The following is a 137,867-nucleotide window of genomic DNA, read 5'->3' on the forward strand; positions in this document are numbered from 1 at the left end:
ATGACATGGCTTTGCACCTGTTTACATCCTCTGCTACTTCCTTCCTTACTGTTTTGTAGTTCTCCCTGTAGAGGTCTTTCATCTCCTTACATATATTCCTAGATATTTTCTTTGTTGCTGTTGTGAAAGGTAGTGAGTGTTTGATTTGGTTCTCAGTTTGTTGTTGATATATATGAATGCTACTGATTTGTGCCCATTGATTCTGTAACCTAAGACTTTGCTGAATTTGTTTATCAATTCCAGAAGTCTCATGGAAAAATCTTTGATGTTTTCTAGATATAAAGTCCTATCGTCAGCAAAGAGCAATAGATTAATCTCTTTTACCCCCATTTAGATACCCTTGATTTTCCTCTCTTGTTTGATTTCTCTGGCTAGGACTTCCAGAACTATGTTGAATAGAAGTGGTGATAGTAGGCAACCCTTTCTGCTTCCAGTTTTAAGTGGCAATACTTTCAATTTTTCCTCATTCAGTATTATGTTGGCTATCGGTTTATTGTACATGGCTTTTATCATTTTGAGGTACGTCCAGTCTATATCTATTTTGTTAAACGTTCTTATCATAAAAGGGTGCTGATTTTGTTGAATATTCTTTCTGTATCTATTGAGAGGATGATATGGTGTTTGTTTTTACTTTTATTTATGTGGTGATTTATTTTTATAGATTTGCATATGTTTAACCATCTCTGCATCTCTTCATGGAGCCGACTTGGTTGTTTTTGTGATGAGTACCTAAATTCAGTTTGCTTGGATTTCATTGAGTATTTTTGCATCTATATTTATAAGGGATATTGATCTGTGGGGTTTGTTGTTGTCGTTGTTGAGTCCTTTCCTGGCTTTGGTACCAAAGTGATATTGGCTTCATAAAACATGTTGGGGAGGATTCCTTCCTTCTTAATGTTATGGAATAATTTCTGCAGTATAGGTATCAGTTCTTCTTTGTAGGTCTGGCAAATTTTGGATGTGAAGCCATTTGATCCAGGACTTTTGTTGTTGTTGTTTGAAGATTTTTTTATTGCTGCTTCAATATTTTTACTAGATATTGATCTTTTCAGGAATTCTATTTCTTCCTGATTGAATGTAGGAAGGTTGTATGTTTCTAAGAATTTGGCCACTTCCTCTACACTTTAAACTTTATGTGCATATAGATTTTTATATTATTCAGAGATGATATTTTGAATTTCTATGGTATCCATTGTAATTTCTTTTTTTTCATTCCTGATTGAATACATTAGAGTCCTTTCTTTTCTGCTTCTGGTTAATATAGTGAGAGGCCTATCTATTGTGTTTATCTTTTCAAAGAACCAACTTTCTGTTTCATTAATTTCTGTATAGTTATTTTGTTATTGCTTTCATTTAGTTCTCTCTGATCATGGTTATTTCTTTTCTTTTACTGGGATTAGAATTGGTTTGCTTATCCTTTCCAGTTCATTGAGACAATTCATTAGATTATTGATTTGTGATCTTTCTACCTTTGGATGTAGGCATTTATGGCTATGAATTTTCCTCTTAGGACTGCTTTAGCTGTGTACCACAGATTTTTGATAACTTGTGTACCCTTTATCATTTATTTCAAAGAATCATTTGATTTTTGTCTGAACTTCCTTCTTGACCCAACTATAATTCAGCAGCAGGTTGTTTAGTCTCCATGGCTTTGTGTAGAGATGAGTGTTTCTGTTGGGAGATGATTTCTACATTTTTTCCACTGTGGTCTGAGAAGATGTATGGTATAATTTCTATTTTCTTTAATTTGTTCAGAAATGTTCTGTGGCCAATTATGATGTCACTATTTATCATTTTGTTTAGATCAAGTACAATTTGCTTTATGAATCTAGGTGCACCTGGGTTAGGTATATAAATATTTAGAATTGTTAAATCTTCTTATTGAATTGTTCCTTTTGCCATTACATAATGACCATACTTTTCTCTTTTGTTAATTTGAAATCTATGTCATCTGATATGAGAACTCTTATACCAGCTTTCTTTTGGTTTTCATTTTCATGGAATATTGTTTTCCATCTCTTCATCTTGAGTCTTGAGTTACCTACCAAGGTAAAATCATCCAAAAGCTAAGGGTCACCCAGATACCACAATGGCTCAAGAGGTAAAACAAAGCAGCAAATTTCTATTCAACAGGAAGAACAGAAATCCTCCCCACCTATCAATACTTTCAGTAAATGTGAATGGCTTGAACTGCCCACTGAGGAGACATAGGCTGGCTGAATGGATAAAAAAATATAAACCAAGTATCTACTGTCTCCAGGAAACATATCTAACCTACAAGGACTTATTCAGACTTAGGGTGAAGGGATGGAAAACAATATTCCATGCAAGTGGAAACAAAAAGAAAGGTGGTACAACAGCTATTCATTTTGTGTGTGTGTCAAATTTGGAGAGATAGTGATTATGAAGGGAATGACAGAGAGAAGATGGAAAGGAAAGCAGTAACATAATATGCCCTTATAACCATCAGGAGTTCGGATTATATACTGAAAGCAAAGGAGGAACAATTGAAAAGTATAGGCGGTGAATGACTTGATCATATTTGGATGAAAACAATGAATTTGGTTGCAATGTAAAGCGTGAATCAGAATGGATTAAAAATGGAAGAGTTGCTAAGTCCCAAATTATGTAGACTGTTCCTGTCATATTTTACAAACCATGTACTTTTGCAGGCTTGTTCTTGTGAATAACTGGTTCCCACATGGACTTTGAATGATTAATTCAACTAGTAGTTATTTCCACTGAAGTATCATAAACTGATTGAAACATCTCACTGCCTTCTTATTGGTAGTAGTGGTATCACAGAGAAGTCCCCACACTGGTGGCAAAACTATTGCTCTTATTTTTACTTTCATTTCCATAGAGCAATAATGGAAGAACAATAATCCATTATATATTTACTGTAAGTTAGATATACAGATAAGAGATGTTCATGCATGGTCTCACATGAATGCTACAGCTACCAGTTAAACTGGTATTATATTCATTTTTCATATGAAGAAACTGCCTGAGGAGCTATATACAATGGATTCTCCATGTCTGCAGCTCTATATCTTCCTGTTTCACATCCAGGAATGCAACTATTCAGACATTGAAAATATTTCAGAAAAAAAGCAATGAAAAATAACAAAGCAGTAACAACAAAAAGTACAAGAAAAAAATATAGTATAATAGCTATTTGCATAGCATTTATGTTGTGTTAGGTATTATAAGTAATCTAGAGATGCTTTAAATTATATGGGAGGACATGTGTATGTTATATGCAAATACCATGCCATTTTATATTAGGGAATTGAACATCCATGGATTCTGCTATCTGCAGGGGTCCTGGAACCAATCTCCCCCGTGGATATGGAGGGACAACTGTAATTTATCAAGGTCATAATTGATAAGTTATAGAATCCATGCTTTAGGTATATGGCTTAGAAACTGGTTTGTAAAAGAATACTAGGTCAGTTAGGGTCATAATTTAGCTCAAATTTCATTTGTGAGTTTATCACACACAGTTTATCAATAAAAAATCTTGCTTTTCATTGCTTTCTAGATTTCTGTATAATTTAGCTTTCTTTATAGAAAGTTAGCTGAAACTAAGCAAATAGGGCAGAATCTTATAATCACAAAGGCATTTCATCTTTGCACAGGCATTTTTAAAATATATCCTATATTTTACACTATGCTAGTCTCTAAGGATACATAAATGAACTAGACATAGTCCCTGCCTGTTAGAAAATGTGGAATAAAATGATTTTGACTTTTGATCTTTTGGGTAGATGCCCAGTAGTGGAATTGCTGGATCAAATGGTAGATCTACTTGTATCGCTTTGAGGTATCTCCATATTGCTTTCCACAGAGGTTGAACTAGTTTGCAGTCCCACCAGCAGTGTAGGAGTGTTCCTCTCTCTCCGCATCCATGCCAGCATTTGTTGTTTGGGGACTTTTTGATAAAGGCCATTCTCACTGGAGTTAAGTGATATCTCATTGTGGTTTTGATTTGCATTTCCCTGATGATTAGAGATGTTGAGCATTTTTTCATGTTTGTTGGCCATTATTCTGTCTTCTTTAGAAAAGTTTCTGTTCATGTCCTTTGCCCATTTTTTGATAGGGTTGTTTGATTTTTTTCTTCCTGATTTTCCTGAGTTCTAAATAGATTCCAGTTATCAGCCCTTTATCAGATGTGTATCTTGCAAAAATTTTCTCCCATTCTGTGGATTGTCTGTTTGCTCTCTTGACAGTTTCTTTGGCTGTGCAAATGCTTTTTAATTTGATCAGGTCTCATTTATTTATTTTTGTTGATGCTCTGATTGCCTTTGGGGTGTTCTTGATAAATTATTTGCCTAGGCCAATGTCTAGAGGAGTATTTCCAACATTTTCCTCTAGAATTCTAATAGTTTCACACCTAAGGTTCAAGTCTGTTACCCAGTGTGAGTTGATTTTTGTGAGAGGTGAAAGGTGTAGGTCTTGTTTCAGTCTTTGACATGTGGCTATCCAGTTTTCCCAGCACCATTTATTGAATAAGGATTCTTTTCCCCAGTGTATGTTTTTGTCTGCATTGTTGAAGATTAGTTGGCAATATGAGGATGGTTTTATATCTGTGTTCTCTGTTCTGTTCCACTGGTCAATGTCCCTGTTCTTGTGCCAGTCCCAAGCTGTTTTAATGACTATAGCCTTGTAGTCTAGTTTGAAGTCTGGTAAATTGATACCTCCTATTTTGTTTTTATTGTCTAGGATTGATTTTGCTATATGGGGTCTTCTCTGTTTCTATATGAAGCGTAAAATTATTTTTTCTATATCTGTGAAAAATGATGATGGTATTTTGATAGGGATTGTGTTGACTCTGTAGGTCACTTTGGGTAGTATAGACATTTTAACAAAGTTGATTCTGCTGACCCATGAGCATGGTATATTCTTCCATCTGTTTACGTGCCCTCTGCTATTTCCTTCTTCAGTGTTTCATAGTTCTCCCTGTAGAGGTCTTTTACCTCTTTAGTTAAATATATTCCAAGGTACTTTATTTTGTTTGTTGCTATTTTGAAGGGAATTGAGTCTTTGATTTGGTTCTCACTTGTACCCTTTTTGGCGTATATGAATGCCTCTGATTTCTGTGTATTGATTTTGCACTCAAACGTGTATAGCAGCAAAATTCACAATTGCAAAGCTGTGGAAATAACCCAAGTGCCCATCAATTCATGAGTGGATTAATAAAATGTGGTATATGTATACCATGGAATACTATTCAGCTTTAAGAAACAATGGTGATATAGCACCTCTTGTATATTCCTGGATACAGCTGGAACCTATTCTACTAAGTGAAGTATCTCAAGAATGGAAAAACCAGCACTGCATGTACTCACCAGCACATTGGTATTAACGGATCAACACCCAAGTAGACATATAGGAGTAACATTTATTGGGTGTCAGGAGGATGGGAGAGGGGAGGAGGGGATGGGTATATACAACCACAACGAGTAAGATGTGCAACGTTTGGGGGATGGACACTCTTAAAGCTCTTACTCGAGGGGGAGGGGGGCATGGGCAATATATGTAACCTTAACACTTGTACCCCCATAATATGCTAAAAATAAATAAATAAATAAATAAAAATACAATTTTAAAAAGTGGGAAAAAAGTTATAAAACAATTTTTGGATAATTTTATTGCTATTAGGGAATTATTGTTAATTTTCTTGGGCATAACTGAATCCAGGTTTTCTAGCACAATATTTTTAAATATTTTGTTCTGATTGAGTTTTGGGAATATTGATCTTTTAGCTATTTTAACTTAAGTGGCAATTCACTGTAGAAGCAGTATAATGCAAATTGAGACTTTGGTCTGTGTTCAAATTCTGAATCCCCTATCTTCTTTGGGTCAAGTTCCTCAACCTTTCTGTGACTCAGTTTCTATATCTGTAAAATGGGTATAGAAATAATACCTACCTGAGAGGAAGGTTGATAGAATTCACTAAAATGAAATGTGTAAGTAAAGTGTTTAGAACAGCCTCTGGGATATAGCATATGCTAAATAAATGTTATTTGTTATTATTTTAAAAAATAAATAAATAAAATGATTGTAAGGCAAAAAGCACTATTAGGACTAAATAAAATGATAATTCACTGAAAAGAGATTTATTTCTGAATGAAATATACTAGTATGCACCTAATAAATAACACAGCCTCAAAATACAAACAATAAAATTTTATTCAATTATATAAAAATGTAGCTTTATGGTACACACAATAAAATTCTATTGAATTATAACAACAAAGCCTGAGGATATATACAATAAAATGTTATAGAATTATCTAAAGAACATTAACATATATAAAATAAAATTTTATATAATTATAAGAACAAATGGAAAAATGCTTCAATAAAGTAGAAAAAATACAAAGAAAATGTAACAAAGAGGATGCATTGTAAATTGTTATTTCATCCTTTTTGGGAATCATCAGTACAGTGTAGCTGCTTCTAGAAAAATTTTAACTATTTTGCTTTTGAAACTCAGTAATTTATATGAGCTTGTAAAATTAGCTATGATTTTACCTGAGATAAAAGCAGAATTTTAAATCCAATAAAGGGTAAAATGAAGAATACTATTTTTTTTACAGATACATTTATTTAGTATACTGTAATTTAAAACATGAACATTGAGAATTAAAGTGTAAAATATATTTTGTCAGTGTTTCTCATGTTTTAAATTACAGAGTACAAAATAAACATTAGTCTTAGTATTTTTTAAATGTCTCTTTATATTTGTAACTGAATTCTGTAAGAGAATCTCGAATGTGTTGACAAAAATTTTTGGAGTCATGGACCAATTATAATTTTGCTCATTGATCATTAAAATCATTTTGCACGGTTTCAATTAGCATACTCATTATTATGACCCATGCATTCAAAGCAAAGACTGTATATATAGAAGATGTTTTATGTCTGGTCATAGGAGAGGAGTTCGCTGATAGTTATTGTACTCTATGTTCAAAATATAACCATCAACTCATATCCAAATATCTATTTAATTTAGAAACATAATCTTCCAAATGCTGGTATTATACCAGTATGTATTATATGACTCTATGATAGTTTGCATCTTTGCTATGAACAGAAATTATGAATGCAAATTGATAACATTTTTGATAGACCAAAAAATAAGCAGCAACTGTATATAACAAATCACAATGCATCCTCATGGACCATACTTTATAGGGCTTCTCATTTGGCATCCATAGACATAACTGTTTGGCTTGCTACAAATCCACTTCCTATCTGTGTAGTTCCTGGCACTACTGATTCCATTGTCATTCAGATAGGCACATTCTCCAACTCCTCTGATGGCAAACCTAAAACCAAATGTAAAAATATTAAATATTGCTAGATTGGACAACTATATTTGTTCCTCCCCTATTGTCTCCAGCAACCCCACTCCATATATGTTTAATGTTAATAAAAGACTAGCAAAAGTTTGCCATTAATATTGCTTCTCAGTAATAAACACCATTTATGTATTTAGTTCCCTTTATGTTATCAGGGTCCTTGCTTGAAAATCCCAAGTTTATCATTTGTCCATACCAAACCCAGTTACGTTCTTGATTATGTATTTAACTGGTGCTGCTGTGGTACCCAAATGATCTGCTGCCGTCAGCAGCCTTCAGTGAAGACTATTTTCAGACTTCTCTGGAACTGTTTCATAAATATGTGAAACCAAATATAACATAAAGGAAATTCCTAAAAGGGCTTATTAGCTTTGGGAAATGATTGGGTCCCTACATTTTATCTGCTCCAGTGTAATGGTTATAATCAAAATACTCCATTGAAATGTTCACAGTCCACTAGGTTCCCTCTGGTGATAAAACTTTGGGAGAGACGCCTATAGGTTCCCTGGAGACTTTCCTTTTATTAAAATGAATGGATGCAGCTGCTGCAAGAGTGGACTTAAGAGCCTTGTGGATATCAGTTCCTCAGTGGCTTCCCAGGATGGTAGAACCCTTGCTGTAAATCAGCTGTTCTGTCTACATTCTAAATAGGCTTTTCAGCAAAGAAAGCTTTAAATCAGTGGATGAAAGTGCAAGAACTCTGTCAAATGTCACCATCATGTTAAAGATTTCAACTGAAATCATAATAAGTAAAGCTTCCCAAGGGTACAGCTAATAAATGAAAGCACAAAGAAGATTTACATTTGTTGCCTCATAAGCTTTCCATGTTACATTTCTCATCTCATAAACTCAACTCACACACATAACCACACACAAACACGGTAGAAGGAAAAGAAGTTTCAAAACATACGAGGTGTTGTATTCAGTGTTGTCTGTCCATTTCCAACTTTGACGTGCTGATTTTCTGTAAAGTCCAATCCAATGGTCAGAAGGGCCTTTGTATCTTTTCAGGAAATCCTGTTATAAAACACAGAAAATATCAACAGAGATTTCTTTCATATGACACTTGAGTTTCTTTTTCCCTATAGCCTTCTCTTTTTGGAAGGCGACATAGTATTAATCGAAAAGCATACACTTTGGAGTTAGACTACTCCCAATTCTCAAAGTTACATGTCTCTGATCCTAAATTACTTTATTTAAAATGACAATAGATCCCTGTATGACCGGGAAACTCCCAGTTTATGTCTGTCATTCCATCATAATTAACACCTGCTTTTAATACCCAAAATGTCCCAATTTGGATGACAAATTATATGAATACCATATTTCTTAATAGAATGAGAACAATGCATCTAATTTTGCAGGTTAACTATGAGGATTACATGATAAAATATATCTAAAATGTCTCACAGAATTCTAGGAAGAGACTATACCATCAGCAAATGTTAGACACTCTCATGCCCCAAATTCTGCCTGAAATGAGATCCTTCCTCATATTTCAGCTTTAGCCCTATGTAGCTGACCCACCTCGAGACCAAGTATGCAACAGAAAGCATGACTCAAAAACATTTCTTACCAGTTCTTCCGGAGTTTGAAACTGAGCAAGGTGGGCTTCTAACGAGGTACAGAAAGTTTGACTGAATGTCCAATTTCTCGTGTCTTCAGAAAAGTAAAAACATTTACTTCCAAATCCAATCCAGCTTTCCGGGCAGGCAGCATACACAGAGTGCTCTAACGGCACCTTTTCCTCTCTCACTAAAAGTTAGATAATCACAGTGAAGTATAATAAATAAATTTTCTCTTCTATCTCTTTTTTCATTTACCATCCTGAGGTCAGTTTTGAAGCGTGTATGTTGGATCGTTCGTGTCCTAACTCATCACTCAGAGTCTCATCCTGAGCACAACACAGTCATCAGTGCAGTGGTCTGTGGCTGGTACCTGTCCCCCTGACTTTCTGAGGTGTACACTGATATTAACAGGTCCAAGGAAATCAATTTCTATAGCAACAACTATACTACTCTCTCCTAAGATCATATAGATTCTCTTTTCACATCTTCCCCTTCATATTAGCCCTTCCTCCTCTTTACAATGGAAAGGCAAAGTCCTTACCTGTCTTGGATTTTACTATGGGTATATTTCTTGGGGGATATAAAACCTACCAGTGAACATAACATGATTCAAAATATTGTTTTTGGTATCAAAGTACAAGCTATGGCTTCTTGTAGCTTTCTATTTTATATATACATATATATATATATATATATATATATACATACACATGTACATACACATATAATGCACATATATAGGTATAGATATATTTCTGTTAAATACATATTTAAGGAATATGTAGTAATTCCAATTATGGAACTATTTCCTGACATGTTCCCACCAGAACTGTCATTTTATTAAAGAAGAAAGTGAGAACTCTACTTGAAATGTTTTCAGGAATATCGCTTGGTCTTAAGAATTTGTACCTTCTACTTAAGCAAAGGGAATAGGGGCAACAGGTCCTCAGCACTGCTTGGCACATTTTAATACTGCCCAGGGAGACATGACCTAACGTTAGTAAATCACTATGATGTGCACTCCCAAGAAGGCTTACCTTGGCCACCCTACTGTAACCTGTTCTACCTCTGCCCTCATTTATTATTACCTGTGTCACTCCTGCTAGGAATGTTTTTGTGTGTTTTGTCCACTGATGTACCTCAAGCATTTCACACAGTGCCTGGCACATAATGGAGCTCCATAAATATTTACTGACAACATAAATATGTGGAGAATATCATACAGGTTGGAGAAAAAGTAACTTACCTGACAAAACAACAGAAAGTGCAACCACACTTATAGTTAGGACTGCAATGATGAAATAGCAACAATAAAGCTTGATGTCAGTTATAGGAGATATAATTCGTAGACATTTTCTTTGGAGACCTTTACCTATAAAATACAAGTATCAGAATCTCAATCTCATGCAGATCTTAGGGAGAGAAAATTAAATTTATCATAGAATCAACTCTAAGCTCAGCTGTACCTCAACATTGCTACTGCCAACCTCTGTCACAAAAGGTCCTGGTCCATAAATGACAGCCATAGCCCCAAGAGGACGAGAGAGTCTTCCAGTTATGGGATAGTGAAAGACAAAAAGAGTAGAAGTGAGGATGGAAAAGAAACTTGATTTTGTAACTTCGGAAGTAACAAGAATAAAGGCAGTGTGGTATTGACAGAAGTGTCGACACATAAATCAATGGAGCAGAAGGGAGATTTCAGAAAAAAATTTAAACACCTATGTGTTACCAGGGAGGCTCAAAAAAAGCAGTTTTTTTGTATGTTTACACAAAAACCTATACATGAGTATTTACAGCAGCTTTATTCATTATCACCAACTGGAAACAGTTTAAATATGCTTAAACTGGTGAAGGGATAAGGAACTCTTCAGCACTAAAAAAAAAAAAAAAAAAAAAAAAAAAAATCCTTGACCATATATCCTATTATTCATTTCTTAGCCTGCTTTGGCGGGCCAAATGTTTGTCAGTCTTCTTTCCTCCCCACAAGTCTTTAAACTCTGGCTTGCACACAAGTTTCACCAAGCTCTAAAGCACTAATATGCAAAAACAGCCTACCCTAATGCTTTATATTAAGATCTGCAAAGAGAAACATTTCCTGTTGAAACACCTGCTGCCACCAGCTGTCTTCCACATGAATGCCCTCTTACATACCAGTTGTTTACTAGCCCACCCTAACTTCTTTCTAAAATAAAAGCCTTTTTCTGTTTGATTTTGAAACGTTCGTGTATTTTTGAAGTCAGAGTGTTGTTCCTACTGTAACAGTCCTTCTGAATAAAGTCTCCCCTATCTAAGTCCAGACTTGCCCTTATTTGACAAACTGTGGGTACATGACTACATTGTGGAGGACTCTCAGGCATCATTACTAAGTGCATGAAGTCAGACTCTGCAGTTCATGCAGGATCCCATTTACATGGCATTCTGGAACAGCAAAAGTGGAAGAGCAGAAAACAGACCAGTGGTTGCCAAGGGCAGAGGAAAGAATGACTACAAAGGGGCATGAGGGAATTTGATATGGTTCTATATCTTGATTTTGATGGTGGCTACATAATTATATGTGTTTGTCAAAACCCATAGAAATGTACACCAAGGAGTGAATTTTAATGAATGTAAATTATACTTTAAAAAAATATTCCTGCTCATTTTCTTTCAGCCACTACATTTCACTCACTTAACATACATCCCCAAGAACAATAGGGAGCCCCAGCTTAAATTTACACTGGGGAAAAGATATTAATATATTGCATTGGATGGTTTTAGGCAGTATATGATAACATTTTGGATTTTGGTTCCATATAAAAATCTTAACCTTCTTTCTTCCTGGTTCAACTTTAAAGCAAAAATGTCTTAAAAACTCAGTATATTATGATTTCTATAATGTTTTCATTGTTATACAGTAATATGTAAATGTCCACTTAAATCTCCCCCCCAAATCTCCCATTTGCCTCTTACAAATCTTCAAAAAGACCCTGTTTTCTCTTGATTTTTCCCTGTCTCTACTTCCTCCTACTAATATCATTGTTCCATTTCTCTCTTGCTTATTTCTCTTCTGCCTTTCTTAACTGCCTTCCCTATTCTTGTCTCCCTCTAAATTCACATGCCTCATAGTATACACTGAACACAATGCTCTTCAAATTTCTAGTTGGAAAAACATTATTACAAATTATCCTTCACAAGAACAAAGGTATAAACCATGTTACTGGTGAAATTTTAACTTACTAACAGTTTCAAGATGCAAGACTTACTTAATCTACAAAAGCAGGATGCATTCTTAAAAGAATAAGTTTCACAACTTCATTGTGTAACATTCTGACTGGTTACATATTGCTCTCAGTTTTGTAAGAACTGGGCTTAACTGAGAAACATTAACATTCTTTATATCCTTTCTTTTTTTGTTCAATATGAGCCTAGTTTTCAGGAAATCTAATGCCCTGCCCTCCCAAACAAAAATAAATAAATAAAATTGAAGTGAAGGGTGAAGGAACAAAAAAGAAAAAGAATAAAATAAGTGTTTTTCAAAAAGCAGAACAAAGAGGTTCAGCAAAGGGGATCTTTCTGCTTGACTCCTTACTGTGTCCCTTTCTTACAGAATTTGCCACAAACTGAAATGCTAAAGGATTTGCTGGTGGGTAGCTTCAGCCTCTCTCCCTCACCCTCAAGTCCCCATATCTCTTTTTAATTACAAACGATCTATAAAACCAAAAGTCTCAGTTTTGGAGGGCAACTTCTCTTAGTATATATATTTTTCAAGGTTGTTGCAAGATGGTCATCACTCTGGCATACAAAGGACATGCTATCCAGAGTCCAGAGTCCAAGTTGCCAGAAACCTGGGAAAATAGAGGACTAAACAGAAACACAAAGAACATTTTCCTTCCTCATCCTTTTTGATCTGTTCTGTTAATTTCTTCCTGCCCCAGAAATATTTAAGTAACAGACACAGGAATACAATAACCAATTAACAATTCTACATCAATTCCAAGCCACCTTTCTTCCCTGCTAAACAAATCCCTTCTGTGGAGACTGACTGTGACTTCCCAATGTGCGCCTGAATCCAGCTGCCTGCCGGCTTCAGTGGAAGAAAAGTTCCTGCCTTTTTGATATTTCACATTTCATCAGTTACATTACCAGATTCTCCTCCTTCTTCCATGCCATCTCTGAGGGTAAGGTCTGTCTTTAACATTCCCTCTGCAACCTCTACAGCTGCCATCTTCTTGCGGAGAGGAACAGTCTGCAACACACCAGAGTGAGGAAGCTGTGAAACCGAAATATCTGGTGACGGTTGAAAAAGTTTTTTTGCCTGAGGTCCCCAACCCCCCAAGGCAAACTATGCTTAAGCACAGCCAGAAGTCTGCGCCAAGTCCTCCCCACCACCTCCCCCTCACCCACTACACCCCAAACCCACTCCCAATCTGCGGGAAAACTGTCTTTCAAGAAGCTGGTGCCCAGTGCCAAAAAGGTTGTGAACCCCCTTCTGACTCACAGCATGTGGGACAAGGAAAAATCTCATTAAACAATCTCTACAATGGCTAAAATGAAAAAGACACATATATAGTTTTTCAGGGGTAATATGGTACCACTGAAACTCCTACGCACTGCTGGTAGGAAAATAAATAGTTCTTACAATGTAATAACACACTTTGGCATAACTATTAAAGTTGAGCATAACCAAATCATGATCTGGTAATTCTACTCATATTTCCCCTGCCCCCTACAAAATAGATGCATAGAAAAGGACATGTAGACAATGGCCATAACAGCATTATTTATAGTGTCCAATATGAAAACTGCCCATTAATGGTAGAATGGAAACATATTATGGTGTATTAATAAAGTAAAATACAATAAAGCAATGATTGTGAATAAATTTGTATTGTGGGCAACAATATGGATAAATCTCAAAAAAGATAATTTTCAGTACAAGAAGTCAGACACTACAGAATACATCTTGAACTGTTTCATTTACATAAAGTTCAAAAACAGACAAAAGTAACCTGTGAAGTCAAGAAATAGGATTCATTTGTGAAGCAAGAAGGGAAACATGATTGTCAGGGGTCCAAGAGGGATTCAGCACTGCTGTAAGGTCCTATTTTATGATTAGGGTGGTGGTTGTAAGAAGGGTGCTAACTTTGTGATAATTAAGTATAAACTTGTGATACATAGTTGTTCACCATGCTAAATAAAAATATTTACTAAATATATTTGTACAAAAAATAAAACCTGTATTAAATATAAAACAGTGTACATTAAGTACCTTAGAATGGGCGCCTATGGGGGGATATGGGAATGGGACTATAAAGAGAATAAGTGGGAGAGGCTTTAGAAGGGTCAATGATAGTATGGTGTCAACTTCACCTATAATGAACTTACCAACTGTACTACTTGTGGCCCAAGTCTCAGGCAGGGAGTGTTTTTCTTTGGGAAAAGACTTCATTGGAGGAGAGAAGGGTGTATGACACTTTTACTGAACCTTAAAGGGCAGGCAGGATTTCAACAGATGAAGGTGAAACTAAGTTATTCCAGCTACACATAGAGTGAGGAAGAACAAAGATTCTCTGCCTTGCCTTCAGATCGGAATCACCAGGGGACTTTTACAAAACAATTCTAATGTTCAACAGAATAATTAAGTCAGGATCTCTAGGGGTGGAATGTGAACATCCAGATGTTCTAAGAGGTCCTTCCCCCTTAAAGGAGGCCTGTGCTGAGAATCACTGGTGTAGAGTGTATGGAGAAGGGAAATTTAAAACTTGGTAACAAGATGTAATAAAGGTAGATTAGAGACAGTAAATGGCCATGAGATAGGCACTGGGGACCCATGAAAGGTGGATGTGCAACGGGGCTGTACATAATCAGAACTGTACTTTTAGGAGATTTAGTGTGGCCGTGGTTGTAGGATGGAATAGAGGTGGAAGAAGCTAGATATAAATTATGAAAGCCTACTTCATTTGTAAAAATTTCTCCTATGACCTTTCCTTTTTCTATATTGTAAGTTTTAAACCTCTAAAGTCCATTTTTGGTGCCTATACTTCAAATGCTGGTGCTTTCATCACTAACTGCTAACAGAAAATGTCTCAGAAAGATGAAATAAAAATTTTCTCCTTTTCCCTAAAAGCTGAAAAGAAACTTCACTATTTTGAGTCCTAAAATCTAGTTCTAATAAAACAGTAAATTGATAACATTCACAAAAATATCATTATTAGTCTCTTAAGTGCAGATACATTTTTGAAAATGTAGGCCAGATGTAGTAGCTCACGCCTGTAACCCTAGCATTCTGGGAAGCCAAGGCAGGAGGATTGCTGGAGCTCAGGAGTTCCAGACCAGCCTGAGCAAGAGTGAGACCCCATGTCTACTATAAATAGAAAGAAATTAGCCAAACAATTAAAAATAAAAAAAAAAATTAGCTGGGCATGGTGGCGCATGCCTGTAGTCCCAGCTACTTGGGAGGCTGAGGAAGGAGGATCGCTTGAGCCCAGGAGTTTGAGGTTGCTGTGACCTAGGCTGATGCCACAATACTCTAGCCTGGGCAACAGAGTGAGACTCTGTCTCAAAAAAAAAAAAAAAGGTAATGCCCTGTTTTTGTCTGTTATATAATGTCCCAGTAATGTTATTTACAGAAAAGGGGTCTTCTAAGACACCTAGACATTAGAAGTTGTAGCTTTGTCCTGGAAAAGTCTGCAATATAATCATTTGTTTTAACTTGATAATTGTCAGACTTGTAAATTGATAATTTTGTCATCTGACCTACAATTACATTTTTCCCTGTAAGTTGGAAAAGAGGAGGAGAGACTCTTTTCATTTCAAAGAGCTCCTGTACCTCTCCAAACCTCCATATTTATTGCAGGGAAATACATGCAAGGTCAAAGCAAAGAACATACTGATAGAATGTCTGGACAGAACGTACAAATAAAATCTCTGGTGCCAGCAAGCACATTATGTTAGAGGCAAGGACCCTCAAAGACCCTCAACTCTCCTATGACTCGTCCTACGCACGGACTGCGCCCTGGAAAATTCCAGCTATAGCTCTGAGAAGAATGCAGTCCGTGACGTGCTGACCACAGAATGCTCCAGGGTGTGCTGACTGCAATTGTTCCCGACCACCTGCCAGGTTGGAGTTGAGTAACCAGTCAAAAACAGGATACTGATAAGACGCTGATAGGGGCTGATTAACCCAGACCCAAGCCTCATAGTCAACACTCTATTTTTTTGTTTCTACTCCCTTGTTTCTGTATGCTTATAAAATCTACTAAGAATCTAAGTAAAGCAGACCTTGACAATGATTCGCTTGGTCTCGTTTCTTTCTCTCGCTCATCTCTTTCAGGCACGGTCCCCCTCGCCCCCGCGAGTAACAGAAGGTCCCGCGCGTCGGGACAACATTATTTTAAAGAAATCTAGTTACTGACATGCAATAAATCCATATTTATCTTGGTATTTCCTTATGACTCATTCAAGATATAAAGAAATGCCAAGGACATCAGTCATGCTCCCAGGCATCTCAAAGCCTACTGTTTGCAGCTGGCTGACAAGCATTCATATCCCAAGCCCTGTTTGCAGGGCTGCCAGTGTCTGCCTTTCTCATGGTCCCTTTACCCAGGACTTTATGCCTTTTCTAACATCCTCTACAGTTCCTTAAAGAAAATTAAAATGGAAAACAGGCCTGAAGAACCCTAACCAGCAAAACCAGTTAGGTTTCAGGATTGCTTGCTTGATGTGGAAACAAAACTGAAACTTAAGCTATTTCTTGTAACAGCGTATATTAAAAGAAAACAGAACTTAAATTCAACCAATCAGAAGTAGCCAACACACTTAGGGACTTTCCAATGGAACAGAATAAGACAGCAATCAAATAATTTCTTTCTTTTGCTTCCACATTTACGCCATAAATACTTGCTCCTGTAGATTGGAACATTAAACCCCTTTCAGTTTGGTGTTTCCCAATTCATGAACTGCTTCTTACTCAAATAAACTTTATAAAATTTTATTGTGCCTCAGATTTTTCTTTAACAAGGTACATAATAAACCTATGTACTATACCAATTATATTCTGATTCATCAAACAAAAACATTTGAGTCCAAATAGGAGATAAACTTAGTGTTTATTTTTAAATCAAATATTGTATTTTGATATAATTGTAAATCCACATGCAATTTTAAGAAAAATACCTGGGAAATCAGCAGGAGCGGTCTGGACAGATTTTCTAGAATTACACCGCCAAGGTGGAGAGATGGGCATTTGTTTACTTATTGTATTTATTTTTTTACTTCAAAATATTAGTGGGGTACAGATGTTACATGGATACAGTGTGTAATGCTGAAGGCAGAGGCTTTCAATGTGAGGGATGGGCAAATTTTAAATAGATCATGATTATACAGCACCATGAATACTAAGCTAAGAGCAGTATCTTATGAAAACAGTGGCACACCTAGTTTAAAGACAAGTCTCCTCAAGAAAGTCGGGGTATTTGTGTTTCACAAAAATAAGGGGACTCAGGCCGGTTTCAAACGGATCCCTATCTCCCAATTGAAGCACCAAGGTTTCTGGAGGTCACAGCTGTCACAAGTTTCCAGCCTGGGCCGGGCAGATGAGCTGGTGCAGAGTGGGGTGGGGGACAGCGGGTGAGTCGCTCTGCACCAGGACAGGGGGACCAGGACCCGGGGAAAGCCACTTTCCTTCTCTAGGCTTTTCCCAAAGCCCTTGAGCCACAGACCAAAAGTTCTGTCCCCAGGAATCTCCCACTCGCTGGCCCCAAAGTTCCGCGCACTCTGAGGGAGCGGGCAGGTCAGACGCCCGTGACATCTGGGGAGGGCAGATTTTTCTTCCTAATGTCCCGGTGTGGACAGACACTCACCTGCTGGGAAGGCCTTGGTGTGGTCGCACGGCAGGTGGCTCGCGGAGAAGCCGCTTCCTCTTTGGGGTTTCTGGGATCCGTGGTGACAGCGGCTCCTTCTCCCAACCCGAGAGCGCCAGGGATGGCGAGCGCGGCCGCGCGTCCCGGAGCTGCTGCGCCCTCGGCTGCTTCTCGGCCGCGGCTCCGCGCAGCGCCCCGGCCCCGCCCCGCCCCGCGGCCGCACCGCGCGGAGCAGCCTGGGAACCGGCGGCCGCCCGCAGGAGGCGGGTCCCCGCCCGCAGGGCTCACCCTCCGCCCGCCGCCCGCCGCCCGCTGGGCTTCTTTGTTTCCCTTCCAGGGGATTTTGGGGAGCCGTGAGCGCCAAGAACAGTAAAGGCGGGAAGGGATTCCCTGGCCTCTTCCCACGTCTGGCAGGGAGGCACACCCTACCCCCCCATCCTGGGGTACGTGGTATCCCTCGCCCTGCCCGGGGACCCAGGGGGCGCCGCATTGCGGTCCCGTTCTGGGGCAGAGCCGGCACCGGGGGCCGGGTGGGGCCGAGACCCGCCAGGCTCCCGCGCGGCGGGCGGGGCGCGGGGACCTTCGGGCGGTGAAGCCGCTCTGCGTTGACACGTCCAGGTGGATGCCCGCGCCTCCGCGTTCGCCAAACTGTCCCCGAAAACTCGGCCACTTGTCCATGAAGCCCAAGCAGAAGAACCAGGACAAGCGGTTTGGGGAGAAATAAAAGAGACGTTTTTATTCCTTTGCCAGCAAAAGGAGGAAAAATGGAGACTATGGTCTCACAATCCAAATTTTTCCTCAACACAGGCAGAAATACACAGCTTTTAAAGGAAGGGTTCTCACCTCAGGCAGTCACTGTGGTTGACTATTCTAATCATCCCATGTCGCCCAACACAAAGCCTGTGAACTCTGCCAGCCGCCCTAGGGCGCGGCGCCACCTGGGAGTTTCAACAAGACTTAACCTGAATGCAGTTCCCAGAAAGAGTAGGGGAACAATAAATGCTGGCGTGGTTGCAGAGAGAGAGGAACACTCCTACACTGCTGGTGGGACTGCAAACTAGTTCAACCTCTGTGGAAAGCAATTTGGAGATACCTTAAAGCGATAGAAGTGAATCTACCATTTGATCCAGCAATCCCATTGCTGGGCATCTACCCAAATGATCCAATGACACTCTACAAAAGACACCTGCACTCGAATGTTTATAGCAGCACAATTCACAATTGCAAGACTGTGGAAACAGCCCAAGTGCCCATCAATCCAAGAATGGATTAATAAAATGTGGTATATGTATACCATGGAGTACTATTCAGCTCTAAGAAACAACGGTGATATAGCACATCTTATATTTTCCTGGTTAGAGCTGGAACCCATACTACTAAGTGAAGTATCCCAAGAATGGAAAAACAAGCACCAGATAAATTCTCCAGCAAACTGGTATTAACTGAGCAGCACCTAAGTGGACACATAGGTACTACAGTAATAGGGTATTGGGCAGGTGGGAGGGTGGAGGGGGGTGGGCATATACATACATAATGAGTGAGATGTGCACCATCTGGGAGATGGTCATGCTGGAGACTCAGACTTGTGGGGGGAGGGGGGGAAATGGGCATTTATTGAAACCTTAAAATCTGTACCCCCATAATATGCCGAAATAAAAATTGACTATGAATTCCATCTCAATTTCTTTACTTTCTGTAACAGTTATCTGTACTTTTAACTGCACAAACTGTTACTACTGTCTAATGTACCTTTAGTGGCACAAAGTGAACAAGAATTCTGTAACTGTTATGAATCTCACAAAAGTTTGTGTCAAATCTATTCATTGCATAAATGAGAAAACAGAGAAAAAACATTTATCATTTTAAGAGATAGTGATGTTCTATGGAAAGAAGCCCAGACCAGCTGAGGGGAATCGGATTCTAACCCTGTTGAACATATGTCTCGCCTCATCTCCAAAAAAGTTGTAGTAACTGGTTTCTAAAGTACTGTGTGTCTAACATAGTGTATGATTTTTTTTATACCGCCACACCACTGCGTTGCAGCAGAACATTGATTAAAGTCCATTCTCTCAACTCTGACACCAGAGAGCCATAACTAAAGGAGTTTGGGAAGGGACCTTAATGCTTCCCATCATTCCACAGTGCTTCCCATTTTAATTTTCTCATTTTCTTTTTTTCTTCCAAATCTCCTTTTTTTATGGCTCACACACAAGCTGTAGAGAATATGTAATTAAATTTTTCATTATTCTAAGGGAAAATAAGTGGTATATTTTTAACTGAAGCTGGGGAAACTAAAGTAAAAACAAAAAAGCAGGAGTGTTTGTTCTGGTAGATTTCTTGAGTGTCCACTTTTCTTAAAAACATGCCAAATTTTCCATAGAAATCAAATTAATTGTAATATTGAATTTACCTTATAAGGAAACTTATAATAAAATTTCGGTAAAGTAGATGTGTACTTACCCAGATAATTCAATGCCAAATTGAATTATATAAATTCATGTACATACTCTAATGACCAAACTAACATCTCAATTCCTGCCTGTGCATGAAGATCTATAATACTTGTTAATGACACATTTTGATATATCAAAACTCAACGTATAATTCATTTTGTACCAATAACTTAGGAAAGAGAGTACTTAGAAAAATATTTTAGATAAATGCATCATTACAAATTAATATATAATAAAAGTGAAATTTTGAAGCATCTGACACTTTGAGGGGAAGCCATGTCATGACACTAGCAGAAGAGAAATCTGAAGAAAATATCCCCATGACGGACAATGTACACCTCTTTGGAATAATACTCATAGCAACCTGCTAAGGTGATTCAGGATAAGGCTAAGTCCAACGAGTTAGTCCAGACATGGACATTTTCCTCCTTCTATACTTGTTAGATCTGAAATCAAGCAGCCTTAAAGCACATAATCTGTAAGAAAGTTTTACAATGAAACTAACCCTGAGAAGTTAGGTTATATGTCACTGTCATTTGCTGTTGCAATATTAGACAATTAAATAAAATTTCTACATATTGGATATGATACTACTGAGAACATCCCTGAAACTCAAACTATGAAGGTGTGATTTCACAAGCGAGGCATGTATAACCATGTTCTAGGCAGCTTAAAAAATATTGGTTCTAAGGGGAAATTTTTGGTTACAGTCATAAACTGACCATAAATCTAAGTCATGGCAAAAAAATGATACTTAGTAAAGCATTCAAGATCTGCCATCTACTTATTATTAAAAAGACAAGAGATAACATGAGCCTGCAAGAGTATGGAGAAAATGAAAATCTTATTCACTATTGGTGAGGATGAAAACTGGTACAGCCATTATGGAAAATAGTATGGAGCTTCCTCAAAAAACTAAAAATAAAACTATCATACAAAACATCATCCAATTTTTGCATATATAATATAGCCAAAGGAAATGAAATCAGCACTTCATAGAGATATCTGCACCCCATGTTTATTGCAACATTATTTATAGTAGCCAACATGTGGAATCAACCTGTGTCCATCAGCAGATGAATAAACACAAAACATATATATTATATAATGAAATATTATTCAGCCATAGAAAAGAAGGAAATTCTGCCATTTGTGACACATGGATGAACTAGAGGGTGTTAGGGTAAGTAAAACAAGCCAGACACAGAAAGACAAAACCATATGATTTCACCTATATGTGGAATCTAAAAAAGACAAACGCATACAGGCAGAGAGTAGAATGGTGGTTGCCAGGTGTTGGGAGGGACGAGGGGAGATATTAGTCAAAGAGAACTAACTTGCAGTCATAATATGAATAAATATGGGGATCTAATGCACAGCATGGCAACTGTAGTTAATAATACTGTACTGTTTACTTGAAATGTGATAAGAGAACAGATTTTATGTGCCCTATAGACACACGTACACACACACAAACACACACACATGCACATACAAATGATATGGATGGTGATGGATGTGTTAATTAATTTGATTGTGCTAATCATTACACAATGCATGCATATATCAAATCATCACATTGTATACCTTGAATATATGCAATTTTTTCAATTAAATATTTTGAAATTCAAAAGAAAAATGATCTGCCACCTCTTTCTGATGTTTCATCCACTATGTGCCTCTGTGTAGCCCATGCTTCATGCACACTGACTGCTTACCATTGTCCAAAAAAAACTGGACTCCTTCCTTTGCCTAGAAAAATCCTAGTAAGAATAGAAGTTCTTCATTAAATGTTAATTCCTTTATGAATTTTCCCCCAATCCTCTCTGCTCTTCATATTTGCAATCTACTCCCTCCCATTTTTCTGAAATATGATTTCATTCTTTGCTATATTATAGTGTTAGGGACCGGCTTCCTGCACCCCGCCAGGCAGATGAACAAAGACACCAAGGATGCAATCACTCAAGAGGAGCTTTATTTTCTAGCTAGCCAGGGTCCAGGCCCTAGAGTGCCAGCGCAGTGGTCGCTCTTACAGGCAAGGACCCTGACCAAAGCTGGGGCTGCCCTTTTATCCCCCCTCCCTCTTGAACACCCGCGCTGCACAAGCTGATTGCACATGTTAGTCTTTAAAATGATTGGTGGACTGGTTGCCCGCCGGCGGCAAGGGGCCTTTCTCCCTTTATCTGGCACCGTACTATGCGTCTAGCTGCAAGCAAGCGATTCTCAGAAGCAGAAATATGCGTTTAGCCGATAGCTCTACCTTTGGGCCCCAAGCTAGCAGTTTCCAAAAGCCGATTACTCCTCCCCTGGGCCAATTTTCTGTTATCCGGGCTCGCACAAGTGAGCCAGAAGCTTTGGGCTGCAACCAGGCCCTTACAATAGTAGCTGTTTTTGTTTGTGAAGTTTGTTCTTGACTGAAGTTGGACAAGTACCAAGACAGAAAAATTAAAGGAAGAAAAGAGACAGTCCCTGACTTCATTTTAGCATCTCAAGTTAAGAAGTTACTCTTGGCAGAGTAATGATCTATTTATATGGTAGTAAAAGGATCTTGAGGTTAGGCCAGTGTGAATCCCTCTCTTTATTTTGTATACTACATGCTTGGGTTTGAAGTCATTTATCTCTGCTTTACCTCCCTGCCTCACCCATTCACAGAGTTCTTCAATATACATGGTATAGGTTAAAAAGTAGGTATAGTAGAAACACATTTAAGGTGTGAAAATTAAACATTTAAATATTCTGAATGCGTTAGCTTTGGTTTTTGTTTGTTTGTATGACCAGTCTTTCCAATCCAGTCATGTTTTGGTAGCCACCAATCAATTCTTCTCTTCATAATTCAGGTAAATGAGTTTAACTTTTGCCTTTTATACCAAGCAGCTTGGGATAGGGAAAACCTAAGACGTATAAGTAAAAATATAATTCTAAAAAGTAATTTTGGGTTTTAAACATGTATGAAAGCAACTAACTTATGCTGCTCTGGTGGGATAGACTAACCTACACCTTGGAAGCAATTCCAGTTTACTTCTGCAACTGTTTGCAATGAACTCCATTGTGCTGCCTTATGGACATTATTTTTGCCTTTATTTTTGTTTTCCTTTTGTGGATGCTTTTGCTTCCTTCCAACTGAGCAAAACAGAACAAAGGAACAAAAACAGTTCTGTGTCAATGAGAACAAGTTTTTCTGTCCCGACCCGCGGGACCTTTTGTTACTCGCAGGGGGCGAGGGGGACTGTGCCTGAAAGAGATGGGCGAGAGAAAGGAATGAGACCAAGCAAATGGTTGTCAAGGTCTACTTTACTTGGATTTTTAGTAGGTTTTATATACAGAAACAAGGAAGTAGAAACAGAAAAATAGAGTGGGGGGATGATGAGGCTTGGGTGTGGGCTAATCAGCCCCAATCAGCATCCCAATGGCACCGGAAGCTGTTTGTGATGGATCACTTAACCCCAACCTGGCAGGGGGTCGGGAACAATTGCAGGTAGCATGCCCTGGAGCAAGCACGTCATGGAATGCATTCTTCTCGGAACTATAGCTGGAGGGCTGGGTGCTATTTTCGTCTTAGGCTATTTTCTGTGCGTAGGACAAGTCAGGACAAGTCGTTGGAATGTGGAGGGTCTTAGTCTCCAACATCTCCCCCTATCTTTATTAATATGAGGGAGATTTATACAGGTTGGTGGAGAGCCTGTCTTAGGCTACGCGATGGGCTTCCGCGACCAGCACCCCAAAAATAAGATTGGGCGATCGAAATGACGGTGAGGCCTCTGTCTTAGGCTATGTAGGTGTCATCCAGCTCCGGCACTTCTGATTATGAAGTGTGCCCCCGGTCATGGACCTACAATATTCCCGTCATGGAGTTACCTCACTGCTGGCAGGGTGTGCACCTGGTACACGGCATCGCGATAATCCCGTCATGGGCGTCTCCACAGCCTTTGGAACCAACTGCGTTCCATGTCTGCGGCAAGGTCTGAGAAATTTAGACCTTCAGTGGGTGTGTTGGGAGACTCTTCATGGAGGTCTTCTCTGGAGCCTCTTAGTTCTAGCCGTTGGTAAAACACAGAGACCGATTTTTGTGTGGCTCCGTCTACCTGCGACTTGACAAAGTTGGTTAGTTTTTTGAATGCCCAAGGCCCAAAAGTGAGAAGCAACAAGAAACCTACAAACGGCCCCAAGACACTGGGAAGCAATGTGGATGTGGAAAACCAATTTTGATACCATGCCTCACTTTGTTCCCTCTGTTTCTTTCTATTTTCAAGGCTTTGTCTAACTCTCTCAATGCTATCTTCTACCAGGCCTGTTTTGTCTGCGTAAAAGCAACATTCTTCTTTGAGTGTTGCGCACAAACCTCCCTCTTGGAGGAACACTAAGTCTAGGCCTCTTCTATTTTGCAACACTATCTCAGAAAGTGAAGCAAGGGATTCTTTGAGATATTTTAGGCCCTGCTGTAGTTCTCAGAGATTTTTATTGATGGCAGCAGAGAGCTGCAGGTACTGCTGGTTGGAGGTGACTAGAGAGGCTATGCCTGTTCCAGCCCCTGTGGCACCAAGGCCTAGAACAACTGCGAGTGTTATGGCTGTGATGGGCTCTCTCTTTTCTCGGGGCATTGTGGTGCCACGCTCCCAAAATTTAAGCAATTCGTCAGCAGGATGTACAGTGAGTCTGGGGGAAAGCATGACTAACACACAATATTCTCTATGCTCAAGAAACGTTGCAGTGACTACATACGGGGTAAGGCCAGAAGAACAAGCAAAATAGGAGGTGTTAGATGCCTGAATATACTGAAAAGTGGAGTTGACAGTAATTGACTGATTGCATATTTTCTCTAAGGGTGTGGGAGGGAGCATTCTTGGGCTAAGAAGGCAAAGACCTAGGCCTGTGACTTGGCTGAGCGTCAGGCCATCATGGGTCTCTAGACCCCATCTGAGTCTGCTGGTGTCATTAGTAAATAATGGCTCACCAAAAGTAGCGACGCCTTCATAGAAGGGAGGCCGGGGGGAGTAGCATACCCAACACTCCTGATATTCTGAATTATTGGCCTCTTGGATGGTCCTGATAGAGGCGTTGACTAAGGAGAGAATTAGTTCTGCCGAGGAAGGGGGCCCCTCGGGTAGGGTAGGTTGGTATAGGGAGGTGCTGAGCAGAGGAGGGGACACAGTTGGGGAGGAGGGTAGGCCCCTGGAGGGACCGCGAGGCTGTGGTGGGTGTAGGTTGTTATTAGGGCCTAATGCAACCGTAGGACCTCTGGGGAGGCTTTTAATTAACTTGATTTTAAATGTGAGACCAATATCTCTCCCAGATATGTAAAGTCTGAGCCCCCATTCAAATCCTCTGGACTGGTCCCAAGAAGCCTTTTTTCCAGCTTCGGTGAATGAAATTAACAGGGGGTTGCACCATTGGTTGCTACACTCTTTCTCAAAGGGGACCGGACTGCTGTTGAGGTGGTATGGGGAAGGGGATTTTCTTTTGACTGTTATATAGTCCCAGGAGGAGGAGGGGCTCCAGTAGGTATCGCCCGTAGTCTCACAGCCCCAGGAGGCACAAAAGAAGTCAGGGGCATAGCCACATGCTTCAGCAAGGGAGCGGTCTCAATGAGCCCCAGGGCAAACATATATAGGGGGCATGGTTAGATAAGTTCTTCAAACCCCAGAGCTACAGCCTGGCCGAGAACTGGTGTCTCGTTCTCCTGTGTTAATGGGTTTTACCTGTGGTGCAAAATGTGAGGGCGTGCCCCAATAGTCATGGACTCCAAGGGCCAACACGCATAGGTCGACTTCTAGTGGATCCCATGGTGTAGTGGCAGAGAGGTGTGAGGAGGAATTGACAACGTCCCCTGCCTCATTAATTATTTGCCATGTATAGTTGTAGACCTGGTGGATGTTGGCTGTGGCGGTGTTCTTGACCGTGGCCAGAACTAGGCACAGGAGGGTCAGCGTCTTTTCTCGGGGAGTCATTGTATTTCTGGAAGAGAAAAGAATTAAGATTCTTCTCAGGGGGTTCCCTGGGTGGGTTATATAACTTAATCACTCTCTCTGGTAGCCATCTGGCATTTCCTGCCTGGGTATCGTAGATGCAGGCATGTCTTTTTCCCCATATGAGGACGGGGTCAGGCCCCAGCCATTTGACTGTAAGCGGCTCCTTCCATAAGGCCTGTGCATAAGTATGGTGGTGGATGGGTGCCAAAGGCGGTCGGTGGCCGTTTTGCCGGCAGTGTCAAAGGTGAGAAGGTTTAAAATGAACAGAGCATGATTAAGCAGGGTTTTGGAATTACCTGTCAAAGGGTACAAAATTCCTCCTCCCGATTGTAGTTTGGAGAGCATATTTTTTAACATCTGATGAGCTCTCTCTACAATACCTTGGCCCTGAGGGTTGTAAGGAATGCCTGTAACATGCTTAATGCCTAACTGAGCACAAAAACTTTTGAAATTGGAGCTGACATATCCCGGGCCATTGTCAGTCTTAATAACTTTAGGCTGAGGGAGGGAGGTGAGACAGGCTATAACATGGCTGATAACGTGGCGGGTGGCTTCGCCTGTTTGTAGGGAAGCAAAGATAAATCCACTGCAAGTATCTATAGAGACATGTACATATTTAAGCTTTCCGAAAGGGGGGTAATGAGTGACATCCATCTGCCAGAGCTCCCCAGGGATCAGGCCGCGAGGGTTGACTCCTAGGTGTGGCTCAGGGAGAAGGGTAAAACAAGCCCTGCATTGGCGGACGATTTCTCTGGCCTGTTCTCTAGTAATAGAGAATTTAAGTCTGAGGGTATGGGCGTTGAGATGGTGTAAATCATGAGCTTGGCGTGCAGCGCAAACAGGATCAACAGTGATAGTGTGGACTGCGCCTGCAATGCAGGTTGCCTGATCAACAAGATTATTTCCAGCTACTAGAGGCCCAGGAAGGCCAGTGTGGGCGCGAATATGGCCTATGAAAAAGGGCGCGGAACGGGAGTGAATGAGTCTTTGTAGTTGCTGAAACATTTGAGTGGTATTGTTGGAGGGCCGAATATGAGGCACAGTTTCCAAAGTGGCGACAGCATGAGTAACATAAGAACTATCAGTATACAAGTTAAATGGTGACTGATCTACGTGTTTGAAGACTGCAACTAAGGCTGCTAACTCAACGAGTTGAGCAGAGGAGAATCTGGTGGGAAAACTGCAGACCTGGCCATTAATGCTATAGGCCGCGGTGCCTGAGGAGGATCCGTCGGTAAAGACTAAGACGGCTCCTGGAATGGGGGAGACTCTTGTTTTTTTTTGGGAAATATTACAGATGTCCGATAGAGGAACTGAATTAGTTTATCAGGGGGGTAATGATTATCTAGTTTGCTCTGGAAAGACGTACAGTTAACCGCCCAGTCATCATCATTTTGTATTAGCCACCGAATTTGGGAAGCATTGTAAGGGAGTATTATGATATCTGGATCCTTTCCAAAGAGCTTAAGGGAGTTTTCTCGCCCCAAGCGAATAATCTTAGCTACTAAGTAAGGGTAGGTGGGAAGAACTTTAGGGGAGGAAGCCGATAGGTGAACCCAAAAAAGAGGCTTGCCCTGCCAAAAGAGTCCTGTGGGCGAAAAGGGGGTGGGGAGGACAAGTCTTTGGAAAGCTGGGCAAACTCTTTTTGAAGTTGTAAGACATCCTTTAATTGTGTAACCCTTTGACTTAAGTCTTCTTTGGCACGCAAAAGCAAGGGCATTGTAAGGGGAGGCATTAACGAAGGTGCGCAAATCTGGGGCGCGTAAGGAGGCGGCCATTCGGGATTGTAATATTGGGCCGCTTCCTCTCCGAGGGTTGCCTCTTCTGCGGGGTCGAGGGACTCTCGGAGGGGTTGTTTTTTGAACATCGGGTAATTAAATGCATGAGGGGCTGTACCCTCGGGTAAGGGAGGATAGAGGGTCTTGGTGTCTGGCCTACTAATCGGGGGCTCCTCCCTAGATGTCTGGAGCTCAGCCAATGGGTCCTGAGGGGGCGTATTAATATAAACCGAGGGGCAAGGGGAAGGACATGTTGGTCTCTTGAAATTATTAGAAGCTGCCCTTCGGCCATCTTTAAAGACGTTCTCGAAGCGGACCGTGACATGGGTCGGAGGCAGAATTCTGCTACTGAGAGCAGCTGCTTTTAATTGGGGTCTGAATCTGCCCCTTCAACAATATCTCTGATTAGTCCCCAGTACAAAAAAACAGATACAGGGACAGCATCTGGGCCCTGATTCAGAAGTAAATCGTTTAAATCTCTACCTACTTTTTGCCATTTGTGTGGGTGAATCTCAGGTCCACCAATAATAAACCAAGGACAAGCACGATCAATGAACACAAAAAACTTTACTAAGTCTTTTTTTTTTAACTCCAATTTCTCTCTCTCTGAGTGAGGCCTTAAGATTCTTGATAAAAACGGCCTCTTTAGACAATGAATGGCCCATCTCGATGGGGTGACAATGTAAAAATTTACTCACCAGACCGTCGACTCTGTGAGCGGCAGAACGAGGGTCTCTGTAGGGTTTCCTTCAGCCGAAGAGCACTCCGCGGCGTCACCCAACAAAGGTCCGTACCTCGGGCCCCACGTTGGGCGCCACTTGTCCTGACCCGCGGGACCTTTTGTTACTCGCAGGGGGCGAGGGGGACCGTGCCTGAAAGAGATGGGCGAGAGAAAGGAACGAGATCAAGCAAATGGTTGTCAAGATCTACTTTACTTGGATTTTTAGTAGGTTTTATATACAGAAACAAGGAAGTAGAAACAGAAAAATAGAATGGGGGATGATGAGGCTTGGGTGTGGGCTAATCAGCCCCAATCAGCATCCCAATGGCACCGGAAGCTGTTTGTGATGGATCACTCAACCCCAACCTGGAGGGGGTTGGGAACAATTGCAGGTAGCATGCCCTGGAGCAAGCACGTCATGGAATGCATTCTTCTCGGAACTATAGCTGGAGGGCTGGGTGCTATTTTCGTCTTAGGCTATTTTCCGTGCGTAGGACAAGTCAGGACAAGTCGTTGGAATGTGGAGGGTCTTAGTCTCCAACATTTTTCCATTTTGTCCCTTTGCAACACTTTCTTTCATAATAAATGAAATTGGATAATATATTTATTTATATGCTTATTATTAATATTTTGTTATTGTTGCTGCTACTACTACTGTTATTATTAGGTCCCCTCTATGGGACTATGAGCTCCAGGAGAGCAAGGACCTTCTTAGTATCATTAACAAACAAATGATTCTGGCACATAGCAGATGCTCAGTAAATATTTATTACAGATAAATAAATTATTACATAATCAATTTTGTTTATCAGCTAGGCTCAGTGGGTGGTTCTTGCTCAAGGTCTCTAATGTAGTTAGACTGAGGTGGTGATTGGGGCTGGTATTATCTCAAAGCTTTCCCCACTCACACATGTGGCTGTGGGTTATGGCATTGCCTGAATCTCAGCAGGTTGGCAAGAGTGGTTTTTCCAAAAGGCTTATTTTTCAAATGATAAAGTAGGAACACTACATGACTGGCAACATTTAGGAGGCATCGGACTAATAAAGCCAGAACCCAAGCCTGATCTCCAAGGCTTATGAACCCATTGAACTCTTTATCTCAACACAATCAGGGCCATTCAAAATAAACATTTGGGGCTCTGTAAAATCAGAGTGCACTTTAGATTTGTTTTTTGCACTTCACAGAAAATTTTCAGTATTCTCCTTTGGGAATTGGGTAACTGATACATAGTTACCCAATTTCCAGGCAAAGACATTCAGATAAGCATAAATGTAATTTCAATTTGGACTAACATTGCTCCCAGATAGCTTGTTTGGTTCATAAATTTATGTTCAAATATTTTTATTCATCAGCAGTGATTTTTAGGCTTGAAACACAAAAAGCAAAACTTAATTATTACTACTTCATTTCAATCTGTTGTTTAGTTCTAAATGAAGTGAAGACTATCAGATGATTGAAATTGATCATTACTTTATAGGTTAAGTGATTTTGCCCAAATGGCAATGTGGGGGTGGATTTAAATATAGAATGAAAGCACTGTGATAACAATTATCTTTGCCTGTTTTTTCACTGATGTGTCCCAAGAACCTAGAAAAATGCCTAGATGTGGTAGGCACTTAGTGAATATTAAATGGATAATGATCACAAAAGAAGAATAAATCTTCCGTGTCAGAGTTTAAACTCTGTAGGGAAATGGTATGTAGTTAATACAACCAGTTTCAGTAGATGATTTTGTTCATTTTTTTTTCTGATGTAATGCCCTCATTTTATTCTTTGCCTGTTGAAAGCTACAAATATGTTTTAAAAAACTCAAATTGTCTATCTTCTATGGAAATGACTGTGATTGTTTTAGATTTCAGTAAATGCTATTTACTGTGAAATTTCATTGCATTCTCAATCTTAGTCATACATTTTATATTAAATGTATTTTCAATTTTCTATCTTAATTTTGTTATTATGCTAAGACAAATGTGTTACTGAAATCTCAGCCACTTGTCCATGGAGCTGAATCAGAAAAAGGACAAGCAGTTTGAGAAGGAAGGAAAAAGACATTTACTTCTACAACAAAGGAGGAAATATGGTAAGCCTTCTTGTCTCAAAATCCCAAATTTTCCAAACATAGGCAGAAATACAGAGCTTTTAAAGGGAGGATACTCAGCTTCAGGAAATTACTGTAGTTAACTGTTCTAATAGTTCCATCTCTGCCAAAGACAAAGCCTGTGAACTCTGCCAGCCTCCCACCTAGGGGGTGTTGACCCCACTTGGGAGTTTTAACAAAAAACTTAACTTGCCTCAGGGATGTAGGCCAGAAGGCAGTTCCCCAAAAGAGTGGGGGAAGTTTTAAGGAGACAGAAAATATCTTTGCCATTTTTTTTCAGGCCATTCCCTCTGTTACATATTATCCACTCTAAATATTTCTCTTCCGTATCTATGGGAGGAGGGGTGATGTAGTCATTGAGATACTTCGTGCTGATATCGGGGTGACATTTTAGATGGAAGTTTTATACTTATGTATGTCATTGCAAAGCTTTGGCAATATATTTATAACAGAAGAAAAAGAAATAACTATAACAGGATTGGCAAGACGAAATGGACCGACACCTTGTACACAATGTCCAATAAAGGGCTGGGCAGAAAAGCACCCTGCAGGCAATCAAGAGACCAGCTTCTGCAAATTCAGAAATCATATACAGATGACAGGAATAACATCACCTCCAAGAGGGTGCCAATCTGTTCTTATGAACAGAAAATGTCTTATCCTTTTTCTGTATAAACATGATTTTACACACAGTATATAAACAGCTATGCATCTAAGTGGTATCAAATTTTTTTGGTAATTACAACAAAATGTCTAAAAAAGCTCTCTAGAGAATAATATTGAGAAAAGGTTGACAAATGTTGCTTAAATATTTCAGAGGGTAGGTTTTCTTTTAGAGGCCATGATACTTAAATTATCTTCATATTATTTATTTCAACCTTCACTCTTATAAAAATTGGGCCTTAACCCTAGTCAACCAGACACTTCTATTGAAGTCATTATGTCCTTATCTGCTATATCCAGCCCATTAGAAGTGAGTACTAATTTCAAGACTATCATTGCTTTAGTAGTCTGCCTTCTATTTTTTCAGAAACACTCCAGCCTAGTTTGCAGGAATTATCTGACACTACTCAGAAAATCTGACTACCTGAGTTACTATAGAAGTGAGGGGAAAGTTGCCCCTTCCCCCAAAAGTTTGCTGAAAGATCAGCTCACAATTAAGGTAGATTAATAAGAGAAAGTTTATTTACCAGGCACATGGGGAGAATCACAGAGTGATTACTCAATATCCCAATGAAATGAAAATATTTTTATACCTGGTTTTTTGGAGGGGAGGAGATGAGAAGATTAGGTAATCCTGTTTAGGGGCAATAAATGGTTGCTTGGAAGGATAAATGGATGGGGGAAACAGATTGATTTATAAATGATTCTCTTTGTAAATTAAATTAACCTGAGAGACAGTTATTATATTTAAATTATTTGGGCCAGGTCTGGTTGCATTTTTGATCTTCTTCCCTGCAATATATTGAGATAACAGGGAGAGGAAAGGAAGTCACTTGTTCTTTTGATATTTTGATCAGTCAGTCTGGTTTATGCAGGTAGAGGAAAACCCCCTCTCAATGCTTTTCTTCCCTCCCAGTGCTTTTTGATCTTCAATGGCCTTTAATTTGAAATATTCTTTATACCAAGGAGTCATATTTCGGGGTGAAATTTTCTGAGCTCCTTGAGCATCAATGATTGATTCACTCCTATTAAAATGAAGGATATTTATACTACCAGTGGGTGCTATGTCCTTCTATGGTGTTGCCGAAACTACCCTTCAATAACGGTGTGCAAGGCGAGAACTGTGGTAAGGGCCTTGCTAAAAATAATGATAATAATTAGTAACTGTGGCTTCTCATTGCCACTCTGGAGCCACACAGCTGGGGGCCATAAAGATTCTTAACTTTCTTCATAGACAACATCACCTTTGTGAAACCTAAAGGAGGCTTAAGACATCTTTCAGGCCCCACATTCCAGTGGATCGATTGGCCTACCCAGACCAGCAACTCAACTGCAACTGTGACCCCAGGGACTGGAGCAATGCAAGAAGATGATTTCTACATCCTTATAATTTTGCCGCAGTTAGCAGACCTAATTGCCTAATCCCTTGCCTGCCAAACTATCATTAAAAACCCTGTCTCCTGAGGGATGAAAAATGGTGGAGTAAAGGTGACCTCCTGGCTCTCTGCTCCCAGAGAAAGAGGTGAAGAACTTGGGATGCTACACACAAGTGGATCACTCCCCCACAGGAACAGTATTGTGAAACTGCAGAGAAACAGCATGGGACACACCACACAGGAAAAAAAAGGTGAATGGCAAATAGCATCCTGAAGTCTGGAGAGTGCGAGACAAACAATAGAGAATAGAGCAGGGGGCGGCTGTGCCCACCTGGCCAGCAAGTGCAGTAGGATCTGGCCCACAGGAGAACACCCTGCTTCCCCGCTGACCTGCACACCCACTCAGACAGGGACCTGTCTGAAATCGGTGCAAAATCGTGGCAGGAGATGTTGGGCTCTGTGGAGAGGAGACAATAGTGGGAAGCACGTTGAACTCCTGGGAGCTCTGTACTGGGGCTGGACTGGGTGTGGGAGGGACTGGTCTGAGCTACCACTTGAGGGAATTAGGAGACAGGCACCTCACCTCTGGAGGTCAGCAGGAACAGAACAACAGAGGTGAACACTGAAAAGGAGGCTTTACCTTGGAAACTGCTGCAGGCAATTACACTGGCTCAGGGCAGGTCAGAAAGAGCAAGAGACCTCCTGCTGGACATGTGTGAAATTGTGGGAGGGTGACACACAAGAGACAACAGGGTGTCTTGATGACTCAGCTCCCCAACCTGGCATCCAACAACTCCTGAACAGTCATCCCCAGTGCTAGTGCTCTGCAGGTGGGCAACCACCATGTTTTGGGTCCACAACCAAGATGCTGTGGTGCACTACACTTTCAGGGAGCACCCTTTTTCCAGCCCGGGGACCCTAGCAACAGCTCCACCCTTCTGTGACCTATTGTCAGCTAGCCAGGCCTGTTTTGATGGGCAAATTTTGAGAGCTTCCCCAGTAGTGGGAGGCTACCACTTGTGGGATTCCCAGGCAATTGGGTGCTGGGTGGTCTTGGGCATCACCCTTCCCCCTAGCATAGAAACTTTTGTGCCGAAAGTAGTGGACTCCACCCCTGGAGGTAGGAAGAGGCAAGAAAAGCCACTTTCTCTGTGTGACTAGCGTGAATCTGTGCAGCCTTGGTACAGATCAATAGTTGACAGCCCAGTGATTTGGCCTGTCAGACAGGCTTAGGTCATCTAGTAAAATCATAACTCTGGGGCCTACTCTCCATGTCTGGGCAGCTGCCAACAGTAGGGTTCACAGTCAGGGAAGGAAAATCCTGGCCAGAGACCCCAGGAGGTGCACCAAGTAACCCCTCCCATCAGGAGCACCCTGTAAGTGTGGTGGAAGAATACTGAATTACATATTAGTGGCTCCCCGTAGTGGCAGATCAAGCAACCATAGAAGCACACACATCCAGGCAGGTAGGCAGCCACTACAATCTGCCTTGCTCCTACCATCATTTTAAGGGGGCATAGGATACAAGTAACCCCTAGGAGGGAAAGGATCCTTCATAAAGATTGGGGAATTAGTATTTCTCACCTGGGGACCAGAAACCAACACACAGGCATCAGAATACCTCAATAACTGGCTCCTCCACACAATCTACAACCAATGACAGAGAGGGTAAGCCCATAGCTCAACACAGTGCCCTCCATCTCAAGCCATTAGAGGGCAGTGGAGTTATACACACAGGTGCAATTCACCATATGGGAGCTTAAATTGGGGGGGGGGCAAAACTCACTAATCTCCATAGCCAAGACATGAGGACAAAAGGTCAGAGGTAACTCAACTTGCTAAAATACCTCTAAGGCAATAAAAGACCAGGGCACCTCCTCCCACCACTGTTAAGGAATGTCCCTTGGGGGCTTGAAGTTAAGGGCACAAACCAGTCCTAGCACTCCCAGTTCTCAATCAATTACTCTGATGAAAAAGAATCAGAGAAAGAAAACAGGGAATATGAAAGAGCAGAGAGAAAATTCACCCCCCCAAAAAATCATGAGACCCTCAAAATCTGATGCTAATTTAAATGAAATGATTAAATTGAGAGAGGAAGAATTCCAAATATGGACTGTAAGGAAACTCAATGGTTTGAAGAGAAAATAGAAACTCAACACAAAGAAATGACAAGAATAATACAAGATATGAATGAAAAATTCTCTAAAGAAATTGAAATGTTATGAAAAAAAACAAACAAATCCTGGAAAAAGAAGAGGCATTCAAGGAACTTCAAAACATAGTGGAAAGCCTTAAAAATAGAATGGATCATGTGTAGGAGAGAATCTCAGAAATTGAAGATAATGCCTATGTGCCAAACAAATCAGATTAAGAAAAAGAATGCAGAAGCAAGAGACGAGAACAAAACATACAAGAAAGGTGGGATTATGTGAAGAAACAAATATAAGAAATATAGGAATCCTGGAGAGAGAGAGAGAAAAAGAAAATATACAAGGGCTGGAAAATCTATTTCTTGGAATACTGGAGGAAAATATACCTGACCTGGCCAGAAAACTAGATATCCAGATACAAGAAGCACACAAGAACTCCTGGGAGACTCAACACAAAGAGGCAAACACCATGTCACATAATTATCAGACTGGCCAAAGTAAACATGAAAGAAGAAATCTTTCACACAGTAAGAAGAAAACACAGATAACCTACAAAAGAACACCTATCAGACTAACCACAGACTTCTCAAATGAAACCCAACAAGCTAGAAGGGACTGAGGACCCATCCTCAATCATCTTAAACAGAGTAATGGCCAACCTAGATTTCTTTACCCAGAAAAACTGAGCTTAATCCATGAGGGAGAAATAAAGACTGTCCGAGACAAGCAATCAGTGATGGAATTTGCAAAGACCAGACCTGCTCTGCAGGAAGTACACACACCTGCATTATACACTGAACAACATAATAGACACCCACCAAATTAAAAACACTCAAGAGTTAAAGTTCAGAACCCAGATTCCACAATGATTCAATAGGCAAAACAAAACAATAAGAACTTACCCAACAATATGAACAGAAATCTACCCCAAATATCAATCCTCACAATAAATATGAATAGCTTGAATTGTCCTTTGAAGAGACATAGAATGGCTTTGTGGACAAAAAATTATAAGCCAAGTATCTTCTGTCTCCAGGAAATGCGTTTAACCCACAAAGACATTTTCAGACTCAAGGTCAAGGGCTGGAAAACAAACTTTCATGCAAATGGAAACCAAAAAAGAGCAGGGATAGTGATTCTGATTTCAGAAAGCATACATTTTAAAATAGCAAAAGTAAAGAAAGACAAAGATGGTCACTGTATATTCATGAAAGGCAAAATACAACAAGAAGACTTAATAATATTTAATATCTATGCACCCAACACAGGATCACCTAGATATAGAAAGCAAACCCTGTGTGAACTAAATAGCATGATAAACAGTAATGCCATAGTAGCAGGGGATTTTAACACCCCACTGTCTGAAATGGAAAGATCCTCAAAACAAAAAATAAGCAAAGCAATAATGGACTTAAACAGAGCTCTAGAACAAATGGGTCCAACAGATATCTACAGAACATTCCACCCAAATAATGTTGAATATACATCCTTCTCATCAGCTCATTGAAGTTTCTCCAAAATTAACCACATCCTAGACCACAAAGCAGACCTCAACAAATTTAAAAAATTAGAAATTGTACCATGTATCTTCTTGGACCATAGTGGCATAAAACTAGAGATCAATTCCAACAGAAATGCTCACTGCTTCACAAAGTCGTGGAAATTAAACAATCTATTGCTGAATGACTGCTGGGTGAAGGAAGAGATTTAGATAGGATTAAAAAATTCTTTAAATTAAATAATAATGGGGATGCCAACTATCAAAACCTGTGAAATACAACAAAAGTATTCCTGAGAGGAAAGCCAATAGAATTAAATGCTCACATCCAAAAGAGCTTTCTAGCTCACAAATCAACAAACTAATAAACCATCTCAAGGTACTGAAAAAGGAAGAACAAATTAACTCTAAACCTAGCAGAAGAAAGGAAATAACTGAGATTAGAGCAGAACTAAATGAAATTAAGAATAAAACAACTATACAGAAGACCAATAAAACCAAAAGCTGTTTTTTCAAAAAGGTAAACAAAATTGATGGCCTTCTTTCTAAATTTACAAGAACTAGAAGGGAAAGGACTGTAATAAACTCAATCAGAAATGAAAAAGGAGAGGTCACTACAGACATCATGGAAACACAAAACATTATTTTTGCATACTATAAAAATCTATATGCCCCAAAGCTACAAAATGTGGAGGAAATGGACAAACTCTTGGAAATACATAACTTCCCTAAGCTCAATCAGGAGGAAATAGAACTCCTGAACAGACCAATATCAAGCACAGAATTTAGAGCAATAATAAAAAATCTTCCAAAACAAAAAGTCCTGGACCAGATGGGTTCACGCCTGAGCTTTACCAAAGATACACAGAAGAACTCATACCTATACTGCAGAAATTATTCCAAAACATTGAGAAGGATAGTATCCTCCCCAACTCATTCTATGAAGCCAATATCACCTTGATATTAAAGCCAGGAAAGGATATAGCAAAAAAAGAAAACTATAGGCCAATATCCCTCATGAATAGAGATGCAAAAATTCTCAACAAAATTTTAGCAAACTGAATACAACAGCACATCAAAAGAAATAATTCACTATGACCAAGTGGGCTTTATCCCAGGGATGCAAGGCTGGTTCAACATACACAAATCTATAAATGTAATTCACCACATTAAAAAAATCAAGAAAAAAGACCATATGATTATTTCAATAGATGCAGAAATAGCATTTGATAAAATCTGGCACATGTTTGTGATAAAAACTCTCAACAAAATAGGAATAAATGGGAAATTCCTTAAAATTATTAAGGCCATATATGATAAACCCATAGCCAATATCATATTGAATGGGGAAAAATTGAAAGCATTTCTGCTTAGAACTGGAGCCAGATAAGGTTGTGCACTGTCTCCACTTCTATTCAACATAGTGCTGGAAGTCCTTGCCAGAGCAATCAGATAAGAGAGGGGAATTAAGGGTGTCCTAATGGGGGCAGAAGAAGTCAAATTCTCACTCTTTGCTGATGATATGCTATTATATCCAGAAAAAACCCAAAGGATTCAGCCAAGAGACTCCAGGAATTGATAAACAAGTTAAGTAAAATCTCAGGATACAAAATTAATGCACACAAATCAGTGGCATTCAAATGTGCCAGTAACAGTCAAGCTGAAATCAAATCAAAGATACAACACCTTTTCCAACATCATCAAAGAAAATTAAATATTTAGGAACATATTTAATGAAGGAGGTGAGAGATATTTATAGGGAGAACTAAGAAACACTGAGAAAAGACACTGTAGATAATGTGCACATACTCATGGATTGGTAGAATCAATATTGTTAAAATGTCCATTCTACCTAAAGTGAACTACAGAATTAATGCAGTCTCAATCAAAATTCTACCATCATTCTTTACAGATCTAAAAAAAATAATTCTATGTTTCATCTGGAACCAGAGAAGAACTCATATAGCTAAAGCAATCTTAAGCAAAAAGAACAAATTGGGAGTTATCAGTCTGCCAGACTTCAATCGTTACTACAAGGCTATAGTAACCAAAACAGCATATCACTGGCACAAGAACAGAGATACAGACATTTGGAGTGGGACAGAGATTCCAGACATAAAATCATCCTAATATTGACATCTAATTTTTGACAAAGTAGACGAAAGTATACATTGGGGAATAGAACCTCTATTCAATAAGCGAAGCGGTGCTGGGAAAACTGGATATTCACATGCAGAAGATTGAAACTAGCCCCCGCCTCTCACCTCTTACAAAAATCAACTCACGTTGGATAACAGACTTAGACCTAAGACATGAAACCTTAAGAATTCTGGAAGAAAATGTCAGGAAGACTCTTTTAGACATTAGCCTAGGTAACGAATTTATGAAGAAGACCCCCAAAGCAATTACAGCAGCAACAAAAATAAACAAATGGGACCTGATCAAATTAAAAATCTGTACAACCAAGAGAACTATCCTAAGAGCGAATAGACAACCTACAGAATGGGAGAAAATATTTGCTTTCTACACATCTGATAAAGGGCTGATAGCAAGAATATATATAGAACTTAAGAAAATCAACAACAACAACAAAAATCAAACAACCCCATCAATAAGTGGACAAAGGACAAGAAAAGAAAGTTTTCAAAAGAAGACAGACTAATGGCCAGTAAACCTATAAAAAAGTGCTCAACATCTCTAATCATCAGGGAAATGCAAGTCAAAACTATAATGTGATATCACCTAACTCCAGTGAGAATGGCCTCTATCAAAAAGTCCCAAAATAACAAATGCTGTTGTGGATGTGGAGAGATTGGAACACTCTTACACTACTGGTGGGATGGGAAATCAGTACAACCCCTGTGGAAAATAATTTGGAGATACCTCAAAGGGCTAAATATAGAAATACCATTTGATCCAGCAATCCGACTACTAGGCATCTATCCAAAGGAAAAAAAGACATTCTATAATAAAGACATCTGCACTCAAATGTTTATAGCAGCACAATTTACAATTGCAAAGACATGGAAACAACCCAATGCCCATCAATATATGAGTGGATTAATAAAATGTGGTATATGTATACCACGACATACTACTCAACTACAAAAAACAATGGTGACCTCTTATATTATCCTGGATAGAGATTGAGCCCATCCTTCAAAGTATGGTATCACATGTTGGAAAAACATGCACCACATGTACTCGCCATCAAACTGGTATGAATTGATCAACACTAAGGTGCTCACATTGGTGCCAGTCAGGTAGGGGGGTTGGCAGGTGGGGGATAGAAAGGTTGGGAGGTAAACCCACAGCGAATGGAAATGAGGCACACTGCATGGAAGAAGGTCATGCTTGTAGCTCTGGCTTAAAAGAGCAAATGCATTTTATATAACCAAAACATTTGTACTCCCATAATATCCTGCATATAGAAAAAAAAGAAATAAAAAGGCATGCAAGGTGGTAAAAAATAAACATTAAAAAATAACCCTGTCTTCCAAGTTCTCGAGGAGGTGGATTTGAGAAATTTCTCCAGTGTCCCTGCTTAGCACTATGTGGAATAAAGAGACTTTTTCTGCCATAAAACCTGCTGACTCAACACACACTGGCTGCTTCTTGAGCAACAGGCAAATGAACCTGGTTGAGTGGCAACACTGCTTCTTATGTGGGCATTGCTTCTGCTCTGGAAACCCAACAGACCTTACGAAATACATTGGCCAGATTTGATATAGTTTTTTATTTCCTCTTAAGGAATTCTCTCTGGAGTGTTTGTGCTATAGCAAACACTTGTTTTGGCACTTCATAAATACAAGTAATCGAGTAGATAGACCATGATGTAAGCTAAAAGGAAAAGCCATCTGATTCTCTGAAATAGTCCCAGAAATATGCTGAGATGTTTTAATGTCCTGGGTGTAGATATCTGGGTTCCTGGCCTCATGGTATATTGCAAGGACTAAAACAACTTTGCAGGCAGGTGTCTGTGTTGCAGTTGGCTGTTCGCATCCTATCCAAAGTGTTAGGTGCCATTGCACAGACATTGTCACATTACATAATTCAACAACTTGTCTTGTTTTTGTGACAAATGTAGCATGAAAGACTAACTCTAGTCCAATTACAAACAACATTTTTTCCAAAATCTCCTAATTCTAAGAATTTCAGCAATGATGAAGACCTGAGTATCACAGATTAATGTCCTGTGGCTTGAATCAATCTACCTTTAATCCACAACAGAGGGATTGAGGAAAAAACAGCACAGTTGAGAGCTCTTAGCTGAGGTTTCCTGCTGAACATAATAATTTCACAGAACACAACAATACACAAGGTCACTCTGGGACTATGATGGAGTGAGACAAAAGCAAACCTACACCTTAATCATATCTAAGCATGGACATAAATCAGAACATTGTGCAAACTGCAAAACTAACCAAATATCTCCCTCTCCCAGTGATTACTTCTTCTATCCCAATTACAGCTTTGGTCCTGCTATATTCTTCCTATATTAAAACTATTAAGGAACCTTCAATGGCAGAGCACAGTGGCTCATGCCTGTAATTCTAGCACTAGAGGTGAATCCTAGATAGGAGGATCACTTGAAGTTTGAGGTTGATGTGAGCTAGGCTGATTCCATGGCACTCTAGCCCAAGAGACAGAGTGAGACTCTGTTTCAAAAAAAAAAAGGAAAGAGAGAGAGAGAGAGAGAGAGAGAGAGAGAGAGAGAGAGAGAGAGAGAGAGAGAGAGAGAGAGAGAAAGGAAGGAAGGAAGGAAGGAAGGAAGGAAGGAAGGAAGGAAGGAAGGAAGGAACTTTCAGCAATTACATAGGCTTGTACATGTAAAAAGGAAAAAAAAACCTCCACAAAGTTTACTGAAGTGAAGTTTTAATAAATGCAAATGATCTGATACCACAGGAGAAAGAAAACACAGGCAAACATTATGGAGGTCAGGGTCCTCTTTCAGTCACATAGGATGTGCTTTTTCTCTGAACATGGAACACCAAGATGTGCATGCAATATCTCAGCCTCAGGAAAGTCAAGGCACCAGTTTATTGAGAGGTCATTAATACCCCACTGCACATAGAGAAAACTTGCCTGTGCAACCAGGTAAACTTGTCAGAGAATATCAATCTATCCATTTTCAATAAAAAATGTTCACTGGTCTATTCTTGGATCGTTTTGTAAATGTGAAATTTCCCCTGACAAACACTGCACTTTTAAATCTGCAGTTATGTTTTATGGTCACAAAGTGGCAACAGTCCCACTTTTGAGTTTATGTAAGAACTCTCCTCCTGCAGTGAAAGCAGCATCAGGAAACAAATATTTTGTAACACATCATCCTCAATTGCTCGCTCTAGGAGGAGAAATGTGTAAAAATCTGAGAGGGAAGGAATCACTAAGAAAATTTGCAATACAGATGAGTAATAAACATTCAAATAGGCATGCTGGAAATCAGAAGAAACACTGAAATAGGACTGGGTTCTAGTCCTGGCTCTGTGATGGTCTATTCTGGAGAATGTTCCATGTGCTGCTGAAAAGAGTGTGCATATGGTAGCTGTTGGATGAAATGATATGTAAATGTTTGTTGGGTCCATTTGGTCTAAAGTGCAATTTAAATCTAATGTTTCTTTGATAATTTTCTCTCTAGATGATCTGTGTAATGCTGACAGTGGGGTGTTGAAGTTCCCAACTATTATTGTATTGGAGTATATGTCTCCCTTTAGATCTAATAATATTTGCTACATATATCTGGATGCTCCAGCACTGGGTGCATATATGTTTAGAATTATTATATCCTCTTGTTGAATTGATCTCTTTATTATTATATAATGATATTGATTGTCTCTTTTTTCCATTCTTTGAGATAAGGTCTTGCTCTGTTTCTTGGGCTAGAGTACAGTGGTGTGATCATAGCTCACTGCAATCTCCAACTCCTGGGCTCAAGTGATCCTCCCACCTCAGCCTCCTGAGTAGCTGGGACGATGGGCATGTGCCACCATACCTGCCTAGTTTTAAAAATTTTTGTAGAGATGGTGTCTTTCTGTTGTCCAGGCCTGGCCTCAATTGATCCTCCTATCTCAGCCTCCCAAAGTGCTAGGATTGCAGGCATGAGCCACCACATCAAGCCTCTTTTCTTCTGTTTTAGACTTAAAGTTTGTTTTTTCTAATATAAGCATAGCTACTCCTGTTTGCTTTTGGCTTCCATTTGCATGGAATATCTTTTTCCATCCTTTTTTTTTTTCAGTCTGTATGTGTCTTTACAGGTAAATTGAGTTTCTTGTTGGCAGCATGTAGTTGGGTCATGTTTTTTAAAATTCATTCAGCCAGTCCACAGCTTTTAAGTGAAAAGTTTAATTCATTTACATTTAAGGTCATCATTGATATGTGAGGGCTTATTCCTGTCATTTAATAATTGTTATTGGTTGTTTCATGTACCCTGTGTTCCTTTTTTTCTCTCTTGCTATTTATCATTGTGGTTTGTTAGTTTTCTGTAGAGGTAACATGAGTCCTTTCTCTTCCTTATTTGTGTATTTGCTGTACCAGTGGGTTTTATACTTTCACGTGTTTTCATGATGGTAGACATAGTCCTTTTGTTTCCATGTGTAGAATGCCCTTAAAGCATTTCTTATAGGGCCAATTTAGTGGTGATGAACTCCCTCAGTTTTTGGTTATCTGGGAAAGACTTTATTTCTCCTTCATTGAAGAAAGGATAACTTGCCTGGCAGATTTTCTTCTAGTACTTTAAATATATCATGCCATTCTTTCCTGGCTTGTAAGGTTTCTGCTGAGAAATCTATTAGACTGGTGGGGGTTCCCTTAGAAGTGATTAGATGCTTTTCTGTTACATCTAATTCTTTGTCTTTGACTAAAACATGCTATAGAGAAGAACTTTTTGAATTGTATCTGCTTACAAAGGTATTTAATAACATTCTCAGCGAAAGGTAGTTCTCAAAATAAGCAAACAGCGACCAAGCATACCATTAATAAAACATGCATATTATTTGTATAAATGTTGATATTTCTTTTTATGTGGAAAGCTCACACAAGAACAAATCACTCAGTCAAGAGAACTTGTTACTGACAGTTTTGCACTTGTCTGGAGGCTGCTTCAGAAGAACAAGGACAAAGAGAAGTCTATTAATTTGCCAGCAAATGAGGAGAATGGCAGGCTTGTGTCTTAAAGTTCCATTGTTCTATCTATATGAAGAAATAGAGAACTTTTAAAGGGGGGTTTTCAGCTTGGGGCTATTTATAGTTGTTGGTCCTGATCAACCTCATCTCCCCCATCTCCAACAAAGATAATCTCCCAATCTCTCCCGACCTCTGCCCAGACAATTCTATAGGCCGTCATCTGTGGTAAAAAAAAAAAAAAAAAACACAAAAAAACAAACAAAAAGAAAAAAACAAAGAATGTTCCCCTTCTCTTCTGATTACTGGCCTCCAGGGCAAGGATGCAGGTTTTAATTCTCAAAAAGAGTTTATGTCGGGGTTTGTTTACAATTAAATCTGTAATTGTATAGCCTGCTTGATAATTTCAAATTTTTGTTTTTAAGTGTAAACCATTATAAAACAAAATTACATTGGGATTATCCAAGGGGCTCTAAAAAGGCATGTGTAAAACCTAAATCATTTTCTTATAGAGCTTAAACCATTGAGGGATTTCCTTTTCTTTAGTGGCAGAAGGAGTGCTCCGGGGTTCAGCACGTTAGAGTAGTGGATTGTGATATGTGAAGAAGAGAGAAATGATATGAGAACTTCAATGTAACTAGAAAGTCATTAATTTAGTCCATGAAATGTAGCCCCAATTGACAGGAGTTTTAAAATCTAGAATCTTAAAATCTTTTTGTAAACGATTATTATACCAGTCTTTGTGCCTAAGCGTGAGTATGCTTCCTTTAATCTGAAAAGTATATATTATTATTATTTAACTTATGTTCAACAAATCTAAAAACTGTACTTTTTTCTAGAATCATCAGATTTTTTCTTTTGACATAAGCTTGTTAGATAAATGTATTCTCATAGCAGCTGTAAAATAATCAAATTTTGAAGACTGACAAAAGAACTTGATTATTTTTACTATTCTCTCCTCATTTCTTCGAATAAAATAAAGGATCAAATGTGTTACTTTGAGCCCTTTCAAAGAAACTTGAAAATTGACTATACATAAAAAGATATCTTTACAATTCTCTTATTTCTAAATTGGAACCTAAATTTGAAAAAAGCAAAATTGAGTATTGGCAAAAGAAATAAGATATAAATACGATACTGTGTTTTGCAAACACAGTGCAACAAGAAGCAAAGATTAATAGGAACTTTTAACATTAAAAGAAGAAATTTGAATTAAAATACATCAACAGCAATGTTAACAGAATAGATTGCTAAAAAAAAAGGATATCTATGATCTTAGCACAGAAAAACTTATTTTACAGAAAAAAAGATAAAAGATAAATTATAATTTCACTCATGTGTTATTTATTGAAAATTTTAAAGTAAAGAATTTATTAATATGTTTCTATATATGCATTTACACATATAATGATATTTAAATATTAAAAATAGATGATAAACTTAACTAAAGCCTTAAAATATAATCAGTATATGAAATAAAATAATATCTATGTTATATGGACCTTATCATCCTAATAAAATTTAAAAATATCCTAATTAACAGATAAATAATATTATCTTTTGTACATATTCATATTTCTCTATAAGCATTGAATCAAAAATGTCCAGTCATTTATATTAATTACCATGTTCAACCATATTGATAATTATTTATGTAAATTTTTCTGTTCAATTGTTAGTATGATTTCTATCTACTGACTACACCCTGGATAATACAAACATCAAATTAATTCTATTACTAATTCAGCATGACTGTATTAGGTAGTTCCAATATATGTTCTCAGAATTTGAATGGGGAAAAATACTGTATTATAAAGCTTACTCACTATTCAAAAACAATCACAATCTATAAACCCCAAGCCTGTCTGAAAAATTAAAATTAAATATATATGTCTTCAGGCTAAATTTTGAATTTCTACTTCAAAATGAGTATAAAACTAAATTTTTAGACAATAATTACACAGAACATCTCCAGCATTGCTTTATTTAATTCTCCAGGGGTCAAAGAGATAACCATTACCAATATCTGAAAACAGAGTAATACTTAACCCCCTGCAAACCAATAGTCCTCTGAGTAGAGTCTAGCATTTTACCTACATAGATGTAGTTGTCTTATCTTTAAATTCTTGATAACACAGCACTGGTGTTCATGGCAGGCACTGATGTGGGCAGATCTGTAACACCGTAACATGCATAGCCCTCACTCTTTACTCTCTCATGACAGTGGATTGGTTCTGATTTCTAGAATCAGAAATCCTAGGATTCAGTGTTATTTGGACTTCCTTTCTCACACTGATATTAAATGATCTTGGCCAAAGAGCAAGTTTTCATTAACTGATTTAACAGTCCATCTAACTATTCATTATCAACAAATGGTTATTAAATATTTATGATTGAGAAGGTGCATACTGAGCACTTAATGGGTTGCAGGGTATGGCCACAGTTAGTTACAAAGATATATAACATATAGTTCATGTTCATACATCTATTTCAATATAAGTATCTTATGAGAAAAAAGGACTTAAATTGCAGTTTTCCCCTCCATATCCCAAGAAACCCCTTTCTACCTGAAATCAGAGTTCAACCACATGCACAGACTTTTATGTTAGTTAAATTTTTATTTTTTTCTGAGACAGAGTCTCACTCTCTTGCCTGGGCTAGAGTGCCATGGCCTCAGCCTAGCTCACAGCAACCTCAAACTCCTGGGCTCAAGTGATCTTCCTGCCTCAGCCTCCTGGGTAGCTGGGACTACAGGCATGCGCCACCATGCCCGGCTAATTTTTTTCTATTTTTAATTGTTTGGTTAATTTCTTTCTATTTATAGTAGAGACAGGATCTCGCTCTTACTCAGGCTGGTCTCAAACTCCTGAGCTAAAGCAACCCTCCTGCCTCAGCCTCCCAGAGTGCTAGAATTATAGGCATGAGCCACCATGCCTGGCCTGAATTTTAAGGAGCTAGAATTGAAAATGTTCTTAGAGACTAATTTCACCATAAGTGACTGAATCAACTGAGGAAAACAAGGCTTTGGAGGTAAAGTAATGTGTAAGTATCACAGAGGTATTGAAAATTTCAAGATTAGAATATAAATATTTGATTATTAGAGCAGACCATGTGACATATACAACCTAAGAAACCAATATTCCTTAGTTGTTAAGAGATACAGTCCCTGGAGGCAGTTTGGTGACATCTTATCCTGCCTCTGCTACTCATTAGCTATGTGGTCTTGAATAAGTTAACTAATCCATCTATGCCTCAGTTTCCTCATCTGTAAAATGGGTCTAATAGCAATAGTAATCACATCCTAGAACTGACAGTGAGCTTCAAATGAGGTTTATATGCAAAGCACTCACTCAGAAGTGCCCGGCACATGGTAAGTGTTCAGTAAATAATGACTTTAGCCATCATAGAACTTTGCTTTAGGAAACATCTTAAAGGACATCTTTCCAACCTTTTACCACAGCCAACAATTTTTAAAAACTTTTTCACCACAAATTAATTATTCAGCTTCTGTTTAGGCACATATAATAATCGGGTGTTTTGATTTCAGGATTGCTCTGCAATAAATGGGAGTTTTAGAATGATTGAAAGTACTTGGTTTTTAATGCATGTCTTCACCCAAGATTTTAGAGCAGCCTTTTTAACTGGGTTATAGGAAATAATTAAGCTCCTCAGAAAATGTTTTAAGTGACTATTTTATGAATATTTTCAAGTATTTTCAATACTATTCTGCCTGCATAAAAGAGAAGTTAATTTATTACATTCAGTGGATACATTGGAGATTTAAGGATTAATTCTGTTATAGAAATATGGATGAGAAGGACTAATTTAGAGCTCTGAACTTGTCGTTCCTTTTCTTTAATTTTCACAGTACTTTTAGAAGTGGTCAGCTCAGGATTATTCCATAACACTGGAAATTTTGGAATGAAGCATCTTAGTTATAGATCATAGCATGGGTAAAATTCTTGTGGTGAGAAAGTCCTTTGTATTTGAGGATTAAAAGAAGTCTACTAAGCATTCAAACATTTTTTAAATTAGGGCTTGAAAAATGAAAGCAAGTTCTAAATAGAAAATTTTACTATTTTCTCAGCTTTAGAGTAACACAAATAGTAATTATTTTCTTAAATTAGTATAGTAATATATTAAATTATATTACTATTTGTGTTACTCTAAAGGTAAATAAAGTCATTATAGAGCAAAGAGTACCAGTTCCCTAAATATGAAAAGGACCAACTTTGCTTCTTTAGATTATTGACCTTTATCAATTCCACAGGCCACATGCAAATTGTCCTTGCTGGTCCTATCAGCCTTGGGTTTCATGTTGATATTAATAGTATTCATTGAGTAGACTAAAGTCAATAGGCCTAGGCATTGTGATACAGAGGAAAGTGAATGTGATTTGACTTAAATATTGAAACAGGAAGCATTGTTATCTATTTTTGGCTAACTTTTTTTATGTTCAATTGCATGTTGAAAGGCATTATCAAGACTGATTGTTCTCATAGATTTGATGATGCAAAAAGTAATTGATTCAAAACAGCTTGTTTCAGCTATGGATCAATTATTTATGAAACAAGACTTCAAAGACATGGACAGAATGGGATCTAAAATGCAAGTGGATGAATCGGCCTTAAATGGAGGAGGAGCACTTCATCTTAAGGACAAATATGGCAGGACTCCACTTATATGAGGTATCCAAAATAGTGAAACTCAGAAACAGAGAATAGAATGGCAGTAGGCTGGGGGGAGGGAAAAATAGGAATTTCTGGTCCATAAGCAGAGCGTTTCAGTTGTACAAGATGAATAAGATCTAGAAATCTGCTTTACAACATTGTGTCTATAGTTAACAATAGTGTATTATACACTTAAAAATGTATTAAGAGGGTAGATCTCATGCTAAGTGTTCTTACCACAATAAAAAAAGAGTTCAGGAAAAATGAATTCAAATATCTTTGAAAATTTGTGAGAGGCGGTGGAGGAGAATCATGTGCAATGTCCTCAATTTTATTGATGCAATAGGATAAAACTTTGGAAAAATAATAAAATTCACAGGTGACCCTATATGACTTGCCTACGTGGGCCACCAAAAGTCTCACTCTACAAGGCATTAATTTGTACACTTGTGTTATTTTTTTTAAACTAGGACATGATTAAAAATAAGAGCACATTATTCCATTTCTTTTTCTTTCTTTGATGTGAAATAACAGCATCGGCAGACCCTCCCTTTATTCCTTTATAATACTTTAAAGAAACCACAGGACAACGGACAAAAAGAAATACATAAAGCAGATCTTCCAAAGGCTCATAACAAAGATCTTAGTGTTATGTAGACTTGAGAATATTTCCTCATCCCTAATGAGTGCTGTCATTTGTAAAATCTTTAGTTTATATAAGAAATATCTGGCTTTCATGAGAGCTCAGTAACAACTGAATTTTTTGGTTTGTTCTTTAACTTCTGGAGAAGGAATTAGGTAAGGAAGCAACTTTCCCATGTTTGTGTTGGACTAAATTAATGAATTTAAATAATGCCAGATCATTTAGGTGAAGTCCAGTTCATGGCAAAATATTCATGTTCCTTCTTCCTTCCCGAAACAATGCAAGTTACTGCTCTGGCAATGAGCAAATGACCACTTGCTTTTCCAAACAATTGATACTGTCTCTGGCTTGGAATATCAATTCATCTAATCAAAGAAATAGGCAGTATAAACATAGATGGAATCATAGTGATTGTATATTGTACAATCGCCACATTCTACAAAAGCAGACAAAAGGCCAGTTCAGACTTCCTTTGCTTAAGTCCAATTTCTCATCTGACTTTTATGTCCTAACATTTATTGAGTTTTTACTATGTGCCAAGCATTGTTCTTAGCGTTTTGTCTTTGATAGTTCATTTAATCCTTGTAAGAACCCTATGAGGTAGGTGCTATCAGGCTTCTCATTTTACAGATGAGGAAATTAATTTACAGGAAATTTCAATGTGCCCAGTGTCAATCAGTTTGTAAGTAAAAGAGCTTAGATTTGACCCCTTTCCGACCTCAGACCCTGCACTTTGAACACAATATATTCTGCCTCTCAAATACTTTATAACTAGCAATATTGTCTAACTAATTTATTAATTTACTAATTTATAAATTATGAAATGGTACGCAAATATTTTTTTATATCAGCATGATAGTGATATTTTACTTTATTTTTCAATATTAACAAAATAATTTAAACATATTATATATATTTAAATCCAGTGTAATAAAATTGCATTTATCAGTTTAGACAATAGTGAATCCCTTTCACATGTCTGCTCTTCATTGATGTGTTTGTCCAATGTAACAAGAAGCTCAACGCTAAATCCATTAAATATATTACACCTCAAAAATAAGCAACAAATGTTTCTTTGCAAATTTTATACTAAAAAAATATATCTCCTTTTCTAGTCAGTAAATACCAATAAACTTTAATTTACAATCGATAATGTGTATTTTTTTCTCTGAGACATGAACAAAAACCCAGCTTCTTCCTTTTTTCTGCTTTTTAAAATGATGATTCTCAGCCTCTGGTACATAGATTTTACTCAGTAAATATGATAAATTACTGAAACAATGTAAATAGAAAAATCCATGCACATCATTAGAATCTGAGTTTCCTCGTCTGCAATTGTAATCTCTAAAATTTTCTCCCAAAATGGAAGTGAAACTGTCATTATTTGGAAATAGTTTCATTGTATATCTGGAAAACTCAAAAGAATACTTTGAAATGTTCCTACACAAGATAGTGAAATATAAAATGAATATTTGGAAATTGGAGGGAGAAGGGGAACCAAAGCAAAAATGCAACTCATATTTCTCGCCATGCATGAGTAATAAAGTTCCTTTTCCTCCAGCCCGGGAGTTTCATATATTCTGCCAGTAATATAACTAACTTATTAGTTAGTTATAACTAATTTATTAGCTTGCTAATAGGATAAAAATCTAAGATTCTTCACAGTTCTTGACATTTTAGGGGATGAAGGTAGGAAGTCAACATAAACATGGCTTTCTGGAAGAGTAAAGGACAAGAGTCCCTGTGGTTTGGATTAGGGAAGACTTCCTGGGATCTGACGGTGAATGTTCTTACCCAAGTAGTAGGTGGGTGAAGAGATAAAAAGGTCCTCCACTGTAATAAATGTTTAGAGGCTGAGAGGTAAGAGGTAGGATTGAAACAAGTTGCCTGAATGATGCCTCAATTGTTACTTAACTCCTCCAGGCACTCGAGGGCTATAGATATGGGCAGTATCCAGTCTTACAGGGCCTCATAGGTCAGGCCTTAGTTCCCTTTTCTGTTCCTACAAACCTTGACTGGCTTCTGCAATACAGGCCAACTACTCTTCAACCGCTCTTCCTTACCTTGTTTCTGAACGTTTTCAACATTGAATGTTGAACTATGTTATCTATAACTAGCACTGTGACTCAAATAAAAAGCTTAGAAGACAGCCATGGATATTTTTTATAAAGCAAAAATAAAAAAAAAACAGAGTCAATAAGCAAAATTTAATTTATAAAAGTAATCTATAAAATTCCTGACTAAATAAATAATAAAATCTATACCCTTCCCACTGCCCCTTTCTTTTCCATTTTCCCTTCCTATTTTTTCTTTCCTTCTTTCTTTCCCAGTATGAAGATGTCAGGATCCGTTTGTGCATGGGGAGTGCTATCTGGGGCAACTCAGAAGCATGCAGGGTGCTGAGGCAGAGATGGAGAGTCAGGCAGAAGCACATTCAAGGTGGGTAAGGAACTGGTAGTTGGAGAAGAGGTGTAGGGGTGGTTTGGAGATTCATTACAATGAGCAAATAATTAATTGAGCACGTAGATAAAGGCAATGCAGACGATGAGAGCCAGGTGTCCTTCAACTGGATAATGAACTACAAACATGAGAGGTAGACAGCCCAAATAGCCCTGAAGTATTAGATTAGAATTAAAGGTGTCAGTACAAACTCATAGTTATATGTATATCTAACTATCTGTCCTCTATTTTTGCTAGTTCTCTGTCTACTTAGAGGTGCTAGAAATAAGATGCTCCAGCAGTAATGAACACATAGAACACCCAGATCTTGACTTCGAAATACTCTCCTCCTATTGAAGAAGCCAGAACTTGGAGAAATGGCTGATGCTAATGCCGAGGCAGGGAAGGTACAAGATGAGACCCTATATTCATTCATTTGATAATCATTAATTGAGCACATTTTCAGTACCAGATATTCTTTTAAGATGTTGGGAAGACCATTTTTTGCCCTCATTTTAGTGGGGAAAGCAAATCAACAAATAAGCTAGCTATATAAGAAATATATATATATATATATTCTCTCTATATATAGATAGATGTATGAGTGTGTGTGTGTGTGTGTGTGTGTGTGTGTGTGTGTGTGTGTGTAGACAGAGAGAGAGAGAGACATGGAGAGAAAGCACAAGAGAGAGAGAGAGAATGTTTGGCATGGGGATAAATGCCTTGGAGAAAAATAAAACGATGAACAGGAATAGAGCATGCTTGAGAAGGATGTAATTTAACATACAGTGGTAAAGGACTGGGGAGCTGATATTTGAAAAGAGACTTGAAGCTGATAAGGGAGCAGGCCTTGAAGATTTGAGAGAAGAGCATTCCCTGCAGAGGACACTGAAAAGCAAGTGAAAGGGTCTTGAAGCATGTACATCATGCTCTAATTTTTCAATTAATAAAATATTCCATTTATTATTTTAATTGACAAATACTTATGGCATGTTCACTGTATTTAAGGCATTGTACTTTTCTCTGGAATATACCCTTGTGAACAGCTGGGCAGATTTTGTCCTTAGAGAAAACATAGCACAATAAATATTAACTTAATAAATGCATTCCGATAGAAGTATTCATTTCTTCTCTAAAGTAAAATATATATTCTACAGTGAAGGCACTGAAGATAGATTGCTAATACTAATTTAAAATGTCCCCACCAATTAAATTGATCCAAAGTTTAGAGTTCCTTTCATGCAGTCAACCCTTCTTGTTTGGGTATTATCCAAATATAATATGTGCAAGTGTCTTTCATACCATTAAAAAAAAAAGGACTCTATGAACATTTAAAGAATGCAGTTTTGAAGAATGAACAGAATGATAGGCCTATATATTAAGGTAAAAATAATTTAAATAAAATAAAATATTTGAATTGTATTAAGTATCTGGTAATGCATTTCATATGAAAATAATTGTAAATCACTTCAAACTTTCATTTTTTTCAAAGTCAAATTATTTATTAAATTACTTCTTAGATTTTAAAGAACAAAATGTTTAAGGCATATTTACCTTCTTGAAATATATGTAAATTTGCTATAAATTTGACAATAAATTTTAGAACTTGAAGTGAATTTAGAGATTATCTTGTAGAGGAATGAAAGTCTAGAAATTTGCATAATTTTACTAATCAGTGGTGAACCAAGAGGATATAATTTAATTGAACTAATTATTGATTCAGTATGCTTTTACATGCATACAAATCTAAAAGTAAAATGGTAAAATGCAAGTACTGATTCAATAGATCCGGTCTGGGAACAACAATTTGCATAGAAAGGCTGTACATTACCCAGACTAATATCAGTTAGTACAAACTAAATAATACTTAGAATTTTAGCTTCAGTGTCTCAGGCTAATAGTTTTCAACAGTGATCCATGAAATGTAGATTAAACAATAAATACACCAACATACACTTTGACATTTGTATCACACAAAGAAAACAATAACTTCTTTTACAATTCTCATGAAAATTTATTTTTAAAAAATCATATATGACAGCACAAATAAATGGAACTTAACATCAAAAGTTCAGTGAAGTATACCCATCCACTTGTATTGAGCAAACCCAGTTAGTGAACATGGAATTTGAAAAACCAAACACAAAATTAGAAAACACTGGATTCTAGAACTTTCACTGAAAGAGTTAAAGTTTTAATCACAGAAAAATATTGAAATTAAAGTTGATGCCAATAGAGCGTTTATAATATCAATAGTAGAAAATTCAGAGTGTTCCATGTGTTTATTGTTAAGTAAAAATAAATAAAGCAAAGTGACCTGAAGGCCGAGAAACCCAGCCTATGCTCTGCTGAACAAGCAATAGGCTTTGGTGCCTATCTGCATCCACCTGGAAGAAGAGGTTCTTTTTCTTCACACAAAGATACTATGCAGACTAGTGGCAGCCCTGACTACAGAAATCAGAGAGTCCCAAGTAATTCTTTATTTCGTGTTCTGAAGGAAGGTCCCTGGGCTTCTGAGGGGCACATTCAGGACTTTGCTAAATTATTAGGACAAACATTCCTTCTTCCCAAAGATAGTGTTCTCCTCCATTTGCCCAAATAGCTACTGTAACTTTGAGGCCTATTCAGGCCAGTCTTACCCAATCACTGCACAACTGTGAGGGGCTCTCCGGAGAGTTCTCACCACAATATCTGCTCTCTCTTATTCAAATACTCCTTGGTGAGCGTTTTCCAAGTTGGCAATGGAGGGAATAAGTGGCCTTTGTGCATCAAAGAAATAGGAAGAAAAGGGTAAGTAACCAAATAGATCACCCAAGGATAGAGAAACATGATTATACAGGCCAGGTCAAAAGCAGCATGTTGGTGCTTTGTCAAAAATCCTGCAATAGCATAAATAAGGTATTTTTGAATATTATGAAAAACATAAACTATTCATTTTCCATCCTTACTATGCAGGCATACTGAGTATTCTTTTCAGATTTTTTAAATAAAAATTATATAAATTCTTAGGACTCAACTTAAAAGCAAAATTATTATAATTTAAGATAGTTCCCCTGCCCCTAAGTTTCTCTATGGGTTCTTGTGCCTGAAATCCTACCATTAGAGAAAATTTTCTTTTGGCCTCAAAGTATTTTTCAATATTCACTCATTTTGTATTAATACACACATACTTCAGTTAACATTTTCAGCATTATTATCAGAATGAATTACAACTGATAGAATGAGGCTTTTTTCCAGGAGGGTATAGAATGGAATGTAGGGAGTTCTAAGGCAAACTTTACTAGTTCCATTTAATCAGAATTATCCCAGATATTTTTCCCAGTTGTTATAAGAAAATTTCTCTTTTGATGAGGTGGCCAAGAAATTTACTCTAAAGATGAGGTTACCTGACACTTTTGATTCTATAGACCAATAAAATAATATAAAATGAAAATTAAGAAACTGACATAAGATGGCTGACTTTTTATTTTTCCAAGTAAGGAAATGAAAACTAAGAAAATACAACCATCTATTTATATTATTACACTATAAAAGAAAGGACATTTGATACCAAACATGTAGGAAGAATATAATCTCAGAATGAAGACCTTAATATATTGTCAGGTTTCCTTATTTCCTCTAGGATTAATACAAACTCTGTCACCAACATCATCAATACATTTTTCTCAAATATTCTCACATCAGTGTTTGAGGGGCATTCGTTCTTCTCAAACAATGACATGAGAATTCAGGATAATTTTCCATCTGGGGGACATTTGGCAACTCCTGGAGATGTTTGTGGTAGTCATAACTGGGGAAGGTGCTACTGATATCTAGTGAGTAGAGGCCAGGGATACCACTAAACATCTACAATGCACCATTCTCATGGCAGAGAATTAGAGAATATCCAGCCCAAAGTATCAACAGTGGCAAGATTGAGAAAGCCTCTTCTTAGGGATCAACAGAGTAAAGACATTGCTATACTGGCAAAATAGCAGCTCTGTAGAACTTCAGGATAACTCTTCCTACAAGGAAAATCACTTCCTCCTTTCCAGTTTTGACTCCATTTAGGAACTTTAATCCATATCTGAAGCCACATGGGGCAGAGTTAGCTGCTACTTAATGCAATACATTCCTCATTACTTCCATTTTTTTCTAGTCTTAATTTGCATAAGAAAATGTACATGGAAGTACCTGGCAGAATGTGACATGTGATCGATGTTTAATACCTGTTGCTTTCCTTCTTGTTCCTTCTAAATCTTTTGCCTAACAAATATTTCCTCCAAGCATAAATCCATTACTGAACTTACAAAGGTATATTAAACAATTCCCCAAACATTCCCTCAAAAAGGAAAATTGGGAGTCTTACATGCTGAAGAGATGCTGGTTGGATTGATGAATGTAAAAGAGAAAGTTTATCCTAGATTTTCTGAAAATTTTAATTAGCAAATTTGAATAAATAATACCAGACTTGGAGCTTTATAAAATCCAGTTCCCAATTAGAAAGCTCTTCCTGTCACTCTCATACCTAAACTACTTTAATGGATTACAATTGCCATTTAGGCAAAGTAAAAACAAAACGGCCTTATAATTTGGCACTTCAGTTTTCTTGTTGTCTCAAGTCTTCCTACATCCTACTCTCTCTTTCTATATTCAGCCACTTTGGCTACTCTCAATCCTCGTGCTTGGCAGGCAGATTCTGTTACTGTAAGTTGTGGCATACTTTTTCCTTCATTTGGGGCTGTCTTAGTCTGTTTTGTACTGCTGTAACAGAATATCTGAGACTCAGTAATTTATAATGAACACAAATTTATTGGCTCATGGTTCTAGAGGTTAAGTGGTCCAAGATCCAGGGGCTGGCATCTGGCTAGGGCCTTCTCGCATCGCCATCTTGTGGCAGAAGGGCAAGGAGCGGATGACAGAAAGCAAGAGATCAAACTCACAGCCCTTTTATAATCATCATAATGCATTCATTGGAGCTGTGCCCTCATGACCTAATTACCTCCTGTTAGGCCCCATCTCCTAATACTGTTGCATTTGAGATTAAATTTCCGACATATGCTTTTTGGCAGCTGCATTCAAACTATTGCAGAGACCTACTACTTTTCCCAGTAACAGACATATCCTTCCATTATGAATGTATACCTATCTTTCACAGTTTTGAGAAGGTAGCCTTTCCTGCCGCTCATGGTTGAGGTTCTTACATGCACCTCCTGCATGCACCTCCTTCACCTAACATGCACCATTCTTACATGCACCTCCTGCACCTAACACTGTTCTTATCAGGGCACTTGTCACGTTGTGCAATAACTGGTTGTTAAAATGACTCTCCCATTAGGTTGTAAAACTTCTGAAAGTGGGACTCATACATGTCTTGATATTGAATTGTTGAATTCCTAGTTCTTTTTTAATTCTTGGCACATAGTAGGTATCCAGTGATTACTTGTTAAATGAATGACAAATTATTTTACACAAATTATCCTGCTTTTTATATTTTTACCCAGTTAATTAATTGGAGGGCTTTTCAACCAGTACTTAGGTTATAGGCATTGACAAGAGTCCAAAGACAAGGGGGGCATGATGAACTCTCACGTGTTATTCATAGTTAACAATGTGGTAATCTACCTTGGGGGTGTCTTTAAAAATTCATGATCAACAATGAATGAATTGACTGTAGAATAGCAACTGAGCCAAATTATTGAATTATGTCATATTTTGTTCCATGAAAGTCATAATAGCAATTCAACTTGATATGCTGTATATTTATTGTTAGAGGAGCAATGTCAGAGTCAGAAGGAAATTTGGATTGGCCTAGGGCAAATAGGATGTGAACAAGTACTTTTGCAAAAATTACTCAGGCCATAGCAATATAACTTATTTCCATTAAATGTATTGTCACTGTATCACTGTTATATTAGAAGGCAGTAGAAATACAGGTGTGAAAAATTCTAGAAAATAATGTGACAAGAGTTATATATAGTTTTAATCTTTTAAATGTCACCACAGTAATCATAGTGAGCTGGGTGTCCAGGCCAGAAGGGTAACTCTAGTGGTTTTGATACTGAACCCGCAGGGCCTTATGAAACCTGCTAAAGTCAGTCGTAGCCCAGATGGGAACAAGACCTCAGGTTACCTTCACTGCTCATTATACACTAATTATAATGCATTCGCCTGCTAAAATAAACTTCCACCAGCACCATGCCAGTTTACAAATGCCATGGCAACTCCCAGAAATTGCTCTATATAGTTTAAATGTGAAGGGGATGCCCTCCCCCTACCCCCATGACTCTATTTCTCTCCCAAGAAATTCACTGACAATCCTTCCTTTGTTTAACATGCAGCCAAGAGATAAAGCATAAAAATGGGCAGCCTGCAGCTCACAAACGCTGCTGTCTATGGGCAGTCACTTACCTTTTTTTCCTTTTTTTTCCCCCTTTCTATCTCAGTAAAAATGCTTTTGCCTTATTCTGTGGACTCGCTCTTGAGTTCTTTCTCATGTGAAGCCAAGAACCCACCTGGCCTTCAAATAGACCCCAGTTTGGGGGTCCACTTTCCCGTGTCATCTTGGGGATTGCTCAGATCACAGTGAAGTAGATCAGACCTACTCAGCTAAGTTTATTTTGCTTTATTTTACGATTTTTTTTCATGTAGTGAGAAAATGAAAAAGATACAAGGAAAATAAGAATAAAACTTCCTAGTTCCTCTCTTGTTCTTCAAAGTGCTACCTTCATTGGTTTTATCAACCTACGAGTTTATGATAGAAGGAGGGAGAATCCTACTAATTCAGAGGAACACAAAATGCCAGGTTAGCTAACTTTTATTCCCTTTTATACTGAGGAGGAAAGGGAAAATTCATAGCTCAACCCTTAAACCTAACATCCAGTTTTCAAAATTAAATTTTTTGTGGCCCCATAGTCTCATAACTCAGCTTCTTCGGTTTTATTTATTGCTGTACTATCTAGCTCTGATGAGTTAAAGTGTAACATCAGTTCTGGCTATGGAATACAACATCAGATTAAGGCCTCTTATTTTTAGATAAAAATAAAATTAAAAAGCCTGATGATTCTCAAGTGGCATCTCTTTTATGGAATCCTCTTTGATCCTGCTTTTTTTCTGGTAGAAAATTTCCTAAAATATATGTTTTTCTATCATTTTACTTACATAGTCTGAAGTCATCTTTGTGTTTATCTCACCAACTATATCTCCTTATTGAAGAAAAAAACAACATATTATTTTCTTGGTTTCTACCTAATCAGAACACCTAAAATACATATAAATAAATATTTTGAGCCAATGAAAAAGTCTCCATGTTGAATGTATATTATATCAGGTAGAGACCATTTTGCTAAAGCCACGTTTTGCCAAGTAAAGTAGCAAATTTCTAGAAAGATGGTGGTTTGGGAGATGAATTTTATAATTATGAATGCCACATTATATTTTTTATTGTTATTATACATCCTTCCCCTACCTCATTTACCCACTGCCTCGAGATTTTAATATGTTCTCTAGTAAAGGAAAGAGTGGTAGAATTAGAGATATCTGAACTACTGTATTAGGGGTAGCATTTAGTAAGACTCCATTTGACATTTATTTGTCTGTTTATTTATATGTCGATCAGTCTGTTTACTTGGGTGGAGTGATATTATTTGGGATTAGTGGACCCTTAGGCAAATGGAAGGATAAAAACTGACTCTAAATAACTTTGGATAAAATCATATTTTTTGATGCTGTTGAAATTTGCAGAGTTGTAAAAACGTGGTTCTGCAAACCCAGTCACATCATAAGTATTCAATTGGTTCTTCCTTATCTAGCCGTTTCTCCCCCATTACTTTTTTTAAATCAATCATCCACAGGTAGGCATTCTGATTAGAAACTTCTTGACAATTCTAACAATCAGTCAGCCATGCAAGAGATAAACATCTGAGAACAAGAAGGGCCATTTCACTTGTTCAGCAGCTTATTCCTTTTTGAGGAAAAGGTGATTTCCGTTTCAATGGATTGCAACATCAAGAACTGAATAGTTTTGTTTATTTTTAAGCCTAATTAACTGCCTATTCAATACTGGTCTTGGGCAATATACTCTTATTTTATAGTATTGGCTCAAACACTTGTAAACTAGAAGTTCAAGAAGTTCTCAAGAACTGAAATGAATTTTATATTTATTTTATTTTGACTCTTAAAATGGACTATGACTAATGACGCAACTGGAAAAATCAACAAAATAGTTTTTGTTGTTTAAAAAATTTGTAAAACATATAATGTCAAAACAACTTTTCAAGGTATTGCCTCAGATTCAACTCAGTGGTGCTTGGAAAATTCACCCATATTGTCTCATGTCTGTGGGTATCACCCAGCTAAAGCAGCAGGTGAACAGAGATTCACTGGTGTTTCTCTAGCATAGGCTGTCTTCTTTCCCTTTATAAATGATTTCCCTGCATAATTTTATCATTGTCCATAATATTCAATATCATCTTGTAGAGTAATGATTCTCAAATCCACAGCGTTTTTCTAGAGCGCCAGATTTGTTATTTCAACCGTCTACTGGATGTCACCTCTTTGTTGAACTGCAGCCACCTCAGACTTTATATCACACTTAAATCATCACTTCATCTACGCATCTCTTTTGTTGGCCTTCCCTTGCCTAATTGCAACAACATTCACCATCGGCATCAACCTCAGCCTCTTCCCTTTCTCCAACCAAATATCAAACAGCTTCAAGTTCTAAGGATTGGAATGACCAAAATATCTCTTGGAAGGATATTGCCAATGTTCAGACCTTACTTCTGTAGCCTGGGCTAGTCTTTGAGCAAACTTTTATATGGTTTTCTTACCACTCTTTCCACTCTTTTCTGTTCTCCATGGAGGATAAAAATTGTACTCATTACTCTTTACCATAACATTCAAACTCATTAGCACAAATAAAAGACCCTTCAGAAGGCAAGCAGAACCTTTTTCATTGGGCTCATTGAATGTTATTTCATACCACATTCTTTTCTCCAGCAAAACTGAACCTACTATTATTATTTTTTAATTCAGTTACTTTTCTCTGTACTACTGTTATTTTTAAAACACAGAATATTCAATTATAATTCTGTAATGTTCTTTAAAAAGCTGTTACTTCAGCTTTTTACGATTTCTACTCCACCCGGAAAATACTTCATAATGTTAATATTTCCATTTCTAAAGTTACCTCCTTATACAATTCTTTCCCAACTTTCTCATTTATGGTTTTAATTTGACTCTGTAGAGCCTTTGCTCATAGTTCCAGTATAGGATATTCTTGGTATCACCTGGCATTGCACTTTATGTTTACATATTCTGCTGAGTGGACAGTGAGCTCTTCTTAGGAAAGAAATGGTTTTATTCATCTGTTTATCACCAGGACATGGTTCAATATTGAGTCCCCCTCAACATGCATTCTCATGGCACTCTATAGTTCTTTCTCCTCTGTAGTACTTGTCATGATTGTAACAAAATAATTAATTGCACAATTAATTAATCTCTGTCTTTCCAGATAGAATGATAACTCCAACAACACACATTCACTTTTCAAGCCCACCATCTATTGTAATGCCGACAGATAGTAGTAACTCAACAAAAATGTGCTAAATGAATGAAGTGTTCCTATGGGAGTGAACACCAATAGTGTAAGCAGTATTAGCTGTCAAGGGATGGTTGTGCAATAATCTGTTTTCTCTTATATATCCCTTTGCTTAGCAGAGACCTATTCAGAATATAAAGATATAGTGCACAAATTAATATTGGTGTCCTTTTATAATATTCTTATATGTGAAGATATCCTTTAATCTCATTTAATTTATAGTTGTTAAGAGAAATTCTTTCAACTACTTACTGTCTGGCTGACCCTATGAAAATTAACAACTTTTTCTGATGCTGCATTTTTCTTATCTATAAAGTGAGCATAAGTAACAAATTTGGAATTGTACTTTCTGAGGATTAAATAAGGTACTGTAAAGACTTGCAATTGGCATCCTGCCTGCTGCATATTGAATACCCAGCAAATATCCTCCCTCTTCTACATTTCCCCCTTCCTTCATCCTCACTGTCCCTCTCTTCCTCCCTCTCTCGTAGCCTATCACCCTCCGTGTTTGTCTTCCTGCCTTCCTGTCTTCTTTCATTCATTCCTTTCTTTCTGCTTCTCTTCCTTCCTTACTTTTGTCCCTTCTCTAATAGAGAATCATGTCTTATTCATCTCATTTTCTCTAGAACCTAGCACTACTGGTGATATATAACAAGTACTCAATAGGTATTGTTGTATTCATATTTGAATCACCTGGGATAATGGCCCTTTAACCTGAGACCACATATGTAAATCAGATAAAATTATTTAGGAGTATTCCATATTTGCAGAGAAAGCTATCATGAGAACATGCTAGCTCCCAAGATAACTTAAAAGAATAGTGTGCAACACATATTTTTGTATATTTGATTAAATTTAAGCTCAATGAGTCATTTACTCAGCATAAAAATTTTACATTTGGAAAAATAGAAATGCTTTAGAGAAGTTCCATTGCTTTAAATGTGTCAGCCTTGGGGATAAACAATAGGTCGCTTTGATTTATAAACCATCTGCCTCTGGTGCCATTTTTCTTGGAGGCACGTGAGTGAAAGCTGGTGAGTTTCAGTTGTTTTGGAAGCTAGTGACTTCATTTATCTGATGAGTATGGGGAGTGTAGTGTGAAGGGTGGTTCCAACAATAAGTTTAACAAGCTATCAGAGCGAAGGGGTATTGTTCAAAAACAGAGACCAACAGCTTGAAATACAAATGGAAAGAAATTAAACCTTAAAACTATCAGGGCAGAGCAGACCAACAATTGAAGATTAATTAGCTCTGTGGCAGAGATTGTAAGAGAGTTGGCCTCCTATGCAGGGTTGGAGGAAAGGAAGAAAAAAACGAAAGTTCCAGATGGAAATGGGTAAGAGAGCAAGGTCTCAACTCCACTGAGACAGCAGCATGGTCATGGTTTTCACGAACACAATTCTGCCCTGGAATATGAAGTCAACAAGGAATGCCTGTTCTTACCTTCCCTAGACTTCATGGTTACTGTCTTTTACTACTTCCATTACAGCTCCTCAGCTACTATATTATAATTGGTCTTGTTGTTCTTTCTTTTATATTTGCTTTTGCAGCCGGATTTCTACGATTAAAGCCAGTTCCTGTCTTTTCTTACCTAGTGTAACCTCCTTCAAGCCATATGCATTACCTCCATAAACATTTAAAGTAAAAAGAATGTTTAAAGAAAGGGAAGTGGGAAGACAAGACAAATGGGAAAAGTGACATACTGGAGACTTTGCTAAGTTTGCCAGTTTCTTTGGCATGGTTCATGTACCTTGTAGACATGTTTTGCAATCAAAATATGGTAAAGCACTTTTGTTTTTTCCCAAGAAGTGATGTGTGTGTGTGTGTGTGTGCATATATATATATCACCTTTTCTTTCACTTTTTTTCTCAGTATATTTAAAGTAGAAAAGGACATTGCACTTTATAAAGAAAGTCTCACTAAAATCATATTAAATGTTGCACACAGATCCACATTTTAATGTAGAATTCTATATTATGAATTTGTGAAAGAATAACTTAACAATTTCAATTATCTGTAAAATGTGCCTATACTGAAATATCTGTTTGCGTCTATGTTTTGGCAACATCAGTAATGCCACTTTTCTCAGAAGCCTGGAAAATTTACCATTTGGGAATTGGTATGATAACAGCTGTTTGGATAAGTATTTTTCTTCCAAGTGCTTAATTCCTATGTAGTAATGCTTTTGATACTATGGTCAGCCCTCTGAATGAGGTGCTAAAATAAACTAATGAACTCCTAAGTGTCACACAACTACTTCTTTTGTTCTTCTCTTTCTTCCTGTCCAACCTGTGCTACTGATTCCAAAAACAGAGCAGCCTCCAGTGAACTTAAGCAGGAAGTTGTATACAAAGTGACCTCCCCACCCCCCAAGTAATAAGATCAGTGATCTAAATGTGATTGGTGGGTTTTGGTGATATTCCAAAAAGTAACTGATCTCCCATTATGTATGACTATAAAAGCAACAACATACAAAGAGAGGCAGAGCAGAAAGGAGGAAAGAACGTGGAGAGTTGAGGCAGCTGGTTTCTAATGAGAGAGAGAGAGAGGGAGAGAATGCACGAATATTTATCTTGAAGTCTATATTGTTCAGACGTTGGGATAAAATGGTGCCTACCATTTTGATCAGCACATTTTTGCTTCATTTTACTGCTGCTGTAGCTTCAGAACCGTAAGGGAGTATTACACCTTCTGTTTATATTGAAATACTAGCAAAGTGACCTTATTAAATATGTTTCATGTTAACATTTCATTATATTTTACCATTTCAGCTTCTGAGACTGAGTGCTGGTTTGCCCTATAAATTTTAAGCAATTATGAAGGGATTTGACATCTTCTTCCTACGATACCTCTTTCTGCATACCCAAGTTTATTGTAATACTGTCTATGAAAAATGTGCATGTTTTAGGAAATTGCTTTTTTGTGGATGTTCTCCATTTCTCCTACACTTCATTAGAGTATTGGTTACTTTCTTTGCATAGGCAATATATCCTATGGATCTCCTCTGTGATGCAGAGTTATTCTACAGAAAAAGCCTGTCTCCACCTCCTAAACCTTAATGAATCTGTATCCTTGAGTGTTGTCTTAGAATATGATGGATCCAGGACCACTATTTTTGACCAGTCTGTGGAAGAGGATAACTTCTATGCTTGTGCAGATTTCAAGGTGAGGCATTGAACTTGACAATTCAGAACTTCAGATGGAAAGATTAAATTATTTTTAAAAAAATTATTTCTAGAGAGTTAGCAAATCTTATTTTGGATGAATTGATGGAGTTAGGGAGGAAAACTAGAGAGTTCCCGGGAGGTAAGAAATAAAAGGAAAATTTACACACGCAACAAAACCTGCGAAGTAATGCCATTCTTCAATTACAGGAAGTAATAATGAGATAATCACTGCCTTTTCGATAGTAAAATTGTTCTACAGTCTGAGGAAAGAAAATGTGGGTAAAGGAAAGAAGGCTTGGGACTCAGGGAAACAAACAAAAAAACAAAAATAAAAGGCAAGAAGATACAAAAATAGTTCATTAGAAAGTGTCCTCATGCTAAATAAAGGAATTGTAACAGTGATCATTAAGTCTTTTATGAGGAAATAATGGGTTTACGAGTCTCTCTTATCCTAAGAAGCCAAATTAAGACACTGTTCATCATCTAAACATCTAAGATGTTTCCCATTCTCTGCTTTCCTTCATAACCAGGTCTCTCAGAAGTCCTCTGAACAGCTGGCTTTTGTGACCTTGTTGGCCAAGGGAGAGACTCTTAAAATCTCTGAAAGGAGATCTGTAGCAATCACTTCAGAGGCGACGGTAACTTTTATCCAGTCAGATAAACCCATCTATAAATCTGGAGAGGAGGGTAAGTCAATATTTGTGTTTCCTTTGTATTATTGATTTGAGAAATGCATTCTCCAAATTGAGAACAATCAAAACAGGTGAATTTATAGATGGTTTTTAAATGTATTCTTAATGTCATAGGATTGTGAATTTCTAGTATTCTTATTGATTTTCTAGATCAATTATGAAATAGTACCCTCCAACTCCAGTAACTGAATGCTTTGCTTCATAAAATTTTGGACCACTACTGTCGCTGTTTACCACTTCTAGTGACAGTCCTACGGAATATAATGATTGCAAGCATGGGATGTGGAGGACCGATTGTTTGTTTTGAATCATTGCTCCATAATTTACCAATGGGCAAGCTGATTAGCCCTCTTTTTTAGGATCAATTATTTAATCTGTAAAATGGAGATAAAAGTGTCTCACTTACAGAAATACTGTGAGAATAAAATAAGATAGCCAATGTAAAATAGTCCCTAATATACAATAATGACCCCATAAAAAATATTTACTTTTACTGTTATTATTCATGTTAGTAGAAGTAATCATAAACCTTATAACCTAGGTAAAGCTCTTCTATTTTCTTCATTACTGTTGTAAGTAAAAGTAGCAGAGAGAACACCAAACTGGGATTCAGAGGGTTTGGTTTTAGTCTTGGCTCTGTTAATAAGTTATTGGCTTTTCCCAAGTAAATTCTGATCTCTGGGACTTAGTTTTCCCATTTGTAAAATTAAAGGGTTGGATGAAAGCACCGACACATTTTATTCCGATTAACATTATATCTTTTTATGATTTATTGAGAAGAAATAAAATCCATAAAACCAGAATTGTTATAGTGAGATTTTTGCTGAATTATATTTTCTCTTCTGGATTTACTAGAATGCTATAATGTGAGTTATGCAACTATGTTACAAAAGTAACTAAAACAGTTTTTTCTGGAATGTTGCTAAAATTAACTTGTTTGATAGCATCAATATATGTTTCCAGGAAAATTCTGTTTATCTCCTATCTTACATGTTTTACGCTTGCTCTTCTATGACTAATTCTGCCACCAACTCTGAAGATATCCCCACGGGCTGTTAGGGTAAAAGTTTCCAGTGGTGGCAGCAGCTAGTATAGCCTTGGTAACAGCAAAGCATTGTGAACAGAGGAATTACAAATGTGCAGTAAGAGCTTTCCCCGTGGATCCCAAACCTCAACGGGTCAAATCAGAGCTAGCAGTGAAGGGAGCATAGTATTTTGTGATAGCAAAGCAATTAATCTCTAAGTCTATTTACAAGCAATGATACCTGAGGGATGGATAACAAGAAAAAAAAAAATCACCACCTCCTCTTTTTTTTTTTTTTTTTTTTTTAGTTCGATTTCGTATTGTGACACTGGATACCAAGTTCAAGCCTATTAAGGATTCGGTGAGTTCAGTAATTTCTGATGATACAATGAAATTTAACACATTGACACACTAGAAAGAAGAAAATTTTCCTTGGAGCCACAGTGTTTTATTATGGAAATAGAATAAAAATCTTAAAAAACAAAACGATCCTAATTTAATGGAAAATCTGTTATTCTTTATTGTTTTCCATGCATGAATTATATGAAACTTGAAAAATAGTTAAAGCAGCTCCCAAAGTGAGGAGACACATGAGTTACATATGCTTCATAGGGCCTCAGGCTCACAACTAGAGTGAATTAAATACAACTCACATGGCAGTTAATGTGTTAAACAAGATAAACAAATCCATTGCTATGCAAAGAGTCTGCAGGATGTTTTCCATATGTATGGAAATAAGGTTCTAATGTGGAGTACTACATAGATACAGCTTCAATGCTTATTTCACATTTAAATGTAAAATTTTAATTTATAGTGAGTTATTTATACTTTTTAAAGTCTTTTCATCATATAAAGAAAATAGGTTGCATGGAACCTGCTTTCTACTTCCCCAAAGAAGTTTGGGATTTCTTCCACATTGGGTGTTTTCCTGGCATCTTTAGCTATGGAAACTTTGACCTCTGGAGAAGTGAGGGCTAGGTTTCAATCTTAAATTAAGATATATAATCTTTATAATGCAACGTTTGGCAAAAGTATTGTACTATTACAGTATTAATATATAGTTTTTTTTTTTCTTCCTCTTTCAGTATCCTTTAATCACAATTCAGGTAAGAGATCTGCTTTTCTCATCTATTTTTTAGATATTCAGATAAAGAATGCTGTGTGTCTAGTTTTCACAATGCATAACTAGAAACTAAGATTACTGAAAAGAGGGAAAGAGAAGTGTTTATGTACATATGCAGTATAAGGCACCAGATGAAGATTTAAATAAAGGGAAAGTTGCTTTTAGAGTAGGCTTTTTTTTCTTAAATAAAAGATCAGGCTCTTTCTAAGGTAGGTATATATTCTGAAATCGCTTAATTTGTCTGCCAGCCCTTCTCAATCTTAATTTAGCCATGTCTTATTTTAAGGAAATAGAAAACAAAACCATCTAAAATTTTAGAAATATGCTAGAAGATGAGATTATAAAATGGACTGCTTGCTTTCAGAAAATAGTTAATGAAGTCTTTTCCTCTCAGTTTCAATCTCTAGAGAAGTGTGGCCTTCAAAATATTTGAAGACATATGCCTATACGTAAATAAATTGTATCAACCACCTCCAACATACATGTTTTAATCTCTGTATACAGTATGTACCATTACTATTGGCTAATTCTACAAATCAATACTCTGAAATCCTGAGTGTGTCATTAATGATTATGTGTGTAAACACAATGGTCTTCCTTATAATTTAAATGCTTTTGACCTTGTTATATGGGTGACAAAAAATATCACATCAGCCATTTTCATGTTCTGCATTATTAGTAATGTATAAATTCTATTATCTTCACATCCTGATTCAGCTAAAGTTGTGCTCCATTGAAAGTAATAGAAAGTTTAACTAAAGTTGGCTTAACCACGTGAAAGATTTTTTGTTTTCACAAACCACTAAGGCTGAGTGTAGGCACTTCAGTGTTAGAATAGCACAACAAAAGCACAATATTACCAAAGTCCGAGGCTTCTTTTATTTGACCTTCCTGCTGTCCTCAGTATGTTGTTATCTTTTCAATGCTAGTTGACTCTGATTCATTTAGAGGGAATTTCTACCCGATGATTTTCCGTTACATTTGATTGGCCAGCACTTGGTCACATGGGTAACCCTAACTAAAAGGAAGTCAGGGAAATTAGTTTAGCTTTCTAGACTTTCTAGTAGAGGAAAGGTAAAGAAAAAATACACACACACACACACACACACACACAAAGTAGGTAACAAAGAATGGTTTTGTTTCTTTGTAGAGATCTTTTTGTCAGGGTTTCTTTAATCACACTTGGATGATACCAATAAATTTACTGAACTAGTCTATGTAAGCAGCAATATATTGAAAGCAAATGAAGGAGAAAGGCTGACATTATCAACCCTTTCTTATCATAGAGCTTCCATTTAGTAGCTCTTGTAGGCAGTGTGTAATTCATGACCAACTTACATACAGACCAAGAAAAACCCATGACAATTTTCATAAGTATTTGTTAGGGTAAATATCCCCTTGTGCACATGTTGGTGTGGGTCCACTCTGCTTTAGGGAGCACTTACTGTGGAGCAAGCACATTGAGTTTTTAATTCTTTAGCTATGTAACTCTAATTAGAAATATCAAAATCAAAAGCATTAGTTGCAGATTTTGTAATCCTTTTTGGGCTTATGAGAGATATATTTTAAATTTAAATGCACTGAGGAAGTTATGTTGATTTTACCATTTGAGATAATTAGTTTGATAAAATGGTAGCACTTTCTTTACTTCCAATAACTATAGAAAGTATCCAAAATATAGAAGGAAAGGATAATATTCTCATCAATCTCTGATTGTTTTTATTTCTTCATTATTTTCCAGGATCCTCAAAACAATAGGATTTCTCAATGGAAAAATGTGACTTCTTTCCAAAATATTACCCAACTCTCATTCCGATTGACTTCAGAACCAATGTTTGGAGATTACTCCATTGTTGTGAAAAGAAAATCAGGAAACACAGTGACACACCCATTTGCTGTTAAGAGATATGGTAACCAATTGCTATTCGTGGCTGTCCTATAGAAGAGCACAGAGGGCTGAACAAAACAATTTTTCTGTTAGACTTAGGCAAAATGAGGTGAAGCTTGATTTGGTTTCCTGTCACCTTCATTTCATGGTTTCACCTGCTTTATGGCCAATCCTCTCTTGCTCCTCACTCCTTTCTCAGTATCCTTATTCTGATCCCTGCCTTTTGTTTTCCCCTTACGAAATATCCCATTTTCTAGAATCCAGACAATCTTCTAGGAAGGAGCTAAGTAATTATAACAGAAAAAAAGTGTAGAATTCTGAGGATAGGGAAGAGGGAGGAAGGGGGAAGAATTAATCACTGATGACACACTATCATATATTGTGGTAGACTGGTGACACACAAAATTTGGGATGATTGAAACATGGTGTCTGCAGATGTATGTATGGAAAAACATTGTGCATGGAAGCCTACTTAGTTATATGGTTGCAGTAAATTTTGCTCACCAGTCACACGGGGGGACTGATGTATATTTCTCTTTGGTTCCAGTGTTGCCCAAATTTGAAGTTAAGCTCAGTGCACCACAAACAGTAACTATTTCAGATGAGGAATTCCAAGTGGGTGCGTGTGCTACGTAAGTATTTATTCAGGAGATTTGCCTTCACAGGTAAACACAAAGCTGAGAGAGAATGAGAAACAAGATTAATCATGTAACTTTATTTTGTATATGCTTACATTAAAATTATTAGAGAGATAATGAAATTCTCATGTTTCAACATTTTTAAAATATAAAGAAAAACATAAGTAATTAATTCTACCGACTGTCATTAACATTGTGATTTATTTTTAATAACATTTTCCATGACTGCAATCATACTTCTCTATTCACAATCATTTTTTAAAAAGTCCCCACATTATGCCAATCTTTTTATGAATTCCGATTTTTGTCCCATAAATATATCTCTATGTGGCTATACTCAATTACTTAATTATCCTTATACTATATAACATGTAGGCTGTTTCATTTTGTTTTCCTAGTAATTAATAATTTTGTAACATATGTCTTTATGTGTAATTATATAAGTAGCTTTTGAATTAAAAATTGTTTACTTATGAAAGATTTACTTAAGAAAGATTTTCAAAAGTGGAATTACCAAGACAAAAATATATAACATTCTTTTAGTCTTTTATCCCCATATTGCTCACCAAATCTGTTGTGCCAATGTGAAATTCCAGCAGCTGGCATGAAAGTACCTGCCATCATTGAGTATTTTCATCAAAAAAAGAATGTGAGCTATCTAACATATCATAGTAAAAATAAGATATCTTATCAATTGAATTTGAATTAATTTGAATCCTTTTAAAGTAAAAAAATTCCTATATGATCTGAGAACTTTTACCTAAATTCTTTGAGGAAAAATCACACCAATAGATGAGGATGTCTAATTGAATTTGGTTAGATTGGTGTACTCATGGTTAAAGATCTCACATATAATTCCTAAAGAAGACCATAAAATATTGCTATACTATTGTTAATCTATAATCATAAGTATACCTTCTCCAACTAGGTACACCTATGGCCAACCTGTGCAAGGAAAAGCCCAAATCCGGGTCTGCAGAGAATATTTTCCTTCAAGCAATTGTGAGACAAACAATGAAATATGTGAGCAATTTATTGTACAGGTACGGACTATGATCTTACTCAAAAAAAAGTTCTTACTCATTTTTTATTATATTTCTCTTTCTTTGGCTCCATTTATAAAAGGAACTTCACTATCTTCATTTAGTGGACAATGGAAGTTTCAGCTAACTAAAGTGAAGAGTGAGGAGAAAATATACAGTGTTTAACCATATATAATCTCTCTCTCTCTCTCTCTTTAAATTTCAGAATATTACAGGGATACAAATGTTTTGATTACATAAATTGTTTTTGTACTGTTTGAGTCAAAGTTATAAGTGTGCCCCATACCCCAGATAGTGTGCATTGCACCTGTTAGGTATGAATTTACCCATCCCTTTCTCCCCACTCCCACCTGCTTGATTTCTGAGAAATGTCATTTCCATATGTGCACATAAGTGTTAAACGATTAGTTCCAATTTAATGGTGAGTACATGTAGTGTTTGTTTTTCCACTTTTGTGATACTACACTTATATACACTTACATGTGACACAAATTTAGCTTCTTTTAACTTCCATTACCTAATTACTAGCTAGTTTGAGCACCTTTTCATATTTTTGTTATCAATTTAGATTTGAGAACTCTTAATTACCTATATTTTTCCTTCAGTTCATGTGAAATTGACACTTCCATTTATTACCAATATTACCCTCCACCCCTGAACAATTTTTTTTTCAATTCTGTTATTTGAACAATCAAATCATTGACTTTCATTGTGGTATTTTTGGCATATCAAGGTTCCTAATGTTTATGGGTTTCAATCCTTATGAAAAAGTCTCACCTGCTCCTGTTTGGTACCTGTAGCTCTCCAAGTGTTCTTTTAAGATTGATTAAAGCTGGGCATGATGACATGCTCCTGTATTCCCAGATACTTGATGGGCTGAAGTAGGAGAATCTCTTGAGCTCAAAAGTTCAAGGCTGCGGCGTGCACTGATCATGCCTGTGAATAGCCACTGCATTCCAGCACAGGCAACAGAGAGAGACCCTATCTCTTAAAAAACATTGTATCCATTTTTCTAATAGACATAAAATTAATTTTTGATTGTGTTCCAATATAACAAATTTTTTCTTCCAGATGTATGCTGAGTTGTGTCAGCACCTATCTTATACAATTTTGTTCTCTTTATTCTAAAATCATGTTTATGAAAAGTTCATCCATTTTATTGGTTCTTATTTTTTTTCTTTTTTATACTTTTGTGTTGCTAAAACATTTATTTTAGCATTAATCTTATTGATTCCTTTTTCTGATATTTTAGTTATTTTTTTGGTTTTAAAAATATATTCACTGCTTTTTTATTAATCAACATATTCAGTGTTTTACATTTTTCTTTAACTACAGCTTAACACCATAGATTTTGATGTAAGGCATTTTTTTCCTTTACCCTAATATCTAGATTCTTATTGATTTACTTCATATTTTCTCTTTGATTCAAGGATTACTAAAAAATGTTTTTCTCTTAATTTCAAAGTAATCAAGGTTCTTCTGACAACTTTTTATTATTTCATTTTAATTTGTATTAAAATTAGACAAAGTGAAATAGCTTTTTGTGATGTTGTTGATGTAATAGTTGATGGTTCAGAGGAATAGAGTCTGGAACCAGGATACCTAGTTCCACTATCTTTTAACTATGGGCAGTTTATATAACATACCTATGTTTCAGATTATTCATTTATATAATGGGAAAGATAATAGGGCCTAGCTCATACAATAATTTTGAGGAGCAAATGAATTGATATATCCTTCAACATTTTAAATTTGAAATTCATAAATACTTTATTTAGAAATATAACTAAATCTATATTTCTTTATTGATATTCCTGATGAAAGATTACCTATTGATTTTTTTCTTGTTTTAAATGAACAATTTGCCTTAAAAAGTGTCTGTTTGGTGTTACACATTGATGAGTCCTTCTGTTCCACCTGTTTTTAGCACCTCTCAAGATGATTTAATTTCTTACTCTTAAAATACCATTTCACTCCATTTTTAGCCTTTAATCTCTTCCCATCTACAACATTTCCAGGAGAATTTACTTGGAATCTATAAAATGTAGATTACCTTTTTGCCTTGTTTGAAATGCTAATGTAAATATTCTCTTCCTCTTCCTCGTTCTTTAATTCTTTGGTCATTTCAACAAGTTTGTGAAGTAGAGCCATAGAGGGTAAGGGTGGGGTGTTATTTATGCTAAAGCTCTATATTTTAAAAAAGTCTCTTGGATTTGTAACTTTTTTGTTATACCTTGTCTTTATTTTTCAGTTGAAGAATGGTTGTGTTTCTCAAATTGTAAATACAAAAGTTTTCCAACTCTATCTTTCTGGATTATTCATGACACTTCACATCAGTGTAATTGTTACGGAATTTGGGACAGGTAATGATTGTATTTTATGAGCAGCCTGGGAATATATGGCAGTTTACTGAGGAGAAAAGTATTGAATTAGCACTATGCGCAAAATCCAGACCAATTATTGTTCAAAACAATAAGATGAAGTACCTTTGCCAATAGGTCAACTTGGCTGCTTTTGAATAAGCTTTTTCTAATAGCATTTAAAATAAAATTACTATGTAAATGTTACATAATTATACCTGGATTAATTAGACAGAGAAGCTTCCCTCTTAAGTAGTAGAACAAAACTAATAAATTATCTATCATTTTTAACTTTGTATAAATCAGTTGGTAAGCAACTGCCAGTCTAATTTCTGATTTAATATAACAGCTCACAATTTACATCTTGAGTGTCAAGTCTAGATCCCTGCCTATTTACGTAAATGAAGTTTTGTTGGAACATAGCCACATTCATTTGTGTATTTTGCTTAGGAGTTACAACAACACAATTGAGTAGTTGTGATAAAGACGGTGTGGTCTACAGCCTAGAATAACTATCAGATCCTTTACAGAAGAAGCTTGCCAACCCCTGATTTAATACAACCGGGGATATTTGCAGTGCAAAAATGATTAGTGAGAAATTTACAAGATCACATTTAGTAAGCACTTAATAAATGTTTGTTAAAATAATTTTTTAAAAAAGAGGAAAGTAAGATTTAATTTGGGGCAGGGAAACCAAATTCATTTTCTAATTATTTCTTGTTATTTAGAAAAAGTTTTGGATTATATTAGTTATAAAGTGCTTTAGATAAATATACTTGATCAATATTGTGATAACATTCACAATGGGTAAATTCGTCACATTTATGATGTAGTTAATAGTAACTTAGCTAGATATATTCAACTCTACTTATTCACTTGTTTAGTGATATCACAAGGCATTTCTATTTACTTTGCTATCAGATATTGTTTGAATCTTGTAAAAGTCTACATAAACAGTTATCTTGCAGGCATAAAAAATATTTCAGAAAGCCTTATATTTGACATGTCTATGACATTCTCCATCATAAAGAGAATCAAAAACAAGAACTGAGTAGACTGGTAGGAGGCAGGAACTTAAGAGCTTTTTATCTTGCTTCTGATTCAAATGTTTTCATATTAATTTCATTCTTCAACTTGAAGTATTTTATAACCAGATAATGTAGAGTATGCTGGAAACATACTTCAAAGCATTCACACCTCTTTTTCAATGTAAACAAAGAATATAATTCTGTGTATAGAAAGTTCTCACATGTACCCCAAGCTATTTGTTCTTTTTAATTTTTTGATCAATCAATTAAACCCTCTATAACACTGTGTTTCATCATTTCTTACAGGTGTGCAGATCAGTGAAAAGACCTCTATTTCTATCACTCAATTTCTTGGAAGTGTGAACTTTGAGAACATGGACTCTTTCTATAGAAGAGGGATTCCCTATTTTGGAACTGTAGGTTTGACTAAAAATTACATATTCCCCTTTCTTTTTTCTGAATAATAGATATGAAAATTTCTGGCCACTTTTTTCCTACTTTCATGATACATTTTTAGCATTACTGTGTCTGAAATATTAGAAAAAGTCCTAGGCTGAAAAAAAATCAACAGATAAAATTATAGCTGTTTCCATATTTTATACATATATATTTAATAGAGCATCTTGCTGTCTATTATAGTTTAGAAAATTATAAGTGATCACATTTATGAATGGAAATTTTTAGTTTCTGTAGAAATGTGAAAATTTGGTGTTTTAAGAATATTAATACTTCTTTTTTTGTACAGCTTAAATTTTCTGGTCCCAATGATGTGCCTATGGTGAGCAAGTTGTTGCAACTGAATCTCAATAACAAATTTATAGGAAATTATACTACAGATGAGAACGGTGAAGCTCAATTTGCCATTGACACTTCAGATATATTTGATCCGGAGTTCAACCTGCAAGTAAGACATCAAAGAGTTGATGAAGACTCTTAGATATCCTGTAGAGGATTTGAATGTTAGGAATTATAAACATTGGGAATATCTTAAAAGATGACTTGACTCAAGAATATATTTTAATAAAGTTTTAAAATTTAGCTTATATTATATAAGTTGCTTGTTCATTAAATATGAGAATACTTATTCAAGAGGATGAGATGCTCACAGTCTATTACAATTGTTATAAATTCTCTAATGACCAATATTTTCCATTGAGAAACTAGAAGTAGCTCATGAAGATGATTTTGACTTTTAGATTATTTCGTGCATAGATAGGGGAGCTACCGTGATATCTCTCTTTTCTGCTTAAACAGAATTTTGCAGTTAAACAATTTATCAGTGTTCAAAAACAGTTGAAAGAAACAATGTAAGTCCAGTTTTCTGACTTCAATTAGGGAGTAAAAAACGTAAGGATTCATTGTTGGTCTAATGAAATAGTCATGTAACATTTCAAGGTCATGCTTTGTTTACAAAAAGAGGAGAGTGCTATTAGTATTTCAGTTCTAATAATTTAACATTAAAATGTCAGCCACAAGCTAAGATTCCTCCCTGCTTTGAAGAGATCCGAAGCTTTCCATTCTGTAGTAGCAACTATCGTTGGAGGTCTTTATAGCTCTAAGATCCTTCACTTTCTTTTGTCATATTAGGCCACATATATTCAACCTAAGAGCTGCTATCTTCCCAGCTGGTTGACGCCCCACTACACGGATGCTTATTTCTCAGTCTCACGCTTTTACTCCCGAACCAGTAGCTTCTTGAAGATTGTTCCTGAACCAAAGCAGCTTAAATGTAATCAACAGAAGATTGTTACTGTGCATTATTCCCTAGACAGCAAAGCCTATAAGGAAGACTCAAATGTAAACTTTTTCTATTTGGTAAGTCTCTGTTGGTGGATTCTTGGAACTCTGTCTGATTGTATGTCTGCTTAGCACAGCTTAAAAAATGTGCATCAGTCATGCCCTGATAATCTGAGTGAGCTCAAACCCCTCACTTTGCTGATAATTGCTATTGTATCCATTAAAAACAAGCAAACACACATATGAAATGTTCTAAGACAATTTAAGTTTCCCTTACATTGAAAAACTTGCTATCCAGAGTCTGCTTTCTTGAGCATTCAGTTGCACTCATATCAAATATTTATGACCCTTTATGATAGTAAAATATTAGGCAGATACCAGAAAGTAAAGTGGAAAGCAGTAAAAGGAGTTAGCCCCCTTGGTTCTACCCATTTTGTCTCTTTATGATATATTGAAGAATAAAAATGACACAGACTTGGAAATTGACATTCCTAGTTTAAGTTCCTCACCCCTTTCTACTTATCATCTGAGTTGGTCAGTCTTGGGCAGATTGTTTAAACTCTCTCAGACTTGGCTTCCTCAGCTGTATACTTGTAATTGGAAATAACAAGACTTACCTCCTAGGAGAAGTTTTATATGGGAGGCACTGCTATTAGGACTTTATGTGTTACCTCGTTTAATCAGCTTTATGGATATCCCATCTTACAGATAATGCAACAGAGGCAAACAGTGGAAACATTTTGTATTAAGTTACAAAGTCAATGATTAGGTGAAGGCAAATTGGGAGCCAGACAGTCTGGACAATGTCAGAGCTTTATGTACTACTTTGCACTACATATCATTTACAAAGTTTCTAGTACATAATAGGTTCTCAATCAACTGTAGTCACTTTCTCTGCTCTTGTCCAATTAATGCAAAGTTCATTATTAATGTTTGTTTGTTAAAACTCAATTAACATTTTTTAAGGAGCAGAATTAACATTAGATAATTCATCACCTAATGACAGTATGCTAATGCGATATCATATGAGATAATATGTCACATGTTGTGTTTTCTTTGTTCTGCACAGGTGATGGTAAAAGGAGCTATCTTCCTCAGTGGGCAAAAGGAAATCAGAAACAAAGGTGTATATAATACATTCATTTTTAAAATACATACTCTAGATTCATTGTTTCAATTTTTAAGTAAATATAGTGATAGAGTCATGAAGTTAGGAAGAGCATCTCTTTATTTCAATTTGTCCATGAAAGGCTGTGGTTGGTACAGCCCAAGGTAGGCTACTAAATATTTCGATGAAGGAGATTTTTACTTGTTTCTATTTTTGCCAGATCTTAAAGTACATTAAAGTGATGCCCCAAATCCCAGAATTGTTATTATCTAAATTGTGCAACCTTCTTTATTTGTACATGTAGTTCCCAATTGATAAGCCATTCTCCTTTAACGAAATGTACCCTGTGATCCAGGAAACTTTTGTCACTGTGTCTGTTGATCTTCTATTTACACAGCCTGGAAGGGAAGCTTCTCATTCCCAATCAACGTCAATGCTGATCTGGCCCCCCTGGCTGTCATGTTTGTCTACACCCTTCACCCCAGTGGAGAAATTGTGGCTGACAGTGTTAGATTCCAGGTTGACAAGTGCTTTAAAAACAAGGTAATGTTTCTTCTATCTCTAGCCTGTCCAAAGTGAGAGGGGTGAGCAGTTTGCTCCTTGTTGTCTCCTTTTTCTCTGATTACAATAACCTTTCCATGGTAGTCTCACACTAAATGTTGGTAATCAGATGATTAGGGGATGAGAGAATCACCACATAAATGCCTCATCTTTGGCAGTGGTGCTGATCCTGAGATGACAAGAGGGTGGTGAAGGAGATGTCTCTGCAAAGAGATTTGAGGATGAAAGTGGGCAGGAGAAAGGTATAGAAATGTATAAGGATTTAGTTGGAAAAGACCGAATTTATTAAAATTATTTCATATACCATTATCTCTACTCTCCTTCCTTTTCTTTTTCTACTTCAGGTTAGCATAAGGTTCTCTAAGGAGCGGGCGCTACCCGGCTCCAACACGAGTCTCTATCTTCAAGCAGCCCCGGACTCACTCTGTGCGCTTGGGGCTGTGGATAAAAGCGTCCTTCTCCTGACATCAGAACAGCAGCTGTCGGCTGAAAGTGTAAGCTCTCTCTGTTTTATCTGAACTCCCACAAGTCTTAGCTTTTAGATGATGCTTTTATTTGAGATTGAACGTGTTGAAAAAATCAAATATTTTCTTCCTTTGTTTCTTCATAGGTTTTACACTTAGTTATTTTTCTTGGCTGGCCCAAGAAAAAGCTCATAGCAATACAGAATTATAACAGTTTGGGAATTATATGACAATGTGCCTTTTAAAAAAATCAAAGATGTGAAAACCTAGAGTTAGAAGGAATATCTGTGTTGTACATATGCTTGGATACAGTCTACAGTTATTATTTATTAATAGATATTGTATTTTCTTAAACATTTCCAGACCAGCAAATCCAGAAGTACATCAAAATTATTTCATTTAACAATTGTTTTATGTTTTTCCTTTATTTTTATCAGAGATACATACAAATATTGAAATTTATTATCATATTTAAATCTAATTCGATGATTTAATTTTTTTGATGATTGAAATTATACCTATTAATTGTAGAGAATGTGCCAAATACACAAAGACATAAAAAAGGAAATCTTTAAAATCATTCATAATCTTAACATTTAGATGTCTTTATATTTTTGCTATAATTTTGAAAACCTCTTTCAAAGGCATATATACTTTAAAGAAATCTCACTGAAAATTCAGTTTTGTATTCTGCTTTCAACCCTCTACAGTAAGTCTACTTTTAAATATAAAGCTATCAAATTCATTAATAACCTAATATTTAATAACCATAAATCATGATATAAACTATATATTTTTCTAATGCAAAACTTAAATACATTTAAGTTTTCCTGTTAGAGGGAGCTAAGAAACTTCTATTTTGGAGCTTTCAGAACCTGGAGAAGCATCAACAAATAAAGGACAAATTTGTCTATAAATATGGAATACATATATATGCATTTTTTTCCTAAGAGTTCCATGGATCTGAAGTAAATAGCTTCTGCTCATTCTTCCTACAACCATAGGTAGCAAGATCTTAGAAAAACTGTCTCAAAAAAAAAAAAAATCAAGAGACTTTATGGCCGGGTGTGGTGGCTCACGTCTGTAATCCTAGCACTGTGGGAGGCCAAGGTGGGCAGATCGTTTGAGCTCAGGAGTTCGAGACCAGCCTGAGCGAGAGCGAGACCCCATCTCCACTAAAAAATAGAAAGAAATTAGCCATACAACTAAAAACATATAGAAAAATTAGCTGGGCAAGGTGGCATGTGCCTGTAGTCCCAGCTGCTTGGGAGGCTAAGGCAGGAGGATTGCTTGAGCCCAGGAGTTTGAGGTTGCTGTGAGCTAGGTTGACACCACGGCACTCACTCTAGCCAGGGCAACAAAGTGTAACTCTGTCTCAAAAAAAAAAAAAAAAAACCTTCAAAAAAAAATTCCAAAGGCATTTTCAGGGGTCTCTAAATATATCAGAGCCAAAAGAGGTTGCCTTTATTTATTATCAACAGTCATATTAATAGTATAAATATAAATATATAAATCAAGTGATGTTATATAAATGAGTGCATTTCAATTCATATTATATAAGCTTAATTTTTAGTTTAAATACTTTTAAAAGGTGCACGAATTGTACAGAGAACTCCCACATACCCTTTATCAGATTCACCAATTTTTATCACCAATCATTATCATAGATTCACCATTTTTTCTCTCTCTCTCTCATTCTCCATACCTACACAAATATGTGTATAGCATTTAATTTTTTCTGAACTATTTGAGAGTAGGTTACATATATCATCCTATGTTGCCTTGATATATCAGTGCTCATTGCCTAACAGCAAGGATATTCTCCTACGTAACTATAATACAGTTATCAAATTCCAGACATTTAACATTGATTCGATGCTTGGGATCCAATCTGCCAACTATGTTCCATTGTTGTCAGTTGTCTTCTCTATCACATATTTTCCCCTTCAGTGCAAAATTCAGGACAAAATCACACACTGCTTTTGGTAGTTATGTCTCTTTAGTTAATTAGAATAGGTTAATCTGTTTCATTAATCTGTTTAGTTAATCTGCAACAGAGCCTTTCTTTGTCCTTTATGAAACTGACATTTTTGAAGAATTTAAACCAGGCTTTTGTTTTTTAATAGAATGCTCCTCATTTTAGGTTTGTCTAATGTTTCCCATGATTAGGTGAATATTATGCATCCCTGTCCAAAATACCAAATAAGTGATGTTATTTGTTTTTCAGGATGTGATTCAAGGTACATAAGATCTATCTGCCTATCATTGGTGATGTTAATTTTGATCACCCTGATAAAGGCGTTTTCTTGTATCTTCATTGGCTATTTTCTCCCTTGAACTTATAAGCAATTTGTGCTTAGTAACACTATATGTATATCCTGCTCCTCATCACAACTCCCACTTCGATTTAGCATCCATTGATAATTCTTGTCTAAGCCAATCTTTCTATGTTGGTTGTAACATGATAATTTTTCAGTTGCACCTCTTCATCTTTACTTATGGACCCAAGGATTCCTATTTCTCAAAGGTTTATAATTCATTACTATTCTTAATTATTTTTTGCTCACATTTTTCCAAATTTGCCAGTGTGAGCAGCTTCAAGTCGGTCTTATGTGCTTTGACATGTCCAGATCATATTTTTAGCACTTGCCAATTTTCTGACACAAGTAGTTCCAGTCCCATCTTGAACCTTCTTTGTACTAGCCTTGAAAGCAACCATTGTTCCAAAGAGCTCTAGTTCCTTAAAGAATAGTATGTATCTAATTTATCTTTTTTAATTTAATGACTATCCAATTGACATAATATCATCTTTGCTATGGTGATTTGAGATACTTCCCTTCTCATATACCAGTATATTTCGGTCTGTCGTTATGTTTATTTCCTAACGTTATATTTCTACTCCACTGGTCCATCTGTCTTTTCATGTGTCAACACCACTATGTAGAGGCTTTGTAGAATATATTAATTTTTGGTAGGAATCAATTCATTTTCCTTCCTCAGATCTCCTTCCCTTTGCCCAGCTCTTCAATTTCAGGGTTTCCTTAGCTCTTCTTTCCTGTTTGATTTTACATATCAACTTTATTTTCAACTTTAACTCCAGGAAAAAAAAAAGTTTACTGATATTTTTATTGTGATCTTTATTGTAATTGCATGGAATTTATCAATTAACTTAGCTGCATCTTGATGGTGAGATATTATACTCTTGTGTCATTCATGAATTTTAATTTTAAAGTCTTATATACTTTCTTGTAAGCTTATTTGTAAATATTTTAACTTTTTTATTATTATATGTGAGTTTTTTCTTCCATTATATCTTATAATGTTGTTATTTATGTACCTGGGAGTTTTCTGTAAAGTATTTGTATTTTTCTAATGTGCTGAATTTCTTTGTTGATTAAATTAAATGTCTCATTGGTTTTTTTAGGGTTTCGAGATATACTACCAGGTTGCTAGCAAATAATTTTCTTTCTTTTTCTTTTCTTTCTTTCTTTCTTTTTTTTTTTTTACAATGAGTATGCCTACATTTTATTCTTTTGCCTAATTTTAAATTGCAGGGGGATTAGCATCCTTGCCTTCTTATTAACCTTAGTAGAAATGACTAGTAGGATATCTGTGCCTGGTGCATTTGTGTATGGTAGTTTCTTGATAACTTTCTCAACTTCTTTCACAGAAAATGGTCTGTTTAAGTATTCTTTTTCTATGGGTGTTGATTTTGGAAAATTATATTTTTCTAAGAGATTAAGCCATAAATAGGTTTTTCAAATTTGTTTTTATTGAAAGATGCAAACAAATCTCTTATATCTTAAATATATATATTCTCTGTATCAATAGTTACATCCCTTGTCTTTCTTTTTTATTCCCCATTATGTAATTTTTGTTTTGTATGTTTGTATTTTATTTCTTTTTTTTCTTATTAGATTAGTGATTTACTGATTTTGCTGAGTTTTTTGAAAAATAGAATTTTAATTTATTAATTTGATGTTATATGGGATTTTTTGGGCACTCTGCCACATTAATTTCTATTTTTATCTTTATTATTTCCATACTGCTGATGTATTTTGTTGTTATTTTTAGGTTTTTTATTTAGAATTTACATAGTTTTCATTCATTTATCTCATTGGTTTAGATGTCTATACCTATGAATTTTTCTCTGATCTCTACTTTTAAAATATCCCATAGGTCCTGAGACATAGCAATTGCACCATTTTATTTTTCAAAAATTCTATAATTTCTATTTTTATTTACCCTTTCACTGAAAATTTACTTACTGGAACATTTTATAATTTATGTGTAGAAAGATCTTTTTATTTGTAGTTTTCTTTAATTTCAAGTTCCATTGCCTCATGATCAGTAATATTTCTATTTTATGGAATCTATTGATGTATTTTTGTGCCCAAATATATGATTAGTTTTGGAGAACATGTCACATGTGTTAAGAAAAACATATAGTCTCTGTTATCAGTTTGATTTGTATCCATAAATATGATTATTTAGATCTTTTGTATTCTTACTTATTTTTTAAAATTCCACTTAACTTTTTTGCACTGAATAATTTGTTAAAATATCCTGTTAATAGTGTTCTATTTTGCATCTTCTGTAGTTTCTGCTTTATAATTTGGTGCATAGATATCCAAAACTGTTGTGCTTTTAGTATGAATTGCAGCTGTTAGCAGTACAAAGTGTTCTCCTCTATCTTGTCTGATTCCTTTTGGGCTTGATCCTATTTTTCCTGGTATCAGAAGGATTGCAACCTCTGCTTTCTTATTATTTTCATTTATCTGCCCCTTAATTTAAACTTTGAAACATTGTGCTTCAATGACTTTTTGTATAAAGCATAGCATTGGATTTTATTTTTGTTTAGAATTTTTTTTTCTTTTAAAGGAAAATTAAGTCCCTTCACTTATATTGATATGATTTATATGTTAGGCCTCAACTTGATCCTCAATCATATTATTTGCTTGTAATTATGGTGTTTTAAAGTTACTTTTTTTTTTAAGCTATTTTGGGTTTTTCACTTTGCTATAGATGTTTTTAAATTTCTTTTAGTATTTTTATTAGGTTGAATTTTTATTTTAGTGATTATCTTTGTATTTAAATCTTCCATAACAAGTTACTCTCACTTTTTCTTCCTTAACATTTACATCTAGCCAGTCATTTTTCAGTAGTCTTCTTTAATTCCTACGTGTTATCTACAGAGGAGTCAATAATCTTATTCTCATTTCTACTTTTTTCTCTCATTTTAAAGCTGCATCATTATTTCTTTGTCAAAACATATAATGATGTTTATATTCTGTTTTCTCTTCATATTTATAAAATTTTACCAGTTTCCTCAGTTATCTTTTGGTTACCTAAAGCTTATTTTCTGCTAGATTCCTCAGGAGGTCACACAGGTATAGAATTTCCTAAAATTTTGATATTCAAAATTATTTTTTTAAAACCTTGATATATGAATATTAAATCTTTGATTCATACTTCAAGTTTCTTAAAAATGCTGCTCTACTATTGATTGCTTTAAATATTACATTTAAGAATTCTGACATCAGTCTAATTCATTTTGCATCATAGTTATTTCATCTTTATCTCTAAAAGCCTTGAAGGTTTTTCCTCCTTTATACTTCAAAGCTAATAGTTTTAGCAAAATACCTCAGAATTTATTTGTCAGAAGAACGGAAGTTCAGGTATTCAGTGGACCCACGCAATATGTAAACTCAGACCTTCTTTTATTTCTAGAAATTTCTTCCAAATTATATGAATATTAATCTTTTCATTTTTTTCTTTGTTAGAAAAGCTCTATACATGCATTGTATCTTTTTTGTCTGTTTTCCAATTCAAACACTTTGCTTGTGACCTGTTTTAATTCATTCTTGCTCACATTTTTATTTACTTTTTTGGGTTTTTTCTATGCTGCTTGTAAAGTTTTCTTTCAACTATTTTCTCTTGAGGTCCTTATACTTGAGAGTTCATTTCTGATATAACTTTGTCTATTTTTTCTGAGTTTTATAAATTCCCATTTTATTTCTTCTTGGTTTTTGTCCACTTCTACTTTGTCTTTATTAAATTTCTGACTCATAATGCTTTTTAAATACCCCAAATGCATGTTGAGAGTATTTCATGCATATGGAAGTGTTTTGGTATGGCTTTTCTCTATTTATTTATTAGTTAATAAGTTAGTTACTTTAGCAAAGAAATTTCATCAGCTAAAATATTTTGATTTGCATTTTCTGTTTTCTCTTATGGCAGCTTTGTACGAAGTTGATTTTTTCTAGTTTTTGCTATTTTGTGGACAGAGTTATCATAAGTGAAGAGTGCCTCTTATTTAGTGAATAAGTTCACTAAATTATTTTAGGAAAATATAATTTACTTAATAAAAAATGTTGGTACTAAAAATGGCAGTGTAGGGATTAGTATGTTTTATTACTCTTATGTTTCAGCAGTGCTCTTAATTTTACCCTGTAACATTCTTCCCTGCTTTAAGTGCCCTGTCTCCTAGGGTCAGCACACCTCTTCTATTGATCTGACCATTTCTCATTAGCCATGCTTTGTTTGAAGCTGTTACTTCCAGACCTACTTATTTCAAGCACTTTTCCTGTAGCCTGTCCTGGAAACTATTGTGTTTAAGGACTATGGTTCATATTTTGACACTTAATGTTGAACTTTCTTTTATCTGGAATTGATTGGCTGTGTATTTCTTTTAATTTCTCCATGCCATTCTTATCTTTGTCATGTAGCCTCTTCAGCCTTCCTTCTACAGTTTTTCATACCTTGGATTTTCAGCAGCAGAAGGAGCTACTTTGGAATTTGGTGTTTATTTCTCTACCAACAAGTAATTTGAAAGTTATGGTATTCTCTGTATCTTAACAATGTTAAAGTTATGAGTCGTGTATATCATTATTTGTTCTTTTTATTGATTTTATATTTTCTTTGGAAGGTTATGTGAGAAGATTTAGAATCAGACAACTAACATTCTCCAGACCTGGGAGTTCAAACATTATAATTTCAATAAATTATCTATATACTAGGCCTTGAACTAATCAATAGATCTTAAGTATCTCTTAATTACATGCTCTTGTAAATCCTGTGCCAAAGATGAAAAATTCTGTGAACATGACATTGATTGCCTAAAGCAAAATTGATTTCCTCTTTAGAAATAAATTGACACAAAAATATTGGATTAAATATTATGGTCATGCATTTAAGGAAAAGAGCAAAAATAAATGGGTATGACAGAAAAATTTGCTAATTTTGTAATTGTAAAAGGAGTGCTTAAAATCATTGGGAATCGTGATTTTTCTCATAGGTGTACAACCTGCTTCCAAATACAGAACTCCATGGTTATTTCTATGATGGTCTTGATCTTGATGATGGCAAGGCAGACCCTTGCATTCCTGAGAAGGAAATGTTTTACAATGGTTTGTATTGTGTACCTACAAACAACTATAGAGATGGAGACATCTATAATATTGTTAGAGTAAGTTCACTAAAGATTTTGTAAAATATTTTGTCTCAATTTAAATTTTAGTATTTATGATACAAATAATACATATCAATGTTTTATTAGTTATGTAGTTCTCTTCCTGTATCTTGAGAGTATTGTATTACCTCTAATCTGCTAATAGAGTCCACAGAAATTGTCTTATAAAAAAAGAGATATTAATTTTTGTTGATATTCTCTGTTTTCTTGAAAATAAATTATGTGGCTGAAATGATAAAACCTCTCATTAGAAGCAATGAGATAGTCTTCAGTTTATTGCAATAAATCTTATCCGAAATAGTCAAATCAAAAGCTAAAATGGAGTCTGGATTCCATATATGCGGAAGCTATCAATTGGATGTGCTGAGGCTTCCATAAAAGGATTGTATAATTAAAGTCACAGGTGTATAAAATAAGGAGCAGTGAATCAGACAGACTTTAGTTCAAGTCCCAGCTAAATTGTGCTGGGATTTACTGAGTGTGCATTGAATATGTGTGTGTGTATGTGTGTATGTACACGTATGTGTATTTGATGTTAATTAGGATAATTACAGTGCCAATCTCATACGTATTTTTCTCTTTGAATTAAATAAAAAATGATGTAAAATACTTACCAAAATGCTAGCACATAATAGGTGCTAGATAAATCATAGTGATTATAATTTCCCCTTTAAATTAGAGATTTTTTTGTAAATCAAGTAAAAGTTACTTGACCCCTAAGATCTCAGCTCTTGCTAGCACAGAAAAAAATGTATCTTTATGATATATTTACCATTACAATATAAATAATGCCCCTTTTATAGTTCTTGCATGTCAGGAATGCACAACATTTTTTGTTGTTTGTTTCTTTGAAGGATATGGGTCTGAAAGTCTTTACCAATCTCCATTACCGCAAACCAGAAATATGTTCAATGAGAGGAAGTCTGCCATTCTCTGGGCCATTACCTTTAAGAAATTATGCACTGAAGCATAGCTTCCCTTCTATAAGTGCAGGTGAGTAATCTAGAATTTTGTGTCAGAGGGATGCCAAAATGATTGGTCGAATTGGGTGTATTTGGGATAAAACTATACAAAATTGGGATTTTATATGTGAATATTGTCATGGTTTTGGCTGCAACTAGCCATCCTAGGGGTGGATAAAGCAGAAGACAGGCTGGAAATGTTTTAAGCTGTAAAGAAGAATTAGCTTCAGATAGGAGAGGAAGTTTGTTTTTGATGATAAAACACAAATCAGAAGCACAGTCATGCCTCACTTAGTGACAGGAATACTTTCTGAGAGTATGTGTCATTAGGTGACTTCATCACTGTGTGAACATTGTAGGGTGTACTCACACAAACCTAGGTGGTATGGCTACTACACACCTAGGCTGTGAACGGTTCAGCATGTTAATGTGCTAAATACTGTAGGCAGTTGTAACCCAATGCTAAGTATGTGTGTGTCTAAACTTAGCAGATATACAGTAAAAATATGGTATAAAAGAAAAAAAATGGTAGACCTATATAGGCCACTTATCATGAATTGAGGTTGCAGAACTAGAAGTTTCTTTGGGTCAGTCAGTGAGTGAGGGGTGAGGGAAGTTGAAGGCCTAGGACTTTATTGTACGCTGCTGTCGACTTCATAAACACTGTACAGTTAGGCTACACTAAATTTATAAAACTTTTTTCTTCCTTAAATAATAAATTAACCTTACCTTACTATAACATTTTTGCTTTGTAAATTTTTAAGTTTTAAAATTTTTTTGATTTCTTTTCTAATAACACTTAGCTTAGAACGCAAACACGTGTTACAGCTGTACAAATATATTCTTTCTTTATATTCTTATTCCATAAGCTTTTTCCTATTTTTGAATTTTTCTTTAACTTTTTAAACTTCTTTGTTAAAAACTAAGACCCAAACACACACATTACCCTTGCCCTATGCAGTGTCAGGATCGTCAATGTCACCATCTTCCGCGTCTGCATCTGGTCCCGCTGGAAGGTCTTCAGGGGCAGTAACCTCTAATCTTAACGCCTCTTCTGGAATGCCCAGGAAGGACTTGCCTGAGGTCGTTTTGCAATTAACTTTTTAAAATATAAGTAGAAGGAGTACACTCTAAAATAATGATAAAAAGTATAGCATAATAAATACATAAACCAGTAACATAGTCATTTATTCAGTATTATGTACAATACATAATTGTGTGTGCTATGCTTTTATACAACTGGCAGTACAGTAGGTTTGTTTATCCCAGCCTCACCACAAAGACATGACTAATGAGTTGCGCTATGACAGCTTCAATGTCGCTAGATGATAACATTTTTCAGCTCCGTTATAATCTTAAGGGACCGCCATCATATAAGGGGCCCATCATTCACCAAAACATCATTATAGTGATACAAAGCTGTTATGACAGGACCATAATCAAAGCCATATTTCAGATGCATCTGAGAATGCTTAAATAACATTTCTTACCTCCCTCTGGCCTCACACTGAGATTAATCCAGTGATTTAAGGGGGGGGGCTGATCCTGGAAATGGGTGTCAGAAATTCTACTTTAGAAAAATGAAAGGCCTGACAACTTCATAAAAAGGTAGACTCAGTGAGTATTCCAGAGGCCCTATAAAGTTCAGAAGTGGAAACCACTTTGAAGCCCTGGTCAAGAGGTTGAAGCTACCTGATTTTTCTACTACTAGATTAAACCTTATTTAGTGAGCTTTATCAGAAACATCTAAACTTTTCTTGTATCCCTGAATAAAATGTACTAAAACCAAAGTCATTTATTTTAATCTTTTCTCTCTTCAATCATTATATATAAATTCACTTAGCAAACATTTATTAAAGCTAGGAACTGAGTTGCATGGTGTAAATGCAGTGACTCCATCCCTGCTTTCCTAGAACGTTTAGTCTAAGAGAGAACCATTGAAATAAAACAGGTAATTCCCAAAACCTGAGAAGAGTGCATTAAATGGAAAAAATATATATATGACTAGAAGAGACCTAATAAACCCTCAAGGGCTTGTTATGTACTCCTTGAGGAAGTAGCATTTACACTGGGACCTGCAGGATGAATGATAACACGCCACAAAAAGTTAGGACATTCCAAGCAGAGAGGGAGGCACTGTGAAAGACAACGTAAGGGACTACAAGCACTTCAGCATGGCAGAAGGTGTGGCTCAAGGCAAGGGGAAGCTAAAGCAAGAGGGTAGACTAACATCATGAAAACTTTGTAGGGCATTGAAAGAGTTGGAAACCCACCCTAACGCAATAATATACTATTGACAAGCTTTAAGCAAAAACTCTAATATATGTTTTTTTTTAAAAAATATCTCTGGCTGCTCTGTGAAAAAAATGGTTTGAGATTTGGGCTGTTTAAGAGTATATGAAATGGTACACATGTTAGAAATTCAAGTGAGAGATGGTGGCTTGAACTATTATAAAAAAGTAGTGGAAGCAGAGAAACAGGGATAGATTTGTGAGCTATTTTCAAGTTATAATAGATAATATTTGTTAGAAGGTTGGTAAGTTATGGGAGATGCAGGATAGGGAGGGGCCAAAGACAATTCTTAAGTTTCTGACGAGGGTAAGTGGGTCAATTTTGGTACCCCTCCTGGAGATGGGAAATACTGCAGAGAGGCAAGGGAGGATGTAATGAGTTTAGTGTTGGAGCAGTTACAGTTGAAATGCCTGTTAAGCATCTATAATAAATGTGCCCAAGGCTATTGCATGCACAAGTCTGGATCTAAGGAGAGAGGTCTAGTTGAGGGAGCTTCCGTGTAATTGTTACAATGGAAGGCACATGTGAGGATATCCACGTGGAGACAGTGCATAGGAAGAAGATCTAAAACAGAGCTCTTAGGAACAAGTCAAGGATGAGGGTTTATTTACATAGGAGACTTGAGAATGGCGAAAATAAGAAAACTGGAAGGGCATGGTGTTATGAAGTTAACAATAGTGACTGTTTTGAAAAGGACACAGTGATTAAGAGTGTTAAATGCAGCCTAGAGGACAAGCAAAAGGAAGTGTTCTTGAGAATTAGCAATATTAATGGCACTAGCAACGTTAAGGAAAGTAATGTTAGGTGGTGGAATTGGCAGGCATTAGCATGTCAAATGAGAAACTTGATTCAGTGGATAGACATTACTTTTTCTAAATTTGTCTGAGGGAGAACAATCTGGAGGCTATATGTTATTTTTGTTTGTTTGTTGTTGCTTTTAAAAATGGAAGGGATGTCAGCATCAAAATGCTGATGCTTAGGTTGAAATTTCCATTTTTTGGCAACGAGCCCCAGAAGCGAATTTCTATGCTGCTTCACACTAAAGCACACTAAGCACGTGTACTTAAATCTTGCAGGTGTGCATTATTGAAACATGTGTTTTTATTCTCTCTATACAATGCATTTCTCTTTTCTTTTAGCCGGTGAATCCGTGGAGATCAGTGACTATGTAGAGCAGGCTGTAATAGAGACAGTAAGAAAAAACTTCCCAGAGACATGGATATGGGATCTCGTCAGTGTCGAGTGAGTTTTGAACAGCTTTCTCTCCTATGTGTCTTCATTTCTATTTTCTTTTCCTTTTGATTTCTTGAATTTTAATCCGGGGCATATAAAACAGTACTGCATTTGTAAAATATATACCATTTATTTGCATGTATTGACTCCACATTTGATTTTTTTTCTCTAGCATTGTTTTCCTTTCACTAAGAGTTTCTCTTTCATTAATTTCATACAGATAGACATAAGCTGCCTCAATTTTTTTTTTTTAAATAATGTGGTGTTTAAAGAAATGTGACCTTTCTAAGGTTAAATTTTATAGAAATCCACTTTCAAGATTTTTATCTAGGCTGGGCGCGGTGGCTCACGCCTGTAATCGTAGCACTTCTGGAAGGCCGAGGTGGGTGGATTGCTTGAGGTCAGGAGTTCAAAACCAGCCTGAGCAAGAGCGAGACCCCGTCTCTACTATAAATAGAAAGAAATTAATTGGCCAACTAATATATAAAGAAAAAATTAGCCGGGCATGGTGGCACATGCCTGTAGTCCCAGCTACTCGGGAGGCTGAGGCAGTAGGATTGCTTGAGCCCAGGAGTCTGAGGTTGCTGTGAGCTAGGCTGACGCCACGGCACTCACTCTAGCCTGGGCAACAAAGCGAGACTCTGTCTCAGAAAAAAACAGATTTTTAACTAATGTCCTGATAATACACTCTGACTCTTTTTTTAACCTTCAATTAATACTTTTCGTTTTGCTTGCTCTGAACTAAATTTAGATTTTTTGTTTAGACGAAGCACATGTTTTACCAGTAACCTCTCCTTGTAGTTCCTCAGGTTCAGCGAATCTTCCATTCCTCGTTCCTGATACTATCACCCAATGGAAGGCAAATGGCTTCTGTGTGAATGGCGAGGCTGGATTTGGCGTTTCATCAACAGCCACTCTGGAAGTCTCCCAGTCTTTCTTTGTTGACATTGCCTCCCCCTTTTCCGTTGTTCGAAATGAACAATTTGATTTGATTGTCAGTGTCTTCAGCTACCTGGATACATGTGTAGAGGTGAGTCGTTCCCTTTGATTTGAAGCAAAAATCTAACAAAGCTAAAAGATTCTTTAATATTTTCCTTGAATGTTGCCATATTTCCTTTATCTCAAATGTACAATGATACTTTTGAGGGATGAGGCTTGTTTCCATATTTCACAAACAAAAAAAACTGCGTTAATTCACAGCAACGATTTAAATACCGTTTTGATAATGGCATTTCATGATTATGTGCATTCCAGTGCCACCCTCATTGCCATGTTTTATTTTATTTTTTTAGATTTCTGTTCAGTTGGAGGCATCTGAGAATTATGAGGCAAATCTCAACACCCTGAAAAACAATGGCAGTGAGATTATCCAAGCTGGAGAGAAGAAAACATATGTCTGGACTGTTAAACCTAAGAAGTTGGGTAAGAAGCTAAATGTCTCTGTGAATCTCTCATGGAAAACCAGCTCATTTTTATTGTCTCTATTTATTTTCCTTACATTTTCTATTCTAACCTAATTTTCTTCCTTATATTTTTAATTCTCTTTTTTATTTATTCTCCATTAATAATTCTAATTTCTGATGTCTGGTTGCTAATGCGGTGTAGAGCAAAACCACCATTCACTTATACAAAAGCATAATGTGAATAAAGTACAATATAAATGCTAACTTGCATGGCCTACCCAGTTCTATATGTTCGGATATATCCTGTCCCAAATGAAGGCCATATTGTCATCAATGCTGCCTTAATTCTTTTACTTCTTACATGTTCCTTCACCTGCCATCATGGATCCATGCCATCTATACAAAAAAAAAATGGTTGTTAATCACAGTGATCAATTACGAGAATCGCTAGGATTTGTAAATTCACTAAATATATCCTGGAACACCAAAAACACTAAACACTTAGATGGGGATCAAATGCTGAGAATATTGTCTTCATATATATGTTATCTATAATATAGAAAAATAAATTTGTATCTTATTGAGAATATAGGTGAAGGAAAAAGTTAAAAAGTCTAGTAAATGAAGAATGTTAGATGTGATGTCCATATTTATTATCTCTTCCTTCAAGAATTGTGCCATTAAAATTTTCTGTATTTCATGGCCCATATTCACTGTATTATTTTAGCAGCAAAGAGTATATTTATGTGATCATTTTAGTTCACCAGTGATGTTGGTCTGCCTCAGATTATGTTTTCTATTAGATTGTAAGCTTCTTGATTTTTCTACTGCACAAAGCCTTCAAAAATCTTACCTTAGCAATTGAGATAGAATACTGTACAAAATTGTATGGCTTTATGACATTAACTGGAGGACACAATTCTAAGAGTAGAGTATCAAAGACTTTCCAAAAGAAAGAAACAGCATAAAACACACCAGCAACAAACGAAAACCAAGAATAGTACATTGGTTATGTATATTGGTATATAGGAATATAGGTAATATTAAACCTAAAAATGTTTTTTCAATTTTTCTACACAAGGAAATTGGAGATAGGTTTTAATTATATAATGTGGTATCAGTGAGTTTAAAAACAATAGATTTCTTACTAGCATTTGATTTCAATCCAGTACCCTTTCTACTGGGTAAATATTTTATTATTTTTGTTTGTTTGATCTTAGGAAGAGTTAAAAGTTCCAGTTATCTGATATTATGTGCTTCTATTTTCATATGTAACTTTTATAAACAACCGATGTTAAGGAATTGGATCAGATGGCTTTGTAGAATGCATTTTTACTAAAATTTCTCAACTTCTAACTAAGTAAATTAATTGCTTACCTTGAAACTGGTAAAACAGAATTATAACCAGGGAGGAGAAGAAGCAAGTTATTTTGGTTTAAGTATTAATATGATGATAGAATTTGGTTCATCAATTCAAGACACGATTCATAGGCACTAGTCATGTCCCATTACAAAAGGGACCAATAGTCAATTTAACTTCTATTTGGGGATGTTTTCCAGGTGAAGTGACTATCACTGCAGTTGCTGAGTCCAGACAAAGTCGTGCTTGCCCACATGAAGCAAATGAGAAGCAAAATCTAAACTGGAAAGACACCGTGGTCAAGAGCTTATTGGTAGAGGTGTGTACATGCAAAACTATTAAGCTTTTCCTGATAAGAAATAGACAATACCTAAGGGGTGAAATATTAAAGGACATTCTCCTTGAAGAGAATTAATTGACCACAGTTACTTTTGACACAAGACATAACATTTTAAATGAATTTAAACAGCATAAAGTTCATCCTTTCTTTAATTAATACCTCACCCAGGAGATTAAAACGTAGCACTTGGCCGGGCGCGGTGGCTCACGCCTGTAATCCTAGCTCTCTGGGAGGCCGAGGCGGGCGGAGTGCTCAAGGTCAGGAGTTCAAAACCAGCCTGAGCAAGAGCGAGACCCCGTCTCTACTATAAATAGAAAGAAATTAATTGGCCAACTGATATGTATATAAAACATTAGCCGGGCATGGTGGCGCATGCCTGTAGTCCCAGCTACTCTGGAGGCTGAGGCAGAAGGATCGCTCGAACTCAGGAGTGTGAGGTTGCTGTGAGCTAGGCTGACGCCACGGCACTCACTCTAGCCTGGGCAACAAAGCGAGACTCTGTCTCAAAAAAAAAACAAACAAACAAACAAACAAAAACGTAGCACTTGAAACAGTCTTGACAATGTTTTGTTTGCTCCTGACTCATGATATTTCCTGTACCACCTATTTCTCTTCCTTCTCTTTAAACAAACTGATTCTCAAATACAAGAGACAAACATCCTTGTCCTACACTCCTATGCAGTTCCCATCACCCTCAAGAAGAATCAATGCTTATCAGAGGAGCATTCTTATCTGATCTCTAGGCTTATCCCTGCTCTACAAAAACACTTTTATTCGTCTACTGGAGATTCTGGGTGGGATCAGAGGAGTCGAGAGTGTCCCACAATGACCCTGTCCAGCATAGACCCCACAATGACCACAATGTCCCTGTCCAGCCTATGGGAACACAGAGCCTAAAATGAGTGTTGGTGTCTTGTAGATATGGACAGGAGGAGGCCATAAATGGGTCTTTTTTCAGGGACAAATTTGTGCTAGCCGTGCTTATATGAGCTGATGCTCGATTGCATCCTCTTAATGGAAAGATGACCCAGACTCATAATTTTATGCATGTTTTTGTTTAATCTTCCATAGCCTGAAGGTATTGAGAGAGAAACTACCCAGAGTTACCTTATCTGTACAAAAGGTAAGAAAATCTTTTAGGTGCTCAAATTAGTCCTAAAGAAAATTCATCAGCAGGGTTAATTTATTTCCTCTCCTTCCACATTAGTCCACTTGTCATGTGATTTCATTTGAAATACTTCATGCAAGATTACTTTATTTCATGCTTTATCTTCATTGCATAATTTTAGCCATCAAAAAGTATATTTGTAAAATTTTTTTTAGTTCACCTGTGACATTGGTGAACTAACCTGTTTTTCTTTTTCCCATCTTATGCATATGCAACAACTCTTACCATTTGGCTGTCACTCAGTGTTGGACAACGGGAAATCTTTATGCCAAAATAGCACATCATATAATCTTTGCTTTTATACTCTTAGGATGAAATAATCTGTAGATACATCACTGCCCCTCAATCTCCTGTTTTATGGCCATTAAGGGTTTTATTTTAACTGATTGATAGTGATCTGGTTTTAATGCCAAATCAGACTCTTCAAGCTTTACCTTTTGTGTGTGCTGTATTATTTGTCATAGTTAGTAATTTTGAATATTTTTTCCATACGTAAGTTGGCAGGCACTAACTAGTGGAGAATGGGGCCCACTATCTGACACACAGATTTATATACCATCTTCTGAATGCGCTGTTATTCTAAACTACATCAACCCCTCAATTTCATTTCCTTGGAAAATGCAACTTGTAATATAAAAATAGACAATGGAATCTGAGTTTTAATATGTTTGTCTCCCCACATCTGCTGGCTTTCTTTTTAATCTGTATTTTCTTTTCAGGTACCAAAGCCTCCAAGCAGGTAGTTTTGGACTTGCCAAATGATGTTGTAGAAGGATCCATCAGAAGCTTTTTCACTGTTGTGGGTAAGTTGATTAAATTTTGTGTTTCACAATGATTTGAAAATCTTGAGGTTGTCTCAAAAAAATTCTTAAAATAAAGGGTAGAGAGATTTTCTTAAGCTATGAATTAGAAGGAATCATTGTTCAGATCATCCTTTATGCTTGTTTCCCTATGAAATCTGAAGAGATTACAGTATTCTTTCTAAAACCATGTTTCTAGGAAGCACTAGTTCTGGTAGATGAAAACTGGTGTTCAGAAAACCAAAAAAGTTCTATTATAACACATTAATCTGAACTCTTAAATTCGCCTCTTAGAAAACCGGAAAAAACTTGCCTGTTAAAGATACTGGGAATTTCCTCAGTATAAGGAGGAATCTATTTTTAAAAAGTAAATTTATTTGCTTATTATTAATATTAATATATTTTGGGGAGGGATGGATCACAATTTATAGTTCCTAAGGTCAATTTCTCAAAAAACGAGTAAGCAAACAAGCAAGCAAATACACCTTCCTAACTTCCCTTTCTCTCTGGTAATGAAGTTTTCAGAAATATTTTCCATACCAGAAACCCCTTTAACTTCAACTATACATGGCTATCTCCATTATTATTTAGAATTATTACTTCATGAAACTTTCTTTGTCTCCATCGTTTAGACTCAATTTTAAATGTTGCCTACTGCCACTGTGTCTCTTTTATCTATGGTTATTAATGCTGCGATTGTAACTATACACAATACGACTCTCTTATTTTCTGTTCTTAGGAGATTTTCTAGGACTTGCAGTGCAGAATCTGGAAGATCCTCTCCAAATATCCTACAGAAATGCAGAGCAGAATGTTGCCCTACTCGCATCCAATACCTACATCCTTGACTACCTGCAGTCTACTGAGCAGCTGACAGAGGAACGTAAATCTCAGGCATTCTCTCTCTTATCTAAAGGTAAGAAGATTTAAGTAATTTCTGCTCATAATAGTTGAAATCAATTGTCACTCATACCATGATGCCACAAAACTACTTTTATGAGGAACTCTGGTTGGGGAAAACTGGACCTAAACTGAGGAACTCTGAGTCCTACCTATGTTTTCTTTCTTTTTGACTTCAAAATCTGTGTGGTCAGTCAGCTTCATAATTTGGAACTGTAAAGTTTTCAAATTATGAATTCAGTTATTTTCTTTTAACACCTGGTATTTTGCCAAGTTACCTGGCTGTTTGTTGATGTTCTTAACAGTAGCTGTAAATGGTTCATTTATCAACTTTTGCATTTGTTTGCTCAGTTGTGTTTCATTGCAGGAAAAGAATTGAATTTGTGTGTAGAAAGAGGGTGGATAAATAGTATAAAATGTGATAATAAGGAAAAGCCCAGTGGTTTTCTTTTCATGAAGATAGCACTGAAGTAAAATAACTGTAGGGGAAAGATACTAAATAATCAGTAAACACCGAGGATGAGCTAGTTACCGAGCTAGGCATGTTCAGATGTACTATCTTATTTGTCACCAAAACCTTATAAGGTGGGAGTTACTTTTGCTCCCTATGGATAGAGAAACTCAGTTTCAGAAATTCAAATTGAAATAATCATCTTAGTAATTTTCATCTAACACCAGAATCCAGGACTTGTACTACACCATTCTTTTTCTTCTAACTTTCTTAGAGTAAAAAATTTTCTGCAATGTTGTATTTTAGGTTATCAAAACCAGTTGTCTTTCAAAAACTCTGATGGTTCATATGATATGTTTTGGGCAACGAATCGGGAAGGAAGCATACGGTAAGAGATAAAAAAAAATTATTTTAAATAATATAGCAATTATCTAAGAAAAGCTTGCAAAGAGGTGAGGGGATGAGTTCAGTAAGGATTTGGAAACAAAGAGAGTTTCAAAGTGAATTTACAGAGGAGAATCACAAAATTAAAAGACTTGATTATTCTAATGCAACGATGTACTTACCATCTCATGGCAATTTGCTTAGCAGTCTGACCATTTAGTGATAGACCCCAAAACTTACACAGCTAGTTAATTCCATGGAAAATGCCACCTCTTCCTCTGCACTTAGGAGAGTCCCATATAGACTCAGGAAAGTGAGTTAGAAAGCCCCAAAGCATTCTGTCTCCATGCATGGGTAATCTAATAGACTATACTGTAAGACCTTTGTGTATAAACATGCTTAAAATTACTCTAATTTTCACTTATTGCTATTCATAATAGTTTACTTACCCAAAGGAAAAAGCTACAGTTGAGAAAGACTGGTTGCAGCCAACATTGGATAAGCTGAATGCATCCATTACCCAAGGGAGCAGTGGTGATGAACCCGTGGAATAGCAGACACCATCATTTCTTTTTTGTCTCACTTTTACTCTGGTGATTTGCATTATAGGCTCAGTGCCCTTACTTTTAAGACATTGGAGAGGATGAAAAAATATGTATTCGTTGATGAAAATGTTCAAAAACAGACCTTAATCTGGCTTTTAAGCAAACAGAAAAGTAACGGCTGCTTTGAAAATGATGGCAAGTTCTTCAGCAACACCTGGGAGGTGAGAAACTAACAGAACTGGGCTTTCCTTGCTCTTTTTCATTGCCTACCTTCCCTACCTTATCTGGACCGTGACTATTCTTCCTTATTCTTCTCCTGTGAATGTTATGCCGTCGGAATCCGCTGTGGTCATAGGGAGTGGTGGATCGGTGAGCAGCGTCATTCCTGCTATCTGTGTGTTTAACCACGGCCTACGTCTGATTCCTCATCAATCTTTTGATCGCCTTACTTGGTTTTTAGTCCTTCCCTGGAGTCCATCCTTCTCTGTAAATAAACTGCAAAGAGGAAAGAAGGGAGAGAAAGGGAAGCTAGAGAGGAAACATTCATAAATTTGGAGCCAGGCAATATATTAAGGGAGGGAACCTTGACTATCTGAGGAATGTGAATTCATTCCTATTCACAGATAGCAGGAAAGATCTAGTAAGAGTATCTAGTAATTTGCACTGTTTTAATGCAACAAATTTTTCCAGTACCCTCTCAAGGAAAAGCACAAAGGCTTAGTTTGCCCTAGGCCAAAATACAAAGTAAAGTATGTCCTTGGCAGAATAAACCCCTTTGCTTTTCCTGTCCATGTTTTAAGTAAATCACCAGGATTCTTCCTTCTTTCTGACTTCCATCCTTAGCAGGGAGCTGCCCCGTACACCCCCATCTTCTGTTTCCTTTATTCTCCTAACTTGTTTCCTCTGAATGCTCAAAATCCCCTATCATGATATTTTATTGTGTACTGATAGCCCCTGAAATATCCTGAGCTTTCCTTCTGTGTCCTTCTTCATAGTCGCCACTCCTGTTCTTGAATTACAGAATGTAAGTCTAATCTACCTCAAAATACAGGTGAATGGCAACACCTTATGGTATTTTGTTTTAATACAGATTGTTTTCTTATTTCTTTACTCATGTAGTTGGCGGGAGGGATGTGGCTTTACATTTTTCCAAACCTATTTCTCACAAGAAGGTCCCTCATGGAGAAGAACTCTTGTTCCTATGTAGAAAAATCAACACCTTTTTCTTGTTCTCTTCTAAAGCATTTTCTCCACATCTTTCTTCTTATTGGATGCGTTACTGGTCACTGCTTCAGTTTTTTTTTTGTTTTTTTTTTTGTTTGTTTGTTTTTTTACCTTACCCAATATTTTCTCTGTAATTAAATGTGTGTGTGGGGGGGTGTGGGAGGTTGGGAGGTAGAAAGAAGGAGAAAAATAACAACAAAAACTTACATTCAGAGGAATGGTGATACCACATTCTGTAATTTAAATGTGTTATAGGTCCCCAAATCCTATTTTAGTGCCTACTATGTAAGTTATCAACTTGAAAACTTACCTCCTCAGAAACATTTCTTTTCCGAAGACAAGAGAGGTTGCCATTTGCTGATAGAGGTTTATACTAGATGAGTATAACCCAAATGCAGCACAAATGCTATTTGCATCAGAATCCCTAGAGCACCCATTAAAATTCATTTTCCTGTCCTGTTTCTGAGTTTTTGAATCAGAATCTCTTGTGCGGATGCTGGTTTATTTAATGTTTCAGTTCCCCAGGGGATTTTTATACACAGTTTGCAAATCACATGATTATAAAATGTTTTTTTCTAATTTTATGCTGCAAGAATCTGAAACCTGACTATTATAAGGTACTTTTCCAGGGATTTTCAGAAAGCTTTACAGCAAATTTCTGTTATGCCTCATTAGAAATTCTTTGTTGGCGTTTTTCGAATTAACATCGAATAGAGCTGATAGAGTTGTGAATTACTTAAAGGCATGCTTAACACCAGGCCATTTAAATATGGTTATATACATCATTTAGTATACTTGAAATTAACTGTGTTATTTTTATTTAATGATTACATAAAGCAGAAGGGATTCTTTCTCAGATAGTATGGCTATTAACCACCTAATTTAAAAATTACACATGTTCGGGTGTTTTTTTAAATGAATAATGGCACTTGTTCCCAGTGTTTCTTTCATAACTTCAGAAGATTATCTGTTCTTTTGCGCTCTGCTATCCTATATGACTCTTTGTTTCTTTGTTTTTAGGGTGAAGATGAAAAGGACATTTTCCTCACTGCATTTATTGTTGGATCCCTCTTTGAAGCTGGGCTCAATTTCACTGTATGGATTCCCATCCTCCTCTAATTTCAGTCAGATGAATGCACATGAAATAGACTCTAAATTCAGAGTGAACTAAAATTCTAAGACTGGATGCAACATAAATAGAACATTTCATTCAGTATCACCCTTTAAAATGATTTTGTTCAAACCTTTTAGATTGATACGACACCTTTGATGAACACTGGTTTTTACCCAAGGAGAATACACACATGCACACATACACAAGTTATTCATACAATTTCAGGTATTTCAATACTCCTGAATTTTAGCCATGAATTTCAAATTAAGAACCCTTGTTCTATGTAAAGCCATAACCTAGGATTCTCCTCTCTAAACAATCTGAGTAAACACTTTCAATTTAAGAGTGGCTCATCCCAGCTATCTCTCAATCCATAGGTTAGATTATCTGATTCTAAACTCTTATTCCTAAACTAAGATACTAGGAATTTTCAGGGTCATTATTATATTTTGCAAATCATCTTCAGAAATGTAAGTCTCTATTTTTAGGAATTAGAGTAAAATATTATAGATCTAAAAATAAATTTTTATGCTTTGCCACATAGAAGAAATTTATAGCTAAAATATTACTCATTAGATACAAAAACTCCCATTTTCTTACTACTTAAATCTTATTTCTCACTGATGATGACATGACAAATTTGTTTTAATGATATATTTGAAAAATAATACATACGTGTATACATTAATAGGTTCATATGTAAAATATACTTCAAGGATATAAACAATAATTAGTTTAAGTGTTAATATTCAGCAAGCTGATAAAATGTTCAGGTATCATTTAAAAATATATTATTGTTCTTTCTGACTAGTTTTCTGCTCTACAAAACGGGCTCTTTTGCCTAGAGGAGGCAGTGGAAAACGGTGTCGCTAATGGTTATAATCATGCAATTCTAGCTTATGTTTTTACATTAGCTGGAAAAGAGGAGCAAGCGGAATCCTTACTCCAGGTGCTGGATCAATCTGCCACAAAAATCAGTAAGTGTTATCATTCATTTTTGCTAATGGACATGATCTTGAAAACAGTGATGAGATTTGCTAAGCAATCATATAGAACTCTCTCTTCACCAGGATGTTTCTGTTTCTCTTCTAGAATCTATCAGTGGCCCTTTAGAGAATATTACATGTGTTAGATTTCCCTCTTTCTCTTTTATGCTATTAATAGTTTCTTTTCAAATGAGTTAAGAAAGTTAATCAAGCACGTGCCATAGACAATAACAACTACTTGTTAAACTTAGTCACATACTACTTTTGACCTTAGGAAGTTACTATTTAAGAATGTGTTAATTTGCTAGGGCTGTCATAACAAAATACTACAGACTGGATGACTTCAATAACAAAAACTTATTTCTCACAGTTCTGGAGTAAGGCAAGTGTGATTTCTTTGCTTGTACATGGCTGTCTTTCCCCTCTGTCATCACGTGGTCTTCTGTGTGTGTTCATCCTTGGTGTCCCTTTTGTATGTCCACGTTTCTTCTTATAAGGGCACTAGACAGATTAGATTGCAGCCTACCCTAACAGCCTCATTTTAATGTACTCATCTCTTTAAAGGTCCTGTCTCCAAATACAGTCCCATTCCCAGGTACCAGTGTTTAGAGCTTCAGTACATAAATTTTAAGGGGACACAATTCAGCTGCTACAGAAGCCAAGAATGGAATTTGTATTCTCCTTATATGTAACCAGTGCATTTCATAGGGATTATATGAAAATTCTTTCTTTTTCTCAGATAATGTTATATACTGGGAAAGAGATAAGAAAGCTAAGACAAAAGAATTCCCACCCTTTATTCCTTGGGCACCTTCTGCTGAGACTGAGAAGACTTGCTATGTGTTGTTGGCTGTCATTTCCCGGAAAAATCGTGACCTCACCTATGCTAGTAAGATTGTGCAGTGGCTGGCCCAACAGATGGATTCCCACGGAGGCTTCTCTCCCACCCAGGTAATTGATATGGGCCTGCTATAAATACCAATGTATACTTTTTTATTTTGATAGATTTAGGAGGACAAGTGGTTTTTGGTTACATGGATGAATTGTATAACGATGATGTCTGGGTTTTTAGAGTAGCTGTCTCCCAATAGTGTACATTGCACCCAACAGGTAGTTTTTCTTCCCTCCTTCCTTCTGAGTCTCCAGTGCCCATTGTCCCACTCTGTATGCCCCTGCATACCCACAGCCTGGCTCCCACTTGCAAGTGAGAACATGTGGTATTTGGTTTTCTATTCCTGCATGACTTCATCAGGATAATGGCCTCCAGTTCCATTCAAACTGCTGCAAAAGACATTATTTTATTCTTTTTTATGCCTGTGTAGTATTCCATAGTGTGTATATACCACATTTTCTTTATCCACTGCTTGGTTGATGGGCACTTAGATTGATTCTATATTTTTGCAATTGTGAATTGTGCTGTGATAAACATACGATTGCAGGTATCTTTTTAATGTAATGACATATTTTCTTCTGGGTAGATACCTAGTAGTGGGATTGCTGGATCAAATAATAGATCTACTTTTAGTTTTTTGAGGAATCTCCATGCTGTTTTCCATATAGCTTGTACTAATTTACATTCCCACCAATAGTGTATAAACATTCTGTTTTCCTTGCATTTGTGCCAACATCCACTGTTTTGGGACTTTTTAATAATAGCCATTCTGACTGAAGTAAAGTGGTATCCCATTGTGGTTTTAAATTACATTTCCTTGATGATTAGTGATTTTGAGCATTTTTTCATATATTTGTTGGCCATTTATATCTCTTCTTTTGAAAAATGTCTCTTCATGTCATTTGCTCACTTTTCAATGGAATTATTTGTTTTATTCTTGCTGATTTGTTTCAGTTCCTTGTAGATTCTGGATATTAGTGCTTTGTCAAATGTATAGTTTGTGAATATTTTTTCCCATTCTGTAGCTTGTCTACTTACTCGGTTGATTGTTTCATTTGCTGTGCAGAAGCTTTTCAGTTCAATTGAGTCCAGTTTATTTATTTTTGTTTTTAATAACATTATGTTTAATGCAGAAGATAATACTCTATAATAATCTAGATAGCAAAAATAATCACAAGAAATGCTTCCTGAAATGAGAAAATTTGATATTATAAATCCTATTCTATTTAGTCAACAGTTATCTACTGTACAGTTACTATGTATCAGGCACTTTACCAGCAAGTCTTTATAGAGAAATGAATAAAATGAGGCTCACTTTTCAAGGAATTTATGCCCAATTTATATCTCCATTGAATAAATAAAAATAGAATGTAAGTCTGTCTGAAAGAGATTTTCTTCATAAGTACCAGAGTCTTAGTGGTGTGTTAAATGTCAGATGACATCATGGTCAAACTGCATACTGACCAAAAAAGAAAAATTTCTCTCTAATTCTGTGGTCTATACATTGGAAAAAGCAAATGAAAGGAATACATAACAGAAGAAATGGATATGACATACAATGATTTATGTCTTTCTTTAATAAGAAAAATAATTAAAAGCACAAGAAAATGTACTCTCATTTCCCCAAGGAAAATTTTTATTTTCCTCCTTTTATAGTCTTAGTTCTAGAGTAAAAGCATAGGCTAGTGAATCACCAAAGATGTTTCCTGATGCTGACTTCCCTTCTTTGAATATGAGTAGATATAAGAATTATCTATGGCATGTGGAGAGATTGGAACATTCTTAAACTGCTGGTAGGACTACAAATTAGTAAAACCCCTATGAAAATTAATTTGGACATATCTCAAAGAGCTAAAAATAGAAATACCACTTGATCCAGCAATCCCACTACTAGGCATCTACCCAAAGGAAAAAAAGATATTCTATATAATAAAGACATCTGCACTTGAATATTTATGGCAGCACAATTCACAATTGCAAAGATGTGGAAACAACCCCAGTGCCCATCAATACATGAATGGATTAATAAAATGTGGCATAAATACCATGGACTACTATTCAATTACAAAAAACAATGGTGAATTAACACCTCTTATATTATCCTGGATAGAGCTTGAGCCCATTCTTTGAAGTGAGGTATCACAAGAATGGAAAAACAAACACCACATGTACTCACCATCAAATTGGTACTAAGGTGCTCGCATGGAAGTAATATTCATCAGGTGCTGGTCAGGTAGGGGGTGGAGGTGGGTAAACTCGCAACTAATGGATGTGGAGCACACTGTATTTGGGAAGTGCTCACCTGTAACCCTGGCTTGGGTGAGGCAAAGGCATTATATGTAACCAAAATGTTTGTACCCCCATAATATTTTGATATAAAAATATTAAATTAAATTAAAAAAAGAATTATCCAAGGCTACCATAAGGTCACCAAATTATATGATACCTTAACTTTTAAAAAAAATTTAACACTGTTTTTAACAGCAGAGATTATATTTTATGAAATCCTTTAGAAAACTAAAATCTAAGATTTGTTGAAAAAGATTAATTTAAATGCAAGCAACTTGCATAAGCAAGTATATTTTCTTATTTTTCAGGATATTGCCATGGTTGGTGTTCTCTTGACCTGTTTTAGGAACATTTCTATGCATTGCTTAAAGTTCATGGTCAAATGATGACTAATATTGTATAATATCTAAGCTTGGGTTATTATTTCTTGTACTGTTTTGTACAGGACACAGCAGTTTGTCTTCTTGCCATAACACTCTACAAGAAGTTAACCTTCTCTAATGATCAAAACACTGTCACCTTTAGCAGTGAAGGATCCAATGAGGTTTTCCAGGTTAACAGTGAGAACCGCATACTGGTCCAACGTTCAGAACTAACAAAAGCACATGGACAATACACAGTAGATGTGGAAGGACAAGGTTGTGCATTTATCCAGGTAATAGAAATCTACCTAAAAGGGAAGTGAATGTTTGCCAATAAAAGAGTCAGATTATCTATGCAGGCATATATGAAATGTTATTTTGCCATTTCGTATATTTCCATGATTACTTGTTATGTCATTTTTGTTTTCAAATCAATAGTAGAAAATGCAAATTATTTTATGAGGAGGTACTCACTTTTAGTATAGCTGGCTAACAGAAGTTTCTTAGGGAATATTGTGGTTAGAAAGTATTCTATCCTCATTAAATTATATTGTTAAAGATTTTGTGTCTTCTGAAAATTAAACAATTTAATTTAGCCTAATTCCCTAATAGTAAAGATGTAAAGTGCATTAATAATGGAAATAGAGAAATAACACATCCTTCAGTTATTACTACAGGATGATTTTTTTTATGATTTGCTATTCTTTCCAGGCCACCCTTAGGTACAATGTGCTAGTACCTCAGAAGGAATCTGGATTTTCCCTTTCCTTGGAAATAGTAAAGAATAACTCTTCAGATGTATTCCAGACTAATTTTGGCCTTACAGTGACTCTCCAGTAAGTATCACATTTTGATATTAACTCCCAGGTTAGAGAGATGATAATATATTTATTAAACAGTAGTGAAATAGCAAAATATGAATGATGGTAACTACAATGAGTTCACATGCTGGTGGAGATATTTCTACAGCACAGTTATTTTATAGTTCTCTGTATAGACAACACAACTTAGTATACCTTTAGCTAAATCAGAGTTAGAATTATGGAAGTATGATATGTACTACTCTTTTAGATTTGTACTTTTGATAACAGAAAAGCAAAATAATCTTCTTGAATTGAAATAAGATTTGTAGATGCCAAAGAGTTTTAGCCTTAGTTAATATGTGGGGAAACACTGAGTAAAATTAGTTTGGAGGATTTTTCCTAGGATTTCTAAATGAAAATCTCTTGCACACCAGAGCTAAGAGCTGAATATATTGTGGAACTTTTAACTTCATATCCCGACAAAACTATCCAGAGGCAAGAACATGACCTAGAAGATCTCTTGGAGACATGCATACTCTATAATTCTGCCAACATACTGCATTTTAAGCAAAAATTTCCTGTGTTATGCAAATCTAAAGCTAACCTAAATCTATGTAATATAAATTTATAAGCTTTGTTTATAAATTCCAGCCTTGAGACCTCAGATAAGCTTAGAAAGCAAGCAGGGTTTGGGGAGATTTTAGGTCCGGATAATTTATTATTTGCTCCAATTATGTTGCTTTGTATCATGTCATCCACTATCAGTCTGGTTGTGCCTATTCTTAGATGTCTGAGAATGACTTACTTCCAGTGTTTCCTCATCAGCTTTTACCTGTTCTCTAGACTTACAACCAGTTAGTATCTATCTACCTGCCGTCCTCACCATGAGTTAAGTCCCTTTTCTGAATTGATGTCTAAACTAGTGCTTTTTTCTTTTTTTTTAAATTTTAAGATATACTGGAGTTCGCAATGAGTCCAATATGGTCGTTGTTGATGTGAAAATGCTATCGGGATTTACTCCAGTCATGTCGTCCATGGAGGAGGTAAATCACAGAAGCCTGGTCTTTCAGCCCAGAGAAAGTGATAGAGTACATAGATAAGATAAATAATTGGTTAGCAAAACAAAACCATAGAATTCTTCATTTAAACAAACTCCTCGCATTTATATTTTTGCTGTAGCATTGGAGGGCTGGTGTTCTTAAAGTTTAGCAATTAGCAGTAAATATTTCTCATGGTTGAATAATGTATTTCTTTTAGTTCCTACTTGTACTTATAGAAAAAAATCATGGCGCAAAGGAAACTACCTAAAATGGAATTTGACAAAATAAAAAGCACGAGCATTCAATTCTCTTATTTGTTCCAATATCTATTCCCCATCCTTTCCCGTCAATTTCTTCAAAGCTTGAAAACCGGGGCCAAGTGATGAAGACTGAAATCAAGAATGACCATGCCGTTTTCTACTTAAACAACGTAAGCTTAGCAATATTCTTTTTTCTTTAATGTCCTTCTTTTTTTTTCTTCTGAAGGTGGTTGGATGCTTCCATTTCTTATAAATATGTCTGATAGGTTTTATTTTTTTAAAAAGTGAGACATTAAGAATGATCAATATTCTGTCCCCCCAATCATCCTTTCCCCGTCAACTCTAAAGTTATTTCATATATGCCTTGACTACCTGGCTAGATAGTTCTCAAGTTTGAAAACATCATCTCCCCATTTATCCTTCCTCACAGCGTCAAACATAGCCTGGTCACAGAATAGACGTATAATTCTTTTATCATTTGAGTTAAACTCCACAAAGGTTGTTATGATTTTATTTATTTTTTAAGATTGTATATTGAAGGTACCCAGTGTGATGTTTTGATATGTATAGGGAACTGATTATTATAATCAAGCTAATTAACATATCCATCTCCTCACATACTTATCTTTTCTTTCTTTGTGGTGAAAATACTTAAGATCTACTCTCTAAAAAATTTTATGTATATAAGATAGTGTTGCTAACTATAGACCTCATGCTATATATGAGATCTCTAGAACTTATTCATTCTACTTAACTGGACCAACATCTCCCCATGTCCCCACCCCTGTTAACAACTCTTTTGGATTCCACTAAATGAGATCCTGCAGTATTTTTCTTTTTGTGTCTGATTTATTTCACTTGATGTAATGTCCTCCAGGTTCATTAGGATTATTGCAAACGGCAGGATTTCTTTTTTTTATTAAGGCTGAATACTTTGTATGTATATACCACAATTTCACTGCCCTTACATCTGTCATGGACAGACACATTTGTTTTCATATCTTGACTATTGTGAATAATGCTACAATGAACATGGAAGTACAACTATCTCTTCTAAATACTGCTCTTGCTTCCTTTGGATACATACCAGAAGTGGGATTGCTGAGTCATATGGTAGCTCTATTTTTAATTTTTGTAGGAAACTCCAAAATGTGGCATGAGTTTTAGAGCCATCTTTTCTATGAGTACATCATTATCAGTCACTTAAATGTATATGTTTTTCTAACACTTTTGACTAAATTCCTTGCACCTCAGTATATGCAATGGAACTTTAAAATGTTCATATGATTTAATAGTAACTGATTATTTTGTCATTATGTAAGGTAATAATACCCTAGATTTATTTGTGTAGGTTACAAACTTCTAGAGATAATTTGCATAGGGATTTTTTTTCATACCTGCTATGATATATTTATAATTTGTGTCTTTATAGGTTTTTAGAACACCAAACAGTTTCACTTTTTTTGTTGAGCAAAGCAACCTTGTGTGGAACATTCAGCCAGCCCCAGTCATGGTCTACAATTATTATGAAAAAGGTAGGCAAGCAACAAGCATGTCGTGACGCTGTTGAATGTGACTATGCCTAACATTTCCTGAGCTACTAAATTTTCCAAAACCGTTCTCTGTCTTCAAGGACTAAACAATAGATGATTTTACTTTGTATATTGATTTTTAAAATTCAATTATTTATCTTCTGACTGGGCCATTTTCCCTTTACCAGAGTTTTCCAATGCTTAGAATCTTTTTTATATAATGTGAAAGAGCTCCTCTTGAACTTGAAATATAAACCATGCTAAGCTTCCAGGTCTTTTTGTTGTTTTTGTTGTTGTTAATGCCAAGACTTATCATTTCATGCTATCTTTATGGACTTAGACTTAAAAAGGGGAGTGGGAAATATTCTGAAGTGTTATAGAAAAATTTTGACAGATTATGTTCCAAAACAATTACTAAGATGTTATAGAGACCATAAAACTTTTCTCTGGAAGGTTGGTGCTATTAGTTTCTTGAATGCCATACAAAGTTTGTTGAGTAATATTTGAATTCTGTCTCTGTCTTTTACTAATAGAATGTATTTCATCAAGTGGCTTAAACTTTATTAGGATATTTCTGAATTTATAAAATGGGGGAGTGTTCTCTCTTGCAAAATTATTGGAAAGATTATACTAATGTGTTTTCATTTTTTGACATAGTCTGGTTACAAACAGTTGGAAATTTAATAATGATGCATGATTCTTTTATTTTCCAGATGAATATGCCCTTGGCTTTTACAACATCAATATTACTTCAGTTTCCTAGTAAGACAAAAAACACAAGAAAAGGTAAAGAAATTATACACATCATAGGTCATTGAAAACACATCTGACAAGAAAATGAATAAATAACATAACATAGAACAGTGGTTGAAACAAAAGGAAATCTCTGGTACTTCATAAAGCTTGTGTAGCTGTGTGCACTAGATGAATATTCTGATAGTCATAAAGATTTTATTAACTTTTTTAATTAGCTTCAAAGGATTTACAGATATATATGTGCTTTTTACAAATCTCTTATTTTTTCATAAGTTGACAAGTCATTAAATATATATACACATATTAATATGTTTGTATAAGAGCATATATATGTGTATATGTGCATATTTTTATATATGTGTGTATATTTTTATCTATATCTGTCTATATATACACATTTTTTATTGTTTAAATTATGTTTTAAATCACAGGTAGAAAACTATTTCTTTGGAAAACTCATTCTTCTGTATCTAACTTGGGAGAGAACCATGAACCACTTCATATCCTGAATAATCTGCAATCTGCTATAAGTTTCCAGCTTTTATTTCTTTACCTATCCCATTAAATGGTGTCATTTCACATATGAGTCTATGATTTTTTTTTCCTTTTCTTCGAATACTTCATTCATATTTTCATTCTAGGAAATTCAGAGCTTTGTTTGATTGCACCTTGAATAATTTGCTTTGTTTTTGTCAACTCTGAACTCAAGTTTTTAGACATTATGACACACAGAATTGCAATTCTTCAATAGCTAGAGAAAGAGAAAGAGAGGGAGAGAGAGAAGAGGTGGGGGAAGGGAGATAAAGAGACTAAGTGGAAGTTGAAAGAACTCCATCTGAGCTCGTGGAAACAAAAATAAACACACACAACACAACAAAAAACATAGACTCTTCTCAGTGAAAGATTATCAAAAAGTAGGAAAAAATGTAAAAAAAGATCACAAATTAAGTGATGGATTTATTGAGTTTGTATACAAGATTCAGAGGGTAATCTAAGAGCATTTTATCTTTTTGAAATTAATTTTTTGAGCTTATCACATTACTGAAAAGTAATATTCAATGTCTAACATTTGCTTGATTAAACACTACTGTTAGAGGGGGCAAGAGCAATATATATAACCTTAACATTTGTACCCCCACAATATTTAAAATAAAAATAAAATAAACACTACTGTTATAGCAATGAATGAATTCTAAGGAGAGAGGGGCAGAAGGAAACTGGAGAAAGCAGGGATGGAAATAAAAACAATTTCTCTGCTAACTTGTACACAGGCTTCTGAGTCTGGTAAGATACTGCTACTGACAAGAAAAAGCTATAGATAAGTTCTCCTGTTTTGGAGTTAAAGCATTTGGAATCAGAATCTCCTAGACTCTATCAGTATTTAACAAATAAAACATATAAAATATTCTAAAAGAAGATGGTTAGATGTACTCATTCTTGTAGTCTTCCTGCCCAATGTGTATTGCTTATAGTGCCTAAATTATAGCTAAGCCTTTTGTTGTATGTTTAGTAATTGATTTATGATAGATAAACAGCTAGTGTCCTTCTGTGTTGGTGCTGTTCATTTCAAAGTGTTAAGAATTTTTTATACCTTTTCAGTTCTCCTATTTTCCCAAAGCATGGCATGTCAGACATGTATGTAAGGCATTAGCATTCATTTTTTTTTTAGGCACCCCAGGCGCTATAGATATTCAAGGATTCCACTCAAGAAAAATATGACTACTCTGGTACACTTTTGTGATAAAGGTTCAGAAAAATAAAGGGAGTTTACATTTTGGTATATGATATCCCTTTGTGAGAAACCATTTTTTTCCCTCAGTAGATCAATCTTAGTCCTCATTTTACTTATGTATTCAATAGTTAGCCTGATCACATAATAAAATTGTTTCTCAAATTATAAGCAAGCAAGGAGGGCACGGTAAAGTCAGCTACTTGCTATATCTCAAGGCACAGAAAAAGTTTTCAGTTTAATGTTACTTTTGCAAAATTTCTTGGTGTTACAATGAGTATGGGAAACTGAGTAACAAAAAACTGAGATCAAAATACTATCTAAAAGAATAAAGAGATTTAGATGAACAACACAGGTCTGTTACTTGTCCTTTTCATTGAAACATCTCTTCAGTTTCTTTTTGAATATGGTACCAAAGTCATTTCCCTAGTCCAAATTTTAATAGAAAATGAGACATAATGGACATTCTATTAACAGTTCAGCAGTGTTGAATGGGAAGTAAGATTTGATGTGTGTGTGTGTGTGTGTGTGTGTGTGTGTGTGTGTGTGTGTGTGTGTTTAAAAAGAGGTAAACAAGTAAACCAGGCCACCATGGAATGTTTCATGGAGGGTGTGCAGCCCTGATTTGTATGGGGCTTGTGTCATTGAAGCATCACATGGCACTTTATCATAAGTCCCCTCTGGCAGTGATTGGAACCCACAGGTCAGTTTCCACAAAACATGGACTCTGAGATGGAGATTTATGTGGGGAGAGTTTATGGGAGAAAACTCTGAAGATCAACACCTGTGGGAGATGAAAGAAGCAGGACTGTACCAGAAGAGGAGGTGAACTACAGTGCAGTCCCAATAAAGGTCTCAGTATATCCCACGGGGAGCTACGGTGTGGGGATGGCCCCTCAGAGCTGCCCTAATTGAAGGCGAGGGAGCCAGGCCTTTATACCAACGCACACCCGTTACTGCACACTGAGCTGCCCCTGGGGCGGAGGGGGGACCTGGGTGAAATGTCTCTCTGGTGCTGAGAGAAATTCTCAGAGCTGAACTTATCTGAGAGCCAACAGGCACCAACATTGCTAGCAACTAGGGCTGTGAGCACCTCTGCCATGCAGGGAGTATCTCAAGGGCACACCGAGCATCACTAATTTGGTCTGGCAATGAGGGATGCAAACCATGAGCTGTACAGGTGTGTTTCCTGGTAGAGCATCTGCAAAGATTTGGCTCTTTGGTTAAAAGAGGTGGGGAAGGGGTAAAAAGAGAGAAAGAGGAAGAAAAAGAGGAGGAGGAGGAGGAAGAAAGAAAAGAGAGATGCAGGAGAAGAAAACTCTTTTTCTGCTAACTTTTGTTTTCCGTAACGGGATACAGTCAGCAAGACATAATCTCTGGTTCTTCAGGAGTCACACTGTGACCAAAAAGGCAAATGACACTGATACACCAAGGAAGTAGAGCAGAAAGAAAGAAACTTCTTGATGGCATTAGTGAGCCCCTGAACCAATCCAGTAGCACCGTTCTCAGAATTTGTACCAAAGGAGACAATAAATGCTTGATTGCTTGAAGTCCCTATTAGTTACATGTTCTGTTACTTGCAGCTGATAAAAGTATTCTTATTTCTCTTTTGTTTTCAGTACCTTTCCTCTTTTTTCCTATATCATTATCACACAGAACTTGTAATATCTCATCATTTCAGTTCTTTCTAGACTACTGATTTCAGAGAAATCATTTTGGAGAGGACCTGGCCAACATGAAGCATTCATTGCCCATAGTAATGCTCTTTACTATGACTAGAATTTTGTTGTGTGTGTGTGTGTAATACTTAGAGTATACTATGCATCAGTCACTGTTCTAATCACTTGAAATATATTACTTATTCAATTTCCACAACAAACCTATAGGGCATGTTATAATCATTGTTATTCCCATTTATAGACAAAGAGAAGCCTAGGGAAGTTAGATAACTCATCCACGGTCAGTCATAGAACCAAGGTCCACACACTGGCTGTGAGGCTCCAAGGCCCTTGCCCTCCTTCCTAACTGCCTGGCAAGGAAAGAAAGGAAACTTTGACACACGAACCAAATTCTTAATATGCCTGTATTTATTTAAAAGTCAGGGTGAGTAATAGTAGCTTCCTGACAGCTACAACAGAAGTATAACTTTTTTTTTTTTTTTTTTTTTTTTTTGAGACAGAGTCTCGCTTTGTTGCCCAGGCTAGAGTGAGTGCCGTGGCGTCAGCCTAGCTCACAGCAACCTCAAACTCCTGGGCTCGAGCGATCCTCCTGCCTCAGCCTCCCGAGTAGCTGGGACACTACTACAGGCATGCACCACCATGCCCGGCTAATTTTTTCTATATATATTAGTTGGCCAATTAATTTCTTTCTCTTTATAGTAGAGACGGGTCTTACTCTTGCTCAGGCTGGTTTCGAACTCCTGACCTTGAGCAATCCACCCGCCTCGGCCTCCCAGAATGCTAGGATTACAGGCGTGAGCCACCGCGCCCGGCCAGTATAACTTTTTTATGTAAAATGGTCACATCCACCGCAAACCTTTCCCGGCACAGTGCGTTCCTTCCTGAGAGATGACATTTGCCCCACTGGCAAAATGTTTCTGGGAAGGTTTATGACTTCTGTGACAAATTAATGCCAAATCAAACAAGTTTACAGATCTTTATTATGTCCAGTCATGGTCATTCAGAAGAGAACACGGAGCTGCTCCCCTGACACAGCCCCACCACAGGCCTGTGGGTCTTCACACAAAGAGAGGTCTTAAGGGAGAGACAGACGAGCATTGTTTACCGCCCACTGCTGAAATTCCTGCCTGGAGCTTCTGGACAGAGCGCTTGGCAAGGACAACTTCTCGTTTGTCATATGACTCATGGCAAGTTGTTGGCAAATTTCCCCTAAGCCCGAAGTTCCTTCTGCCTAAGAAGGAACAAGAAATGTTAGGCAAAGTGAAGACAGCCAAAAGTTGCGAAATGATTAGGATTCATTCCAAAACTTCTAGATTTTCTTTGGAACTCTTTTTTGTAATAATTGTAAAGAGGTCTTTTCCCAACATAGTAATTTTATAGTTGTCATAGAACCCATCTCTGCTTTACAGAACAAGGCAATATACTTTGGAATATATGTGAATAGAAAAACAGGGATTTTCCACAGGCAGGAAATGGCATTGCCGGTTTTCCTGACAGACAACCCACACCATCATTTTCTCCACTTTGTACACATCCTTAATTTTACTAATGACATATTTCCTTTCTAAGAAATCATGAAATCTTTTCCCACAGTATAAGGGGATTTCCTCCATGCAATAGACGGAGAATCGGAAACAACAGCTCTGCGTCTCCTATGTAAATAACATTGTCATGATGTTTATCCTAAAACAACTTGTATATGTCTGTGTTCGTGTGTACATATGTCTTTCTGTTATTCTTACTGTTTCACATTTATACAGTTAGATGACTTTTACTAAATTTCAAGGTATATTAGGGCGATCTATATTTAGACCCTACGGTCCCCAACCCCCGAGCTGTGGACCAGTACCAGTTTTTAGAAACCGGGCTGCACAGCAGGAGGTGAGGAGCAGCCTTCTAAATACAGTTTATCAAGTCGAAAAATTTCCCTTTTCAAGTTTACTACGAATTTTTTGTAATGTTTTTTGTCTTCAGACATTCTGTCTCTTCATAAGTAAATGTGTTAGCTTATAAATCTAGATAATTTCCCATTAAGTTTAGGTTTTAAAATAGTTCACTTAAAATATTTATGTTCACTTATGATTTGAAAAATTAAATCTATCATAATTTATTTCTCCTTTTTTATTTCTAGTCCTGTTTGGTTTTTTTTTTCCCATTCATTTTTGGGTTTGTTAATCGTCTTTATTTTTATGTTATTTTAAATGACTTTTATTTCATCATTTATGTTATATTCTTTCCTCTATCTCCTCTGAGTTTTTGCCTAGCACCCTGTTACGTTAAACTTCCATGTTTTCAAATTTATACATTTCTTACATTTCTAAATACTACTTTACTTCTCACAGGTGGTTTTCTGTGCTATTTTCATTTTTAAATTGTGCTAAAATGCACATAGCATAAAATTTACCATTTCGACCATTTTTAAGTTTTAATTTCCTAAGAAGGTAATAGTTTATGGAGATGGTGGATTTTTTTTCATGGTAACACTCTCGTCACATTTTCTTTTTGGACCTCCATATATAAACGGCTGAGTTGATTATCATTCTCAGTTTATAGAACACGGACATCAGTGCTTGTCACTTATTTTACCTATATGTTTATTTATTCATCCTTTTTAATCCACATTTTCCATTTCTTCCCTCATCCTAGTTAGTTACTCTAATATATTTGATTGTATTCTAAAATAGTATGTGTAAAATATTCTGCAGCATGTTCTCTGTAGTCAAGTAGCTGGGTCATAATACAGACACATACAGAACTTGACTAGGTATTGCCAAATCGCTCACCATAAAAGCTACACCATCCCCAGAGTGGGATAAAAGTTTCTTTATACTAACAGCCCTAATAACATTTGACATCACCCAATTAATCTATTATTTCAGTAGTCTATTGGATATAGAGTGATCTGTCATTATTTTTTTTTATTTTGGCATATTATGGGGGTACAGATTTTAAGGTTTCAATAAATGCCCATTTCCCCCCATCCCCCCAAAAGTCTGAGTCTCCATCATGACCATCCCCCAGATGGTGCACATCTCACTCATTATGTATGTATATACCCGCCCCCCTCCCCCCTCCGGCCTGCCCAGTACCCTATTACTGTAGCACCTATGTGTCCACTTAGGTGCTATTCAATTAATACCAGTTTGCTGGAGAATATATCTGGTGCTTGTTTTTCCATTCTTGGGATACTTCACTTAGTAGTATGGGTTCCAGCTCTAACCAGGAAAATATAAGATGTGCTATATCACCATTGTTTCTTAGAGCTGAATAGTACTCCATGGTATACATATACCACATTTTATTAATCCATTCTTGGATTGATGGGCACTTGGGCTGTTTCCACAGCCTTGCAATTATGAATTGTGCTGCTATAAACATTCGAGTGCAGGTGTCTTTTTTGTAGAGTGTCATTGGATCATTTGGGTAGATGCCCAGCAATGGGATTGCTGGATCAAATGGTAGATTCATTTGTATCGCTTTAAGGTATCTCCATATTGCTTTCAACAGAGGTTGAACTAGTTTGCAGTCCCACCAGCAGTGTAGGAGTGTTCCTCTCTCTCCGCAACCACGCCAGCATTTATTGTTTGGAGATTTTTTGATAAAGGCCATTCTCACTGGGGTTAAGTGATATCTCATTGTGGTTTTGATTTGCATTTCCCAGATGATTAGAGATGTTGAGCATTTCTTCATATGTTTGTTGGCCATTCTTCTGTCTTCTTTAGAAAAATTTCTGTTCAAGTCCTTTGCCCACTTTTTAATGGGGTTATTTGATTTTTTCTTCCTAATTTTCGTGAGTTCTAAGTATATTCTAGTTATCAGTCCCTTATCGGATGCATAGGATGCAAAAATTTTCTCCCATTCTGTAGGTTGTCTGTTTACTTTCATGACTATTTCTTTGGCTGTGCAGAAGCTTTGTAGTTTGATCATGTCCCATTTATTTATTTTTGTTGCTGCTGTGATTGCCTTTGGGGACTTCTTCATAAACTCTTTGCCCAGGCCGATGTCTAGGAGAGTGTTTCCAACTTTTTCCTCTGGAGTTCTAATAGTTTCATATCTTAGGTTTAAGTCTGTTATCCAGCGTGAGTTGGTTTTTGTGAGAAGTGAAAGGTGTGGGTCCTGTTTTAGCCTTCTACAGGTGGCTATCCAGTTTTCCCAGCACCATTTATTGAAGAGGGATTCTTTTCCCCAGCGTATGTTTTTGTCTGCTTTGTCAAAGATGAGATGGCTATATGAGGATGGTTTTATATCAGGATTCTCACATCTGTTCCACTGGTCAATATTCCTGTTTTTGTGCCAATACCATATTGTTTTAATTACTACAGCTTTGTAGTATAGTTTGATATCTGGCATATTAATGCCTCCCATTTTGTTTTTGTTGCCTAGAATTGCTCTTGATATTCGGGGTCTTCTTTGGTTCCATACGAAGCGTAAAACTATTTTTTCTATATCTGTGAAGAATGCTGATGGGATTTTAATAGGTATTGCATTGAATCTGTAGATCAGTTTGGGTAGTATAGACATTTTGATGATATTGAGTCTGCCGATCCACGAGCATGGTATGGATTTCCATCTGTTTACATCCTCTGCTATTTCCTTCCTCAGTGTTTCATAGTTCTCCCTGTAGAGGTCTTTTACCTCTTTGGTTAAATATATTCCTAGGTACTTTAATTTCTTTGTTGCTGTTGTGAGGGAATTGAGTCTTTGATTTGGTTCTCAATTAGATTGTTGTTGGCGTATATGAATGCCTCTGATTTCTGTGTATTGATTTTGTATCCTGAGACTTTACTAAATTCATTGATCAGTTGCAGGAGTTTCTTGGTTGAATCCTTGGGGTTTTCTAGATACAATATTATATCATCAGCAAACAGTGAAAGTTTGATCTCTTGTGCCCCTATTTGGATACCTTTGATTCCATTTTCCTCTCTGATTGCTGTAGCCAAGACTTCCAGCACTATGTTGAACAGAAGTGGAGATAGTGGGCAGCCTTGTCTGGTTCCAGTTCTAAGTGGGAATGATTTCAATCTTTCCCCATTCAGTATGATGTTGGCTATGGGTCTGTCATATATGGCTTGTATCATTTTTAGGTATGTCCCTTCTATGCCTATTTTCTTAAGTGTTCGTATCATGAAAGGGTGTTGAATTTTGTCAAAAGCTTTTTCTGCATCTATTGAAAGAATCATGTGGTCTTTGTTTTTGCTTCTGTTGATGTGGTGAATTGCATTTATAGATTTACGTATGTTGAACCATCCCTGCATCCCTGGGATGAAGCCCACTTGGTCGTGGTGGATTATTTTTTTGATAAGTGTCTGGATTCGGTTAGCTAAGATTTTGTTGAAAATTTTTGCATCTATATTCATTAGGGATATTGGTCTGTAGTTTTCTTTTTTTGTTGCATCCTTTCCTGGTTTTGGTATCAGAGTAATATTCGCTTCATAAAAGGTGTCGGGAAGGTTTCCGTTCTTCTCGATGTTGTGGAATAGTTTCTGCAAGATAGGTACTAGTTCTTCTTTGTAAGTATGGTAAAATTCAGGTGTGAAGCCATCTGGACTGGGACTTTTCTTTTTAGGGAGATTTTTAATTGCTGTTTCTATTTCAGCTGTTGAGATTGGTCTGTTCAGGGAATCTATATCTTCCTGGTTGAGCCTAGGGAGGCTGTGTGTTTCTAGAAATTTGTCCATTTCCTCCACATTTTCCAGTTTGTTTGCATAAAGATTTTTGTAGTATTCATAAATTATATCTTGTATCTCTTTGGGATCAGTTGTGATATCTCCTTTTTTATTCCTGATGGAGCTTATTAGGGATTTCTCTTTTCTGCTTTTCGTTAGCTTAGCCAATGGTGTGTCAATTTTGTTTATTTTTTCAAAGAACCAACTTTTTGTTTTATTAATCTCCTGAATAGCTTTCCTGTTTTCAATTTCGTTTAGTTCTGATTTGATCTTGTTGATTTCACTTCTTCTGCTGGGTTTGGGGTTGGTCTGTTCTTCTTTTTCCAGCTCTTTGAGTCATTTCATTAGATTGTCTATTTGTGATCTTCTTGTCTTTTGGTTATAGGCATTTATGGAGATAAACTTTCCTCTCAGAACTGCTTTAGCTGTGTCCCAGAGGAGTTGATAAGTTGTCTCTCCATTGTCGTTTTCTTCATAGAACTTTTTTATTTCCGTCTTGATTTCTTCATTTACGAAGTAATCATTTAGTAGGAGGTTGTTTAATTTCCATGTTTTTGTGTAGAAATGTGAGTTTCTGTTAGGGTTGATTTCTAGTTTTATTCCACTGTGATCTGAGAAGGTACATGGTATGATTTCTATTTTTTTAAATTTCTTGAGATTTTCTTTGTGTCCTAGGATATGGTCAATCTTAGAGGATGTCCCGTGAGCTGATGAGAAGAACGTATATTCAGTGGATTTTGGGTAGAATGTTCTGTAGATGTCTGTCAGACCCAATTGTTCTAGAGTTTTGTTTAAGTCCATTATTTCTTTATTAAATTTCTGTTTGGAGGATCTGTCTCGTGCCGTCAGTGGGGTGTTGAAATCTCCGGCGATTATGGAGTTGCTATTAATCCATTTGCTTAGCTCCAGTAAGGTTTGCTTTATGAATCTGGGTGCACCTAAGTTGGGTGCATATATATTTAAAATTGTTATCTCTTCTTGTTGGACTGTGCCCTTCACCATTATATAATGACCCTCTTTGTCTTTTACTACTTTTGTTGGTTTAAAAACTAAATCGTCTGAAATTAGAACTGCCACACCAGCTTTCTTTTGGCTTCTATTTGCTTGGAATATTGATCTCCACCCTTTTATTTTTAGTCTATATGCATCCTTGCAGGTTGGATGTGTTTCCTGAAGACAGCATATACTTGGCCTGTATTTTCTTATCCATTCAGCCCGCCTATGTCTCTTGAGTGGAGAGTTTAAGCCATTCACATTTATTGAGAGAACTGATAGGTAAGGTAGATTACTGATCATTCTGTTGGGTTGGATGTTGTTGCTATGATTTCTGTCTTGAGCCATTGTAATATCTGGCCTTTAATATCTTTGGGTTTTGGTTGTTTTTATATTCGTGTGTTATTATTATGATGTTCTGTGCATAACGCTGTTTTAAGTACTTCTTGTAGGGCTGGTCTTGTCTTGGTGAATTCTCTGAGCCTTTGCTTGTCTGAGAATGATTTTATTTCTCCTTCATATACGAAGCTTAGTTTTGCAGGGAATAATATTCTAGGCTGGGCATTGTTTTGTTTCAAAAGAGTGAGAATGGGGCCCCAGTCTCTCCTTGCTTGTAAAGTCTCATTAGAGAAGTCTGATGTTATTCGAATTGGCTTTCCCTTGTATGTTACTTGCTTCTTTTGTCTTACAGCTCTTAGAAGGGCCTCTTTAGTTGATACTTTGGTCAGTCTGATGACTGCATGTCGTGACGTCTTCCTGTTTGCGTTGAATCTCCCAGGGGTCCTCTGAGCTTCTTGAACTTGTATATCAAGATTTTGAGCAAGGCCTGGGAAATTTTCCTCTATTATATCTTCAAACAGCTTGTCCAACCCTTGAGCGTTGTCTTCTTCCCCTTCTTGTAACCCTATGACCCTCACATTAGGTTTCTTCACATAATCCCACAGCTCTTGTAGGCTTTGCTCTTTTCTCTTGTTTCTCTACTCTATTTCTGTGACTGATTTATTTAATTGGAGGGTGTTATCTTCAAGCTCTGAGATTCTTTCTTCTGTTTCATCTACCCTGTTCTTGAGACTTTCCACTGTATTTTGTAGTTCCTTGAATTGATTCTTCATTTCCAGGAGTTCGGTTACACTTTTCTTCAATGTGTCTATTTCTTTTCTCATATCCTGGAGACTTTTTGTGGTTTCTTGGTGCTGGTTATTGAGTTGTTGTTGCAGCTGGGTGAGTGTTCTTATGTTCCACATACGAAATTCCTCTTCTGTCATATTGGTTGCCTGATTTTGGTCGGTGTCCGTTTCTAGGGGGCTGGTGTTCCTCTTTGGGGGTGTGTTTTCCGTTTGGTTCTTCATATTTCCTGAGTTCTTTCGCTGATTTCTTCCCATGTCGATCAGTTGTTGTTTCTTTCCTTAGGTTATTGTTTGGGTATTCACACACCTTGTTTAGTTTCTGAGGCATTAGGTGGTGCCTGTGGGTGAAATTGGACCACTCCCTGTATATTGAGTCAGTGGGTGCCGTGGAAAGGCTGTGCAAGATGCCGTCCCTGTCAGTAGGTGGCGTTTGCTTGGAGGAACAGGCTATGGTGTTGATTTTGAGTCCTGTTATCAGCTCTCGTTCTGGGCGGAGCTGGGTTGGGTAAGCCTGCCCTCAGGCCGTTGGCAGGGGTCAAAGTTCTGTACTCTGCTTCCAGGGAAAGCTGTCAGGGAGGGGCTGGAATGGTCCCGCTCAGCCAGAAAGTCTGGGTGTGGGGGCGGGGCTGTCTGAGACAGGCAGTCTGGAGCGGGCCTCGCTTCTTTCCACCCTCCCCAAGTCCGCAGCTACTCCTGGGCCTCTGCCAGCAGGCCAGACCACAAGCCACCAGGCCTCCCGGGACTGTGATGTCGGCGGGGAGGTTCCCTGCACAGGAACGCCACCTGGGTTGGGCGCACGGCCTCCTCCTGGGAGGAGGGTTGCCCTCTAGGACGCCGATCCGCCCCTGGAGGCACACAGACCTTAGTAGGCTGTTCACGTATAACCCTTCTGTGCCCCGGGCAATGCTAGCCCTCGGTGCAGGGGATCTGGTCTGCAGGTCCAACCTCTGGGTCCCAGAGTTCAAACTGAGGATTTCCGGTCCTAATTCACCCACAGGGAGCCCAAGCTGGGTCTATGTCTCTCAGCCTCTGAGTCGGCACCGTTTTCCTGGGAACATGGTGCCAGCAGCACCTGGGAGGGCGGGCGGGGTCCCAAACGGGAAGGTCCCGTTCCCTGGAGGTGCCTCCGGCTGGTGGATGTATTGTCTCTCTGGGCAGCCGCGGGTAGGGTCGGCGGAGGGGAGGAGGAGGCAATATGGCGCCTGCCGCACCTCGGGTCCGTGCACACGGAGGTGCCCGGAGGGAGTTGGGAACCTGGTGCCACGTCTGCTACAGGCTCACCGTTGGCAGGCGGCGGCGATCTCTGGGCTGGTGTCCGCAGGTCTCTCCACCCGCTGGGGAGCCCACCAGCAGTCCCGAATGCAGGGGAGGGGAAACAGCGAATCCACCTACCCTTTCCGCTGGTCTCCGGGCTGCTCTGGTGGTCTCAGCCTCCAGTTCTCCTCCGCAGCCTCCTCCCGTGGAGTCTCCCGGGGTCTCAGGTACCCCTCCTTCCGGCCCTTGTCCGCTGTATGCTCGTCTTCTTGCTTCTTTCCTCTAGTTTCTGCTAGAATCTGTCTTTTCTGCAGAGACCCTCTGTCTGGCGGTGTTATTCGTCCGCCATCTTCTGATCTGTCATTATTGCCATTTATCTTATCACTAACGTGCCCGAGCATCTCTTTGCATCACATTCTCATTTAAATCTTCTGTTTCTATTGGTTTATCATCTGCAAGAATCCTTGTTTATGCTAAATATTAGCCTATTTTGCATCTCGGTATTGCAGGTATCATTTTCTGTTTGTCATATATCTGATGACATTTTCTGTGGTGTCTTTTGTTAAAAAGAAATCTTTAACTTGATTGTAATTAAATATTTCAGTTTTTACTTATATTTTGTGCTTCCAGGGGCTTGTATGAACAAATTTTTCCTTCTTATGAGATCATAAGAGCATTCATCAACATTCTCTTCTATTGTTTTCTATATTTACTTTTTCAAGAAACATTTTATTATAGACAATTTCAAATATATAAAAAATTAGGAAAAATAGTATAGTAACCACCACAAACCACCGCCCATGTAATGTACCACTATAAACTCATGGCCAAATTTGCTTCATTCACGTGCCTACCAACTTAACCTCTCTTCTCAAATTATTATAGTCACACTATTCCTCCCGTAAACATTTTAGCATGTGTCTCCAAAATATATGGATTCTTTTTAAAACATTATCTTGATCCCATTATTCTACCTAAAAAATAAACAGTAATTCCTCAAAAATATTGAATTTTCAAATTCTCCAATTGTAATTTCAAGGTACATTTTTAGTTTATTACAACAGAACAGAAATAAGATCTATACATTCTATTGGTTCATATGGTATCATTTTACATTTATCTCTGCCCCCTGAATTTCCTATAAACTAGTAGTTAGGTTTAGAGGCTTGATCAGATTCAAGCTCATTTTTGGGTGGGTATGCTAAGCAAGAATACCTCATAGGTGGTATCATTTATTTTTCTCAGAAAATACTCTTTCTGTCTTTTTTACTGTGATGTTAGCAGATGTTGACAATAATTACTTAGGTGAATTATTTCTCTACAGCATTCTTTCTTAGCCTTGGCACTACTGAAATTTTTTGCCAGGTAACACTTGCTATTGGGGGTTAGCCTGTGCACGGTTGGTGTTTAGCAGCATCCCTGGACTCTACCCACTAAATGCCAGTAGCACCATCCCCTTCCCATTTGTGATAGCTCAGAGTGTCTCTAGACATTGCCAAATGGCCACTGCAGGGCAAAATTTATTAGCTAATAAATTAAGAAGTGATAAAATTACAATTTTTCAACTCTTAGAACAGTAATTCTCAATAAAGGGTGATTTGGGATGCTTTTAAAAACATTATCTAAATCCTATTATTCCATCTGAAAAATTTAGCAATAATCTCCTAAAATCTGCCAGTTAACCATGTTCCAGATTAGCTCAGAGATTTTATTTCTGTCTTCTCCAGCATAAGACCTGGTGTTTGAGATTTGCGTGTGTGTGTGTGTGTGTGTGTGTGTGTGTGTGTGTGTGTGTGTGAACTTAAGCACTAGCCTAGCCACTGAGGCCTAGCTCCTTTCTATTCCCTCCCAAAGTTTCTTGACACATCAAGGTATCTTCCTCTACAATCAGGAGTTCCAAGACACCTGGAACTCCTGGAATACCTGGATACCAAGGTATCTTCCTCTACAATCAGGAGTTCCAAGACACCTCTCCCTGTAGAGGAGAACGAGGAAAGCCCACTGAGGTGAGTCCTAATTTGTCACAGGGGTGGGAGATAAGTGGTACCTACCTGAATTGGGCATTTTTGGACAAAGTAGTCTGTTCTATCTTAATACAGGTGCAGGTGGCCTTCACGAGCATTTGAAAGAGTTAGTTCTTAGAAACCGACAGTAAGAGCTCTCAACTCCTTGATGATTTTAGGGAAACCAGTGGCAGTGACAGGTAGATATTGTTTAGTCTTAAACAGTAAAATGTTTTAGTTAAAAAGTACAGTTATATAGAGTGGTCTTTTCTGAATTTTTTGCCATTTCATAATGGCAAATACTCTGCTCGTGTCCTGGAGACATGCCAGTAGAATCAGGCATTCCTTTTCTACTTTTGAAAACGGGGCCATTTCCTCTGTGATGTAGTGGGTCACTATAGTAGCTGAATTCCTGGAAATTACAAATGGTATATTTGGCCATGCCTTGTGCAATAAGGTCACCAAACACATGGCTTTGTATTGCTAGGAGGACTTTTGAAGGGTAAGCTTTATTGCAAGAATAGAGGTACTCTCTGCTTTTTTTGTGTTTTCCCTACAAATATCAAAACTTCAGAGGAAATGGCTCCAGAAGTAGTATATCAGAACATGGAAAGCAGGGCAAAGCTGTGGGCTAACAGGAGAATTTCTCCATAAGTGACAGTACCAGCATCGGTGGATGGCTGAAGTGATAGTGCTTGAATATGTAAGACATATAACAAACTCATCTGCTGCAAGAAACATCTGCCAATGGTGTGTTGGATGCCTGGCCTCTGAAGTCTGTAATGGGCTTGGTACCACCATTTGGTCACTGTTTGGGTATGGGGACAAAGAAAGAAAGGAAAGTCCCCAAGAATCATATGGCTTGTTACTTCTTCTGTGACTAGAAAAGGGCTCAAAAGATCTTTCTGCTCTAGGTGCACTAAAATTAGAACAAACCTCTGTGTGGATCACAAAGGCAGGATTCCATGTGTCCATGGCCTTGGATTGCTGAGACAAGTTGATTTTTTCATAAATCAAACCTTGAGATGAAACTGCATTTAAAAGCTATGTAGATGGTGCAAATGAGGCATCGGTCTGCAAAGGCCAATTGAGAAAAAGAATTGAAGCTTGTTTGAACCAATAGGAAAATGAGGGTGGCAGGTGAAAGGCTTGTCTGTTATTTGCAATATCATATATGGCAACTGTGAGCCACAGATGACAGTGGCCTTGATTTATAGATAAGAAAAGGGAAACAACCTCACAAGAACTTACGATAACCTGATCAACCCAAATCGGTCAAAACACCTGCTTATTTTGCTGTAGTTCTCTCAGGTAATGCATTATCACGTAAGAACTAAGTACTGCTTTTCAAAATAATTAGTCAACAAAAGCCAAAGGTAAAATTATAATAATTATGTAGCAAGACTTTGAAGGTCTCCACATGGTTTGGAAACCATTTTTCCCACAGCAGACTATATGAAAGGTGAGGAATTCCCTTTCCAACTTCTTAGACATGCATGGCTATTATGTTTATGGATGGAAAACACTCAATCCTTTTTCTCTTTCTTTCCTCATCTGATCCTCACAGATTAATACCACACTGAAAGCATCTAGTGTTTACCAAGCCAGACTTCTCTTAACTGACTGTGAAAATATTTGTATATGCAGCAATGAGAAAAATATTTGGCTGGTTACCCCCCAAACATTGGGTAAGAGTTGCCGTTATTATATGCTTGTGCATTCCTTTGTAAATCCTTTTAAAATCTTCTGTATTTCTCTGTTATGGTCAATTGCCCATTGCTTCATACCACCACTTCCTCATTCTCCCATTCCCATGACGGTATTTCTCTTTTTCAATCCAAGACCAATATGCCTGAGGACAAGGGTAGGGAGTTGGAATCAAGTACTGAACTTGAGAGTTCTTATTTATTTTCTATGTCATATTTTATTTTCTCTTCTGTGAAATTTCAATAATTTTTACAATTTACGCCAACTTAGAATCCAAAATGATCTCTACCTTCTTGAATCTCCATTCAAGTACCTGCCATTTATATTTCCTGCCATTTAAGGTGTAGTTGACCTCACTGTCACTGTTGAGACCCTGCAGAATGGTGACTAGGGGACTGAGTTATCTGTGACTCTGGACATTGGCTGGAGGTATAGGCTTATCAAATCACTGGTGGTAGAGGTAGGGACTTACAGTAAAACTTATGGACCTGGGTGAAAAATTCTGTCTGTATTTTAAAATGTTCATTTCATTAAGAAGGATAAGATATACCTTTCAGAGCTCATGGAAATAGAAGAGAATCATAATCCAAAGATAAGCACAACCAAACACTTGTAAAAAAAAAAAAAAGTCCAGGGAGCGACATTTAGTCCACTCTACATGGAGAATATTTAAAGTCAATTGTATAATATTCTTGAAATAGAGTGACAGAATTTTGGATTGAAGGATCTTTTTTTTTTTTTTTTTTTTCTTTTTTTTTTTTTAAGGAACCAAGTTTTCTGCTATGGATTGAAGGATCTTTAAGAAAGTCCTAACTTTTAATTTTACTAACACTCAGCTTATTCAATAGCATAAAAAAAAATCAAATGGTCATTTCTGCATTATCTTGGGCTTAAGAAAATTCATATAGGCATTATCTGTGATAATTTTTGAAAATGATTTGTTCTATTTAAATATTCTTAATTTATGAATATTCTGAACTTACTTGGTATATGAAATTGATCATGACTATTCTTTTTTCTTCTTCCAACAGTTAGCCTGAAGGTATTGAAAAGGAGATCACACAGGGCTCAGTTATTTGTAGGATTAAGTTGACACCTTTACTTGGTCTTGCTAACATGGAGACATTGAACGAAACCTTAATTGTCTTTGTTTTGGAATTTAACTGTTTTATGATTATCTTCTCAGGGACGTGACTATTGGGAAAGATTAAATTACTTTCAGTAATAAAATGTATTAATAAGCATTTTACAAACCAAAGCAAATTTAAAACTTTTAGATCTTTCCTATTCTCTACTTCAGAAACCCAACCCACCTGTGAGCCAAAATCTGACAAGTCTTTTTTTCTGATGACTTCATCTTCAGGGACCATTACTTATCTGAGGCTTTCACTCATATCGGTTACCTAAAAATCTTCCTATTCTCAACACTGCGATAATTATTTGCCCTATTAATAGCACTAGACTACAACAGGATTTTTTTTCTATCATCTAATTTATTTTGCTTTTGCTGCCATTTTTGGTTTGTTTGTTTGAATGTTAGAAATACCAAAGACTCCTGTAGTTAGAGAAACCAGAGATCTCATTTTATTTTCCAATATTTTATCATCGTAAGGAGCACACTCAGGTTGTGGAGTATTTCAACACCAGCGTGAAAATTACACTGACCCTGAATTCAAAAAGCCTGGGTCTAGATTCTGTGTTTTATTATTTATAATTATGTGACATTCTAAATTTCATATTTTCCTTTGGCCTGAGCATTCTCTTCTATACCAAGAGGGGAAAAACATATCTGGCCTATCCCTCCTATAAGTTACTTTGGGAAAATCCAATTAAATAATGTGTATGAAATCACATAGTAAATTGTAATGTGCTCTCCAAAGTTAAGGTTTCATCATATGTCAAATTGTACTTGATTGTGAGCATTTTAAGAAAATCTGATTAGTTATAACTTTAGGAATCCCTTTGACCTTTTTTTCCTGATTATTTTAGAGTTGGGAATATTCAATAAGAAGACATTAAGTGATTTACTAATCAAGAAGATAAATTATAATCAAAGTCAAAATCATAATTAGAGTTCTGAATTATTAAATTCACATTGCTATTCCCTAGGATCCACAATGTCTCAAGCAGTAGTGTTACTTTCACCAGAAAATCCTGTGAAAGTTTCATTTACAGCGTATTGTTCTGTCCTCGATAAGTCTACAAAACAAAATAATATGCAGGCTTGGAGGAAAAGGAATAATTATTCCTATTTCTGCCATGATCCTGTTTACTCATTTTGTTGTCTGTTTTGGGCTCCATTTCTGTCCTTAGAATTTGATGACTGAGGTTGGTATACAATTTGATGTCTGAGGTTGGTACACAATTTGATGACTGAGGTTGGTACACAATTTGATGACTGAGGTTGGTACACAATTTGATGACTGAGGTTGGTACACAATTTGATGACTGAGGTGGGCATAGCTGACCAGATACTCAACTACACTAAGAAATTAACTGCCAGACCCGCCAAGGCACACACTCACTTTCTGGCTCTTTCTTCTCTTAAAGGCCCATTTTTACTGTGACACATAAAAATTTATTTCCATCATTAGTGTTTCTGGCCACCTCAGTAAAGAAAAATTTTGATATTTTCTTACAAACCAGTGGTTTTTAGAGCAGAACATGCTGAACTGGTTAACATTGATATTTCACTCCTATTGCATTGGAACTGTAACACTCAGGTAGGAGCTAACGGCATTCCACGCAAAGCTAATGGTCCCTGTGGGCCAATGACCAAAGCCAGGCAAAGCTTCTTACTCTTGATTCACAGGCCCTATAAACCTAGAGCCTCAGTAGCATGCCAACAACTGGAAGAGCTAAAGGGTAATCAGGAATGACCATAGGATGCTTTTGTACATAGTAACATAAAATATATGCTAAAATTAAGTATAACATGTACCTGTAGACCTGTCTTTGTTCCCTTGTTGAAAAGGGAAACCTGCTTTCTTGCTCACTCATGACTTCCAAGACAGTTACCTCCATGATTTATTTTTATCATTTTTTAAAAACAATCCTGACTGTTCAACTCCTACTCTCTTCTTACCACCTGTCTACAGCCCAAGGTAAAGACTTTACACGCGGTCCCAGGCTTTTCTTTGATGGGAAAATTTGATTACTGATTCAATCTCCTTACTACTGGCCTGTTCAGATTTTCTATTTCTTCATAATTCAGCCTTAGTAGGTTGTGTGTGTCTAGGAACGTATTTATTCTTGTACATTATCCAATTTATCAGCACATAATTTTTTATAGCAATTTCTTATGATCCTTTGTATTTCTGTGGTATCAGTTCTGATATCTCATCTTTCATTTCTGATCATATGTATTTGTCTTCACTCTTTTTTTCCTCCTCCAGTTAAGGGTTTTTTGACTTGTTTATCTCTTCAAAAAAACAATTTTTCAATTATTGATTTTTTTCTATTGTTTCTCTAGTCTCTATTTCATTTATTTCTGCTCTGATCTTTGTTGTTTCCTTCCTTCTGCTAACTTTGGGCTTAGTTTGTTCTTCTTTTCCCAGTTCCCTAAAGTGTAACATATGGCCGGGCGTGGTGGCTCATGCCTGTAATCCTAGCACTCTGGGAGGCCGAGGCAGGAGGATCGCTCGAGATCAGGAATTCAAACCAGCCTGAGCAAGAGCGAGACCCTGTCTCTACTATAAATAGAAAGAAATTAATTGGCCGACTAATATATATAGAAAAAATTAGCCGGGCATGGTGGCACATGCCTGTAGTCCCAGCTACTCGGGAGGCTGAGGCAGGAGGATCGCTTGAGCCCAGGAGTTTGAGGTTGCTGTGAGCTAGGCTGACGCCACGGCACTCACTCTAGCCTGGGCAACAAAGTGAGACTGTCTCAAAAAAAAAAAAAAAAAAAAAAATAAGAAGAAAATAAAGTGTAACATTAGATTGTTTATTTGAGATCTTTCTTCTTTTGTGGTCTAGGAGCTTATTGCTGTAAATTTCCCTCTCAGGACTTCTTTTACTATATACCAAAAGTTTTTGTATGTTGTGTTTTTATTTTCTTTTGTCTCAAGGTACTTTTTGATTTTCCTTTCTACTTTTTCTATGACTCATTGGTTGTTTAGGAGCATATCATTCAATTTCTGCATATTTGTGAGTTTTCCTCCTGTTGTTTATTTCTAGTTTCATGCAGTTGTGATCGGAAAAGATACTTGACATGATTTCAATCTTCAGACTGTAGAAGTCAATTATAGTGGCAGAGTGCGGTGGTTAAGAGAAGTGACTCTCCCAGAAGGCCGCCTTAGGTTTGAATCCCAGATTCACTACTTGCTGCGTCCCTTTCAGCAAATTGCCGAATCTCTCTGTACCTCATCTTCTCATCTTTTAAATGAAGATAATAATTTTACTTATGGTTTTATAACAATCATAGGACTGTCGTAAAAATTAAACGTATCGAGATGCTTAGACACCTTCAGATACATAGCAAGTGCTCGGCATTGGTAGACAGTGTAGGGAAGTGGTCAAATCCAGGCTCTGAAGCCCTATTGTCTGTGCTCAATTCCTGACTCTGCTACATCTTTTTCTGGGTGACACTGGAAAAAGTTTTAACCTATCTGTGCCTCAGCTTCAACATAGATGAGAATAATAGCACCCATTTATATTATTGTTATAAGGATTGAGTGAATTATTATCCACAGTGTGCTCAGAACAGTATCTGATAAATAGTAAGTATTTGGGGCCCAAATTCTGTCCTTTTTGAATGACAATCTGTTTGGAATTTTCTACTTCATCCCGGGGGCTCTCTATGAATTTTGGTACCCACAGACTTTTTGGTTCTGCTCTTGGCTGTGCTGCTTTGGATAACACATGTCCTCCTTAGGTCTGGGAAGAAGGCCCTGAGGTGTCTTGCTAATTCCACAGTGTGGGCCGAATGAGTAGAAGAGAGAGGAAGATGCAGATAATATTGAAAAGTCATTATTTTAATTATCCATGGCATAGAGATCTTGAAAATAAACTAATATTGCTTATTTTATCAATTTTTATAAAGTCATTCATATTGATTTGATTGACTTTTCAGGAGACGTTCTCAGTCCTGCCATGCAAAATTTACAGAATCTTCTCCACGTGCCTTTTGGTTGTGGAGAGCAGAATATGGCCCTATTCATGCCCAATATTTATATCCTGGACTGTCTGAATCAGACTCAACAACTGACAGAAGTGATCAAATCCAAGGCTGTTGGATACCTGTCAGTAAAGCATTTAAAAGGTTCATTGTGCTTAACTCAGTTAAATCTCTGAATCCCAGCTGTTTGCTTGTTATACACATGAATATATTTGTCTTTATGCATGTATCCACTTCTGTGATTATAACTAACATGTATATTCAATTTATCTAATTTTCCTTCTTGATTATTATTTTTAATTTGAAAATAATATGTTTTCTTGTTTTAGGATGTCAGGGGCAGATGCCTTATAAACATTCAGATGTATCATATAGAGTCTTTGGATATAAAGCTCATCATAGAAACACATGGTTTGATTTTTTTATTATTTACACTGGAGGTTAAGTAGATGTTTCTAATTACTTCTAATCTATTTCTTTATTTCAAGTAGAGTTTTGTAAATTTTAAAGAAACTATGGACCTTCTCCCCCAAAGTATTTGTATCTAATCCTCCACACACATATACACATTCTTTCAAAGGATTATTGGTTCCTTTAATTAAAGACTCATGGCATTTTTACCTTTTAGTCACAAAAAAATACATGCTAAATAAATAAATTACTAGGCAAAAGAAAATAACTCAATGGGGCAGGATAAATACACACATGGTGCTATGGAAGTTTATAGACATGATAATGTTCCTAGAAACTGTATGATGACATGTTTGGATGCAATGCATATTACATGCACTAATGATTCTGACCTAGTGTAAGATTTACTTAATGAATGTTCCTCTATGGCATGGCTGCATATGGCATGCATCTTACAATTTATTTAATGACTTCCTCATACTCACAGCAACCTCAAACTCCTGGGCTCAAGTGATCCTCCTGGTCTAGCTTTTTAATTTTTCTTAATACATTGGCATCACAATGATTAGCATTATAATACAGTAAAAACAAGTAAGACTTCCTGAAACAAAATTGAATTTTAGAGAAGATTCTTACCATGATTTCGCTTATCAATTATTTTCTTACTAATAATTTTATCAACACATATATTTTAATCTGAAGATTTAGAAAACAAACTATATTTTAAGGAAAAGCTTAAAACTACATTTTAAGGAAAAGCTAAAATTTCCCAAAAATAAAGACCCAATGAGATTTGCACTGATTAAATTAACTTCACTTTTTTGGGAGCTTGGTCCAAATCCATCACCAAGAAAGGAATTCATTAGATTTACTGTCCTAAATCCTGCTCCTGCTCCTGAGGCCGGAACCCTTCCAAAGTACCCACTCCTCCCAATCCTCTACAGGTGTGGCACCCAGGGAATCCACCTTAGAAAACACACCCAGGAAGAAAAAGGGTAGGGATACTTTGGTATCTCTTCCAAAAGAAAGTTGACCTTCTTTTCAGGGGTGTATTATAATTTAATTTTTTTCATCTGAGTGAGGGAAACGTTTAGAGATACCAAGAGACAAAAAAAAAAAAAAAAAAACAACAGTTCAAGAATTCCACAAACCCTTATTTTGCCTTCTATTTGGAACACAAAAACAATGTTCAATATTACTGGAATTGGAATGTCTTTCAACTCCACCTAAAGATAGAAAACTTCAAGCAGTTCTCAGGCGAGGGTACCATATTGCTCTCCTATATTTTAGGAGTCGAACGGACAGGAGGCAGCAACTATACCTGAGGCCTCAGAGGACCTTTGGCCCATCTTCAAAGAAAATAATCTCCATTGGCCTAAGAAAGAAAAACTGTCATTTGACAGATTGGGAGAAAAAACAAACAAACATAAAAATACCTTAGAAAACAATAAAAAATTTTGTAGTCTGCACCAGGTGGATATATTGTGTAACCACAATTACAAATTTATATTCTCTTTTTTTTAAGCTAAATCTTAAAGCAAAAAACACACAGTTTGCACAAAATAGTTTTTTGTTTTTTTTGTTTTTTGGCTAGCCTAACGATATAGGTATGCTTAATCTTCTGCAGCACAACTAATGTTCCAAAATTTTAGGTGCAGGATAAATATAACTGTGCTTAGACATTAGAGTCTCCCGAGAAAATTTGCTTACCTGCTGGTTCTAAACGTGATTGCTCCAATGAATGGGCTTCAGAGATTATATAAACCCCTAGAATTGTATACAGTATTCACTTGGAAGTAAGAATGGGAATCTTCATGGTTAATGGGTCTGAAGCTTTCATCGGATTATCAAGGGTGTGTGTGGTTAACCTTGATTTAATCACCTGATTTGCATTGATTTAATTTGCTTCCCTTTAAAAGCTGCTTTCCCTGGTAACATTTTTTACTGTGGTTTCGGAAATGGAACGTTTGCCATCCAAGCCAAGTTGTTCCTCATCCCTAGGATTGAGAGGTAAGTTCTGATAACATGGAAATATTATCAAGGATTCATTGCTCTTTTAAGGAAACAAGTATTGGCCCAGTACTAGGACGGAAATTCTCCATGAAAGTGCTAATGACTCCATGTTCAGGGTATACGCTAGAGTATAGGGGTCCTCAAACTTTTTAAACAGGGAACCAGTTCACTGTCCCTCAGACTGTTGGAGGGCTAGACTATAGTCTAAAAAAAACTATGAACAAATTCCTATGCACATTGCACATATCTTATTTTGAAGTAAAAAAACAACTGTGCAAAAACACCCACATGTGGCCGTAGTTTGAGGACGCCTGCTCTAGAGAGAGGAAAAGTTGCATGAAGGAAACATCAGTGATTTTAACTAGTACTAAACAGCTCTGTGCACTCTAAAACATTACGTATGTCTGTAAATGTTTTTGTAAGGATATGGTATTAAAGGATGGAGCATAGACTTCACTAAAGCTAAATTGGTTTACTCGATTTGTCATGCACATGGACAAATAAATATTAAGCTCAGAACACCAAATATTGGGGCAGAGCCGCAGGTCCCCAACTTGGCTTCATGTCTTATCTGCCTGTGAATGTCCCAACTGAAAGTTTTCTGACACCTTTAAGCCTGGAATAACTATCTTTGGCTTAATTTTACTTTCTGAGAGGAAATAGAGACCAACAGAAAAAGACACACCCAAATACATATTTAAGCCTTAATCATTTCCAATAAGCAGAAATATTTTATTTTGCTCAAATCTCACCATAATTGTCCAGAAACATTCATTAGATTTTCCTTTGACCATACCCTGCAACGAGGACATTTCTCATTAGAGATGTGCTTGTCTCAGCACTGCCCTGTTGGCTTTCATTAACACTTATTATTAATTTTTTAATGCCTTTCTATGCTGATTAGGAAAGGATAGAAAATCATTTTCTAAGTAAAAAGGAGGGGGAAAGGATGAGCTTGTATCTTTCTATTTTAAGAGCTTTTAAGACTTGTGTGAATTTAGATTTTTCCTACTATGTTTTACTCTAAGACCCAGACATTCCATTTTCTATCTTTCTCAGTCTGTATGTGGCATGCTCTCTCTGTCTCCCTCCCTCCTTCCCACATCCTCGCCATGTCTCCATGACACCTGCTGGTGCCACAACTTTAATCCATGAGGTAGAGTTATTACAGCATGTTAAATAAGAGGGTTATTACTCTTTGGTGAAATATGCTTTCCTAGGAAGTTCCAGTTTTCAGCAAATTTTTCTATATCATCAGGTAAAACTGGCATTTGTGATGAATTTATGGAAACACTTTTACAAAATTATGAAATAGATGAAGACATTAGGAAGCTACTAGACACACCAGTGGATAGTGAAAAAGAAATGCCCGAAAGAAACTATGTGCCTCAAGCTACTTCATCAGGTTAGTCTGTCTCCATAAGGGGTATTGCAAGATAGTTGGGGTGGAGAAAAGGGGTTGAGATGGGATATGGGTGACAAGACATTTTATTCTTGGTTTTTTATATTTACTAGGACCTTTTTCAGGTTTCTAGCCTCTGTAAACTAATTTTTTTGTGTATATAGTCACTCCCTATGTATACATACACACATATTTCTCTATGCATGGAATACTAGGGCCTGCACTAATCTCAGATATCACTGAGTCAGGAAAAACTGACACTTGTCATTGTCCCCACAGGGCTTAACTCATTTGAAGGGCCAAATCTGAAGCCAGATAATGGAGCAGTAGAAACAAATCCCTCGGTTTCTGAGAGTGACCATGATGGAGCATGCGAGTTGAGAACAAAGAAGACACTGAGGAAAACTAGCCACGACGCTAGGAGGAAGGTGAGGCCAACAACGATTTGTATGTCAGAATCACCTCCGGAAACGGACACCTATCTGTATGTCAGAGGAGAGGCCTTCTTGAAAAGAGAATTGCTCCCAACTTGGTAACATTAGGAAGTAAAGTAGGCAGTGGTTCCAAACGCTTGAAATTTTCCAAAATTCTACTAATCTGTAGGGTATAGAAACAAGAAAATTTTACAGTGACACAAAATGGACAATGAAATCACAATTGTCTAATTACATTAAATTAATGCTAAATTTAATTAAACATGATTGAATAACAAATGTAATTTGATTACATTTTAATTAAGGTTATTCTGCACCATAAGAAGAAGAAGAGATTTCTAAAAATGTTACGTGAAACAATAGAAGAAGTAAAGCACTGTGTGAGTACTACTCTTTCCCGATCTGGCCCCATAATCACTAAATATCTCTGTTTTCCCAATGCCTTTATTTGTTTCTTTGCAATGTTTATTTGGTTTAACAAGAAGCTGTGGCCTTAGGTTCAGATTGGCAGTCAAGCTCCTGAGACAATAGGCTTCACCCTATCAAGATTTACTTTCTTTAAGAAAATATATAGGACAGGCAAAAACACAGTGTTTTTGGGACAGCCTTTCGGGATGCCATTCTACCATCCACAGAGGCGGCACCTGGGATACACGTGGCCGTAGTAGAGGAGGCAGAGCTGACTCCGACCTTCAGCTCAGGGCAGCCATCAGTTCCAGGTCCCTTAAGTTTTTCTGCTTTGTTAGTCATGTTGCCTCCCTACCCCAACTCGAGGCACCTGCAACTTGCCCTCATTCTCTGCGGCAGAAGCCTCATTGCTTGTAACCCATTAAACTTGGCACTGAGTAGAGTAATCTCATCCAGATTCGCGTTTACCTTAGATCCCATGTACTCTTATGAATTGAGTTAGTGATTCGAGGGAGATTTAACCAAAAATAAAATCCTCAGGCATCCCTGAAATTGGAAGAGAAATCAAAAAGTAGTTGTTCACCCTTTCTCCACCTTTTATTGTTTCCTCCTGTGCCTGCTACCTGCTTACACACACACTTTCTTAGTATTGTGGTAGGAAAGTCTTCTCACAAATCTTACTCCTAGTCCATTGAGTTGTTCTTTCGAAACAACAAGAGTTTATAGAGAATATTCTTCAGACTATCTGTAAAATTTTCCCACCCATTTTAGCAAAACCTTCAGCTACCCATAAATACACTGAAATGGTAAGATCAACTTGATTTTCTTTTTCCATTTTCTTTCAGGAAGAAATTGTACAAAAAATGCTGCAATCTTTGAAATCACTGCTTTCAAAAGATCACCAATGATTATATCAGTAATTGGTGTCTCGGTGATTGACTATCCATGCACTACTGATATGATCAATTTTCGTTCAAATATTGAAATGTTTTGAATGTACTTGAACACCTTATACAGTAAACCCTACTTGTCACCAACACAGCTAGAAACCAGAGAGCAACATCTAAGTTTAAGAAATGCCTTTTTCAATAGAAAGTTTGAATTTGATGTATAAGGAATCCAATGGAAACACATTGTTGATATAATAAATTAATATGTCTGGAAATTAAAGTACTTCTTGCATTCTGTGAATAAAACCTGTTTTTAATACATTACTGTGTTACATCTGGTAATATTTTATTTAGAATTTATATATATATATTCATTATTCTTTTTTGGAACCATCTCTCTGGGTTTTGGCATTCAAGTTTGGCTCCCTTCATAAAATCAAGCTAGGGTCTTAGAATATTTTAAATACTCTTGGAATTTTCTAATTCCCTAGCAGAGATAGGCCCCAGCTATGAAACTGTATCTTGGGAAAGTAATAACAGGACTTTAATAATCTTTCTAAATCTTTGTATTGCATTTCCTTTCCTTAAACTCTCCTGTTCTTCTTGGGTCAGTTGTAGCCATTTTGTTATAGAAAAACTATTTCCTCCCTGATTTCAAGTTTACCATCCTAATATCCATTTTAATAATCCCTTGTAAATGGTGTAAACTGATAAAAGATTGTCCAACCTGAAACTTTAGAGAGCAAATGGCCACTGTTAATAATCATAAAAGAGCAACTAATGCAAACCAATAATAAACCCATTGGGATATAACTTCTTATTCATAAAGTTTTTCATTGCTGCCGTAGGGATAAGTTATGTGTTCTTTTTCACTCAAATGTTGTATATTTTTTCCTCTCTCCTTGAGAGACATAGGTTTTATATTTTTGTTTTTTTAAAAACAACTTTTGGATTTTGCTCCTTTTTTAAATTGTAAAATACACATATATTTTACCACCTTAACCATTTGTAAGTAAACATTTCCAGTAGCATTAAGTACATTCACATTCCTGTGCAACCATCACCACGAGCCATTTCCAGAACTCTTTTCATCTAGAAAAACTGAAACTCTGTATTCTTATGAAATAATAACTCACCATTTCTCCATTCCACAGCCCCTGGAAACCATTTTACTTTCTGTGTCTATCAATCTGACTACTGTAGTTACCTTACTAAGTGGAATGACTATTTCTCACTGACTTATTTCACTCAGCATAATATCCTCCAAGTCCATGCTTGTCATAGAATATATCAAAATTTCCTTTCCTTTTAAAGCTGAATAGTCCTGTTCCATTATATGTATATACTGCATTTGGTTAATACATTCCTCGTCCCTGGATACTCCAGTTGCTTCTTCTACCTTTGGTTATTGTGAATGATGCTGCTGTAAACATGAGTGTACAAATAGTCCATCAAGACCCTGGTTTCAATTCTTTTGGGTATATACCCAGAAGTGGAATTGCTAAATCATATAGAAATTCTATTTTTAATTATTGGAGAAATTGTCACATTGTTTTCCATAGCAGCTGCACCATTTTGCATTCCTACCAACAGTATGCAGAGTTTCAACTTTCCCACAGCCTCACCAACACACTTATTTTCTGTGATTTTGTTTGTTTAATAGTAGTCTCTCTAATGGGTGTGAAGTGGTATCACAGTATGGTTTTGATTTGCATTTCCTAATGATTAGTGATGTTAAGCATCTTTCATAAATGTTGGCCATTTTTATATTGTCTTTGGAGAAATGTTTATTTAAATCTTTTACCCCATTTTTTTTTTTTTTTGAGACAGAGTCTCACTTTGTTGCCAGTGCTGTGGCATTAGCCTAGCTTATAGCAACCTTAAGCTCCTCAGCTCAAGCAATCCTCCTACCTCAGCCTCCCGAGTAGCTGGGACTACAGGCGTGTGCCACCATGCCTGGCTAATTTTTTCTATATATTTTTAGTTGTCCAGCTAATTTCTTTCTGCTTTGTTTTTTTTTTTTTTTTTTTAGTAGAGATGGGGGTCTCACTCTTGCTCAGGCTGGTCTCGAACTCCTGAGCTCAAAAAATCTGCCCGCCTCAGCCTCCCAGAATGCTAGGATTACAGGCTTGAGCCACCATGCCCAGCCCTTTGCCCAATTTTTAATAGGATTTTTTGGCTTTGTGGATTTTGCTCTTTTGTTCAATTGGTTTGCTACTTTACTTATTTTACTGTTCATACTTAATAAAATTATTCAGTACCCAACTAAGGTATTAATAGGGGTTTTTTGATGAATACATTTAAAATTGTAAACTTACTTTGGAGTATAGCTTTTTCCCTTTCTGTAGATTTTGTTATGTCACTTTTATTGCATTTTAAATATTTTATAACACAGATTTTATTTTTCCAAGGATTATTTATGAATGCATTTCTTAGTTTCAAGTGATTGATTACTTGCCTAGTTTTTGTTTGTTTCTGGATTGGGGAATAAAATACTTTGATCTTTTTTCTATTATATTGATTATGATAAGAGAATGTAGACAGTAAAATCAGTACTTTATAAAATATGTTAAAGTTTTATTTGTGACCACATACATGATTATTTTTTGTAAATATAGGCTTTTTATACAAAGAATATGACAGTCTGAAAACATCTTTAAATCAAGTATGGTGCTCATATTACTGATTTTTTATGTGTT

At 36.6% G+C, this 137,867-nt stretch overlaps 2 protein-coding genes across 2 annotated transcripts; one reads left to right on the forward strand and one right to left on the reverse strand.

The window, feature by feature from the left end:
* Positions 1 to 6,177: 6,177 nt before the first annotated feature.
* LOC105861537 (uncharacterized) lies at positions 6,178 to 18,456 on the reverse strand. Its single transcript, XM_076007855.1, has 6 exons — positions 17,779 to 18,456; positions 13,061 to 13,163; positions 10,185 to 10,310; positions 8,947 to 9,125; positions 8,281 to 8,387; positions 6,178 to 7,337 (listed from the first exon to the last, which is right to left on the reverse strand). Exons 1-6 carry the CDS (start codon positions 18,454 to 18,456, stop codon positions 7,184 to 7,186), a joined length of 1,347 nt encoding a protein of 448 aa, XP_075863970.1. The 3' UTR covers positions 6,178 to 7,183.
* Positions 18,457 to 63,534: 45,078 nt separating this feature from the next.
* LOC105861538 (ovostatin homolog 2-like) lies at positions 63,535 to 108,912 on the forward strand. The gene is given in 34 exon segments (XM_076007676.1): positions 63,535 to 63,604; positions 63,915 to 64,098; positions 64,631 to 64,801; positions 66,878 to 66,922; positions 68,681 to 68,849; positions 69,375 to 69,459; positions 70,394 to 70,508; positions 72,760 to 72,880; positions 74,203 to 74,312; positions 74,642 to 74,800; positions 75,484 to 75,721; positions 77,061 to 77,284; positions 77,647 to 77,796; positions 85,064 to 85,234; positions 86,092 to 86,230; positions 89,631 to 89,733; positions 90,526 to 90,754; positions 91,017 to 91,146; positions 92,688 to 92,806; positions 93,899 to 93,950; positions 94,715 to 94,798; positions 95,535 to 95,711; positions 96,453 to 96,534; positions 97,140 to 97,296; positions 99,320 to 99,394; positions 100,225 to 100,390; positions 101,139 to 101,350; positions 104,026 to 104,235; positions 104,654 to 104,778; positions 105,698 to 105,788; positions 106,147 to 106,215; positions 107,478 to 107,580; positions 108,291 to 108,363; positions 108,765 to 108,912. Coding segments are annotated over 33 exon segments (4,380 nt in total). The 5' UTR covers positions 63,535 to 63,539; the 3' UTR covers positions 108,341 to 108,363; positions 108,765 to 108,912.
* Positions 108,913 to 137,867: the final 28,955 nt, after the last annotated feature.

This window comes from Microcebus murinus, chromosome 10 (assembly GCF_040939455.1).
Source record: "Microcebus murinus isolate Inina chromosome 10, M.murinus_Inina_mat1.0, whole genome shotgun sequence".
NCBI classification, from domain to species: domain Eukaryota; kingdom Metazoa; phylum Chordata; class Mammalia; order Primates; family Cheirogaleidae; genus Microcebus; species Microcebus murinus.

What these genes read in the sequence shown, in the direction of transcription:
- LOC105861537 (XM_076007855.1), bottom strand. Translation starts at nt 18,456, where the DNA reads ATGGACAAGTGGCCGAGTTTTCGGGGACAGTTTGGCGAACGCGGAGGC. An exon ending in CACCAAGGCCTTCCCAGCAG is followed by an intron (nt 13,164 to 17,778) that starts GTGAGTGTCTGT and finishes GGTGTGTTGCAG; the next exon opens with ACTGTTCCTCTCCGCAAGAA. An exon ending in GGAAGAAGGAGGAGAATCTG is followed by an intron (nt 10,311 to 13,060) that starts GTAATGTAACTG and finishes TGTATTTTATAG; the next exon opens with GTAAAGGTCTCCAAAGAAAA.